This window comes from Phacochoerus africanus, chromosome 8 (genome assembly GCF_016906955.1).
Source record: "Phacochoerus africanus isolate WHEZ1 chromosome 8, ROS_Pafr_v1, whole genome shotgun sequence".
NCBI classification, from domain to species: Eukaryota; Metazoa; Chordata; class Mammalia; order Artiodactyla; family Suidae; genus Phacochoerus; species Phacochoerus africanus.
Window position 1 is genome coordinate 59,145,209 of NC_062551.1, and position 106,132 is coordinate 59,251,340.

The 106,132-nt window shown below is 56.8% G+C and overlaps 6 protein-coding genes and 1 long non-coding RNA gene across 16 annotated transcripts; 2 read left to right on the forward strand and 5 right to left on the reverse strand.

Moving 5' to 3' along the window:
- Positions 1-351: 351 nt before the first annotated feature.
- Positions 352-2,984, reverse strand: TMEM86B (transmembrane protein 86B). The gene is made up of 3 exons (XM_047790502.1): positions 2,211-2,984; positions 1,726-1,969; positions 352-1,152 (listed from the first exon to the last, which is right to left on the reverse strand). Exons 1-3 carry the CDS (start codon positions 2,259-2,261, stop codon positions 770-772), a joined length of 678 nt encoding a protein of 225 aa, XP_047646458.1. The 5' UTR covers positions 2,262-2,984; the 3' UTR covers positions 352-769.
- Positions 2,985-3,108: 124 nt separating this feature from the next.
- Positions 3,109-26,298, reverse strand: PPP6R1 (protein phosphatase 6 regulatory subunit 1). Of its 4 annotated transcripts, none has more exons than XM_047790500.1 (24): positions 26,161-26,298; positions 17,535-17,767; positions 16,214-16,400; positions 15,995-16,132; positions 15,848-15,913; positions 14,499-14,611; positions 14,294-14,407; positions 13,885-14,047; positions 13,640-13,792; positions 13,377-13,511; positions 12,817-12,881; positions 12,621-12,736; positions 12,454-12,539; positions 12,214-12,303; positions 12,037-12,134; positions 7,939-7,996; positions 7,682-7,860; positions 5,405-5,538; positions 5,141-5,321; positions 4,984-5,054; positions 4,754-4,835; positions 4,251-4,361; positions 4,099-4,170; positions 3,109-4,000 (listed from the first exon to the last, which is right to left on the reverse strand). In XM_047790500.1, the coding sequence occupies exons 2-24, from the start codon at positions 17,759-17,761 to the stop codon at positions 3,997-3,999; spliced, it is 2,643 nt and encodes an 880-aa protein (XP_047646456.1). In that variant the 5' UTR covers positions 17,762-17,767; positions 26,161-26,298; the 3' UTR covers positions 3,109-3,996. The 4 variants fall into 4 exon arrangements, with proteins under 4 accessions (XP_047646456.1, XP_047646453.1, XP_047646457.1 ...); XM_047790497.1 differs by lacking the exon at positions 26,161-26,298 and adding an exon at positions 24,074-24,212; XM_047790501.1 differs by lacking the exons at positions 4,251-4,361; positions 26,161-26,298 and adding an exon at positions 24,074-24,220.
- A 2,934-nt stretch (positions 26,299-29,232) lies between these two features.
- Positions 29,233-41,107, reverse strand: HSPBP1 (HSPA (Hsp70) binding protein 1). Of its 2 annotated transcripts, none has more exons than XM_047791537.1 (8): positions 40,894-41,107; positions 40,268-40,564; positions 37,761-37,965; positions 35,946-36,170; positions 32,181-32,336; positions 31,989-32,085; positions 31,423-31,534; positions 29,233-29,707 (listed from the first exon to the last, which is right to left on the reverse strand). In XM_047791537.1, exons 2-8 carry the CDS (start codon positions 40,469-40,471, stop codon positions 29,633-29,635), a joined length of 1,074 nt encoding a protein of 357 aa, XP_047647493.1. In that variant the 5' UTR covers positions 40,472-40,564; positions 40,894-41,107; the 3' UTR covers positions 29,233-29,632. The 2 variants fall into 2 exon arrangements, with proteins under 2 accessions (XP_047647493.1, XP_047647494.1); XM_047791538.1 differs by having other exon boundaries at positions 40,268-40,567.
- A 3,922-nt stretch (positions 41,108-45,029) lies between these two features.
- BRSK1 (BR serine/threonine kinase 1) lies at positions 45,030-75,416 on the forward strand. Of its 2 annotated transcripts, none has more exons than XM_047790664.1 (19): positions 45,030-45,612; positions 47,091-47,185; positions 47,279-47,364; positions 49,407-49,547; positions 53,727-53,843; positions 53,924-53,957; positions 54,040-54,108; positions 59,592-59,738; positions 60,208-60,239; positions 60,585-60,755; positions 61,266-61,363; positions 61,578-61,737; positions 61,955-62,015; positions 62,470-62,839; positions 63,260-63,308; positions 63,403-63,526; positions 64,209-64,407; positions 73,135-73,224; positions 74,971-75,416. In XM_047790664.1, exons 1-19 carry the CDS (start codon positions 45,477-45,479, stop codon positions 75,126-75,128), a joined length of 2,337 nt encoding a protein of 778 aa, XP_047646620.1. In that variant the 5' UTR covers positions 45,030-45,476; the 3' UTR covers positions 75,129-75,416. The 2 variants fall into 2 exon arrangements, with proteins under 2 accessions (XP_047646620.1, XP_047646621.1); XM_047790665.1 differs by lacking the exon at positions 45,030-45,612 and adding an exon at positions 46,674-46,829 and having other exon boundaries at positions 74,971-75,281.
- Positions 46,890-48,132, reverse strand: LOC125132862 (uncharacterized). The gene is made up of 2 exons (XR_007136340.1): positions 48,077-48,132; positions 46,890-47,343 (listed from the first exon to the last, which is right to left on the reverse strand). It is a non-coding gene; the product is annotated as an uncharacterized LOC125132862 (long non-coding RNA).
- Positions 75,417-75,518: 102 nt separating the features above from the next.
- Positions 75,519-84,181, reverse strand: TMEM150B (transmembrane protein 150B). 5 transcript variants are annotated; one of them, XM_047790668.1, is made up of 8 exons: positions 84,051-84,181; positions 83,802-83,935; positions 83,334-83,408; positions 82,977-83,036; positions 82,818-82,885; positions 82,519-82,646; positions 77,765-77,948; positions 75,521-75,947 (listed from the first exon to the last, which is right to left on the reverse strand). In XM_047790668.1, exons 3-8 carry the CDS (start codon positions 83,399-83,401, stop codon positions 75,748-75,750), a joined length of 708 nt encoding a protein of 235 aa, XP_047646624.1. In that variant the 5' UTR covers positions 83,402-83,408; positions 83,802-83,935; positions 84,051-84,181; the 3' UTR covers positions 75,521-75,747. The 5 variants fall into 5 exon arrangements, with proteins under 5 accessions (XP_047646626.1, XP_047646624.1, XP_047646625.1 ...); XM_047790669.1 differs by having other exon boundaries at positions 83,802-83,932; positions 84,051-84,070; XM_047790670.1 differs by lacking the exon at positions 83,802-83,935 and having other exon boundaries at positions 75,519-75,947; positions 77,765-77,870; positions 84,051-84,179.
- An 11,300-nt stretch (positions 84,182-95,481) lies between these two features.
- On the forward strand, positions 95,482-102,948 carry KMT5C (lysine methyltransferase 5C). The gene is made up of 9 exons (XM_047791872.1): positions 95,482-95,596; positions 97,401-97,648; positions 97,816-97,981; positions 98,356-98,465; positions 99,262-99,425; positions 99,589-99,608; positions 101,084-101,220; positions 101,322-101,482; positions 101,751-102,948. The coding sequence occupies exons 2-9, from the start codon at positions 97,401-97,403 to the stop codon at positions 102,248-102,250; spliced, it is 1,506 nt and encodes a 501-aa protein (XP_047647828.1). The 5' UTR covers positions 95,482-95,596; the 3' UTR covers positions 102,251-102,948.
- The last annotated feature ends 3,184 nt before the right edge of the window (positions 102,949-106,132 follow it).

The window sequence follows — 106,132 nt, forward strand, 5'->3', positions numbered from 1 at the left end:
CATTTCTGTAGTTTTAAGTCACTCTGTTTGTGGCCGTGTGCAACAACCGCGGCCACAGGAAACTAACACACTGATCAGAATCCTCCTGGCCTCAGACCTGCAAACCCTCTTCTGTGCCGTGGGTGTTAGTGAATCCCCACCGCCACCCAAGGGTGCTGGGGGTGAGGTGGGGGTCATCCCACGTCCCCTCAGCCCTGGGCTTCAGGGCTGGTCCACAGGGAGTCTGCCATGGGTCTAGTTAACAACACCGCGTGGTACACATACACGTGTTCCAAGCCTGGCCGTCACGGCAAATGTTCGACGCACGGCCCCGTGGATGTGCTTAATGTCACTCAACTGCACACCCCAAAGTGCTGAAAATGGTACATTTTGGGGGAAAAGGACCATTTGCTGTTCCTGGGATCACCTCCTCCTCCCGCAACCCTCCCCAAACAACAGAGATGTTGACGTTCCGACGCCCACGTTACCGAGGCAACAGAAAAAGAGATCAGGGCCAGAGAGCAGACGCAGGCCTGGCCGCGGCCCCCTGGGGCCACAGGGGGCCCACCGTGGGCCTGGAATCCAGACTCAGAACCGAGGGGAGGTGGTGGGAAGGCGGGGGATTCCCATTTCCGCAAACGGTTCTGTCTCCGCATGGACGGGCCCCGGCAGAGAGTTGTCTGGGAGCCTGACTTTCGCCCTCGACGGTGCTTCTCTGGCCTTGCTGCTCTGGGGGTCCCAGGGCCTTGCAGGAGGAGAGGGGCAAACACCTGCCCGCCTCAGCGCCCTGTCAGTTGGGCTTGAGCTTGGGGCTCTGGGAGACCGACAGGGAGATGAGGACCTGGGCGGAATAATACGTGGTCATGACCACCAGGCGGGCGTGGGGCAGGGGCTGGGCAAAGGCGTTCCAGGTCAGCATGGCATCCGAAAGCGTGAAGAGCAGCGCGCCCCAGCCAGCACTCCCGCCCCTGGCCAGGCCACGCCACAGCATGGTGGCCAGGGCCAAGGAGTAAGCCGTCAGGGGCAGGACCAGGTCGGGCGGGAGGTGCCAAAGCAGGAGGCTGTAGTACGGGAGAGCGGCCGGGATGACCAGGAGCAGGAGGCCGGGCTGCAGGGGCGTCAGGCCAAAGGCCCAGAGATAGAGCAGGTGGGCCGCGGCGAAGGCGGCCACGCCTGGAGGAGACAGGGGTGGGAGGGCCGGGTGAGCCTTTTGCTTCCCCGCCTCGCCTCGCCGCGCAGCCCTCGGGGCCGAGCCCCGGCCCCGGCCACACTACCCGTCTCCTGCATTACAACACAGGCCTCCTTGTGGTCCCTTCTTCCTGTGGTGGGTGTCAGCGTGGCCTTAAAACGCCCCCTGACTCTCACCCTTACTCCGTTCGGCCCCTAGTGGGCTCTACGCACCAGGCACACTCCCGCCCCAGGGCCTCTGCTCGTGTGGGTCCCCTGCCTGGAAGGGCCTTTCCTGGAAGGGCACAAGGCGTTCCTGCACCCCTTCCAGACGTTACCTTCTCGGCGAGGCTGTCCTCGACTCGTGTCCTCAAGACTGCGACCCCTGACACTGCCCGCGCCCTCAACGGGAGGAGAGCTCCGTGGGGTGGAGGGCTGGCGAGTCTCCCTCACTGCCGCCTCCCAGCGCCCTTTCACACCTACTGGCTCCTGCCCCTGGCAGGCCCTCTTCTGGGGGTTGCCCCCACACCCACCCCTGTCCGGGCTCCGAAAGGGACAATGCAACAGGGACCCCCTCACCATGGAGGAAGGCCTCGGGCCAGACGAGGCAGGCATCCCCCACAGCTGAGCACAGAAGGGCCCCCTGCAGCCGCGCGCTGTAGCCCCTGCCGGCGTCCGCGGCCCGCAGAAACACCACCAGGGAGAGGACGGGCAGGCACTTGACCAGGGCGCCGACCCAGGACGGCTGGTCATCGGGGATCCAGAGGAGGAAGTAGACGGCGCAGGTGAAGAAGAAGGGGCTCAGCCACTTGCCGACGTGCAGCTGCTTCAGGGAACCAGGGGGCTGCTGAGCCCTAGAAACCAGCCCTGCCCCCAGCCCCTGAGACCAGGCTTCAGAACCACCTGGCCTCGCGCCCAGTGAGCTCCCCGCCCTTGGGGGTCAAGACTGTCACCCCACGCCCACCCAGGGACCCGAGCCACACTGCCCAGGGACCAGGATGTCCAGCCCCACAGAGCCCAGCCCCAGCCCTGCCACCCCCCTACCCCTACGCGGCGGCTCTCACTTGAGCTGAGAAGCGAGGTTTTCGGGGCAGGCCCTCTTTCCCGGGGTCCATGTCAGCCTGTGACCCCTGAGAACGGCCTGCAAGTGGGTACGGGTAGCTTGGGGGTGGAGGAGATGGTGTGTGGTTACTCGTTAACCCGAGGAGCGTCCTGTGGACTCTGCGACTGATAACAGGGCCCAGGGAGATGCTGCTCCTGCCCTGGGGACGGCCCTGCCTGGCACCTGCTGATACGGTGCCCACTGGCACCCAGGGGTCCCTCCTCCCCCACTCCCTCTGTCTCGCTTCCTCCCTGCCTAGAGGGCCCTGGCTGTACACGCCCCTCCCACTGCCCTGCGCCAGGCCAGTCAGAAGGGACCTGGGTGCAAAATCTGCAACATTCTGACGCCTGCCCTTTCATGAGCAACAGGGGAGCGGAGGGGAGGACACCCTGCCGGATCCAAGGGACAGTCCGAGCCTCCCTCCTCCACCAAACACTTGCTCAGTGACAGGAGCTGGAGCTGGTGGTGGTGCCAGCCGGCCGGCGCGCCAGTGAAGCTTACCCTGCATGGTGGCCAGTACTTCACCTTCGCACTGGACCCACTGGGCGCCCACCTGTCTGGCCTAGCTGGCTGCTCCAAGGGGAGAGGGCTCGGGGACGTGGCTCCTGCCACACAGCAGGGCAGGTGAGGGGTGGGCCAAAGGGGGATGGGGTGTGGAAGCCCACTCACCGCCTTCTGCAGCCTGTCTGGACGGGGGACGGCTCCCAGGACCAGGTGCCGCATGAGTCTGGGAAGTGCTCAGCTCCTCCTCCAGGAACCCCTTCCTCGGAGCGGAAGGTATCTGACTCCTCCTTGTGAGGGTCCCACCCCAGAGCCACGGCACAGGAATAGGTCAGAACCCGAGGTCTGAGCAGCAGGAGTCTTAAACTGTCTTCCTTTATTTGTTTATATTTGCAATATGAAACAGAAGCTCGGCACGAACACACGCACACGCACCCCAGCCTGGGGAGAGGGAGCTGGGACAAGGTCACTTGGCGGCTGGGCTGGACCCCAGACCCTCGGGAGTAGGAGGGGGAGCCCAGCCAGACCCCTGCCAGACCCCCGCCCCAGGGTCCGTGGAGAGGGAGGGGGACTCGGTGAGTGCATCAGGGCCCTGGGGGTGTATCCCGGGAGGCCCCCAGGGAACAGGGCCCCCTGCTCCCACAGAGCTGGCTGGGCCAGACGGAAGGGATTCTAGCCCCAGCCTGGATCAAAGTGCAGGGCCCGGGGCGATGGGGGTGGGCAAAGGCACGACCCCCACTCGGGCCTCCCCCAAGGTGGACCTGAGCTGAAAGGCCGAGTGTGGGTGTGGGCGTCTGCACCAGAGGGTGGGGGTCCGGCAGGAAGAGGGGGCGTGGCAGCCTCAGGACCCCTCACCACAGTAGCCCCAGTGGGAGGGTGCAGGTCCACGCCGCCCCCAGCCCTGGCCTGCTTCCTCCTGGCTCTCCGCCTGCCCACTCTCTCCTCCCTCGAGATATATATATATGTATATATATATATATATAATATATAATATAGGTCTCTCTCACTCTCCTTTCTCTCTACTCAACTCTATCTTTATTCTAGGAGACAAAACTCCGCAGTTCCTTTTCTCAGTGCAATTGGGGGAGGGGGCCTTTGTCCCTGGCACCGGCCTCCTGGGAGTCCAGCCTCCTGGGTGGGGAAGAGGGGATGGGGCAACAGGGCCACCTTGGGACCGGCCCTGCTCCCACCCGGGCAGGGTCCACGTGGGGCACGGAGGATGTGGCCGCCACCACCGGGCCAGGCAGTTACCTGGGAACCGAGAGGGAAACCCGTGTGAGGAGCCCGCCACCCGGAAGCCTCTGCCCACCCAGCCCAGCCCACCTGCTGCCCCCGCTCCCACCACTCACTGGGAGCCTGGGGACACTGGCCCTCCTGCAGCAGAGCCATTGGGCATCGGGAGCGGCTCAAGGGTCAGGGCACTGTGGGCAAAGGGACAGCATGAGAGGTCAGTGCCTTTCTGCCAGAACACCGGCTGCCCTGTGAGGCTGCACCAGCTCACCTCTGGCTTTGTGGGAGCCCCGAGGGTTCTGGGCTCTTCTGCCCTTCCATGGTCTGGGGGGGCTGGTGGGCCCCAGGGACTGGGACAGAGGTAGCAGGGTCTCTGGTTGCACTGTGTGGGGATCCACAGGGCTACTGTCACTGATGCCCCCCGGGCACTCTCGCCCAAAGACCCCTGGAAACTGCCCACCCGGGAGAAGCAGCTCAGGTCAGCTGGGACACGAGCTCTGGACACCCCTGGCCCCCTTCTGATCCCACCGGAAGCCTTCCCACCCCAGGGCTGAGCAGGTGACCCTGGGCTCCAGGATCCTCTCTTACGACCATGAGTGGGCAAAGACAGCCCAGACCTTCAGCTGCCCCGAGGCCCTGAGGCAGTGGTGCAGACCTGGAGGGAGGGGTCCTGCAAGGCCCCCCAGGAGCAGCTCTGGGCAGGGATGACCCCAGGCCCAGGTTCCACCTGCCTCTCCCACTTGGCCTCCCAGCAGCTGGTCCTTAACCAGTTACCTGTCCAAGGAGCTGGGGGCGGAATGCGTCCCTCTAAGTGTGGCCTGAAGGTCCCCGACACTGACCAAGGCCTGGCAGGGGGCTGTGCAGAGGAAAGGGGCCAGGAGATGTGACCTTCAGCGAGCTTCACACCAGTCTCGCTCCTCAGACCCGGTGTGGACAGGCCAGAGGTCAACAGTGGGAGGCCCAGGGTGGGGTGGGCACGGTGAGGTGGGCAGAGAGTGGCTCACCCAAGGGCTCCGCTACTTTGCTGCCATCTGTGGCTTCCTGAGGTGCTGAGGGGGGCGTGGGATCCTGAGACCTAGGAGGCAAGAAAAGGAGCCCAAGGGATGGTTGGCAGTGGAGCTTAAGGCCACCAAGCCCTGGGCACTGGCCTCCAGGCCTCACCTGAGCTGCAGGGCGTTGGGGGCCGCAGGGCCAGCCGGGCTCGGGGCAGGGAGGTCCAGGGGCACACTGCAGGGGCCCTGCAGGGTGGGGGGCCCAGAGTGTGGCTCCTTCTCCCTGCAGTCTTGGGGGCCGGTAGGGGTGTCCATAGGCACTGGGTCAAAGGTAGCCGTCCAGCTGGGGCCTGGCGAGGGGGAGCAAGGCAGGGGTGAGCACGGAGGCAGACAGACTGCACCCGACCATGCCTCACTCCGCACATTCACCCACCTGGTGGCTGGGGGCTGGGGGTGGGGTATGAGGCGGGCCTGGCCCTGCCGCGGGCCACCCGGCTGTCACCATCTTCCTCGTCCTCCTCCTCGTCGTCGTCCTCCTCCTCCTCGCTGTCTGTGCTGCCTCCGCTCCTGCCCCAGGAACCACCTGTCAGTCAGCCACTGTGCTGGGCAGAGGGAAAGCGTCCCACCTCCCAACCCCCCCAGAGCTGGCCCCAGGCCAGCAGCTGCGATGGAATCAAAGGGGTGGAGGGGAGGGGGCGGTGGGGAGAGAGCCCCGTGTCCCAAAGCAGGAAGGCAGGTGGGAACACTGGTGCCTTCCGAGAGGGTGCGGCCACGGGCACCATCCCCAGCATGAACCAGGGCACCGCCCTCTCAGGGGAGGCTGACTCCACACGCTTCCTCCAACTACAGACTCTGCTGTCAACCGCTGTGTCCTCCCCTGGGCAGACAGGTGGACGGAGTTTCCTGAGCCTGGAAACCTGGAAGGGCATCTCCAACACCCACAATCCATGCGACCCTCGACAGGGAGACTAAGTGTGTCCCCAGACTGGGAATGTGAGGTGGGGGCCTGCTCTTCTCACCTGGAAAGGATGAGCAAAACCGTCTCTAACTGCAGAAAGCATGACTTCATGTACAGAAACCTAAGGAATCCTCTAAAACCATTCGAACAAGGAGGTTCTGCAAGGAGGTGGGATGTGGGGTCAGTGATACACAGCGAGGAGGCGGGACACGGGGTCGGTGACGTACAGCCGTCTTTCTATACACTTAGGACAACTCGGAAATGACGCTGCGAGGACAATGTCACTCAGGATTGCGTCAAAAAGAATAGAACACTTAGAATTAAATTTAGCAAAAGAAACATAAAACCTATACTCTGAAAACTACAAAATGCTGTTAAAAGTAAGAAAGACCTAAATTAATGGAAAGAGATCACGTGGTCATGGAACAGAAAACGAAATACTGTTAAAATGGCAACACTTTCCGGACTGACCTACAGATTCAAGCAATGCCTCACAGAGGCCCCGCTGGCTGCTGCTCCGAAAATGACAAATACCTAAAACCACCAGAATCTCTAGGGAGGCAGAATGATCAACACACCTTGAAACAGAAAAACAAAGCTGGACACACACTTTTCCCATTTCAGCACTTACTGCAAGGCAACATCATCGAGACAGGGTGGCCCTGAGACGACGTATAGACCACCAGGCCAGAAGAGAGCTCAGAAATAAGCCTTTCCAGGTAAAGTCAGAAAGTTTTTGACAAAGGTGCCAAGACCATGCAGTGAGGCGGAACCTTGTCAACATGGGACACCGGGACACCGGCATGGCATGCCCACGCCCAGAAGGGCAGCTGGACCCAAGCCAGCTCAGGATGGATCCAAAAACCTCAACGTAAGGGCTGGCACTGTCAAACTCTTAGAAGGAAATGCAGGAGGTATCACGGCCTTGGACTTGGCAGTCATGCAATGGCACACCCAGCGGATGGCGTGACACACAACCACACCCACCCGAGGATGGGCCTCATGCCTGGAAGCAAAGTTATTAGCACAGTGTCACCCTTGGAGGGTAGCCAGAGGCCAGCAGGGGGCACGGGGATGGTTCTGCTCCCTCCTCTGGGAGCTGGCAAAGCCATGTCCCCATGGACCACACTTAGGGCTCCAACACATGTCTGTACACTAGTCACACGTCAAGACAGACGTTAAAACACTCCAATCCCTCAACCAGAAGCCACCGAGGTCAAGCTGCAGGCCCTAGTTGGCACTTGTGCTGGCAAGACTACGCCGCCCAAACGCACCTAGGAAGTGAGTCTGGAGCCCGCCAGTACGAGAAAAAAAAATAACACACCACTTGTACAAAGAGCTGGTCGCAGCTCAGTGACCGCAAGCTGGGACAGTGAGGGAGGCACAGCCGTCCCCCTCATTTCACTGGAGTTGGGGGAAAGAGCTGACAAGAAATCGTACCGCCCGTGCGGGAACACCTGCCTGAGAGCTGCCGCAGGGGCGAGCTGGGGTGGGGGCCACAGACACTGGTTCCAGTCGCACCTGAAGGACCCAGCCTGTTTCTAGCCACACACCAGCTGTTCACCTATCCCTTTTATAGCTGAACTCATCTGAACTGGTTTTTAGAACTCAGAATTGAAAGTGCCCCAGATAATACACACGCTTTGTTCTCCTTATTTTTCTCATTCACTCCTGCTGGTGAAAACCATCTCACGCAGGCCCCATGGGCCGCTGTGCTGGGGACCTGGGGGAGGGGGGCCAGCGAGGACTCACCGCACGCCTGGCGGCTGGCCCAGGCGGGCCCCCCTGGCCAGCTGGCTGCCCTGCCAGGCGCCATCCTCCCCGTCAGACTCCCCAGAGCCCTGGCCCTCCTCCTCGTCCTCCTCCTCCTCGTCGTCATCGAACTGCTGGATCCGGTCCTTGTAGCATATCTCGAGCAGGTTGGCGTTGGGCTGCAGGTACAGGGGCAGAAGGATGAGGGGGCTGACTATCCGCAGCCCCTGCCCCCCTGAGGTTGAGGCAGCACTCACGTTGTCATCGTCGGCGTTGAGAGAGAAGGTGATGTTGGCCGTCTTGTCGAAAGGCGCGCTGTGGGAGAGGCGCAGGGCCATGAGGGGAGGTGCGGGCTGCTCCCCCTTCTCCCCCCGCCCCTGCCCCCACCCCCACTGGGGCGCCCTCACTACCCTCCGGCCCTGTGCCAGCAAATGCACCTCCTCACTAAACAGATCTGTCTTTTTGCTATTTCTTTGGGAGGTTCCCAGGCTAGGGGTCGAATCGGAGCTGTAGCCCCCGGCCTACGCCAGAGCCACAGCAACACGGGATCCAAGCCGAGTCTGCAACCTACACCACAGCTCACGGCAACACTGGATCGTTAATCCACTGAACAAGGGCAGGGACCAAACCCGCAACCTCATGGTTCCTAGTCGGGTTCATTAACCACTGAGCCACGACGGGAACTCCACTAAACGGATCTGAATTCCAAACCAGCCCCCGCAGGGCACACCATCAGGTGGATGGCCATGGAGCGGACGGAGCGAAGGGAGCCCCAGCCAGCGAGTGAGGGGCCACTTGGAGATGGGGTCTGGCCCAGGTAAGTCACCCGAGTCTGGCTTCCTCTGCCGTAAGATAAAGGACACAGAACCTAGCCAGACGGGTCGTGTTTTTTAGGACTTGAGATCATCATCTGGGTGAGATGCTTATTTACACGCACGCCTTTCCCGGAAGCAATGGCTCTCGGTTCACAGCCCCTGTGCTGGCCACACCCTCTCGCAGGCCACACCACACAAAGCACGGCCCCAGCCCTGAGAGGGTCAGTTGGGGCTGAAAAAGTCACCTTTGGAGCTGAACCAAAACCGCTCCTGCATGGGCCCCACTGCCCGCCCTGAGGCCAGACCCACGTGGGGCCAGTGATCCTAGGGATCTTGGGGAGGGCCGCTGGCCTTATCGCCAACCTCCAGCCTTCCAGTGCTGAAACCTGCCTACACCCGGGTCTGTTCAACTCTTTTTTTCTCCTTTTTAAGGCCACATCCAAGGCATATGTAAGTTCCCAGACTAGGGGTTGAATCAGAGTGGCAGCTGCTGGCCTACACCACAGCCACAGCAACGCCAGATCCTTAACCCACTGATCGAGGCCAAGGATCAAACCCGCATCCTCGCAGACACTAAATGGGATTCTTAACTGGCTGAGCCATCACAGGAACCCCATATTCAACTCTCTTTCAGAAAGAAGTCAAAGGAATTAAATCCATGCATTTTAACACAAAACCTGGAAAGAGATTTGTCAACTGACACTCCTACCTGCAGAGTGTGCAACTTTCTAAGAACCCACATGTTCTGTCTGTGTCCTTGCCCCCTTTGCTGCTGGCACTCTGTGTCTGCACACTGGGTCCAGGCTCCACTCCACTTGGCAGGGACACGTCCCAACTCTCATCCCTTCCACTCAGGAGGTGTGTTAACTCCTGACTGCTGACTCAGCAAACGGCTGTGGCCCAGAGGGACTCACAACCACACCCTCGGCAGGGACTCTGCCCAGCAGCCCGCAGCACACCGGGTCTGGCACAGCAACCAGAGCCCTGTGAGCAGCACCGTCAGCCCTGAGCTTATAGAGATACGCATCCATTCTCCATTCAACACTCCATGGCTTTGGTTTTCTTTTTATACATAAAGTTGTTTTTTTTTTTTTGTCTTTTTGCTATTTCTTTGGGCCGCTCTCGCGGCATATGGAGGTTCCCAGGCTAGGGGTCGAATCGGAGCTGTAGCCACCGGCCTACGCCAGAGCCACAGCAACACGGGATCCAAGCCGAGTCTGCAACCTACACCACAGCTCACGGCAACGCCGGATCGTTAACCCACTGAGCAAGGGCAGGGACTGAACCCGCAACCTCATGGTTCCTAGTTGGATTCGTTAACCACTGCGCCACGACGGGAACTCCCTTTATACATAAAGTTTTTAATCTCACTGAAATTGATCTTGATGGAAGAGGTAACACAATATCACCCCCAAAGCGCAGCCGGCCATGCCAGGGCCACTCACAGAGTGTCGGCATGCCCACCAGCACGGCGGGGAGGAGCTTCCCCAGGGGCCTCCCTGCGGGAGGGCACTGTGCCGGGCAGAGCAGTGGCAGACACAAATCTCACTTCTGAGTTATGGAGAGGCTCTGTTTGGACCAGCGAGTGCCCTGGGGTGAGGGACAGCACTGAGCCTGTCTCCTCAGCTATGCATGGGCTCCTGAGCCCTGGCAAAGGTGGTCAGGGCACGTCGTGGGGCAACACCTGAGAGGTCCCCGGCATGCGGCTGAAAGGGACCAGGTCAGGGCTGTGGCCCCCACCTGCAGGCCCTAAGGAGCTAGCAGGCCTTTTCTCTGTCACCATCCAACTGAGAAAAGCTCCATGGCACGCCCTCTGGTGGCTGTGCCACCACTCCTCAGGCGTCACGCATGGACTCTTCCTCACAAGGCAGTAGCTGCTGCGCTAAGGGCACTGGCTGCACGTCCCCCCAGACCTGGCAGGCATCTACTGCGCTGCCCTGCTCCCAGCCAACCCAGCCTCCCCTCCAGACTCGCGCGCCACCTGCCCTTCCCTTCACTAACAACCTGCTGCTGCCCCTGTGAAATCCACGAGACACACAGAGTTTTAACTTCTTCTCTTAACTGTTAAAGCAACAGATGCCTGTGGCAGAAAATTCAGACGGTAAAGAAAAAACTTCACCAGGACAATGCCAGAAGTGACATATCAAAATGCTATACGACACGGAGTTCCCGTCGTGGTGCAGTGGTTAACGAATCCGACTAGGAACCATGAGGTTGTGGGTTCGGTCCCTGCCCTTGCTCAGTGGGTTAACGATCCGGCGTTGCCGTGAGCTGTGGTGTAGGTTGCAGACTCAGCTTGGATCCCGCGTTGCTGTGGCTCTGGTGTAGGCCGGTGGCTACAGCTCCGATTCGACCCCTAGCCTGGGAACCTCCATGTGCCGCGGGAGCGGCCCAAGAAATAGCAACAACAACAACAACAAAAAAGACAAAAAAAAAAATGCTATACAACAAATACAAATAATCAGAACTGGGAGTTCCCATTGTGGCACAGTGGTTAACAAATCCGACTAGGGACAATGAGGTTGCGGGTTCAATCCCTGGCCTCGCTCAGTGGGTTAAGGATCCGGCGTTGCTGTGAGCTGTGGCGTAGGGCAGCGGCTACAGCTCCAATTAGACCCCTAGCCTGGGAACCTCCATACGCCGCGGGTGCAGCCTTAGAAAAGGCAATAAATAAATAAATAAATAAATTTAAAAAATACATTTAGGAGTTCCCGTCGTGGCGCAGTGGTTAACGAATCCAATTAGGAACCATGAGGTTGTGGGTTCGGTCCCTGGCCTTGCTCGGTGGGTGAAGGATCCAGCGTTGCCGTGAGCTGTGGTGTAGGTCGCAGACGTGGCTCGGATCCTGCGTTGCTGTGGCGCTGGCGTAGCCCGGTGGCTACAGCTCTGATTCGACCCCTAGCCTGGGAACCTCCATATGCTGCAGGAGCGGCCCAAGAGATAGCAAAAAGACAAAAAAAAAAAAATTTAAAAAAAAACCCCAAATAATCAGAATTGGGCATTGAAAAAAAACCTGTTCGGTGGCCCGAGGCCTCTAAGGAGAGGAGAGGAGGAGAGGTGGCCGCATTCTGACTCCGCAAGGGTCTGTCCCGGGGCTCCCAGTGCAGAGCACTGAGCCAGGCAGAGCAGCAGCAGGCACAAACCTCACTCCGGCTTTCAGTGGCTCTGTCTGAACCAGCGAGTGCCCTGGGTGAGTGACAGCACTGAGCCTGTCTTCTCGGCTATGCACGCTCCCCCACACACTCTATGCAACCTTGCGCTGCCCAGCCAGCCCCATCCCAGGACAGCCGCACACCTCCTGGCTGGTCCAAAAGGGAGGAGAGGGGTCTGGGGCCAACCGTCCTTCTGGGGCGGGTGGGACAAGTTCAGATGCTGGGCTGGGTGGGCCGTGGGGAAGCAGGAGGGCAGCAGGAGGAGTGAGGGCAGGGAGGGCGTGTGTTCTGACTTGTGGCCTCGCAGCCCCCCTCCCCACCCCCCCGCCCCGCCAGGAAGCCACGCTGGCCCCTGCTCGCCCTGGTCCCCCACAGGGGACACACTCACTTCACGCTCTCCTCCTGCTCCCCGAACTCCTCGTCATTGAAGCCGAAGTGGTCAATGAAGGCTGAGGTCATGCGCTGCATCTGGAAGTCCATGAAGGCCTGCGGGGGGGCGGCGGTCAGGACCAGGCCTCAGGAGCAGCCTCCCCACCCCCGCCACCGGCCCCCAGCCCGCCCCCACCTGCTGCAGCACCGCCTCCTCCGGGAAGTTGAACTCCTTGAGCCTGTCGTCCTCGTCGTCGCTGGAGGAGTGCAGGTGGTGGGTGTTCACCTGGGGCAGGTTGGAGGGCAGGGGTCAGGGCCTGTGGAGGCCCCCTGGAGAGGACTCAGGGGGCTGGGACTGCGGGGAGGGGTGCTCAGGCTGGACCAAGAGGGAGAGCAGCTGCGAGGGCTGCCGCGGCAAGCGGGGCACCAGGCTCACCAGATCCACTGTGTTCTTCTTGTTGGTCTCCGCCAAGGGTCCTGACACGAAGGCTTCCCACCGCTCCTGCTGCTCCTCTGGCAGCTCTGCTCCAGGAAGGCAGGGTGTGAGGATGTGAGGTCTGGGGCCCCACCCTCTTCCCGCCGTGGGCCGGCCCCAGCCCTCACCCTTCAGCAGCTGGCCCAGCTGCTCGGCGTTGGGCCCCTTCTCCGTGTTCTGCACCAGGGCGTTGGCCACTCTCGTCAGGTGGCCCATGTAGCCTTTCCGAGGGCCCCCTGCAGACCTGGGCGAGAGGGAGGCCAAGCTGAACACAGGCCCCGCACACCCACCCTGCCCTCCCACGGGGAGGCCAGGGACACTCACTGCACTCGGTCGTTCTCCTCCCAGGAGGTCAGGATGCGATCCACCAGGCGGCACTGCTGCAGCAGCTGTGGGGGAGCAGTGGCGCCGGCGTGGGCGTGGGGGTGCGACCAAGGCCCCCACCACCTTAGCCTGCAGCCAAGCCTCTGGGCTTCCTATGAGGAGCATGCGGCAAGCACACACACACGTGCACATACGCACACCCCTCCTCCACTCACCCAGAAACACCCTCTGCCTGTTCGAGGCCCATTCACTTTAGAGAGCAAACCCCGAAGCCACTCCACCCACCTCGGCTCCTTCTAGTCCAAATCCAAGGCCCCCCAGGTCAGCTCCTCCCTCAGGCCCTAGGCTAGATCTGGGAAGGCACTCCCACTACCGTGCCGGCCACCACCCTGGGAGAGTCCTTCCTGGTCCCTCCCCAGGACACCCGTTGCCTCCCGTGCTCACTATCCACCCCCCCACACACACAGGTTGCCCTCTGTTTTCCCAGACTCAGCCCACGGAAGAGGCTGAGCCCAAGCCTACCCCCATGGACCAAAGGGGGACCTGGGAGCCCAGCTCACGTGTTTCACGACAGGGTTCTGGATGGGTGAGTCGGAGCTGCTGTTGGCAGGCGGCCCAGAGCTCAGCATCGTGCTCACACATACCTCCACTTGGGTGTGCAAAAAGTTGTTGAACACATAGTGGAAGAAGAGGTCCTGGGGGTGGGGGGCACAGCTGGCTCTGAACGACCGCCACCCAGTCTCTGTCCTCCCCACCCAGCTGTCCCCACCTTCATCCCCCCTCCCAATCCCGGTGGCACCTCTGCCCCTCTGAGCCCTAGTACCAGCATGGTGTTGGGCACGTCCAACGCCAGGAGCTCCTGGGTCAGGGCTGCATCATTGGCGCTCAGGGCACTGGCCAGCAGCTTGACCACATGCAGCCGAGTGTTGCCCAGTGGCGGGGCCAGGCTGCCCCATGTCGTGCGCAACGGCTCCAGCTGCAGGCATAGAGAGGATCAGTCCCCACCCCGGCACCGCCCTGAGGACAGGGCCGCCCTCCGCCACCCCCTCCCTCGCCCACCTGGCCCACCTCGGGCGGCTCGAGCAGGAGCTGGTGGAAGTGGCTGAGTCGGGGACGCAGGGCGTGCAGGGCACCCACGCTGCACAGGGCGCTGTCCAGGGTTGCCTGGGCTAGGAGCTCCAGCTGCCCGTCGACACTGCTCAGGAAGTTGTTCACACTCACAGACTCGGACCTGCAGCAGGGACGGGGGAGGGCAGCAGCCTGTGCACAGTATGTGTGCACGTGTGTGCACACCTGGGGGTAAGAAGCCCGAGACCCTGGGGGCAGTGACCCACCCAAAGGGCCTGGATCCTCAAAGTGGCTCAAAGCCACAGGCAGCTGTTCCACCAGTCTCCTCGGCTGTCAGACGGAAAGGGAGGACCCCTCTCCGGGTCCCTTGCCCCGAGGGGTCACCTGAGGAGGGAGGCCAGCCCCTCACCTGGGCCTCCTGGGCTCCAGCAGCGTCAGCAGCACCTGGATCCCGCTCACAATGACAGACGGGTTCTGCTCCCCCTCCAACATGTTGCTCAAGAGCTGCTCGATCGTCTCCTGCCTGGTGGGGGGCGTGGGCAGGTGTCAGGGAGAAGGGCTCCCCAGGCTGGCTCCCCCCGCCCGAATGGCCTGGGTGCCACCTGCAGACGCACTTCTCCAGGGTGGCCAACAGCTGGTCGGGCTCTGGGCTGTCCTGCACTTGGATCACCTGCTCGCGGCTCAGGCGGATGATGTCGCACAGGGACTGGGAGGCGTTGGAATGTTGCTGCGGAGGGACAGAGAGCTGAGGACCCCGGCCCAGCCCTGGTGCCAGGAAGCCCCATGCGCTGAAGACTGGGTGCCTGCCCCTGAGGACAGAGAATTGCACAGACACAGGGACCAAGTGCCGAGGGAGAGAAGACAGGTACTGAACACTGGGACGGGAGAGATAGCAGAGAGAAAGGCTTCCCACAGCCTTCAGAGCAGCCCGAGGGGGGGACGACCCAGGCAGCCACCAAGCAGCCGTGGTCTCTCCCTGGCCTTGGAAATGGATGAAGCACTGACACACACTACAGCGCGGATGAACACACAACTCGATCCTAAGGCCAAGGGGCCCGCCACAGAAGCCTACACATCACGTGACCCATTTACACAACAGGTCCAGAGACAAACCCAGAGATAGAGAGCAGACTAGTGGTGATGGGGGCTGAGCAACTATTGGGGGAATAAGGAATAGGAGCTTATGGGCAGAGGGGTTCCTTTTCAGAGTGACGAAAAATACTCCAAAATCAACGTGGTGAGGGCTGCACAACCCTGGGGTGTACTAAGAACCAAGGAATTCTACATTCTGAATGGGTGAGTTGTACGGTGCGTAATTTCTCTCAGTCAGGTTGCTGCACGATAAACAAAAACAAAGAGAGGCATAGGCAGAGCTCTGAGTCTAACCCAACAGGGACCTGCCAGGGTGCACGCACACAGACCTGGACCCAAGCAGACTCAGCCAGGCCCCAAGCCGCACTCAGAGCTCCTCGAAGGCCCCCTGCCACCTGGCTCACAGCAGATGGCCCTCGTCCCTCTGCCACAAAGGCCTGTACGGCCAGCACCCTCCCAGGCCAGGCTCTGGCTGGGTGCCTAGGTGACCTGCACCTGGGGACCCTCTGCTTTGCAGAGTGGGGGCGGGGGGCGGTCCTGAGTGGCTTCTCTGTGGGAAGGGAGGGCAGGGCTGGTTCAGTCCAAGAGCCAGAAAGAGCCGCCAGGCCACAGAGCCAGCAACAGAGAGAAGGTGGCGAGGACTCCCGGGAAGGCAGCAGTGAGAGGCCAGGGCTGGAGGACCCTCTTCAGACCCCTGACCCCTCAAGGGAGGATGGGCCAAGGTTCCCGGTTCCTGACAAGCGTGCCATGTGTGTAAACTCCTCTCTGGTCTCAGCAGGAGCCCCCCGCCCCCCTCCCCCCCCAAAAAAGCAGTTGCAACGGCTTTCTGTTCCCATCAACTTGAGTGAGGAGGAGGCAGGGTCACACTCACACTGTCATCCTTTGAAGGGTGGATCTGCTCGATGAGCCGCTGGACGATCTTCTCCTCATTGAGCCACTGGGGGCGGGAAGGGGGAGCTCCGCTCACTGACCGGCTCTCAGCTGCCACAGCCCCGCTGTCCCGCCCCACCCCACTCACGTTGACCACGTCCTGCCGCAGCTGCGGCCGCTCCACGCAAGTGAGGAGGCGCAGCAGGAGGTCCATGATGGCCGAGGTGCCGATGTGCTGCAGCAGCAGGTCCACAAAGTCGTCCTTCTTCCGCAGGAAGGACACGAGCTGGAGACACAGGGACCCCCATGTCAGCACAGGACCCCGGGCCTGAGCCCGCGAGAACACCCGCCTCGGGGCCCCAGGCACCTGGTCAGTCTTGCGGTTGATGAGGACGCCCATGACCTTGCTAAAGAAGCTGGCCAGCAGCGGGTTGAGGCTGCCGCTGCTCTGTAGAAAGCCGTAGAGCCGGTGCAGGAGGGACTCGTCTGCCCCCAGCGCGTCGTTGATCTGGGGCACGTCTGAGGTCAGGATCTCGCAGGCCAGGCTGGGGTACCTGTCACACCCAGAGAGGGCTGGGGAGGGCGCAGTGGGGATGGAGGCCGAGCCTCCCCACCCCAAGGCAGCATCCAGCCCCCGGTGGCTGGACCAGACCCCCTACCACACCTGACCCTCTGCCCTCAACCCTCCAGTCTGTCCCAGCCTGGCCTCCATGACCTTCCAAAATCCAGCCTCACCCTCTCGCCTCCTCCTCCACACAGGGCGAGGAATGCCCCTTGCCCAGTGTGCCACCCGGGTCCCCAGCTCTGCTCTGTAAACTGCAGGGTTCCTCGGGGGCAGGGCAGGGCCCCAGGGGCGGCTGTCAGAACGGAGGCTCCCTGCTACTGTGAGCGAAAGCCCAGTCCATGGGGCCACTGGACATGCTCAAGTTTGGTGGACAGGGAGACGGAGGCCAGGCGGCCAAGGCAAAGGAGGGAGAAAACCCACTGGGGGAGGGTAACTGAAAGATGAACACCGGGGGTGGGGAGCATGTGGGACACCTTGCTGACCCCCCAGAGGTCTCGATGGCGTGCGAGGCCCCACTTCACTGAACCCCTACTTTACAAAGGGCAAACTAAGGAGAAGCAATCACCCGCCCAGTCCCTGTCTGGCTCAAGGGCTCCTGGGACAAGATGCAGGGCTCGTAAGGGCCAGGGGCGTATCTGCAGTGTGAAGGGCCAGGCAGAGGGGATACCAGGGAGCCAGGAGGCCGCACAGGAAGGTCCGTCCAGAACCCGAGACAGGCAGCAGACGCCAGGGCAGACAGAAGCCCCCTCATCATGATGATGCCCACGGAGCCCCCAGCAGGGCCCTGGCTGCCCTGCCCATCCTCCCTGGCAGACCCTACAGTGGGAGGGAAGGGCAGAGGAGAGTTGGGGGGGCATGACTGCACACTCAGCGCCTGGCACCATGCTGGGCATGGGCACTGGGGACATGGAGGAAGAAGGGGCCAGGCTTCATGTTGTCCAGTCTCCAAAAAGGGGACTACAAAAATCCAACTGAATGAAACACCAGGAAAGAATGTGAGGGTGTGGGCTGGGCCAATCAAAGACGACCGAATGTGGCTCCCGTGGCTGGGGAAGGACCCTCCATCCGGGGATATCTAGGAAGTGGATGTCCTGCCACTGGGGACCGAAGGGGTGGGGCTCACTTGTAGCGCAGCCGCTCCTCGCCGCTGACCGGCGGCTCCTGGGTGACCCAGGCCACCATGGCCTGCAGGTGTGGCGGCTGCAGCAGGAAGTCCAGTAGCTTGCGGTTGACCACCTTGCACTCCTGCAGCACGTCCTCCTCGTCCAGCAGCTCGGGCAGGCTCAGGTCCTCGCGCTCCAGCAGCGTGTCGAGGTGTGAGCTCGTGTGCAGGTCAAACTTCCAAAACATGGCGCCCTGTGGGCAGGGGCTGTCACCTTCAGGTGCTGACCTCACTGGCCTCCATCCACCTCCCAGCGCCTGTCGTGCCCACGGCCCAACCCCCAGGCTGGGTGAGGACCCCTGGTGTGAACACACACAGGGTCCGTGGAAAACAGCCCCAACACGTGCACACAGCCGCCATGATCCTGTCCCACCCAGGGCCGTGTCCAGTGTCCCCACATATGAGCTGCAACTGTGCTCATCCTGGAACCTCTGGCATCAGACTTGCTTCCACCTACATTTGCTGTACAGATTCAAACGCCCCCTGACAGCCACCATGGTTGCTGTCCAGCCCAGCAAGTTCCACGCTGGGTGCAGGGTGTGGGGTGGAGGGAGGAGGGCTCCGCCATGTCTTGGAGCTGTGGTCATTGCCTGGACACCACACACACCCACACCCACACACACCCACACACACCCAACCCCCAGTACCCAGTGCCAGGACAGGAAGAAGAAAAGTTTGAGGGGAGGGGGTGGTGGCTCCCAGAATAGCCACTGACCCAGGCCAAAAGGAACCGGGACGGGAACCACATCAGGAGGAAGGACCTAGAGGATGGCGTCTCGCTGGCCAGCAGCGGAGACCCTGCATGCCTGGCCGAGGCCCAATCACCAGGCACGCACAGCTACCTGGCCTCAGGAGCATCTCAGGTAGAGCACTCACCAGGTGCCAGGTGGGCCTGAGACCCCATCAAACCCGGACTCAGGTGCTCCTCTGAAGATTTCTAGAGGCCTCCCAGCCTGGACCTCCCTGGGGAGACCTGCCCTGAACTCGCTGCTCACTCGTGTCCACCATGAAGTGGGCGCCGTGCGTCCTGCCCCTCTGAGGGGCTGTGGTTACCCCACTGGATGGCAGGCAACCACGCCCAGGTAAGGCAGGCCCCCACGCACTGTGCTGACCAGAGCTCATGCTTGTCACCTGACTCATGAAGACCACCTGAGGCAGAGGCTTCTGAAGACAGACCAGAAGGCCAGGACACCAGGGCACCTTCCAGACCCACGCACCAGTCCTCCTACAAAGCCCTCCTCACCATCTGCGCCCCACGCCTTCCCAACCATGGAGAAAGCACACCAGCCACAGACATGGTACCGGCCCAGGGGACAAAGACACTGGACTCAGGAAGCGGCTGGGCTGAAAGCCAAGGTGTTGGACGGCACCCGTGGCTGTGGGCAAGAGACTGACCGTTTTTGCCTTTCTACAGCCACACTCGCAGCATATGGAGGTTCCCAGGCGAGGGGTCTAATCGGAGCTACAGCTGCCGGCCTAAACCACAGCCACAGCTACGCAGGATCCGAGCCACATCTGCTACCTACACCACAGCTCACGGCAATGCCGGATCCTTAACCCACGAGCAAGGCCAGGGATTGAACCGGCAACCCCATGGTTCCTAGTTGGATTTGTTTCCGCTGCACCACGACGAGAACTCTGAGACTGGCCTTCTGACCCTTGCTTCCTTCGAGATCCCGCCGGCACCCAGCTCTCCTCTCCAGCCTCCTCAGGAACCTCACTTAGCTCCTCCCTGCCCCCACGGTGACCTCTCAGAGCCCGGGAAAAAATGGCTCTAAATCTGCGGCAATCCTGGCGCGATTCATATCAGCCCCTAGGCCTCGGCCGACCACAGAGAAAAGTGGAGTAGAGGAGCCATGACCTTGCAAGACTGCAGCAGACTCAGGCCCTGACGGGGTGGACGCGGGGTGCACCTGAAAGCCCCCGGTCCCACAGGCCTCACTTCCTGTCTGAAGCACACAGCGACTCAGCCCTTAGCCCCACACCCCGCATGGGATGGGGTGCTTCTCTGAAACATGACCTTGAGCACCTTGTGCCTTGAGGCCCCACGATGGCTCCCTCGTCTGCACACTCATGACCCCAGAGCCCCTGAGCACCTCCCAGCACCCCTGCCCTCAGGACCTGCTGCTCCTGCGGCACTCCCACCTGCTAGCCCCTGGCTGACTCACTTCCATGCGCTGGCCAGGTCCAGGCCGCCTCGCCCAGCACCACCCACTCCCTGAGCACCCTCTGGCCCGGCTCCACACCTGGCCCCAGGGCGGCCACTTCAGGGTGCATCTCCTTCACAGCCTGCAGCCCCCCCCCAAAGCCCACCCCCAGCACCATGCTGGCCTGCTAGGCCTGGGTGTGCAGGAATGCGTGTGTCCGTGAATAACACGCCAGACACATGGGGGGACACACCTTGTTGGCCACCCTCCTCAGGCCTGTCCAGCCACGATCTCGTGCTCCTCTCACAATGGCCACCAAGGAAGCAAGCCATGTCCCCACTTTACAGGTGAGCAAGCAGGCACCAAGGTCTGAGAGCTGGGAAACTAGGGACTGGGCACCAAGCCCCAGAAGGCAATTTCTCAGGGTGCAAGAGTCTGGTCTTCTTCACAGCAGCCCAGCCACGGCTGATAAACCCACCACAAGTGTGTGCCAGAGCTGGCTCTGTCCTGGCTGAGGCCTGCCCGAACCTGGCTCTCAGCAGACACCTCCAGGCAGCTGAAGGCCAGCTCCTCTGGTCCCTGGGGTTCTCCGCTGGACCCTAAGCTCCAAGTCTAGCACTCAGCTGACACCTCTGAGTTCAAGAGGAAGGCCAGGCCCAGGTCCTCCACAGCCCTGCCTCTGCCCACCGGCCGCAGGACACTCGTCCAGACCTGCCCAGCATTCACACTGCGCGAGCCCTGACGGGTGACAGACGATGCAGCTGGGCTGCCGCGAGCACCCTGGACAGCACCGAGCACAGACCCTGGCACACGCGCAGAAATGTTAGAGAAACAACCCGTCACAACGGGGTCACTTGCCTGGACGACAGAAAGTGACAGAACATTGTAAATCAACTATAATAAAAAAGTTTTTTAAAAGTTAGAAAAACACCTCCGCGGCCTGCAAACCACCAAGCTTTCCCACGGACCCTGTGCCTGAGGCGGGAGGCTGACATACCCGATGGGGCAGGTGTAGAGGGAATCGCTCCCACCCTGTCTCCCCCCAGCCTCACGCAGGGGCTCCCTATAAACCAGTCGCAGGTGGGGTGGGGTCGGGGTGGGGGGGGCCATCAGGGCAGGCGGGCTGGGCACGGGCGGAGGGAGAGTGGGCTGAACCAGGGCTGCGTGAGCCCCTGTGGAGTGAGGACCACGGTGCCTAGAGGCAGCCAGACTCGGCACGAGGGCTCGGAGCCCCCGTCCGCTGCCCAGAAACCAGACCTCTGAGGGACACTGCCACCATCCACTTCTCCTGAAGAGGCAGCCGGGCCTGGTGAGTTTCCTGAGCTGGGCGGACCTGGGACCCGAGTCACTTCAAGGGGAGCCGCTGTCCAGGCCCAAGAGGCAAGCGGCTGACCACAGCGAGAACACGCACCTCGATCGGCATCACAGACTCTCCCGTGGTGACAGGGAGACCAGAAAGCTCAGAAGGCCCCCGGGCAGCGTGAATGGAGCCCAAGCCCACATGTTACAGGTTTCCATTTACACGAAACATCCAGAAGAGGCAAATCCACAGAGACAGAGAGCGGATTAGGGGTCCTGAGGAGGTGGGGGCCATGGGTGGGGAGGAACCTCTGCGAGTGGGTGTAGGGTTTCCTTTTGGGAAAAGGATGGTCTTTAAAAAAAAATTCTAAAATCAATTTTATTCAATGTGATTTGTTAATTATACCTTAACTTAAAAAACCCATTGTGGTGACTGATGGTTGCACAACTCTATGAATAGTTAGGAACTGTTGAATTGTGCATTTTAAATGGATAAGTCATATACAGTGTATGAATTCATTAATTAGAAAAAAAACCATTACCAAAAACAACCAAAAGCAAAGCTGCCTGAGGCTGCCACGACAGGGCCAGGCCTTGGCTTTGCTCTGTGTCCAAGATGCCTGAGCTGACGAGACGCCAGGACTGAGGTGAAGCCTGTGAAGGTCCTGCCCCGGGAACATGCCCAGCCCCCTCAACACTGTCCCTGAGCTAAGCAGGCCCCCCAACAGCTGGGGGACAGGGCAGAGGGGCATGGTACCTAACCCAGACGACCAGGTGAAGCACTGTCCTTACCCCCATTTGAGGGAGGCGATGGCGAGCACAGGGATGGAGGCACAGCAGAACCAGGACTGAGCGCCCTGCAGGCGGACGGGAGGAGCAGATTCTGTGGCCTGCCCACATGCTTCCAGAGCCCCCGGTTTAAGGGCATAGGCCATACTCATCCCACCCTAACCCTCCCCAGCTACTCTGAACGGCAGGCAGCCTTCCCTCCCAACACTGGCAAGCTGGCTTGCCTGGAGAATGGGGTGGGGAGGGGAGGGGAGAGCTAGAGGGTTTGGGGGTGTGGACTCTGGGGGCCTCAGAAACCAGGTGGCCCCTTACACTCTGGTCCCTCCGCCAAAAATCAGAGGAAGCTGCAAGGATCGGATGCAGCTGAGTGGGAGTAAGTACCCCAGAGACATCAGTTCTCAAGCTCTGCACAGAAGGAAGATGCAGATACAGAAGTGGGAAAAAGAAAACACAAAAAAGAGAGAAAACACTTTCGCCTGCGACACACTCTCAATTCAGTGCAGCTCAAATCCCAGTGGCCAATCCTTACACTTCACAGAACTTCCTGGGAGCCCTGGGAACCAGACAGGAGAGGTGGGTTTTGTTCTCACTCTCAAGAAGCGTGAATCGGGCCAGGCACTTGGCGTCCCAAGGCCTCATTTGCTCATCTGTGAAATGGAGGCACAGCTATCAGAAGGGCCAGCTGTGAGAACAGCTGGGTCAGTCCTGCGGTCCTGACACAGCAGGCGCTTGGCAGGTACTGGCCCTTCCGTCTGGCCCTGAGGCTAGGCCGAAGTCTGGACACTTCTGAGCTGAGCAGGAGGGAAGGTGCCCAGAGTGACGGCACTAAAAACAGAAGGCCTGAGAAAGACGCTCTGTTTGCCCGAGTATCGCAGGTCACGCAAATACTCAGTGGGCGCCACACACCCCGCCGCCCCCACTGCAGCTTGTAGCAAACTTCAAGAAAACGGAAGTGACTACCACTGGTTTTTAGCGACCGTTTGAAAACCATGACTCTGGCTGCGAACGGAAGAAGGGGAAACTATAAATGAGAAAGGAAACCAATAAAAACGAAAACTATCTCTCCCCCTGCCAGCTCTGCACCATTGCCCCAGGGCTTCTTGCTCTGCGGCGTTGTTCTCTGGCCTCCAACACCAGCTGCCTTTCCCAGGAGCCTGCCAGTCCCCGCCTGGGCTCAGGCAGGGCCCGACGGCGGTGCCCACGAGCACCCCCACTACTGCTGCTGCTGCTGCCGCTGCCGCCCTGGGCCCAGGCACCCGGAAGTGGAGGTCAGTGTGCAAAGGCCTCTGGGAGGGCCTTGGGGCGGCCACTCAAGATGCCCCGAGACTCAGCAGAGGCTCCAACACTAGGAGAGACTATCTGGGACCTGGTGATGCTGCTGCCCTCAGCTGCCAGAGGCCTGCCCTAAAGAGACATGGGTCAGGTGAGCTCCGGGAAAGACACCGCTGCCGGCCTGCCAACCCCCAGCCCCTCGCAGGGCCCAGCAGGTCAGAGGACAGCAAAACCACCGCCCCCAATTCCCTCGAATCCACCACCATCTCTCAGCCAAACGGGAAAAGGAGGTGGGGGACTTCTGACTCTAGAAATGGGACGTGGTGATGGCAGGACCCAAGTGTGTGCTGGATGCAGAACCCAACAGACACCTGCAAGGTAAGTGGTGGGACACCCATCTGGAAGCAGGGGCCACTGAGGCCAGAGGAGAGGAACCTGGCCAAGGCTACAGGTGGCTCTGGAAAGCTGGGAGGGAGGGACGGGGCACAACCTCCTGCTCTGGCCCCAGACCACGCTCTCCTTGGGAGGTGGTAGTTCTGATCCAACCCTGGGCACGGAAGACAATGAGACACCTGGCCAAGGACTGCGGAGCAACCAGAAAGATCATACGCAGGGCCACCTCCCTGACTAGTCACGGGTTCCAAGGGGAAAAGGAAAAGAACCACCAAAAGATTTGGAAACAGCCCTTGGAAAACAGAGGGGTGGAGTAAGTGTCACCAGGTGCTCCGAAGTCAGACGGGCCGGAGTTCCCATCTCGCCTCTCCAACTGCAACCTCCGTGGGCCCAGACCGGGGGCCTCGCCATCACTGAGGCTGAGACGGCTCTGCCAGTGGCAGGAGCCACGAGACCTCGCAGAGGGAAACCCGCGGTTCCTCCTGGAAAGGAGCGTGTGTCCCCACCCTCCAGGCACTGAGCCTGCCCAAGTGCCAAGCAGGCGCCCGGGGACGTGGGAAAGGCCTCTCATCTTCACCACAGCGGCCAGGCCTCTCTCACCTCATCTCGCGCGGCCACCCGCATGGCGCTCAACCCGGCGGCCACACCTGACTGCTCGCCTGCGCCCTCGCCTCTGCCCTGGCTGGGCGCTCCCTCTGCCTTCCCTCCAGCTCTTCGAGCCTGACTAGCTAGCTCCTTCTGGGTCCTTCAGGCTTCAGCGCAGACACCACTTCCTCCAGGAAGCCTGCCCTGACTGGGCAGAGGCCTGCTCCACACTTCCACAGCTTCCGCGCTCACACTGTGACGGCATCTGAGCAGCCTGGGAAGGGACCTGCCTGTCCCGTCTCCTGCCTCCCGCAGCGAGATGCCCGTTTCCCTGGACCTCGGCGTACAAGGCCAGGGCCACGGCGGCGAAACGCGCGTCTTGAATTAATGAAAACAAACTGGAGTGCAGGGGGGGAAGGTGACTGCTAAGGTCGCTTAGCCACGGATCCTGAAAAAATCTCCTGAAAAATGGGCGTGTGGATGGGTGGGCTGGGAGACCAGCAGACTCTCCCAGGCTGGAAAGGAACAGGAAGTACCCCAGACACAAACGCAAAATAAAACACCCAACTCGGAGCACAGGGCCGCGCACGGTGGCGAGAGAGCGAATAAATACGCCACAGGCGTACATGACACCCAAGCCAGAGAAGAGGGTGCCTCCGCCTGGGCACTGCCCTGCCGAGCAGGGGGGGGAAATACCCTGCTGCCTCCACCAGGCTCAGTCTGCAGAACCACCCCGGGGGGGCATGACGTCAGCACCACCTCACACCCCACTCAAGTTTCTCTGTAACTCTGAGGCCCGGCCCACCCCTGACAACACGTCCTCCTGCTCCGAAACACGCTGCCTTTCAGGCTGGTCCCCCACGACGTCTGTCCTCGGCACAGGCGTGTCAAGGCCGGCCCAACCGAGCAGGCCCCTAAGCAGGTGGCGGGCAGGGGCCTGGACCCGCGGCCCCACCGAGGCGCCCGCCCCTCCCTCCCCGCAGGCCACGCCTGGGGTCCCCCCTGCCCGCATCTGCACGTGCGGTTCCTGCCACCCGGAAGGCCCTCCTTCCCAGGCTCCATCTGTCAACTCCTACTCGTTCTCCCGGACAGAAAAAGCCACCCGCCCAGCCAGTCTCACCAGTCCCTCCACTCTGTAACCCCCCGCACGCCCGAGGTACCTCCATCGCCACCCCAGCACCTGCGACTGCCCCGCTCTGCCTCGGGGTCCCCTGGGCAGGGCCCGGGGCTGGTCCCTCCCCGCCTCGGTGCCCAGCACCGGGCGCTCCCCGCCCTGCCCTCAGCAGGCGTCATCTCAGAGGAGGGCGACCGAGAGGGGGCCACCCCCCACCAGACCGGCCTCCTGGCTCCTCACAGCCGGAGACAGCAGGGCGGCGGGCAAGCCCCGCGCGCCGCTCCCCTGGTCCCCGAACCCAAGGATGAGAGGCAGAGACGCGACGGGGTCCAGGATGCGGGCGGCGGAAGGAGGAGCGACCCGGAGGGAGGGCCGGGGGGTTCCGGGCAAGGGTCCCAGCGGGAGGGGCCGGAGAAGTGAGAGTGAGGGTGCAGCCCCGGGGGTAACGGAGGGCAGACGGGAGACGCGGGACACCTCGGAGGAGGGGGGGTGGGCCGGAGACGAGGCGGGGGTGAGAGCCTCAAGGAGCGGGGACCGAGGCGGGGAGACGAGACTCGCGGGGGCTGAGGGGAGAGAGACTCGGAGACTCGGGGGGTGACTGATGGGAGAAAGACGAGGAGACTCGGGAGACTGAGACGGAGAGACGAGGAAACTCGGGGGTCTGGGTGGGAGAAAGACAAGGAGACTCGGGAGACTGAGGGGGGAGACTCGGGGGGTGATCGATGGGAGAAAGACGAGGAGACTCGGGAGACTGAGGGGGGAGACGAGGAGACTCGGGGGTCTGGGTGGAAGAGACGAGGAGACTCGGGGGACTGAGGAGGAAAGACGAGGAGACTCGGGGGGCTGAGGGGGAGACTTGGGGAGCGGAGCCCCCAGAGAGGATTTGAGAAAGGGGTGAGCAGCCTGAGGGGACCTGGGCGGGGCTCTCGGGGAGGGAGAGGGACTGGGGGGGCTGACTGCGGGGAGGGTTCCGGCGCGGCCCGCTCACCTGCACGGGGGGGCGGCGGCTCCTCGCACTCGGGGCTCATCGGGGCGCCCCCCCCGCCCCGCCGCCGGCGGCTCCGGCCCCGGCTGAGGGGCCCGGTATGTGGGGGCGGGGGGCGGCGGCGGGGTCCCGCGCCGGCACTGGGCTCGCGCAAGGCCCTCGGGCCTGGGGGGGCCCTCGCCCGCCGAGTTCCGGAGTTCGGTGGTCAGCGCCTGGGCGGGGGCCCGGGGCCCTCGGGCGAGGAGGCGGAGCGGGGGTTGGCGGGGTCGCGAGGCCGGCGCACGCCCTCAGCGGGGAAGTCGCCGCAGTTTCCCCTGTCCGGGGACCGGCGGGGAAGCAAAGGCCGGTCAGGGAAAACGTCCTTCTCCGAAGTCTGAACAGGCCGCAGTGCTGAGCAACGGCCGACGGAAGCAGAGGCCCACTTCCTCCACCGCCCCCTTCCTCAAACCGGCGAGGTCCCAGGGCTTTGCAGTCCGCTTCTGGGCCTCCGAAGCCCGGCTCCGTCCGCCACTATCCCACAATCCCCCGAGCGCAGGGGCACGCAGGGCGCCCCGCCCTCCGGCCGCCGTCTCGGTGCGCAGGTGTGCGGAGGCCGCGCCCGAGCCCTGCAGTGCGCGTGCGCGCCGGGCCTTCCGCTGCGGACCCCTCCCGGCCGGAATCCCTCCGCAGCTAATGCGCTTGCGCCGGTTCAGGCCAAAGGTCTCTCCCTTAATAAACCCAGGCAATCCAGTGCGCAGGCGTGACTGCGCCCACGGGGCCCCCTTTCTCTGCAACTCCGTTCCAAAGTCAGAGGACAGCCTGCTCCAGGGTTTTCCTGTCCCCTCGCTCCCTTTGGAAATCCACATGCTATTCTGGCTCCTCCAATCACATTCCTGCTTTGGCTCCAGGATCAGTTTCTGAGAACTCCCACCCGGGTTTTCCCTCCAGCCGCAGCCCGGCGCTGTTGTTCCGCCTTGCTCTTCCTCGACGCCTTCCTTCTCTGCACCTTGGGTTGACTACAGTGTCTCTTCTCGGCCCCTGCCCAGGCCGTGTCTTTACCGCGGCCAGTTGCTGCGCAAAGTCTGCTGTGCTGTAACAACACTGACTTGGAAGGCTTCTAGATTTTCATAGCTCCCGCCGTGGTACAGGCCCGCGGTGAGAATCAGCGGTATAAGGGCATGTAAGGAGGTGGCGTCGAACCTTCTAATTTAGTCATTACTAGTCTTCGGTCTGTTTCCTTAGGTTCACCAACCTTACATTCTCATCTCTTAGGTCTTGTTTTAAAATGGATCCAGATTCCTATTGTTAGACGGCTTGAAGCAACTGTGAGGCATTTCCTACTGTTCCTTGAGTCATCGCCTTGGATTCTTAGGTCGTTTGTGCAGCATTTTGCTTGCTTTTTTTCCGCAGGACTGCCGAAGTTTTTTGCTTTGTTGGGTTTTGGTCTTTTAGGGCCCCGCCCGGGGCATATGGAGCTTCCCAGGCTAGGGGTCAAATCGGAGCTATAGCCACCGGCCTGCGCCACAGCCGCAGCAATGTGGGATCCGAGCCACTGCTGCGACCTACACCACAGCTCACAGCAAGGCCAGATACTTAACCCACTGAGCGAGGCCAGGGATCAAACCTGCATCTTCATGGATGCCAGGTAGGTTGGTTTCCGCTGAGCCACGACTGGAACTCCCCCAAGTTTGTTTTGTTTTGTTTCAGCGACACCGGCAACACTCGGAAGTTCCTGGGTCAGGGACTGAATCCGAGCCACAGCTGCAACCTATACCACAGCTGTAGCCATCGGCATTCTTATCCCTCTGCACCACAGCTGGAACTCCTTGCCAAACTGTTTTAACACATAAGCTCAGGAACTGAGGGGTTGGGGGGGTTGGCCATATTCAGCCACCAAATGGAACCACCTGAATGGTTGGTCTCCAAGAACTTGGCAAGCTACAGGGTCTGTAGGACTGAAGTTGGATCTCCACCTTGTCAGAACTCACAGGTAGGCAGTGATGTATTTGTATCAGGAACACTCATTCCCCATTGCTCCCCATTCCGGACGGAGAAACTTCGACTGCCCCCTTTCTTTCCTGGTCTCTTCCACCCCTTCCAGGAACTGGGGGAAGATGATTTATCAGATCAGACGGGCATCATAGCTCAGCCCTCCAGCTCTCCCTGCTCTTGGAGACGGCCTGCCCGGTGTTCTGCCTGCCGTCTGCACTGGAGGGGGACCACACTTATCCAGTACTGCCTATGACCAGACAGACAAGCGTATCTAATGCTGGGGTGAAGTGGCAGCAAGACCAATGCCACTTTCTCAGATCTGCTCTAAAAGTCATACAGGTGATGTTTGATCTCCAGTTCCTGGGTCCTGAAGCTACCTGTCAAGTTATCCTGAATTTGGGAAGGGAGGGGGAGTGAAAATAATCTCTCCTATCCAAGTAAATTCCTCAAGAGGGAAATGAGTCTGGCATTAAATGGGGCTAGAAAACCAGGATACAGGGAGGAGCTCAGCTTTGGAATTGGCTCAGGTGTAAAGCTTGGTTATTAACTTGGCTGCAGGTCAACCACCCTGAGCTCGGCTTCCTTGTCTGAAATACATAGTATGGGTCAGAACGCTTAGCTGTAAATGAAACCTCCTTTGGCTAAACTGAAAAGGAATTTATTAAAAGGGGTGAGGCAGTTTCCCTGCTCTCTGCTGTCCCCCCAGTCTCTAAGAAGGCTGGATAAAAGGCTTAGTGCTTTGCTACCAGGATGAAGCCCACACCCAACCACAGGCCTGCCCCAGGGACCCAGAGTCATCTCTGGTATGGGAACACCCCCAGACCTTGGACACCTGCTCCAGCCGCCTCCGGCAATGGTTTTTCAAGCAGCCACATGGCAAGCTCTGATTAGAAGAGCTGAAGTCACGTGATATGAGGCCCCCCCATGACAAGCTGGGAAAAAAACATGACTTCCGCCTTGGGCAAGGCAGTGGGGGAGTTTAAGGTAGTTATTCCACGCACTGAGTAGTTATGGGAGATGATGGGGAACCAGAGAGATGGACGAGTATCCCTCCCACTCCCTCTCCCGAGGGGATGGGAGGATGAAAGAAGACAGTGGCTGTCCTTTAGAGAGCAACACTTTTTTTTATTCCCAGGTTCAGCCTGCTGCCGTCCCCTCCACTGCTCCCCAGATCCCCTAAGATCATGCCCCTCCTCCTCTCCCAAGGCACCCTCCAGGGGAGGTGACAAAGGGGGCAGTGAAGGGGGTGGAGGAGAAACACCTTTATTAGAAGAGCAGTGTGGACAGAAGGGGGAATGGAGTGAGAGCACGTGAGAGGTGGGGTCCAAGGAGCCAGCGCCTTTCTCAATGCCCCTCCAGGGGGCTGAGCGGAGAGCGGAGACAGGTGGGCTCGCCCCTGGCCCAGTACCACCAGGGCCCTGTGCTCCTATGGGGAGGGCCTCGTGGATGAGACGGAGGCAGGAGGCCTGGGGTTCCCACGGAGAAGGTGAGAAGCCACCGGGTTTCACCGATCCATGCTGTCATCCGTGGGGGTGGAGAAACAAGTCTGTAGCAGCTTTTCACAGAACTCCAGCTCCTCCTGGATTGAGGGGTGAGATTGGAAGCCTGAATGCAGAGGCCAGCCCCTGCTTCCAGCTGCTCTGCACCCTGGAACAACTCCTCTTCCCTCCCGCCACCTCCCCAAAGCATCTCGGGGTTCTCTGATTTCTGCTCAGATCTATAACTCACTGTTTCTCTTCTCGCCCACGTCGGGACCATGACCTAAAACCCAGTGCAGTCCCAGCCCACCGGTCTATGTCTTCACATCAGCCCCCTCAGGCTCTTTCTAACTCCCAGATATGACCAACCCTCACTAATCCCTATTTAAAACCCCTTCCACAAACTCCAGGAACCAAGACAGAACCATTGGTAGGCTGGACCACGTACACATAAAAGGTGTCTGCATGGCAAAAAGATGCCGGAAACAAAAAAGAAATAAAAAAATGACAATCCGGGGTAAAAAACATTTGCAACTTGTGACAAACAGCTAACGAATTTAATACTTAAGGGCCTTAGTGAATTAATTGCAAAAACCACCACCCATTAGATAAACGGGCAAAGGATATTAAAAAGCAGTTCACCAATGAAAGGAAGAAGGTGCCCAAATTCCCACATAAGGAGAAAGGCCAATGTATACACTGGACAGGAATGCTGCTTGTCCCCAGTCGGCTTGAGAAAAGGCGGGATGGCAGGAGACACCCCGTCTCGGCCAGGATGCAGGCAGACTGGACACCCTAGTGGTCGAGTGTCGACTGGGTCAACTTCTATACAGAGCAACGTGGCAACAGCCGAGGACGTGGCCCTGAACACTGAAACTTCATCTTAATCTACTTTAACTCAGTCTTTCCTTTTCTTTTTCTTTCTGTCTTTTTTTTTTTTGGCTGCATCATCGGCATGCAAAACTTCGTGGGCCGGGAACTGAACCCACGTGACAACCAAACCATAGCAGTGACAACACCAGATCCTTACCCCACTGTGCCACCAGGGAACTCCCAGCCTTTCCTTTGCTAAGAATTGTTCTAGACAAACTCCCACACATAAAAGGTTATTCTTTTAGCAGAGTTGGCCGTAGTGAAAGAGTGGAAACAGGAGTTCCCGTCGTGGCTTAGTGGTTAATGAACTTGACTAGTATCAATGAGGACGCAGGTTCCATCCCTGGCCTCACTCAGTGGGTTCGGGATCTGGCGTTGCCGTGAGCTGTGGTGTAGGTCGCAGACGAGGCTCGGATATGGCATTGCTGTGGCTCTGGTGTAGGCCAATGGCTGTAGCTCTGATTAGACCCCTAGCCTGGGAACCTCCATATGCTATGGATTTGGCCCTAAAAAGCCAAAAAAAAAAAAGTAAATAGTTATTTAATTATAACTAACTATTGAGTACTAATCTTGTTCTTTATCACTTGTTACCTACCTACCTACATGCCTGAGTTGTTACTCATCACTTGTTTGTTAGTTATATCCATATAATTAAATATCTAATGAAGGAGTTCCCTGGTGGCATAGTGAGTCAAGGATCTGGCCTTGTGACTGCAGTGGCTCAGGTTACTGCTGTAGCATGGGTTCGATCCCTGGCCCTGGAACTTCCACATGCTGAGGGTGTGGAGGAGGAAAAAAAAAAAAAAAAAGAATGTAAATCAAAGCCATGGGCAAAGAGACCGAAAAGGCCCAGAAGGCAGGCAGCAGACCCGCCCAACCCCTGGACCCTGGGCTGGATCCCCTGAGCTGGGCCCCCACCCCACCCTCACCCCGCCAGCAGTACCTGGTACTCCTCACGCTGCTGCAGCAGCTGGCAGCGGTGCCGCAGAAGCTCCTCCAGGCCCAGCTCGGGCTCCCGGCACTCCCGCACGCCCTGGGGGAAGTCTGTCACCAAGCTGCAGGGACAGGAGAGCCATTCTTGGGACAGCCCTCTGCACAGGCCCACCTCCCCATCCCCACTGCTCCTAGGGGAGCCCCGGCAAGTTGCTCCCTGACGATGGGCCTCCGTTTCCCCATCTGCGATGTGGACTTCCCAACTGCCTCCCACCACCCCCCCCACACCACCCCAGGAAGCTCAATGAGCCTTGTACAAAACAGGGCGCTCAGCACGGTGCCCAGCCTGGAGCCGACTCCACACAGGACAGCGGCTGCCCACACACTCAGCTGCTTTGCGTGTGTGCAGGGGGCATATGTGTGCGAGAAAGACTCCCCCTCCTCCCCAGGCTGCTGTGTCAGCCCTCCAAGGCCAGGAAACTGAGGCTCCGGGAGGGCCAGCCCCCTGATTCCCACTCCTCTCTGACCCTAAACCCTTTATCCCCCGTGGCAGGGGCCTCTTGGGCGCCAGCGCACCTGCACAGGGCTCCAAGCACGTGCTCATGGAAGGGGCTGTGTTCTGTCCGGACGAGGGCCACCAGCTGCTGGACCATGCCCATGGAGCACAGGGTCCCTGTGGAAGGGCCATGGGGTCAGAGGGGTGGTCTCTTCCCCCAAGCGCCCCTCCCCCCCAGGAACCAGCCCCGCTTCAGCCCCTGGCCGCCCCACCTTTGTGTTCAGGGTGGCCCACCAGCAGGTTCTGCAGCAGGAACGCCGACTTGACCTTGAGCTTTTGCACTTGCTGCTGCATGGCCCGCATCAAGACAGAGAAGCCGTCCAGACGGAGGAACTGCAGCAGCCCAGCCTCCTGCTCCCGGACCAGGCCTGGGGAGAGGAGGAAGGCCCTGAGGTCACAGTCACCACTACGGCCGTTATTATCACCATCACCACCACCATCCCCATTACCATCACTTTCACCATCACCACCGTCATCACCATCATCATCACCATTAACACCACCATCACCACATCAGCACCATCAGCGTCACCAGCATTACCAACATCACCACCACAGTCATCCCCACCACCACCATCCCCACCACCACCGTCAGCACCATCATCAGCATCAGCACCATTCACACCACCATCACATCAGCACCATCACCATCACCACCATCAGCGTCACCAGCACCACCATCACATCATTGCTATCATCACCATCACTATCACCATCAGCACCATCACCACCACCATCACCATTACCATCACTTTCACCATCACCACTGTCATCACCATCAGCATCATCACCATTAACACCACCATCACCACATCACCACATCAGCACCATCAGCGTCACCAGCATTACCAACATCACCACCACAGTCATCCCACCACCACCGTCAGCACCATCATCAGCGTCAGCACCATTAACACCACCATCACATCAGCACCATCATCACCACCATCAGCGTCACCAGCACCACCATCACATCATTGCTATCATCACCATCACCATCAGCACCGTTGTCACCATCACCGTCATCACCACCACCTTCATCACCATCACTTTCACCACCACCACCACCGTCACGACCATCAGCATCATCACCATTAACACCATCACATCAGCACCATCACCAGCATCACCATCACTATCACTTCCACCACCGTCAGCACCATCACCAGCATCACCATCACTTTCACCACCGTCAGCACCATCACCATCACTTTCACCACCGTCAGCACCATCACCAGCATCACCATCAACACCATCACATCATCGCTATCATCACCATCACCATCAGCACCATCGTCACCATCTTCATCACCGTCACTATCACCATTTGCACCCTTATCACCATCACTGATTTCCGTGGGCCTATGCTTCGCCAGCATTACAAGTACAATTTACCTTTTAAAAGCATACAATTCAGTGGTTTTTCGTATATTCACAAGGTCGGCTGACCACACCTATCTACCTGGAGGACATCTGCATCACTCCCAAAAGCCCCCAACCTATGAGCAGTCCCTCCCCCAGTGGCAACCACTACTCTGCTTGCCATGCCTGTGGTGTGGCCTACTCTGGACCCTTCACACGTGGAATGCACGCCGCGCAGCCTTTTGTGGCTGCCCTTCACGCAGCATAATGTCCTCCAGGCTCATTCATGTTACAGCCGGAATCCATACGCAGCCCTTTTAATGGCCGAGCAGCAGCCCATCCTGTGCGATGCCACGTGTTGTTCATCCATTCAGCCACTGGCGGGAACACTGTCTTTTTTCGGTCTTCAAAACCTCCTTCACTTTTTTCAGGAGGTGAGTGCTCTAGGAACCCCATTTTACTGATGAGCAAGCTAAAAGCTAGAAAGCTAGAGCGCATCGTGAGGGTGAGGGTGAGGGGGACTCTGGAAAGCCTCCAAGGTAGGATGAGAACTGGCCTGTGGGGGCACCTCCACGGAAGCACCTCCTCCCGGGCAGGGTCTAGGCCAGGGTGGGCGGGCGGGAGTCCCCAGAAACCTGTGGCCACTAAACACCTGACATGGGGCACGTACCTCTGAGGACCTGAGCTGTTAATCTTGTTGGAGTTTAACTCACTGAAATTTAGGGTAAAATGAGTTCCCTGGTGACTCAGTGGGTTAAGGATCTGGCATCACTGCTGTGGCTCAGGTCGCTGCCGTGGTGCAGGTTAGATCCCTGGCCTGGGAACGTCGACATGCTGCAGGCACGGCCAAAAAATAGAAATAAATAAATAAATTTAAGGTGAAAAAGTGAGTTCCTATTGTGGCTCAGCAAATTAAGGACCTGACGGTGTCTCTGTAAGGATGCAGGTTCAATCCCTAACCTCACTCAGGGGCTTAAGGATTCGGCATTGCCATGGCTGTGGCATAGGCCCCAGCTGACACTCCAACTCAACCCCTGGCCCAGGAACTTCCACATGCTGCGGGGGCGGCCATTAAAAAAAAAAAAAAAGGAAGCAGTGTTACAATATTTTTCCATGAAGCACCGCTGTGTCCCCTCACTACAGCTGCCTTCTAGGCCGGCCACTGACTATTCAGCCTGAGTGGAGATGTGCTTTACATGCGGGATGCACACCAGATGTCAGAAGACGTAACATGAGGAGTTCCCACTGTGGCTCAGCAGTTACAAGCCCGACCAGTATCCATGAGGATGCCAGTTCGATCCCTGGCCTCGCTTGGTGGGTTAAGGATCCAGAGTTAACATGAGCTATGGTGTAGGTCAGAGACGCGGCTCGGATCCCCCATTGCTGGTGGCTGTGGTGTAGGCCGGCAGCTGCAGCTCCAATTTGACGCCTACCCTGGGCACCTCCATATGCTGCAGGTGTGGCCCTCAAAAAAAAAAAGACAAAGCGTGGGGAAAAAGAGATGCAAGGTATCTCGTTAGCACTCCACATAATGAGGGGCTGAAATGACAATAATTTAAATATAAGGGGTTAAATAAAATGTCATCCAATTAACAAAAAAAAAAAAGAAAAAAAAAGTACCAGTCTATGAGGAGGAGTAGACATGATTAAGCCTCTCCATCGATGGCTCCGTCGTCATGATGTGTCCAGGAGCAACCCTTCCCTTCACACAGGGCCTCGCCACCTGGCAAAGCTGACAGGTGGCGCCACATCATTCTGTGTCACGGGGGCCGCCCTGGGCACCGGAGGCTGCCACAGCCATCACCACACCAGATCCCTAACCCACTGAGCGAGGCCAGGGATCAAACCCACATCCTCACGGACACCATGTCAGGTTCTTAGCCCCCTGAGCCCCAAGGGGAACTCCAACATCAACTTTCAAAAAGATAAAAGGCCTCAGCCACAAGGAAGAAAAAATGAAATTGTGTCATTTGCAACAACATGGATGGACCTGGGAGTTGTTACACTAAATGAAATAAGTCAGACAGAAAAAGACAGATACTGAGGTTAATGACTTAGCTCTGAAATCTAAAAAAAATAAGACAAACTACTGAATACAACAAAAATGAAATAGACTCACAGACGCAGAGAACAAACTAGAGGTTACCAGCAAGGAGAGGGGAGAGGAAGGGGCAAGACAGGGGTCAGTACCAAGAAAAAAAAAAGATAAAAGGCACTGTAGTTCTCGGAGCTCCTGCTTGGCACCTTGGCTGGCACGCTCTGGGAGAAGCCCGCTAACACGTTGTGAGGACACTCAAGCAGCCCCCTGGAGAGCCCCCTCCACAATGACGGGGGTGATCAGGTCCCAGATGGCAATAGGACTTTGGCTGAGAGCCCTGAGGGGGCCCCAAAGCACTCGAGCGGGACCTTGTCCTGTGTCGCCAGGATCTGGCTCTCTGACCAGTGCAGTGGGTGGCAAGCGCACAGCTCTGTTCCCAGCACCAAGCAGAGTCCCAGGTGCTGGGAATAAACAACAAATGAGGCCCCCCTCCCTCTGCCCTGAAGCAGATCCGAGGGCTGGCGCCTGCCCTGTAGACCCAGGCCCCACCCTGCCAGCCCCGCCCCAGGACACTCACAGGAGATGGCGAAGAGGGCCTTGACGCGCACCGAGTCGCAGGGGTCCCGATCCAGCAGGCGCAGCAGCTTGCGCAGGGCACCGAGGCCCAGCACCTGCTCCTGGATGGCCGCCACGTTCTGGCTGCATGTGCCGATGAGCTGTGCTGCTCGCCACCGCAGCCCCGCGGGGCCCGCCTCCAGGTAGCGGCCTACCAGCAGGTGCATGCCAGACAGCTGGCAGAAGTCTGTGTGGGAGAGAGAGGAGCAGACAGGTGTGACCGGCTGAGCTGTGTCCACCCTCAACTTTCCACTGAAGCCCTAACCCCCAGGGTCCCAGGAAGTGACTGTATTTGGGGACAGGCCATTAAGGCGAAATGATGTCACAGGATGGGGCGCCGGTCCAATATGACTAGTGTCCTCATAAGAAGAGATCACGACACAGACACCCACGGAGGAGGAACCACAAGAGGACACAGTGAGAAGAGCGCCGTCTACGAGCCCAGAAGGGCCTCAGAAGACACCAATGCTCAGGCTTCCAGCCTCGGAACTGTGAGAAAGCAGACTTCTGCTGTTTTAGCCCCCAATCCGCGGTGCTTTCTCAGGGCAAAGGGACGCATATATCAAGCAGGACAAAGGGGAGCCTGCCTCCGAGGGCTGGCTCTCTCCAAGCACCCAGCGGGGGGGTCTCTCCAAGCACCCAGCGGGGGGTCCCTCCAAGGACAGTGTGTCTCGACGATGTCAGCATTTGGAGGGTCAGGGCTCCCAGGCTCCGGCCCCCCCAATGCCAGCCCGGACACCCCGTCTCTGTGACCACCAGGACATGCCCTGTGGGAGAAGCACACGCCAGACCAGTTCAGAAAGTCATCAGCGAAGACACCTAGTTATCTCCCAAAGCGGTGAAAGCAGGAACTCCACTGGGCACCTGCACGCCAGTGTTTACAGCCGCATCATGTGCAATAACCCAGGGGGAGCTGCCCCAAATACCCATCAGCTGATGAATGGATCCATGACACGCGGCCTTAACCACAGAAAGGAATAAAGTTCTGATACCGGTCACAACGTGGAAGAACCTTGAAAACATCACCCTCAGGGAAGGAAGGCAGCTGCAAAAGGTCACGCCTTCTACGAACCCTCATCCGTGAATGTCCAGGACAGATAAACCCAGATCCTCGACAACCACACCAACGCCCCTCCAAGCAGAAGTGACGACTCGTCCATCAGTCAGCTTCTCGGCACCGAGAGTAAGAGCCACAGCACCCACCTTGGCCCATGAGGCCCTGTGTGCCTGGTGTCACTTCCTGGCCTCCACTCTGCTGTGCTGGCCTCACTGCTGTTCCCGAACATGTCGGGTGCCTTCCCACCGCAGGGCCTTGGCACGGGCCGTGCCCTCTTCCTGGAATGCCTTTTCCAGAGCTAATTCCATGACTTGAGCCCTCGCTTTAGGTCTCTGACCAAGTGTCACCCTCTGGGAGGGCCTCTCTGGCTCCCCCATCAAGGACCACTTCCTGTCGCTTACTCTGAAGTGGCCATGGACTCCCAGCAGAGGAGGGCGACGTGGCCAGTTTCAGAGAGCGTCGGTGAGGTGGAGGACTGAACCTGCAGCCATCAATGCTCCTGACGGCAAGTGGACCGAGCAGGGAGGGACAGGGAGTCCCACCGGGGGCCTGAGTCGGAGCCAGACGGCAAGGGTGAGGCTGGAGGCTGGGAGGCTGGGGAGGAGGCTGAGCCAGAGGTACCTGAGCCAAAGGACAAGGGCTGGGCTGCAGAGGGAAGCCAGGAGGCAGAAGAGGCAGGACCCTGGCAGCCAGAGGCAGGCCGAGGTGGGCTGGCTGTACCTGCAGCATTGTCCATGTTCTCACACAGGTCGGCCAGCAGCTCCAGGGCCCCCTCACGCTCCTGCTGGTCAGCAGCCAGTTCAGCTTCACCAGCTGAGGAGGGCGTGGGCTGGGACAGCACCCGGAGGCAGTTCTTCATCTGCTCCACCTCCTCCCGCTGGCCCCGGAAGGCAGCCGACATGGCCTCCTGCAGCCACTGGCGCCTCTGGGGAGTGAGGTGGAGGAAAGAGGCAAACTTTACCAACAATTAATTCATGAATAACAGTCATCACCAACAACAGCCACTGTAAATCAACCATACTTCAATAAAATTTTTTTTTTTGTCTTTTTGCCATTTCTTGGGCCGCTCCCCCAGCATATGGAGGTTCCCAGGCTAGGGGTTGAATCGGAGCTGCAGCCACCAGCCTACACCAGAGCCACAGCAACGAGACATCCAAGCTGAGATCCGAGCCGAGTCTGTGACCTACGCCACAGCTCACGGCAACGCCGGATCCTTAACCCACGGAGCAAGGCCAGGGATTGAACCCGCAACCTCATGGTTCCCAGTCGGATTTGTTAACCACTGCGCCACGACGGGAACTCCCGACCTGGATCTCTGAAGCTGCACGCTGCTGACACTTTAAGCGGGACAGTTCCGGGGGCGGGGGGCATTCTGTGCACTGTACTATGTTGAACAGCACCCCTGGCCTCCCCCTACCCAGTGGACGACAACCAAGAATGTCTCCACACGTTGCTAAATGTGGTTAAAACCACTCTCAGGAGAGAACCACTGGTGTGGAGATACACACTTGAGAGTCATCAGAATAAAGCCTCAATCCGAAAGGAGGTCACACAGGAAGGGAGCGTAGATGAGAGTCCTGTGAGAGCTCCAGTGATAAGAGGCTGGGGAGTGAGGACACGCTAACAGAGGATGGGGAAGAAGGGCCAAAGGGTGGGATGAAAACCCGTACACCTCGGAGTTGCCGTCATGGCGCAGAGAAAATGAATCCGACTAGGAACCATGAGGTTGCGGGTTCGATCCCTGGTCTCGCTCCGTGGGTTAAGGATCTGGCATTGCCGTGAGCGGTGGTGTAGGTCGCAGACATGGCTCGGATCTAGTATTGCTGTGGCTCTGGCATAGGCTGGTGGCTACAGCTCTGAGACTCCTAGCCTGGGAACCTCCATGTGCCACAGGTGTGGCCCTGAAAAGACAAAAAGACAAAAACAAAAACAAAAAAAGAAAAAAAAACCAAAACACAGTACATCTCAATGTCCTAGTAGCCAAAGGAAGAAAGAGATCGTGGAGTTTCCTGGTGGCTCAGTGGGTTAAGGATCTGGTGGTGTCACTGCTGTGGCTCAGGTTCCTTCAATCCCTGGCCCAGAAACTGTCACATGCCACAGGTGCAACCAAAAAAAAAACCAAAAAGAGACAGAGAGTGAGATCAAGGAGAGGGGTTAGCAATCAAATGCTGTTAGCAGGTCAAATGAGATAAGAGCTAAGAAATGGGCCACTGACTTTTTTTTTTTTTTTGGCCAGACTGCGTGTTAAGTGCTCATACGAAGGCTCTGTAGTCACAGTTCTGGATCAACTGGGCAAGATGTTAATCTTTCTGTGCCTGTTTCCTACCACACAGTCCTAAGGATTCATTGACATGGTGGATGTACCTGGATGAGCACAATGTCTCGTACACTGTAACTGTCAGCAACAACTAAATATTATGCATGACAAATACAGCTATTAGTCTCCAAAACAACCCTCCAAGGTAAGGATTATTGTCACCCCCCCTTCACAGACGAGAAAATGGGGGCACAGAAAGGTGTGACTTGCCCAAGGTCACACAGTCAGCCATCCACAGAGCCTTAAGTCAAACCTAAGCGGACTGTCCACAGAGCCTGTGTTCTGTTCTTTGGTTTGGTTTGTTTTTTTAATGGTGGTACTCGCAGCATATGGAAGTCCCAGGCCTGGAACTGAATCATGGCCACAGCTGTGACCTATGCCTGTGGCAACACCAGATCCTTTAACCAGCGACCTGAGCTGCTGCAGTCAGATTCTTAACCCACCTCACCACAGCAGGAACTCCCACAACCTGTGCTCTTAATGAGACTATCCTGCTGCCTCCAGGAGCACTGCCTATGTGCCTGGCACTGCATGCAGCCCTGCTTCAACTGGAACTTCGGAACTACTCAGTGAAGTACCACTGATATTCTAACTGTCAGCATCAACTTGTAAATGAAGAACTTGGGGCTCAGAAAGATGAAGGGACATACCCAAGGTCACACAGCCATAAAATGCTGAATCCAGGTCTGTCTGTGGAACCCTTGCCTTTTCTTTTTACCACGAGGCTACTCTGCCTCCCTGCACAGTGCAGGGATCCAGGGATCAGACCTTCAGTCTACAATAACCCCATCAAGCACAAGGAGGCTACTCTGCCTTCACACCTGGCCTCCCGACCCTCTCGGGACTCCCTCCCCAAGATATCTCAGTCCGCACACCCCTCACCCCGGCTTCTTGGGTCCCCCCCCTTTACCTCCTCACTCATGGGTTCTGGAGGTGGGTCTGGCTCTTCAGAGCCCGCCGTGATGGCCATCTGCAGCAGACCTTGGAGGTTTCGCGGGGGTGGGGGGTTGCCCGAGCCCCCAGCAGAGGAGCCGCTGCCCCCTGACGAGCAACCCTGAGAGGCTGGGGGCAGCGCCAGGGGAAGGCGGCTGCCCCCAGAGCCTTGGTCCGCCATGGGCTGTTTGCGAAGAAGGGACGAATGTGCTGGGGTAGGGGATGGTCACCGCTGAGGTAGCGCGGGCTTCCTGACCGGTCGACTCCTGGAGGTCTGCTGAGAAGGTGGCGTTTTAGGGGAGCTCGGCGGCCCTCCGCGACCCCAAACCACTCTGTCCACATGCCCTTTAACCACAGCCCCCGTTCTTTCCTTCACACCGGCGGGACCCTTCCCCTAAGTCACAAGCCCCTCCTTCGTCCCTAGCAACAGGCCCCACCCACTCTCTCTAGCAACCCCCTCCCCCATCTTCACCGCAGGCGTTCCCGTCTCTTAGCAACCCCACTGCCCAGCCCTCATAGCAACCAGGCCTCCCTTTGGTTTTCTTGGCAACAAGTCTCCTCCCTCTTCTCCGAAGAGGGGAGCCAGAGCGAGGCGGACCTCACCTCCCCGGGCCTCGTGTCGCCGCCGCTACTAAAGACAGAGTCGCCCGCACCTGACTAAGCTGGGCGCCGCCATATTGACAGGAAATACGCAAGTCTCGCCCGGAAGTTCCCGGCGCAGACACCCCACTTAGGGCCTTAACTAGGCGTGAGGCGGCCTCGCCCAGCTCTGAAGTCCTTCCCACCTGGCGGGATACTGCGCTCCGCCCAGCCCCTCACCTAGGCCGCGCCCCTCGTGATCCCGCTCTGGCCTAAGGCCCGCCCCCGGCCCGGATCCCGCCCTTAGCGAGCCCCACCTCCCCATCCTCATTGCAAGCTCCACCCCTGCCCTAGTGTAGGCCCCGCCCCCCAAGCCTGGCTCCGCCTCCTCCGGCCTGGCTCCGCCTAGGCCCAAACGCGTCCACACCCAGCCCGAGTTCTAAACTGGTCCCTCTCCGCCCGCTTCAGGCTCCGCCCCTGTTCCAGGCCTTTCGGCCTCTCCCAAGTGAGCCCCGCCCCCGTGCCGGTTTGCCGGCCGTTCCCCCGTCAAGCCCCGCCCACTTATTGGCCCCGCCCCATTCTCGCTGCAAGCAGAGCCTGCCCCGCATCAGCAAGGCCTTTTCTCGTCCATCTAGGACCCCACCACGTCTTTTACTGGAGCCCTGGGGTCGCACAACTAATAACCTGACCCAGGCACCCAACCCCACCCGTCTCCTGGCCTCAGTTTCCCCATTCGTCAAAGGAGGCGTTCTCCACACTGCAGCACTACCCAACATCTGCCTGGTGGAATCTTCTCTGGGTCCTGCCCAGGTGCAGAGGAGGGGATCATTGAAGCCTGAAGTAAATGCCCACGCAAGGTGCTTTAGGCCGCTTGAGGCCTCCCTGCACCAGATTTGGGGCTCAGGTCTGGGAATGTGCCTGGCCTTTGGAGGTGTTTCCTTTGGGGTGATCTTTAGCGAATCCTAGTTGTGGTCTTCCGTAAGAGACCCTTCCCCTCTAGGAAAGGCTGTACTTATCTTGTGACCTACGGTCACAGGTATATTGAGCCCTTGGCTAGGTCTGCTACGGTCACAGGTATATTGAGCCCTTGGCTAGGTCTGCAACATGCCAGGTGCTCTTTTGGACAGAGATGGAAAGACCAGTGTACAAGCTCTGTGTGTGTGTGTGTGTGTGTGTGTGTGTGTGTGTGTGTGTGTGTGTGTGTGTGTGTGTGTGTGTTGTTTGTTGTGGTTTGTAGCACTGAGAAGCCTAGCTATCCAACGTGGGTCTAGGCCCTGTGTACTTTATTGTATCCCTTTCCTATTGTTGCTCTTAACAAATTACCAAAAACTTGGTGGCTTACAACAACACAGATTTATTAGCTTACAGTTCTGGAGGTCAGAAGCCCCAAATGAGTCTCACTGAGTTAAAAACCAAGGTATCAGGGGGATTTTGTTCCTCCTGGGGGCTCCAGGGACCCTCTGTTTCCTTGCTTTTTCCAGCTTTTAGAGGCTGCCCACATTCCTTGGATTGTGGCTGCAGCATTTCAGCTTGTTTCTTTCCCTGTCCCATCTCCTCCTCTGCCTCTGATCCTCCTGCCTCCCCATGATAAGAACTCTTGGGATGACATGTAGGACCCACCCAAGGAACCAGGATGCTCTCCCATCTAAGACTTTCAACTCAGTCACATCTGCCACGTCCCTTTTGCTATGAATATGTAAGGCAACATATTTGCATGTTCTAGAAATTAGGATGTGGACATCTTTGGGGGCCCAGTATCCAGCCTACTATATATATACTATGTACACTGATGTACAAGTCCCTCTATCTACAATACTATTTACATATATTATTATACATCATACCATATAGTATGTATGTACATATAACATGTCATTGTATATGACATGACATTTTTGTACCTGTGATAGAATGGTAGCCTAGATGAGAACACCTCAGAGTTACCCTACAAAAGCGATAGCCTTTCCAATGACCTGTAAGAAGGGTGATCGTATAACTTTCCATCCATAGCAGGACACATAGAGTGACAACGAATCCTATTAATTATTCCAGAATAGGAGTTCCCATCGTGGCTCAGTGGCTAACGAATCCGACTAGGAACCATGAGGTTGAGGGTTCGATCCCTGGCTTCGCTCAATGGGTTAAGGATCTGGCATTGCTGTGGTGTAGGTCGCAGACATGGATTGGATCATGCATTGCTGTGGCTCTGGTGTAGGCCAGCAGCTACAGCTCTGATTAGACCCCTAGCCTGGGAACCTCCATATGCCACAGGTGCAGCCCTAGGAAAAGGCAAAATAATAATAATAATAATAATAATAATAATAATAATAATTCCAGAATACCAGCCATAAACCAGACCAGAGGGTCATGCTGCTTCTAAGGCCCTATGTGATCTGCCTCCTCATCTCATCGCCTTCCCACCACCCTGGCCCTTCCACTTTCCGATAACACACCAGGCACACACCTGCCACAGGGCCTTTGGACGGCTGTTTCCTCTGCCTGGAAGGCTCCTGACACTTTATCCACCTGCCTCTGATGCACCTCTTCCCTCAATGTTCCTTCGTGGCGGAGGCTTCTCGGCACCATGTGCAAAGTCACATCCTGCTCAACTCACACTCCCCGTCCCCCTTCCCTGCCGTCGTCACCTCTGCATCCCCCATGGCGACTCTGTAACATATCTTGTGTTTTGATCATTTCTCACCTGCCTCATCCTTTGCAGGGGGAGCTCCCCAGGACAGGGATCTTGGTTGACTTGGCTCACTGCTCTGCCCTCACCACTTGGAAGAGCACGTGGCTCAGATTTGGCACTCATGGTAGATTCACGGAATGAACGTGCTTGACCAGCGGACTTAAGGCTCACGGGTATGCTCTATAGGCGATTTGGGCATGACACGGGTGCCTGACAGAGCCAAATTATGTGGAAGTCTGGCTGTGCACAGGTCCATGGATGGGCAGTGAAGCAGACAGTATATTGCAGCCCGTGTGAAGATCTGGGGGAGGCTGTGTTGGGCACGAAGAGACAGGGACCTGAAAAAAAAAATACACAGGGGCCTCAAGGGCTTCTGGAAGTTTCTCTGTAGGAGGATGGAGGATCCTAAATGGACATGCGGATCCAAGATGATCTAAAAACATGCACCCTGGCCTGTGGGTGGCTGGGGACCCTGATGCTTGTGGGGAAAGGGGGCCTGGGTGGGCAGCTTGGGGGTCTGGAGAGACAGAGATGAGTCTTGGATCAGCAAAGCCCCCAATTCTTTCCCTCTCCTGGTTTCTGCCTCCCCCATCCTCTGCCCTCCAGTCTGTGCCATCTCCCCCCAGCTTCTAGCCCTTCACCTCTGTGTACCCCCCATCTTTTGCGGTCCCCGCCTCTGTTCCTCTTTGTCTCTCTGTGTCTGTCTCCAGCTCTCCTTCTACCTGGCTCTGTTTTGTTCTCTGCCGCCCCCCGCCCCGTGCCTTTTTCCATCGCTCCCTCCGGTGGTTTTCCTCCTGCTCTCCGACCCCGCATCCTTTCCCTGCCCTCTCCCCCGCTGTGCCTCGCCTGTGACATCTTGCCCCTCTCTGCCCCATCCCTCTCTTTTTCTCCATTTCTCTCCCCCACTGCTCTGTCTCTCTCGGCTGTCCCCTCCTTTCCCTGAGGTCTCTCCCCGTCTCTGGCTCTGTTTTCTGGGTTCGTCTCTTCCCATCTGTCTCTCCATGGCTCCCTGCCTCCTTTCTCCCGCAAAACCCTGTCTCTCCAGCTCTCTTGCCTCCGTCTCCATCTCTGTCTCTGGGTTTCTCCACCTCCCTGTCTCTCTGTCCCCCTGCTCTCCTTTCCTTCTTTCTCTCCTGTCTCTGCCCACCTGGACGTGTTCCCCAATCTCCCTCTTTTGCCCCAGCCCTGTTTCTGCTGGGCTCCATTTCCCCCCACCCCCCACCCCGCCGCCGGTCTGTCTCTTTTCCCAACTCGACTCGGATGGATTTCATTTCCCTTTGTGTAGCTCCAGCTCTGCCCCTGCCTCGCTGCGCCGCATCGGTCTCCCTCCATCCTGTCTCCTGCATCCTTCCATCCCTCCCAGCATCCTCCCACCTCCTCGCCATCCCTCCAGCTCCCAGGCCCGCCCCCTGCCCCGCTCCCCCCTCCCCCCTCCGAAAGGGTTAACTTTGGGGAAGGGCCCGGAGTCCCCGGATGGTGATGTCAGCGTGCCGGAGAGAAAGGACGAGGTGGCGGGGGGAGGCGGAGAGGAGGAGGAGGCGGAGGAGAGAGGGCGCGTGGGGGGGCGGGGGGGACCTCGGCCTGCAGCATCCGCCGGCCCGCACCTCAGACCCCCCCGGCGGGGGGAGGCGCAGGAAGAGAGGGGCCGGCCAGAGAAGGGCTGGGGAGGGGGGGCCGCGCAGCCCCCCCGGGCCATGCTGACTCCCGGGGCCTGACCCCCCCGGGCCAGCCCCCCCTCCCCCAGCTTCGCGGCCCGCCGACTGGGGGGGCCCGGCCCAGCCCCCTGGGGACCCCCGGAGAGGTGGGGGGCAGCCGGGGGGGCCGGGACGGAGCGGTCGCCGGCCCCCACCGGAGGGACGGGGCTACCGGCCGCAGGGGGGGCGGCCGGGGGGCCGGTCGGGCCGGTACCAAGGGCATCATGTCGTCTGGGGGCAAGGAGGGGGGCGGGGGCTCCCCCGCCTACCACCTCCCGCACCCACACCCACACCCACCCCAGCACGCCCAATATGTGGGCCCCTATCGGCTGGAGAAGACGCTGGGCAAAGGGCAGACAGGTGAGCCAGGGGAGGCGACACCGGGGTGGGGGCGAGGGGAGATGAGGGGCAGAGGGCGGGACTCCTGGGGATTCAAACGGCGAAGGCTGGCTACCCAGACCCCTGAGTCCCTCAGAGAGAAGGGACTCGGGATCTAGACTGCCTGGTCCCCACGATGGAGGTGGGTGAGGGCTCAGACTCTGGGGTCCTGGGGAGGAGGAGGCCGGGGGATCACAGCTCCTGGGGGAAGGTGCTAGGGCCCAAAGGTGTGTGTGGGGTGGGGGTTCTGGGGCCACAGTGGGAAAGGGAGGCGGGCCTGCAGCCAGGATCCAGGCCAGGAGCTGAGGTCCTTGCTGCAGTACAGCCGCAGGCTGGGGTGAGGTGCGGGATGAGGGTGCGCCTCGGGAAGCTTCTTCCCTCTGCACGGACCTCTGGCCGAGGAGGGCCTCTGTCCTGGGGAGGGGGACAGGGGAAGTAAGGCTGGGGTCATGGGCTACAGCGTTCTGCCCCCTCTGCAGCATCCTGGCTCAGGGTGGGCACCAGGACTGGAGAGGTGGAAAGGTGAACTCAGGAGGCAGATCCCTTGGCAGTGGCTGTGGACGTGCGGGCGAGGGTCTTTTCGCTCTGACCTCTCTCCTGCCCGGTGGGAGGTGGGTGTAAGAGGGAGCTGAACACCTGTGTCCTGGTCAGGAAGTTCAGGATTGAGCCTCCGGTCTCTATGAAGCTGAGGGCCAGGCCCGGGAAAGGGTCAGACCCCACATCCTAGTGCCAAAAGTGTGAAGGTGTTGCTGACCTGATTCCTGAGTTGTGGGGAAGGAAGGGGTTGCAGGCCTGCCTTTGGGGGTCTGAGGGCGGAGGGGCCGGGGGTCTGCACTCCTGGGTCTGTGGCTTTGGGGCTTTCCCTTGGAGAGGGGGCACACTCTTAGGGTTTGCATGTTCCCAGCTGCAACTGTTATGAAACGAGCAAAGAAGGGGATGGAAAGGCCGGGGTTTGAGAGGAGGTGGAGGAGGATGGTCTGGGAGAAGGGCAATCGTAAGATTATATTCCTTGGGAGACATGGTGTCTCTGGAAGATGAAAGGGCAGAGAAATTAAGGAAGTAATGGCTTGAGAGAGAGAGAGAGAGAGAGGTTTGTTTGAAGGAGGCAGACTGGAGAACACAGAACTCTGGAGACTCAGGCAAGAATATGTGAAGAGATGGACTTAAAAACGGGCACAGCAGGAGGATGGAGCCTCAGGGTGAGACTCAAGGGTGGCTGTGGAGGGAGGGGAGGCAGGTAGGTGGATGGACAATCGGGGAGCAGGAAGAGAACTGTATTTTGTGGAAATTGTGGCTGCCAGCCCCCAGGAGTTCAGGTCCAGGTGATTCAAGCCACCATTAAACAGCCAGCAGGGAAAGGAGGAGGAGATGGGGTGTCTGGGGAGGGGGGCTGCTTAGGAGACAGAAGCAGGGAGAATGATCTGGCCACACACCCCACATTTTGAATCCCACTCCCCCAGGTCTGGTTAAACTTGGGGTCCACTGCATCACGGGCCAGAAGGTCGCCATCAAGATCGTGAACCGGGAGAAGCTGTCCGAGTCGGTGCTGATGAAGGTGTGCTGTGCTCCAGGGGAGCAGGGACCCTCTGGGGCTGCGGGCGGGCGGGAGGGAGGGAGGCCACTCTGACCTCCGTTCCTCTTCCTGCAGGTGGAGCGGGAGATCGCCATCCTGAAACTCATTGAACACCCACACGTCCTCAAGCTCCACGACGTCTACGAGAACAAGAAATATTTGTAGGTATTTATAGACACCCAGCCCCGATGCGCCCTCCCCAAGTTCCTAGGGTGGCACATTTCCAGAAACAAGGCAGGGAGGGGCCTGGGGACGCTTGAGCTCTCCTAGCGGGGCCACTGAAGGGCCAGTCCCTTCCTTACTGCATAGGTACAACTCCCCCCCCAACGTACTCATAATCTTCCTTGTTCCCACACTGACCTGGCCTGACACTAAGGGCTGATTGTACCCCAACAACAGGACAGCTAAGCCTGAGCTGTCCAGATTGGGGGACAGAGACTCATCCCTCCTCCTTCCTCTCCAGCCCCAGTCCCTCCCCCTACTGCATTGCAGGGAACTCTCTGCACTGGCTAATCTGGATGCCGTCAGCAAGACTCAACTTGCCAAGAGCAGATCCCCGTCCCCTTTGCCAGGGCAAGGGGGCCTAGCAGAGCCCCAGGACCAGGGAACCCTGCCTCTTCCTAAACCTTCTCTCTGGAGCATTGGAGGCTCCCCTCCTCCCCCAGCATAACTCTGGGGGCTATGACTAGACACCCCAACAATGGGTCTCCCTAAGAGTTCTGAGTCTGTGTCTCCAAGTCGATTACCCCCCAGGATGGATGGGGGTGAGGTCCAGCTGTCCTGGCTCCAGACAATAGGCCTTTGTCTGGACTCTGGTGACCCAAGGGACAGCTGGGCTGGGCAATGGGAGAGGGGACAACCCCTTGCCCCTACCACACAGTCCCCAGGATGAACTGACTCCGGCACCCATCCGCCAGGGCAGATTTCCCCAGGCAGGAAGCTGCCCTGGCCCCAGGTGCTCATGGGAATTGTAGTCCTGCAGCTTCCCCAGGTGTGGTGGCAGGGAGGGGCCGCTGCTGCAGATTGGTGGAGCAGTCACTCTCGCGCCACCATCCTTGTCGGGAGAGAGGGCCCATGGGAGTTTATGCTTCACAGAGGAACCTCAGCCTTCCAAGAGCTCGTAGGAATTGAGCTTTTGTTTTCCAGGGGCTGATGGGAGTTAGAGTTTTAGCCTCCCAGGGCCTGATGGGATTTGGAGTCTTTAGCATCCAGGTGGCTGATGGGAACTAGGCGTCTCTGTGCCCCAGAGGCTTATGGGAGTTGGGAGTGTTTAACCTCTCAGGAGCTGAAGGCAGTTGTAGTCTTTTCCTTCACCCAAGCTGACTGAAGTTGATGTAAAGACAATCATTATCGCCAAGAATTGATGGGACGTCAATTCTCGGGATGTCCCAGAAGCTCACGGGAACAGGAAGCTTGGCTTTCCTGGGGCTAATGGGAGTAGGTGGGGGGTGAAGGAGTGTTTATTTCCCAGAGTCCTGTGAGAATTGGGGTCTCCTTCCTCCAGGTGCTAGTGAAGTTGCCTTATCTCCTGCAACAACTAGGTCAAAGTATTAATACTGAAGTTGACATGGAGTTGGGGCTGCCCAAGGCTGATGGGAATTGAATTTGGGCTTCCCAGAGGCTGATGGGAATTAGAGTCTCTCCCTCTCAAGGCCTGATGGGAATTGGAGTCTTAACCTCCCAGGGGCTGATGGGAATTGGAGTCTTTACCTCCCTGGATGATGGGAGTCGTAGTCTGGACCTCACAGAAGCTGACCGTTGAATTGGTATACACTGCAAATGTCACTGCCCAAGATTAGATTAGAATTCCTTTATCTGCATCCCAGAAACTACTGAGAATGAGAACTTTGGCTTCCCCGGGGCTGATGGAAATGGGGGGCTTTGTTTCCTAGGGGCCTGTGAGAAGTGGGATCTCTGACCTCCAGGTACTTATGGAATTGTCTTATCTCCTGAGAACAACTGTGATTCAAAGTGTACCCCAGGGGTTGACCTGCTGACCAGGGCTAATGGGAATTGAGTTTTTGCTTCTCAGTTCACACTAATGGGAATTGGAGATTGCCCCTCCCAGGGACTCGTGAGAGTCGGGGTTCTCTGCCTCCAGGGCCCAATGGCATTGAGGTCTTGTGCTGCTGGAAGAGGGAGACCAGGCTCTTTGGTCCTCCACATGCCCCTTCCAGCCCTCTGCCCCCTCCTTGTCCCCCAGGTACCTGGTTCTGGAGCACGTGTCTGGAGGGGAGCTGTTTGACTACCTAGTCAAGAAGGGGAGACTGACCCCCAAGGAGGCCCGGAAGTTCTTCCGCCAGATCGTGTCGGCGCTGGACTTCTGCCATAGCTACTCCATCTGGTGAGGGGGCAGGTTGAGGGGAGGCAGGCCTCGGGAGCACTTGGCAGGGTGACCGAAGCCAGTGCGGTGTGGCCTCCAAACAAATCGTTCACCCCTTTTTTTCAAAACTGAGATATAATTTACCCATCATAAAATTCACCCCACTAAAGAGTATAATTCTATAGTTTTTAATGTATCCAGTGTTGTGCATCACTGCTACGAAGTTTTAGAATGTTTTCATCACCCCCAAAACCATCACCCTGTACCCATTAAGCAGTCACCTGTCCACACTGCAGCCCTGGGTAACCACTAAGCTGCCTTCTGTCTTTATGGAATTACCTATTCTGGACATTTTCTATAAATGGAATCACACTATATGTGGTGTTTTGGGCCTGGCTTTCATTTAGCAAAATGTTTTCACGGTTCATCCATGTTTAGTATGTATCAGGACCTCATTCCTTTTCATGACTGAATAATATTCCATTGTGTGGACGTGCCATGTTTTCTTTCATTACTCACCAGTAGATGGACATTTTGGTGGTTTCTTCTTTTTGGCCCTCATGAGTGATGTGGACATATGAACATTCACGTTCAAGTTTTGGTGTGTACCTACCTATGTTTTCAATTCTCCTGGGAATATGCCTAAGATTAGAATTGTTGGGTCATTTGGGAACTCCATGGTTAGCTTTTTAAGAAATGAGAGCTCCTGTTGTGGCTCAGGAGGTTATGAACCTGACTAGTATCCATGAGGATACAGGATTGATCCCTGGCCTCACTCACTGGGTTAAGGATCTGGCGTTGCCATGAGCTTGTGGTGTAGGTCCTAGATGTGGCTTGGATCTCATGTTGCTGTGATTGTGGCACAGGCTAGCAGCTGCAGCTCTGATTTGACTCCTAGGTGGAAATTTCCATATGCCATGGCGTGGCCCTAAAAAAAAGAAAATGCCAGACCGTTTTCCAAAGCAGCTCTATCACTCAACATCCCTACCAACAGTCTATGAGGGTTCTGGTCTCTTGCCAACCCTTGTTATTATCTGATTTTTTGATTATAGCCATCCTAGTGTGTGTGAAATGGTATCTCATTGTGGTTTTGATGGGCATGTCCCTGATGGTTAATGATGCAGAGCATCTTGGCATGTGCAATTGACCGTTTGTATATCTTCCTTGGAGAAATGTCTATCCAGATCCTTTGTCCTTTTTTTTTTTTTTTTTTGGTCTCTTTGCCATTTCTAGGGCCGCTCCCACAGCATATGGATGTTCCCAGGCTAGGGGTCTAATCAGAGCTGTAGCCACCGGCCTACACTAAAGCCACAGCAACGCCAGATCCAAGCCACGTCTACGACCTACACCACGGCTCACGGCAATGCTGGATCCCCAACCCACTGAGCAAGGCCAGGGATCGAACCCACAACCTCATGCTTCCTAGTCGGATTCGTTAACCACTGAGCCACAATGGGAACTCCTCTTTGCCCATTTTTTTTTTTGTCTTTTTGCTATTTCTTGGGCCGCTCCTGCGGCATATGGAGGTTCCCAGGCTAGGGGTCGAATTGGAGCTGTAGCCACCGGCCTACACCAGAGCCACAGCAACGCGGGATCCGAGCCACATCTGCAACCTACACCACAGCTCACGACAACGCCGGATCGTTAACCCACTGAGCAAGGGCAGAGATCGAACCCGCAACCTCATGGTTCCTAGTCGGATTCGTTAACCACTGCGCCACGACGGGAACTCCTCTTTGCCCATTTTTAATTGAATCATTCATCTTTGTGTTATTGAGTTGTAACAGTTCTTTATTCTAGGAACAAGGGATAACTCTAGGAATAATACCTACTAGTAAGAGTTACTTATTCTAAGATCAAAGCTTTTTTTATTTTTTATTTTTTTATTTTTTTTTTAGGGCTGAAGCTGCAGCATACAGAAGATCCTGGGCTAGGGGTTGAATTGGAGCTGCAGTCGCTGGCCTATGCCACAGCCAAGGCAACATGGGATCCAAGCTGCATCCTCAACCTACACCACAACTTGCAGCAACACCGGATCCTTAACCCACTTAGTGAGACCAGGGATCAAACCTGCGTCCTCATGGATACTAGCCGGGTTCTTTTTTTTTTTTTCCTGGGCCGCACCCATGGCATATGGAGGTTCCCAAGCTAGGGGTCGAATCAGAGCTACAGCTGGCGGCCTACACCACAGCCACAGCAACGCTGGATCCTTAACCCACTGAGTGAGGCCAGGGATCAAACACACAACCTCATGGTTACTAGTGGGATTCGTTTCCACTGCACCACAATGGGAACTCCATTAGTCGAGTTCTTAACCCGCTGAGCCACAGTGGGAACTCCAGACCAAATCTTTTATCAAATGTATATTTTTTGGAGTTCCCGCTGTGGCACAGTGGGTTAAGGATCCTGTGTTGCTGCAGCTGTGGTATAGGTTTCAGCTCCAGCTTGGATTCAAGCCCTGGCCCGGGCACTTCCATGTGCCACAGCTGTGGCCATTTAAAAAAAATGTATATTTGTAACAACAACAACAACAACAAAAAAAAAGACAAAAGACAAAAAAATGTATATTTGTCAAGTATTTTCTCCCCATCTGTGACATATCTTTGCATTTTTATAACAATATCTCGTGAAAGGCAAAAGTTTAAAATTTTGATGAATTCCAATTTGTTGATTTTTTTCTTTTACAGTTCATGCTTTTTCTGTCCTATTTAAGAAATCTTTGCCCAATTCAGGGTTGCTAAAATTTCCTCCTATGTTTTCTTCTAGAAGTTGTTTAGTTTTAGCTCTTGCATTTAGGCCTGAGATCCTTTTTAAGTTAAGTGGGGTAAAGGTTGAGGGTCCTTTTTTTTTTTTTTCACATGAACGTCCATATGAAAAGACCCTTCTTTATTAAATTGCTTTCAGCTCTCAAAACAAGATATTAAGTATGCACCACTTTAATGATTAATTAAGGTGCATAGTAGATGCCTCCAGTTCATCTTTCGGCCTCATCTGATTGCACACCTCCCACTCTGGGGTAGGGATTGGAGACGGGGTGGGCATCAGGCTCGGGGGCTGTGATTTGGGAGAAAGCTTGGTGATGAAAAGGCCGCCCATTTAAATTGTCAACACCTCCCTTTGACAACATAGTGTCAAGATTCTGACACTAAAAACACTGGCCTCCAGGGGGCGATAGTCAACACATTTAATGCATTTGACCCAGTTAAGGACCGCTTCCAACAGAAACTGTAGAACCTTCCGCCCCACCTTCTCCTAGACATTAACTGGTACAGCCTGAGGAGTTGGGGGAGGGGGGCCTGAAAGAGAGAGGAAGCAGTGTCGGGCTTGGGGTGGCAGTAATCTTTTTTTATCATTCAGTATGGAAATATTTGAATATTTTTGTGTTTTGTCTTCTTGCCTTTTCTAGGGCCGCTCCCGTGGCATATGGAGGTTCCCAGGCTAGGGGTCTGGTTGGAGCTGTAGCCGCCGGCCTACGCCACAGCCACAGCAAGGCCGGATCCTTCACCCACTGAGCAAGGCCAGGGATCAAATCCGCAACCTCATGGTTCCTACTCGGATTCATTCACCACTGCGCCATGACGGGAACTCCGGAAATATTTGAATATTTTAAAAGCCAGCTCAGTATCAACCCTGCTTACCTCAAAATATCTCACTTCGGGAGTTCCCGCTGTGGCTCAGTACGTTAATGACCCGGCTTGTCTCTGGAGCCTCGGGTTCAATCCCCAGCCCGGAACCGTGGGTTAAGGACCTGGTGTTGCCGCTGCTGTGACATAGGTTGCAGCTCCGGCTTGGATTCGATCCCTGGCCTGGGAACGTCCATATGCCACAGGTTTGGCCCAAAAAGAAAAATCAAAACAAAACCAAACCTCACTTCACACGTATTCAGATAGGGGTGGATAAACTGTTACAGCGTCTGGGTGTCCTACAAATTGTCCAGTGGGGGCAGGAGAGCATTATATACATGGAGTGGGGGGATGGACGAAGATTCGCCCAGAGCCGATGAGGGGTGAAGCTTGGGGGTGGGTGCGCGGGGCTTCCTGTGTTCCTGTCTCTCCTTTGGGGCAGGTCTGAAAACATCCCTAATTAGTAGTTTCCAGACACGTCCCCCTCGGAGAGACAGTGCGTGGGGCCCGGGCCTCCCCGAAGAGGGCAGAGCCCTGAGCCTCCCCCCGCCCCCCCCCCCTCCTGGTCCTGTCTCAGCCACAGAGACCTGAAGCCCGAGAACCTGCTTTTGGATGAGAAAAACAATATCCGCATCGCGGACTTCGGCATGGCGTCCCTGCAGGTGGGGGACAGCCTCCTGGAGACCAGCTGTGGGTGAGTGGGCCCCCCCCCCCGTGCCCCCGGGGAGAGGGGGTAGCAGCCGGCCGGAGGCTCACACCGCCTCTCTCCCACAGGTCCCCCCACTACGCGTGTCCGGAGGTGATCAAGGTGAGCGCGGGCAGGTGGAGGGCAGAGGCAGCGGGCGGGGACTTGCGGAGACGCCGTCACGGCTGGGTCTTCTCCCTTCCAGGGGGAGAAGTACGACGGCCGGCGGGCGGACATGTGGAGCTGCGGCGTCATCCTCTTCGCCCTGCTGGTGGTAAGGCGCGCCTGGCCTCTCCCACCCTGTTCTAGAACAGTCCCGCCCGCGGGAAACACAGAAGGCTGAGTTCCAGCCTCGCCTCAGGGGTGGTCCCCCAAACGTTGAACTGGTGCCTGGAAGGTGGGGGTGCATCTTCACCAACAGGGTGAAATCCTGGGCAACCCCCTCTGAGCCTCGAGCTAACCATTCAGTCACAGAACTGCGGGATCATCCAGAGGGACCCCTGGATGGGGGTGGGGCAGCCAGGAGCCCTTGGAGTGTGGCTCTTTGCTCACAGATCCTGGGTTATTACGACGTGTAATGACTAGGAGAACCAGACTGGGGCATATTGGCCCAGCTCCTACCACAGGGTCTTTGCACCTGCTCTTCTGTCTGCCTGGCTCTCTCTTCCATCCCTGCTAGCCTTGCTGCTCACCTAGCTAGTGTCTAGACTTCTTAGAGCCCTCAGCTCAGTTGTCACCCTTCTGAAAAGCGCCCCCCCCCCCGAGGTCAGATTTCCCTCATGGGCAGCTTTGGGCTCTCTGCTTCCTGGCAGCTACCAGAGCTGTCATTGTGTGTGGAACACCTTCAGGGGTGTCTCCCTTCCCTCGTATATCATAAGCTCCTTTCTGGGGGCGCCACATGCACGGCATGTGGAAGTTCCCAGGCCAGGGATCGAAACCGCACCACAGCTATAACCAGAGCCACAGCAGGGACAACACCAGGTCCCTAACCCACTGAGCCACCAGGGAACTCCTATCATAAGCTCTCTGACGTCAGGACCTACGTCTAGGGCTTTTGTCTTTATATACTGGCTCATGGCTCTGACTCCTAGTGAACTGGCACCTGGTGAGCCCGCGATCAACACACGGGACATGAATAAATCTGCGGTTGGCTCTATGCCAGGCACTGTTCCAGCTCGTTATCCCGTGTCACTCTCCCAACAACCCCAGAGGGGGAGCGACTGGCCCACAGCACACAGCTGGCCAGTGGCAGGCCTGGGGTCAGCATTTGCCCTCTTAACCACTAGCCTCTGTGACACCGAAAGGGCTGAGCCACCTGGGTGCTGCCTTCCTGGGACTCATTTCCTGTAGGGAGACTAGGAGAGCACCTTGGAGGCTGGCTAAAAACATTCCAGACCTGAGGTCCTGTCGTGGCTCAGTGGTTAACGAATCTGACTAAGAACCATGGGGTTGCGGGATCGAGCCCTGGCCTCGCTCAGTGGGTTAAGGATCCAGTGTTGAAGACGTGAGCTGTGGTGTAGGTCACAGACACGTCTCGGATCCCACATTGCTGTGGCTCTGGCATAGGCCGGAAGCTAAAGTGCTGATTAGACCCCTAGCCTGGGAACCTCCATATGCCGGGGGAGCGGCCCCAGAAAAGGCAAAAAGACCAAAAAAAAAAAAAAATTCCAGACCTGAGGTCCTGTCGTGGCTCAGTTGGTTACAGACCCAACTGGTGTCCACAGGGATGCGGGTTCCATCTGTGAGCGGTGTCGGGTCCCACATGGCGTAGGTTGCAGCTGTAGCTCTGATTCAGCTCCTAGCCTGGGAATGTCCAGAGGGTGCAGCCCTAAAAAGCAAAAAAAAAAAAAAAAAAAAAAAAAAAATCCAGAGTTCCCTTCACAGCTCAGCAGTTAACGAACCCAACTAGAGTCCATGAGGATACAGGTTCGATCCCTCACTCAGGGGGTTAAGGATCTGGCGTTGCCGTGAGCTGTAGTGTAGGTCACAGACGTTGCTCGGATCCCGCGTGGCTGCGGCTGCGGTGTAGGCTGGTAGCGTAGCTCCGATTCGACCCCTAGCCTGGGAACTTCCATATGCCGCGGGTGTGGCCCTAAAAAAAAATTCCAGACCTGAGTTTCTCTGTACTTGGTGATCATTCTGGAGCCTGTCCAGTGGCGTTCAGATCCCTGCTCTGCACCCCCTCGAGCGAGCACGTCCTTTTCCTTCTCCAAGCCTCAGCTTCCTCATCTGCACAATGGATGTCATTGCAGTACCTGTCACTGCGGCTTAGGCCCTTTGAGCTGTGCCAAATCATGGTCCTTCGTAGCGGTTGGTTGTTACAGCTGCGGATTCCGTGTTTGTGAATGAGCTGAGCGGCTGAAGTTTATTTATACCCAGTGCTGTCTGCGCCGTCAAGGCTACTCTGGGATGTGCAGCGTCGGGGGGGAATGTCAGTTCTCGACACGCACGTCTCCGGCTGAGCTGGAGCAGGGCGTGTGGGCTGTGTCCTCGGAACCAAGTGTCCTGGCTGGGGTCTCTTGACTGCCCTGTCTTTGGCTTTCGGGGGCTCGTGGTTGATGGTGATCTTGCTGATTCAAATGACGCCAGACGTCGGGGCTGCAGTGCGGTTTTGTGGTTCCCGCACAAGGAGCCTGTCTCCGGCCTCGCGGAGAAAACGCGAGTCCGATCAGCTTCACTCAGGCGTGAGTTACCGTGTTGTTGGTCGTGAGTTCCATGTTAACGAATCCTACAGAGGAATAGAATGAGGGGTCTGTGCTTAGGCTGCGGTCACGAAAGTGCCATAGACATGGTGGCTTGAGCAGCAAACATTTATTGCTTGTGCTCTGGGGGCTGGGAAGTCCCACATCGTGGTGCCAGCGGATTGATCCCGTGTCTGGCTATGGCCTGCATCCTGCCTGTAGACAGCTGCCTTTCACCCAGCCCCACCCTCATGACCTCATCTCAACCGAATGACCTCCCAGAAGCCCCCCACCTCCAAACACCATCTCCTTGGGAGTTAGGGCTTCAACGTATGACCTCTGGAAGGTCACATACATGCAGTCCGTCAGAGCGCCTTCAAACAGAAACACACATGAGGAGCTCCCGCTGGGGCTCAGTGGTTAATGAACCTGACTCATATCCACGAGGACACAGGTCCAACCCTGGCCTCGCCCGGTGGGTTACGCATCCAGCGTTGCCGTGAGCTGTGGTGTAGGTCACACATGCGGCTTGGATCCGGCATGGCTGGGGCTGTGGCTGTGGCTGTGGCTGGCCGGCCGCTACAGCTCCGATTGGACCCCTAGCCTGGGAACCTCCGCATACCTCGGGTGTGGCTCTAAAAAGACCCCAAAAAAAACCAAACACAGGAAACAAGGTCACATCTTGATCGTTGACAAAAATATCATGACCAGAGGCTCACGGGAAGCTCTGTGTTTTTCTTGCGGGAGCCAGGATTCAGTATTTGCTAACTCAGTGTTTGCAGCAACGTCAGAGCACACGACTACCATAAATAGCAAGAATGAACTGCGCTGTGTTATATATACTTTTAAATCCATGCGGTAGCTCTTCCTGGCAGGACCCTCATCTCCACTGCATAGAGGAGAGGAAATTGAGGCCCAGGGCCAGAGTGACAGGCTCCCAGACCCCCAGACCTGCTTCCTGGGGTGCCCGCTCCCCAGCTCCCCCACCCGGCACCCTGCCTTCTCTGTGCCCAGACCTCTGGTGCCAGGGGCAGCTGGCAACGCCTGGAAGGGCCCCTCTGAGACTCACACGGTCACCCTTGCAAGTCTTCATCCAGCATCAGCTCCCCCGAGAGCCCGTCCCCAACGCCCAGCTAAAGAGGGGCTCCCCTCACTGTCCTCTTGCCAGACTTCAGGCTTCGTGATGCCTCATCACATGCGTTCCCCCGTCTCATGTGATGCGCCATTTGTTCGCGGGCTGCTTCCCCACTAGAATGCAACCTCTGAGCATTCGGCCACCAACCAGTGCTTATTAATTACTGTGCCAGGCCCTGTTCTAGGTGAAGCCTGTGGGGACAGGGCTCTGGTCTCATCCCCAGCTTCACGCCTCTTGGGAGACAGCAGGGGCGCCCTCAGTGGTTGGATAAGGAAATACAGCTAACACGGCAGAGACCAACAAGGTATCAGGTCTTCTCACCTCCTGCCCGTCCCTGGAGGGGGGCACTCTTGCTGGCCATTGCCGTTTTTGGAGAAGTGGTAGGACTCTCCCAAGGTCCTGCGGCTCTAAGCAGCACAGCACGGATTCTCCATGTGGCAGCCTGCACCAAGACTCTTAATTTTTTGTTTTGTTTGGTTTTTCAGGACCGCACCCACGGCATATGGAAGTTCCCAGGCTGGGGGTGGAATGGGAGCTATAGTTGCCAGCCTACACCACAGCCACAGCAAGGCTGGATCCTTAACCCATTGAGCAAGGCCAGGGATCGAACCTACATCCTCATGGATAACAGTCGGATTTGTTTTCACTGAGCCATAATGGGAACTCCAGCACCAGTACCTTTTTTTTTTTTTTTGGTCTTTTTAGGGCCGCAGGTGTGACACATGGAGGTTCCCAGGCTAGGGGCCCAATTGGAGCTGCAGCTGCTGGCTTAGGCCATAGCCATAGCAACGCTAGATCCGGGCCACATCTGCAATTTACACCACAGCTCACGGCAACACCAGGTCCTTAACCCAATGAGAAAGGCCAGGGATCGAACCTGCATCCTCATGGGTACCAGACAGATTCGTTCCCACTGAGCCATGACAGGAACTCCAGCACCTGGACCCTTAAGCACAGTGCCTTGGTGCCCCTGTCAGGCCAAAAGCCCCACGTGACCTGCTGACCTCTCCGTGGCTTACAGCTGCATTGTCCCAGTCTCTGCCTCCATCTTCTCATGACTTTTTCCTTTCCTTTCCTTTCCTTTCTTCCTTTCTTCCTTTCTTTTTAGGGCCACACCGTGGCAAATGGAGGTTCCCAGGCCAGGGGTCAAATCTGAGCTGTAGCTGCCAGCCTACACCACAGCCACAGCAACGCTGGATTCTTAACCCACTGAGCGAGGCCAGGATCGAACCCGTGTCCTCTTGGATATGGGGTCTGTGCTTCCCCTCCTCTTCCAGGCCCTCCCTAAAGCCTGGGGGATGTCATCTCCAGGTCCTCAGCAGATTACATGTGCAGAGACCACCTCTGTAAACAGGGTCTCATTCTGAGGTTCCAGGTGGACATGAATGTTGGGGGGACACCATCAAACTTGCAACATATACTCCCAGATTCCGGTAGGCCCCCCGTGGCCCAGTCTGGGTCTGTGCTTGTGTCACCTCCAGCCCTGTGTCACTCCACAGCTATTACTATTTGCTCTCTTGCCAGCATCTCCCACTCTGGGGTGTGAGCTGTAGGGCCGGCAGGGGGGTTTTGTTTCCTCTAGATCCCTCACCCCTAAGCAGCACCCACCTGTGGTTGAATGAATGGATCACCCCTCCCTAACTGGGGAGAGGCTCCTTTATAGGACAGCCTCCCAGGTTGCAAGCCCAGCCTCTTAAGCGCTGTTGCCAGACTGCTCTTTGCCAAATGCTCACTCCGTGCTTCGGGGCCAGGCAGCCTTGGGTGAATTGCCGATGGCTCCCTGCCTCGGTTTCCCCATCGGTCAAGTGGACATAATAATAGCGCCCCACCTCCCCGGGGCTGGTGGTGAGGACTAAACGCGTCAGGGCCCTGAAGTGCAGAGACATTCGCCCGGGGTGTAGCAAGCCGCACGTGTAAGAGCGCCTGTTCTTTCTCTGCCAGGGAGCTCTGCCCTTCGACGATGACAACCTCCGCCAGCTGCTGGAGAAGGTGAAACGGGGCGTCTTCCACATGCCCCACTTCATTCCTCCAGACTGCCAGAGCCTCCTAAGAGGGATGATCGAAGTGGAGCCGGAGAAAAGGCTCAGCGTGAGTTGGGGCACGCAGATGGAGGGACGGTGGGTGATGGGGACAGAATCCCTAGGGGAGTCATGAAGATGGGTTTCCAGAACCTGCCTATCAGTCCCTGGGGCGACGGCTGGGAGGGGGCTCTCTGGCCGAGCCCCACCCCGGGGTCGGGGTCCCGCCAAGCTGCCACTCCAAACTGGGGCGGAGGGAACCCCCCGCCTCACAGAGGGAAGGCGCAGGCGCACACCGGTCTTTCGGTGGCGGGGTCGGGGACAGGGTGCCATTGCGCATGCGGGAGATGTGGGGCGGCCGGTCCAGTCAGGCTGCGCCGCGCAGCCGCCACTAGGGGGAGACATGAGCCTCATCTTGCGCTTGGTGGTTGGGGGGGCTCCCCAGGGACCCCCCCAACACCACCCCATCAACTTCACTGCGCGCCTACTGTTTTCAAACGACCTCACTTCGGCTTCTCTACAACCCATGCCCTTCACAGCTGGAGCAAATTCAGAAACACCCTTGGTACCTGTGAGTATGGGGACGGTGGACATCTGGGCCCCTGGGGGAAGGGAAGGACCCCGAATATAAAGGGCCCCCAAAGCAAGGGGTGGGATGCTGAGGGTCCTAAATAAGGAGGGGGTAGGGACTTGGACTTCTGGGTACTAGGGGAGGAAGACAGAGGTAGAGGAGGCGCTGGGGCCCCCGACTCCTGGGTCTTTCTGGAGAGGGGCTGGGGGTCTAGACGCCTGGGTCTGAGGGGAGAGGGGCTGGGGTCTGGACTCCTGGGTTCCCAAGAAAGGAGCAGGCCGGGACCCGGGGCCCCTGAGTCTACAGTGCAGGAAATGCCCGGTTCCCAGTGATTCTTCTCCCCAGGGGTGGGAAACACGAGCCGGACCCTTGCCTGGAGCCAGCCCCAGGCCGACGGGTGGCTATGCGGAGCCTGCCATCAAACGGAGAACTGGATCCTGACGTCCTGGAGAGCATGGCTTCACTGGGCTGCTTCAGGGACCGCGAGCGGCTGCATCGTGAGCTGCGAAGCGAGGAGTAAGACCCCCACCCTAACCCTCACCCCCACCCCCACACTCACCCTGGCCCCTCGGGGTGAGCTGCTGCAGCTCCCAGGGCAGCCGACAGGGGGCGCGTCGGGGGTCCTTCCACGTGCAGATTTCTGTGACCTGGCGACCAGGCCAATAGAAGGCTGTTGCCACAAGGGAGTGATAGGACCAGAGGAAAAAAGATGTGGTGCTGAAAAATATATTAACAAAAAAAAGAAGATGAGAAAAGACAAAACATAACAGATGCTAAGGCCAATGTAATGCCTCACATTATGCTAACTTATAGTAAGTGCTCAGATGTCAGTGTCATTATTACTATTATTGAGTAAAATGAGGCTGAGATGTACTCTGAGACAGAGACCATCCCTACTGATACGCAGGAGAATGGAACCACAGTGGACTGAACCCCACAGAGCCACAGCCACAGGGAAGGGGTGAGACCAACTCTGGGGCCTGACCTCTGACCCATGTTCTCTTACCACCCACTCCCCCCACATAGGGAGAACCAAGAAAAAATGATATATTATCTGCTTTTGGATCGGAAGGAGCGGTATCCCAGCTGTGAGGACCAGGACCTGCCTCCCCGGAATGACGCTGGTGAGAAGGGCAGGGCTAGGAATCCAGACCCCAGATCTCCAAGGGAGGGACGGGCTGCAGGCCTTGAGCTTCTGCGTTTAGACTCCCTGACTTGCTCTGGGACCCTTGTCAAAACCCCTCTCCACTCTGAGCCTCAACTTCCCCATCTGTGTGAGTGCCACGTACAGCTGGGCCAGTGTGGTCTTCTGACTGGGTTGAAACGCTTGGCCCTCAGACCCACCCCGGAAGCGTGTGGATTCTCCCATGCTGAGCCGTCACGGGAAGCGGCGGCCAGAGCGGAAGTCCATGGAAGTCCTGAGCATCACGGATGCCGGGGGTGGCGGCTCCCCGGTGCCCACCAGACGGGCCCTGGAGATGGCCCAGCACAGCCAGAGGTGGGAGCCCCCACCCCTCCAGTGGGATCCACAGTCTTGGGTGGAGAGTGCAGGGCTGTGACCCCATCCCGACCTCGAAGGTGCTGTGTGGTTGGACAAGTCACCTCCCCTCTCTGGGCCTTATTTCCTCATTTCAAGGAGCATGGAGGGGAGAGGATAGCTGAGCCTTCTGGACCCCTCCCACTTAATTTCTTTTCTTAATCTATTCTGGAAACAGATCCCGTAGTGTCAGTGGAGCCTCCACTGGTCTGTCCTCCAGCCCTCTGAGCAGTCCAAGGGTAAGCCCAGGTCCCAAATGAACTGAGAAGGGATAAGGGGATGAAGGCCCCGTGTAGCAAAGAGGGAGCAGCAGAAACTTCAATGCCCATGAGTCTCAAGACATTGCCTCCTTGTTCCTCAAGGGCAAAGACCCAAGGCCTCATTAGTGTTTTAGACCATTGGCCGGTTCCCACCTTCATAGGATTGGGTTTCCAGTGTGTCCGAAGGGTTCCACTTATTCATTTGACAAAATCTAGTTGCGTCCCTACTGTGTACTAGTTACTGCTGGGTCTACAGCCAGTGGGCATGACAGGAAAAGTCTCTGCACCCCAACAATGGGAACTGGGGGGAAAATCATTGGACTACAAATTCCAGCATGCTTTGGAGTGCATCTCTGTGGGTGTGTGTTGGGGGGGGGGCTAAAGCCTTCTGGGAGTTGTAGTCCATCTCTCACCATACTCCACTACTTCGCAGAGTCCAGTCTTTTCCTTCTCACCGGAGCCCGGGGCTGGAGATGAGGCACGGGGTGGGGGCTCACCGACTTCCAAAACGCAGACACTGCCTTCTCGGGGCCCCAGGGGTGGGGGCGCCGGGGAGCAGCCCCCGCCCCCCAGTGCCCGCTCCACACCCCTGCCTGGCCCCCCAGGCTCCCCACGATCCTCCGGGGGGACCCCCTTGCACTCGCCCCTGCACACGCCCCGGGCCAGCCCCACTGGGACCCCAGGGACAACGCCGCCCCCCAGCCCCGGCGGTGGCGTCGGGGGAGCCGCCTGGAGGAGTCGTCTCAACTCCATCCGCAACAGCTTCCTGGGCTCCCCTCGCTTTCACCGGCGCAAGATGCAGGGTACGTGGGTCCTTTGGGAGCTCAGGGGTTGGGGACGTGGACTCCTAAGTCCTAAGGTGGGGAAGTGGCTGGCGGGGAACGTCTGGGTTCCCAGGAGGGAAGAGCCTGGGGGCCTAGATTCCCACGGTCTAGGAGATTCAGGTGTTGGGGAGACAAGAGGGGGGCATCCAACTCTGGAGGAGGATCGGTCTGAAGGACACGCCACGCCCCTTCAGTATTTGGCTCACCTGCCTGTTGGCTCAAGGCTAGCAAGCCCCGCCCAGAAGGCGTGGCCTAACCGGGGGTGCCTCTCTAGAAGGAATTGGTGCAGCTACCGGGAGGTGGGTCGACACTGGGGTCTGGAACTCCTGGTTGGGGGCCACTGCTGGCCCGTGACGCCAGGATAATGGACGGGTGCTGCCTGTGCTCTCTCCTCCCCAGTCCCCACTGCCGAGGAGATGTCCAGTTTGACGCCAGAGTCCTCTCCAGAGTGAGTCTGACAGGGAGGGAACAAGACGGCATGGGGGGAGGTCTTTCCCTTAGCCCCCCTCCCCACCCACCTCCAACCATCCTCTCCCACTCAGGCTGGCAAAACGCTCCTGGTTCGGGAACTTCATCTCCTTGGATAAAGAAGAACAAATATTCCTCGTGCTAAAGGACAAACCTCTCAGCAGCATCAAAGCGGACATCGTCCATGCCTTCCTGTCGGTGAGGGGCCTGGGTCCCCAAGTCTGCCTGGCCGCCACAGAACGCCGAATCCCAGCAGCCTCTGCGGTTCACCACCGTCCCACTGGCCTGGGTGCCCCCTGGGGCTTATGGGATTTGTAGTTTTCAGCCAGAGTTGGGTTGGGGCATGGAGGCCAGAGAGGTTTATTGTGCCCTGGGGGTGGAAGTAGCGGAAATAGGATCCTGGATTAGGATCATCCAGGGTCGGGTGAGTTGCCATTCCCCTCCACCGGGCCTGAGATTGGCAAAAGGAACTACTCTTTCCGTGGATTTTAGGGCTGTCGGTTGGTTCCTGTGATTCTCTGCTCTGGAGGCTTGCGGAACGTGGTTCCTGAGACATCTGTGACTCTAGGCAGGGCTTATGCAGGAAGGAAGGTGTTTGTTTCGTGTGATCCTGGAGCCTGGGGCTGGCACCAGATAGGAGTGTCCTTGTTACCTTGGGGTTCAGTTACTCAGTCACGCCTCCGATGCCCTATTTGTAGGACAGAGAAAAGGACAAATGTCACCAGGCAATGGGGTCTCCTGATGCCTTTCTGTGATTCTGTTCCCCTGGTGGCTAAGGGGACTTGCAGCTCCTTGGGCAGAGCTGGTCTTAGGGCTGTCTCGCCCTTCTCTGGAGTCAGGTCACTGAAATCACTCCCCGCTTTTGTCCCCCACCCCTCAGATCCCCAGCCTGAGTCACAGTGTGCTGTCTCAGACCAGCTTCAGGGCTGAATATAAGGCCAGCGGTGGCCCCTCCGTCTTCCAGAAGCCCGTCCGCTTCCAGGTGGACATCAGCTCCTCTGAGGGTCCAGACCCCTCCCCCCGGCGGGACGGCAGTGGTGGTGGTGGCATCTACTCTGTCACCTTTACTCTCATTTCCGGTAAGTTTCCCTTGACTCGACGCCCCCAGCCTGGCGTTTGGGATGCTCAAGACAGAGGATAGCGGGCAGCAGCCCAGGATGGCAGCACGAGAGGGAGGAGGAGGTGGTGCTGACTCCGCGAGCCCCCTCCTCTCCCAGCCACCCCGATCCTCTCCTGCACAACCTGCCAAGTGCTTTACCCTCACTGTTTCCTTGAAGCATCCCAGCAGCCTTTGAGGTGTTAGTAATCACTCATTTTACAGAGAAAACTGAGTTCTAAAGAGGTATATTGATGTGACCAAAGTCACTACAGATTGAGACAGAGCTGGGGCACAACCTAGGCCTCCTGACCTCAAAGCCCAGGGCTCTTCCAGGTTTAAGACTGTGGGGTGCTGCTGTGAAATCGTTTCTGCACTCAGAGCAGACATCACCAGTCAATCACAGCACTCTGTTCTGCTGAGCTCCGCCGCAGCCTCAGAAACTGCAGGCAGCCATGATCAATCAAGAGCTGGCACAAATGGGGAGTTCCCGACGTGGTGCAGCGGAAATGAACCCAACTAGGAACCATGAGGTTATGGGTTCAATCCCTGGTCTCACTCAGTGGTCTAAGGATCTGGCATTGCCCTGAGTTGTGGTGGAGGTCACAGACGCAGCTCGGATCCTGCATTGCTGTGGTGTAGGCCAGCCACTGTAGCTCTGATTGGACCCCTCGCCTAGAAACCTCCATATGCTGCAGGTGTGGCCCTAAAAAGCAAAAATAATAATAATAATAAGAGCTGGCACAAGTGGAGCTGCTTGATGGGCTAGCAGTTAGGAATTCAGCATTGTCACTGCGGTGGCACAGGTTCAATCCCTGGTCTGGGAATTTCCACGTGGCCAAAAAAAAAAGTGGAACAAGTAATGAAAATTAGAGAAATCCCTTGCTTCCAATTCTGCTTGGTTTCTGAGTCCTCCTATGGAGGCATATCTGTGTTTGCTGTCTGCCACGAATCTTAATGTGGCGGACCTGGAGAGGAGCCAGCCCTACAGGTTTTAACCAAGCTGCTGTGGGATGCTGTGGAGTTCCATCGCCAGAGTGAATCCTGGCTCCTTTTTCTTCTTTTTCTTGGTTGACTTTTCTCAGTTTTAAGATTTTTTTTTCCTCCCATTTTTTCTTATATTTCTGGGACCTTGTGGCCTCAAGTAGAAATTAACAAGCCATAGAACCCATTTAAAAAGAAAATAAGGGGGTGGAGTTCCCGTCGTGGCGCAGTGGTTAACAAATCCGACTAGGAACCTTGAGGTTGCGGGTTCGATCCCTGACCTTGCTCAGCGGGTTAAGGATCTGGTGTGGCCGTGAGCTGTGGTGTAGGTCGGAGACGTGGCTCAGATCCCGCGTTGCTGTGGCTCTGGCATAGGCCAGCGGTTATAGCTCTGATTCAACCCCTAGCCTGGGAACCTCCATATGCCATGGGTGCGGCCCTAGAAAAGGCAAAAAGACCCTAAATAAATAAATAAATAAATAAATAAATAAATGGAAATAAGGGGGAAAAAAGGAAAAACAAGGGGTTCCAAGGAGGCTCGGTGGGTTGAGGACCCAGTGTTGTCACTGCTGTGGCTCAGGTTCGATCCATGGCCCAGGATCTTGTGCACTTCTGCATGCTACAGGCGTTGCCAAGACAAACAAAAAAAACACACTTTTTTTTTAATGGCTGCATCCACAGCACATCGAAGTTCCTGGGCCAGGGATTGAATCTGAGCCACAGCTGAAGTAATGCCGGATCCTTAACCCAGTGAACTGGGCCAGGGGTTGAACCCTCAACACAAGCCACTGCGGTCAGAAACATTTTTCTTTGTCTTTGTCTTTTTAGGGCCACATTCATGGCATATGTGGTGCCCAGGCTAGGGGTTGCATTGGAGCTGCAGCTGTCGGCCTACACCACAGCCACAGCAACTTGGGATCCGAGCCACGTCTGTGACCTACACCATGGCTCATGGCAATGCCGGATCCTTAACCCACTGAACGAGGCCAGGGATCGAACCTAAGTCCTCATGGATACTAGTCTGGTTTGTTACCATTGAGCCACAATGGAACTCCCTGCAGTCAGATTCTTAACCCACTGCACCACAGCAGGAACTCCACATATCATTAAGTCAAACCTTCCTTAGGCCCCTTTGCAAACCCTGGATTTATGTCCAGCCCCAACAAAGGGAGGTAGTTTTTGAGGCAAAGGAAAGAGTCCTTTGCTGGGGCGGGGGGACTGGGTTCCACAGGGTGGGAGGGCTTTCCCTCTCCCCCCAAGTCATCTTGTCAATGAAAATTACCAGTCCATCAAAGAAAGATAAAAATTTGGAATTCCCTTGTGGCATAGCCAGTTAAGGATCTCACACTGTCACTGCGGTGGCTTGGGTTCAGTCCCTGGCCAGGGAACTTCACATGCCATGGGTGCAGCCAAAAAATAAAAAATGTTAACTTAAAAAAAATGCAATGAAAAAAGTGAATTTAAAAAAAAAAAAAAAAAGCAGGGAGTTCTCTTTGTGGCTCAGTGGTTAACGAACCCAACTAGGATCTATGAGGATTCAGGTTCGATCCCTGGCCTCGCTCCGTGGGTTAAAGATCTGGTGTTGCCGTGGCTGTGGCGTACGCTGGCAGCTCTGGCTCCGATTCGACCCCTAGTCTGGTCATTTCCTTCCATGTGCTGCGAGTGTGGCCCTAAAGAGCCAAAAAAAAGCATTAGGTATCACATATTTGGTTCCTCGACGCCAAAGTGATTGCTTACCCCGCATCCATCCTGTCTCTGGATGTTGGGCTTTGGGAGCCTGGTTCTTTCTTTTCCCTCACGAGGTTGTACGAGGCAGATGTCTGGTGAGGACTAACAATCAGTTCCAAGCTGTCGGGTGGGACTCATGCCACTTTTACTTTACATGGGCATCGTGCCCCCTCATTATTTGTGGACAGCAATGTCAGTAAAAAGGTATAAGCAGAGAACCTCCTAAGTCAACCATTTCTTCGTAACTCCCCTAAGCTGGGACCAGGATCCCAAACAGCAGAAATGTGTTTCTTGGAGTTCCCGTCGTGGCCCAGTGGTTAACAAACCCAGCTAGGAACCATGAGGTTGCGGGTTCCGTCCCTGGCCTCACTTAGTGGGTTAAGGATCTGGCATTGCTGGGAGCTGTGGTGTAAGTCACAGACATGACTCGGATCCCACGTTGCTGTGGCTGTGGTGTAGACTGGCAGCTACTGCTCCGATTCGACCCCTAGCCTGGGAACCTCCATATGCCGCAGGTGCGGCCCTAAAAAAGACAAAAAACGAAAAAGAAACGTGATTCTTGACGTGTCATGAATTAACAAAGATCCTGGGCAGTTGGTCATACTATTGAAAGGCCGATAGGGGAGTTCTCATTGTCGCTCAGCAGGTTGAGAACCCCACTGGTCTCCATGAGGATGCAGGTTCGATCCCTGGCCTCGCTCAGTGGGTTAAGGATGCAGTGTACATCGCAGATGCAGCTCGGATCTGGCGTTGCTGTGGCTGTGGTGCAGGCTGGCAGCTGTATCTCCAATTTGACCTCTAGCCTGGGAACTTCCATATGCTACAGGTGCAGCCCTAAAAAGAAAAAAAAAAAAAGTCAAAAAAATTATCTAGCCTCCTAACTTTGATATTAAAGCATTCTGACATTATTTTAAAACAATCTTATTTGACTTTAAATCATCCTGGAGTAGGAATAGTGTTGTCAAGCCATTTAAAAGGAGAGAGATCTAGAAAACAGAGGTCTTTGGTAACATACTCGAGTACAATAGGCGTTGCTGTCGTGGCTCAGCAGTAACAGACCCGACTAGTATCCCCAAGGACATGGGTTCAATACCTGACCCCACTCAGTGGGTTGAGTATCTGACATTGCCATGAGCTGTGGTGTAGGTCCAAGAGGCAGCTTGGATCCTGTGTGGCTGTGGCTGTGGTTGTGGCTGGCAGATGCAGCTTCAATTTCATCCCTAGCCTGAGAACTTTCATATGAGCAGGTTTGGCCCTAAAAAGCAGAAAAAAAAAAAGTATAATAAGATAACAATAGCAAAAAAAAATTATTTTTGTGAATCTTCCTGAAGATGAAGCTTTTTTTTTTTTCTTCAAAGGCATCAGAGTACAATAATAATTGTCTTTAAATGACAAAAGACTTAAAAAATCAACATTTAAGACCTGATTACAATGCCACTGACAAATAAACTTGATTACTTCTATGACATACATTTTAAGATAATTTCTAGAAGTAGGGCTGATAATATTTTATCAGGACATACCAAATTTTTACGAATTCTCTGTTTTGTCTAGAATATCTGTATTGATTACATGTATCTGTGTGACAGAGCCTAAGAGGCTTTACCATCATTCATTTGTCCTGCTTCCCATGTAATTTAATAACTAAGGAAGCCGAATTTGGATAATATTTCTCTCTTGGGGATCCTCCAGGGGCCCTCTCCAAAGCATCCCAAAGTTAGCTTGAGGTCAAAGGTCAAAAGAGCTTCCGCTATGGAGTTCCCTGGTGGCTCAGCAGTTTAAGGATCTAGTGTCATCACAGTGGCTCCAGTCACTGCTGTGGCACAGGCTCAATCCCTGGTTCGGGAGCTTCTATTCCATGGGCACAGCCAAAAAAAAAAAAGAAAGAACGAACTTTGATTAGAATTTGATATTTGAAGAGTTTGTCCAGATACCAAAAAAATTTCAAAACACCTGGTCCAAGAGGATCATAGGTCTCTACATTCACTTAACAAAAGTGACAATAAATGACTTCAAAAGCAAATACAGAAAGTTGAGATGACTAAAGAAACTTTACCGTCTCTTGTCAAAAGCAGATCAATATTTTAAGAAAACTTTGTTCTCTTAGTAGAGAGAAAACCAAATTCGCTTTGTAACAGTTCAGTATTAAAATGCATTTACTTCATGAAATTCAGTCTGGTCTTAGCCAATCGTGAACACATACAAAACTTTTCCTCAGGGTTTCTTTTCCTGTAATAAAAGGTATTTCCCTTCCTCCTCAAACCTTGTCTTACTGAAAATAGGCCTTCCACTCCCCTCCTTGCATTGCATAACGAATAGTTTTCCTCATTTTAGTAGCTTTTTTTTTTGGCCCTGCCCCAGACATGTGGAAGTTCCTAGGCCAGGAATCAGACCCATGCCACAGCAGGGACAACACTTGATCCTTAACCCACTGCACCACAAGGGAACTCCTATAGCTTTAATTACATATATATTTTAATTCTTAACTTAAAAGCCTAGTTTCTAGCAATACTGAAGAAAGAGGAGTTCCTGAGTTCCCATTATGGCTCAGCAGAAACAAATCTGACTAGTATCCATGAGGACAAAGATTCAATCCCTGGCCTTGCTCAGTGAGTTAAGCTCCGGGCTTGCCATGAGCCGTGGTGTAGGTCGCAGACGTGGCTTGGATCCTGAGTTGCTGTGGCTGTGGTGTAGGCCAGTGGCTATAGCTCTGTTTCGACCCCTTGCCTGGGAACCTCCGTATGCCACAGGTGCAGCCCTTAAAAAAAAAAAAAAGAAAGAAAAAGAAGAGGAGTTCCTATGTGGTGCAATGGGATGGGCAGCATCTCTGCAGTGCCAGGACGCAGGTTCCATCCCCAGCCAGGCACAGTGCGTTAAAGGATCCAGTGTTGCTGCAACTGCGGCTCAGATTTGACCTCTGGCCTGGGAATACCAGAGGCCACAGGGCAGCCAAAAACAAACAAACAAGCAGAACCTGAAAAGGAAGCAGTTATGAACGGTCCTTTACATCAAGATTGTGTTAGATTAGCAAACTTATAACTACTCTTAATGGTTTCTAGAAACCATGTGCCTTTTTTTTTTTTTTATAGAAAATGTCTTAGTGTGGCACCAACCATATTTATTATGTAGTCCTAATTACCTTCAGTTTCTCTGTCAAAGGAAGCCTATATTCAGTAAATAATGTTCTTTTTTTTTTTCTTTTCTAAGTAATGTTCTGGCATCTTATTTGGGAATGATCTGGATCGTCAGTGGATTCCCATCATTTAACTTAATGCAGCAAAACTCTGAAGTTTCAAGTTACTAAAATCTGGAGAGACTATCTTATTTTTTTTTTCTTTTTTCTTTTTTTTAATTAGAGTTGACGTACACTGCTATGTCAATTTCTGCAGTACAGCAAAGTGACCCCATCACACAGTTATGTGTATATGTTCCCTTTTATTTATTTATTCATTCATTCTTTTTTAATTTCCTTTCTTTTATTACTATTCTTCTTCTTCTTTTTTTTTTGTCTTTTGTCTTTTGTCTTTTTAGGGCCACATCTGCAGCATATGGAGGTTCCCAGGCTAGGGGTCCAATTGGAGCTGCAGCTGTCAGCCTACGCCAGAGCCACAGCAATGCGGGATCCGAGCCACGTCTGCAACCTACACCACAGCTCATGGCAACGCCAGATCGTTAACCCACTGAGCAAGGGCAGGGATCGAACCCGCAACCTCATGGTTCTTAGTCGGATTCGTTAAGCACTGCGCCACGATGGGAACTCCCAATGTCTTCTTAATCCATTCATCTGTTGGTGGACATTTAGGTTGTTTCCATGTCTTGGCGACTGTGAATAGAGCTGTGATGAACATGCAGGTGCATGTGTCTTATTCAATGAATGCTTTTTGTCTGGATGTAAGCCCAAGAATAGGATTGCTGGGTCATTTGATAGTTCTGTTTTTAGTTTTCCAAGGGGCCTCCATACTGTTTTCCACAGTGGTTGTACCAGTTTACATTCCCACCAGCAGTGCAGGAGGGGTCCCTTTCCTCCACCCGCTCTTCAGTGGTGGTGATTTGTGGACTCATTAATGAGGGCCATCCTGACAGAGGTGGGGGCATATACACACCTGATAGTCCCTTTCTCATACTATCTTCCATCATGTTCTATCCCAGGAGACTGGATATCCCTGTGCTATTCAGCAGGACCTCACTGCTAACCCATTCTAAATGTAGTAGTTTGCATAGTAGCCATGAGGAGGTGGGTTCCATCCCTGGCCTCGCTTAGTGGGTTAAGGATCTGGCATTGCCGTTGAACTGTGGGGAAGGTTGCCGATGCGGCTTGGATCAGGCGTTGCCTGTGAGTGTGGCATAAGCCCCAGCTGCAGCTCCGATTCAACCTCTGACATGGGAACTTCCATATGCTGCAGGTATGGCAGTGAAAAAAAAAAGGGGGGGAGATTTTGGGAGTAGTAAAATGATTGGTGAGCTTAGGGTTATTTCTGGAGCCACACTTCTGGTCCTCTAAAGACTAGATGTGGAGGAGTTCCCATCGTGGCACAGTGGTTAACGAATCCGACTAGGAACCATGAGGTTGCGGGTTCGATCCCTGGCCTCACTCAGTGGGTTAAGGATCCAGTGTTGCCGAGAGCTGAGGTGGACGTCGCAGATGCCACTCGGATCCTGCATTGCTGTGGCTCTGGCGTAGGCTGACAGCTGCAGCTCCAATTGGACCCCTAGCCTGGGAACCTCCATATGCTGTGGGCGCAGCCCTGAAAAAACAAACAAACAAAAAAGATTAGACGCATAAAACAGGGACGGTTTATTTATTATATTCATTTTCCTTATTTATTTTTATTTTTCGGACAGTTTTTTGTTTGTTTGTTTTGCTTTTTAGGGCGGCTCCCGTGGCATATGGAGGTTCCCAGGCTAGGGGTCAAGACAGTTGCCGGCCTACACCAGAGCCACAGCCAAGCTGGATCCGAGCCACATCTGTGACCTATACCACAGCTCACGGCAACCCCAGATCCTTAACCCACAGAGCGAGGCCAGGGATCAAACCTGCAACCTCATGGTTCCTAGTCAGATTCGTTTTCACTGAGCCACGACGGAAACTCTTAGGCAGTTTTCTTTAATTCCGTGAGGAATTGGGTGGCTACCTCATGATACCAGAGGACGGACAGACTCATTCCCCTTCGCTGGAATGTTCTACTCCCCCCTCCTTTGGCTCAGGGGGGCCCAAATTCCTGTCAGGCTCTGAATTTCAGCTGTGGTCAGTTTGGTCAGACCAGCGGCCTCCCATCTTGGTAAGCTATTCATAAACTCGTTTGTGGATCCTCCCAGGTTTAATAAAAAAAAAATTTTTTTTTTCTTTTTAAAGCTGCCCCTGCTGCATATGGAAGTTCCCGGGCGGGGGGTCGAATCCAACATCCTCTCAGATACTGTGTTGGGTTCTTCACCCACTGAGCCACAATGGGAACTCCAGAAATTGCTTCCATTATGGCCCTCAGTTCAGCATTCAATCTGCAGAGGCTTGTCTGCAGCCTTGTGTGGTCCCATTCTGAACGGTAACCTCTCAACGGTATCTTCAGAGTGAAAAGGCAGTTCAGACGGGGGCCCACTAGAGCAAGTACCCGAAGAACGAAGGACAGGAGTTCCCACCATGGCTCAGAGGTAATGAACCTGACTAGGATCCATGCAGACAAGGGTTCGAGCCCTGGCTCCACTCAGTGGGTTAAGGATCCAGCCTTGCTGTGAGCCATGGTGTAGGTCGCAGACAAGGCTTGGATCTGGTGTTGCTGTGGCCGTGGTGTAGACCAGCAGCTATAACTCTGATTCGACCCCTAGCCTGGGAACCTCCATATGCCGCAGGTGCCGCCCTAAAAAGACAAAAAAAAATAAACAGTAAAACAGAAAGGGGAGGCAGGAGGCCCAGACAGGAGGAGAAAGTGTGCAGGTTTGAATCCTCTTGGTACTCCCACGTGGCTTTTCTTTTCCTTCACTGGTCTGTCTCCCCGCCCCCCAGGCCCCAGCCGTCGGTTCAAGCGGGTTGTGGAGACCATCCAGGCCCAGCTGCTGAGCACTCACGACCAGCCGTCTGTGCAGGCCCTGGCAGGTGGGAGGCACCTTGGGGCCCCCGAGGGGCGGAGGGAGGCTCCCTGGTGGCCAAGGACGGCAGGGGTTTGTGTTCCGGGCAAGGCTGCAGCTGTGGGGCCGCAGGACTTGCCTGCTGTGTGGCCTTTAGGTCCCACCCGTGGTGCTGGGAGCAGGCTCGTAGAAAAGCTGGGGCCTGAGCTCCAAGGGAACCAGGCTTTCCTGAGTCCGAGAAAGCCTTGCTGGGGAGGGGACCACCAGGGGTCCCTAAGGGGGACAACCGGCCTCTGTGTCAGAGAAAGCAGGGCTTCCTGCTGCCAGAAGCCCCTGGGCTGGGCTCTGGAGGAGGGTGGCCCCATCCTGGTTTGCCCTGGACTGGGAGGGCCCTGCGATGCTAAAACCCGGGCCAGCTGGGCACTGTTTCTGCAGACGCCCAGCTTTCAAGGACTCGGCCTCACCTCTTCCCTGTGCCCATGAGCCCTGGTCAACAGGAACAGGATTCCCTAGCAACCAGGGGACAATAAGGCCAAGGTCACAAACCACCACAAGCTCCGTGGTTCAAACAGCATCACTTTATTGTCACGCAGTCTTGGAAGTCAGAGGTTGCACAGTCTTGCTGGGGTAGCAGCAAGGTGCCCAGGGCGCGGGCCGCATGCCTTCCTGGAGGCTCAGGGTGGGGGTGGGGACAACCTTCCAAGAGGCCCCTGAATTCCTCCCCTTAGGGCTCCCTCCCCCGTCCTCAGAGAGGGGGACACTGCATCTCCCTGACATCATTCTCTGGTCCTGTCTCCCTCTGACCTCAGTCGGGAAAGGTTCTTTTAAGACCTCAGAGGGATTATCCAAAATGATAAGGCGACATTCTCCCAGGCTCGAGGCATCAGGGCGGACATCCTTGGAGGGGGCATGGCTCAGGCTACCATGGTCCCCCCAGGACCGTGGTTGTCTCAGCTTGGGGGGAGAGGGGCTGCTAGTGGCATCTTGTAGGTGGTGGCCAGGATGCTGGGACAGTCCCACAGTGCACAGGATGCCCCCATGGGCACCAGCAGGGCGAGGAAGGCCCCCTGCACGTCTCTAGACCCCGCTGCCAAGGAACACTGATCTGGACAACCAGAGTTCCTAGAAGGGCAGCCCCTCCAAGGTGTAGGACCCCCAGACACCCCGGGCCCGAGCCACCTGCCTTCTCAGTGGGGTTGTGGGGGAGCCCCAGGTCTGCCCCAAAGAGGGGACGCTTTATTGGTTGCTATGGCAACAAGGCCCCCTGCATTCAGTGTCTCTTAACGGCTGGACCTCAGGTACTGCTCCGGGCCCTATAGAAACTGCTGGATGATCACTGGAAACCAGTCCTGCCGCCGCAGACCCCTCGTCTGGGGCAGTCAGGCCCCTTAGAAAGGTGCTCCCAGTCACACAGGCCCAGCTGGGGAAGCCCAGGACCCCCAGGCAACCTGCGGGGGGCTTCCCTGGACCCCTAACAACCAGTGGAGAGTAAGGGGGGGGGCCTTCATCCATGGTCTGGGGGTCTCGAAGCTTATCTGCTGCCAAGACAAGCATCCTTCAGCAAACCGCACTGTAACCGGAGTCCGAGGACCCCCCTGAGCTAGGCTTGGCCCGATCCCCGAAGCCCTAGGCTGGGACGAGTGCCCTGTCCTTCTGGGGAAGCCAGGTCTGGGCGCTGCATGTGCCACCCCTGGCAGCCGCCTCCCCTGTTGGGGCTTGTCCCTGGGGTTTGGCAGCCTTGGGGTCCCTGAGGCTAAACCCTTCCTCCCCACAGACGAGAAGAACGGCGCCCAGACCCGGCCTGCGGGTACCCCACCCCGAAGCCTGCAGCCCCCGCCCGGCCGCCCAGACCCAGACCTGAGCAGCTCTCCCCGCCGAGGCCCCCCCAAGGACAAGAAGCTCCTGGCCACCAACGGGACCCCCCTGCCCTGACCCCAGGGGGCCGGGGAAGGAGGGGCGCCCCCTCCACCCCCCTTCCCTGCCCCCCAACTGTGAATCTGTAAATAGGGCCTAAGGAGTAGTAGGGAGGGGGAGACAAGGAACTGGCCTTGCCCTGCAGGGGTGGGGTCAGGGGGCCGTGCCCAGGGGGGTGGTTCTGGGGGGACTGGGGGTGGGGAGCTGTTTCTATTTTATTTATTGATTAATTTATTATTTTATTTATTGATCAGTCTCTCTGCGGGGGGTGGGGGGTGGGGGAGGGATGGGGGCTGGTTGGGGTGGCTTAGCAGATCCGGACAGACAGGGCCATCTGTCCTTGTGTCCCCAACTCCCCCTTTCCTGGGCCCCCCTCCCCTGGTCCTCTCCCTTCCCCCCCCACAACCTTCTGTACGGATTTGCTCTCCGGAAGGAATTCTGATTTCGCGTGATCCTGCCTGCGTCCGTGTCTCTGATTCCACCGGCGGCAAAAAAGAAAATTAATAATAATAATAATAAATATCCTCGATCAGGGATGGCTGACTGGCCTTGGGCTCTCTTCCTGGGTGGCCCTGATGGCAGGGCGGAACCAGAGGGCAGCAACAGGAGGCGAGAGGCTGCCCGGCTGTTGGGCGGGTCACAGTGAGACCTGCAGGGGCACGGGGGAGGCTGGCGGGGGGCTGAGGGGGCCCAAGCATGGTCGCAGACGCAGGGTGCACCCGTCCAGGCCAGAGAAGTCCACGGCGAAGAGGCCGAAGAGCACGAACAGCAGCATGGCCACAGTCCACTCCAAGGCGGCCGAGACGGAGCGCATCCGCCAGACGTGCAGCACGACCACTGTGCACAAGGTCAAGGGCACAGCACCTCAGCGAGGACCGCGGCCTGGCTGGGGACAGGCCGAGACCGTCTCTGGGTCCCCTCTCATGACACCCTCCCCGGCAGGTCCTAGACGTGCACAGGGACGCCCTCCACCCCCGTCTCCATCGCAGGCTGGTTCCCGAATGTTCTCCCTTGAACATTCTCCCATTTGTAGCGAGCATTCCCAATATCCCAGAACAAGGCTTTTACCTTGCTGTCGCCCGCAGGCTCTGCCATCTCCCCACGGACTACCTCGCGTCCACCTCCCAGAGTGCAGGGTTTCCTAAGGATAGTCCCACCCCTCCCACCAGCCTCAGGCTATGCTCCTTCCCCACACCCGGGGCCCACAGGCCCCTCCTGCTCACTCCCCAGCAGACTCCACCTTCTCCCTTAAACAGCTTCCTCTTTCTGGATGCCTCACCTCCGTGACACCACTGTCCACGCCTGCACCCTGGGGGCTCACCCTCACCCACCCCACCCCCATCCCTGTGGCCGGCGGGTCACCCCAAGGCTTGTCCTGTCTCCCTGGCCCATCTCTTCCTGGCCTGGCATCTCTCTCTACTGGCGTGCCCAGGCCCTTCTCGGGCTTCGTGCAGTCCCAGCCCTTTACGACTCTCTACTCCCTCACTTAGCACTGGAGATCCTCATCTCTGGCCCTGCCGGCAGCGTTGTCTCCTCGCTGGGATGGATTTTCCCCCCTCCACATGCACCTGCAGTGTCCCCCGCAACGTCCCAACCCAAAGGCAGCTGGTTCCGCAAGACCAGCTCAAAATGTGCCAGGTCTCAGACCCTTCCTTGCAGCCATCCAGCCCTTACTACGCTCAGCTGACCATCTCGTGGTCCTGTGCCCCCTTCCCACAGCCAAGAGACATTTGAGGCCCACAGAACAAAGACCCTGCAGCCAAAATTATCAGGGATGTGGAAAGGGGCTGCCTAGATCTCAGTGTCACCTGTGCTGCTGGAGAGGATACGTGCTGGTTCTGCAGCCAGACCTGCAGAAGGCTGAGCCTTCTGTCTGGGTGGTTTGGCTCACCCAGAGGTGTGCTGAGCAGATCATTGCTGTCTGGGGGTAAACGCTGGTTCTTGGAGGGTGAAAAAAATCTTAAACTGGATTGGAAGCAGGCTCCACCCAGTGGCGTGTTGCTAAACATATAACAACCCGCTCTGATTTGCAGCATCCGGCTCTGGTGACATTTGCCAGTTTCTGGGGAGAAACTTGTCCCATCACCGCCATTTCAAGCTACTAACATGACGTCATGGGCACACAGACCCGGCAAGACCCTGTGCCAGCCGCCTGCAGCCCACCGCCAGCTCTGCCATGGAACTTCCTGCCGGTTCTTGGCCATGAGACACCCCACCTCCTGCTCTCTGTCCAAACCTCTGTCCCCAGTCTTAGCCAGCGTGACACCCAGCATTCCCAAAGGGACTGCGGTCATTGGTTTATGGTTCTCTCTCCATTCACTGGTTGCTCACGAGGCGCCAATCTTAGACCCGTCACATGTGTCATCTTCATGCCTGACATTCTGTGTACTCCTATCCATGTTTGATCCATGAGGACACTGAGTCACCAAGAAGTTCAGAAACCAGCGACGTTTCACCCAGCTAGTCCATGGAGGGGGATTCCAACCCAGGCAGCATGACCCCCCAGGGTAGGCATGCTGACCACTCGGCTGTAATTCCGCACAGAGAGCAAGTCTGGGAAAGGAAGGGGCCCCCACAATAGCACCTAGAAGACCCACCCCAATGAAGATCCGCCCCCAGCCCCTGCCCCCTGCCCCCTGCCCCAGGAAGGATACTGGCCACAGTGAGGATGGTACAGATGCTGCAGAGGCCCAGGCGGAGCGGCCCGATCCAGGGAGCCCCAGGCCGGGGCACGCTCTTCATCCGCCAGAGGAAGAGGAGCTGCAGCCAGAAGTAGAGGGTGCCCACAAAGAAGGCAAAAAAGGCCCCTGTCAGGTGCATGGCCCGCAGGTTCTTTTCCTAGGAGGAGGAGGGAGCAGACGTGAACACGGGTGGGAGGACCATGGCCACAAAGCCTGCAGGGAGAGGCTGGGAAAACGCCAGGGACCGGGATTCACAATGGCCATACTGGAAATCCTGTCATGACGCAACGGAAACGAACCTGACAAGCACCCATGAGGACGCAGGTTCAATCCCTGGCCTTGATCCCTGGGTTAAGGATCTGGCGTTGCCGTGAGCTGTGGTGTGGGTCACAGACGCAGCTTGGATCTGGCGATGCTGTGGCTGTGGTGTAGGCTGGCAGCTGCAGCTCCGATTCAACCCCTAGCCTGGGAACCTCCATATGCTGTGTGTGCGGCCCTAAAAAGCAAAACAAAACAAAAAAACAAAAAACAAAAAACAACTGCCATACCTGACAACTGGCTTATTGATTGGGTATATTGGCTGCTGCTGGCTTCCTGGGGCCACAAATTTAAATCTGCTTTTCACTGCCATATTCACTGGTTGGCCTCCCTCCCTATAACAGTGCCTGGCACATATTTGAGCCTCATACCTGCTAGCGAAATAATCCTTCATTCTCAACCTGGGTGGGAGAGAGCAGATTATAGCCACGAAGGGGGTAAAAACTGGTTCTTGGAAGGTCAAAAAAATCTTAACTATTACAATGATTTGTGGCTTACAAATACAGTATGTATTATATTTAAAGTTTTATTTTATTTTATTTTATATTGCTTTTTAGGACCTCACCCATGGCATACGGAAGTTCCCAGGCTAGGGGTCAAATTGGAGCTGCAGCTGCCAGCTACACCACAGCCACAGCAACACCAGATCTCAGCTGTATCTGCAACCTACACAGCAGCTCACAGTCACTCAGGATCCTTAACCACTGAGCGGGGCCAAGGATCAAAACCGCATCCTCATGGATACTAGTCAGGTTCATTTCTGCTGAGCCACAGTGGGAACTCCTAAAATTTTTAAATATTAAAAATTTCCTGGGGCACCCGTGCGAACATGGCACTGCTAGCCGCTTGGAGTTTGCAGGCTGCGGTCTCCAACCTATGGCTGCCTCTGCACCCACAGCGCCTGGCCTTGGGGGTTGCGGGCGGGCGCTGTCCAGTTGCTGCACACTGGCCCTGCTCTGCTCTTGGTGCGAAAATTCACAGACACACATGAATGGATAACAACAGAAAATGGCATTGGAACAGGGGGAATCAGCAATGTTGCACAGGAAGCTTTGGGAGATGTTGTTTACTGCAGTCTGCCTGAAGTGGAGGCAAAATTGAACAAACAAGGAGTTTGGTGCTTTGGAAAGTGTGAAAGCTGCTAGTGAACTCTATTCTCTATCAGGAGAAGTAACTGAAATTAATGACGCTCTAGCAGAAACTCCAGGACTTGGCGTTCCCGTCGTGGCTCAGTGGTTAACAAATCCGACTAGGAACCATGAGGTGGCAGGTTCGATCCCTGGCCTTGCTCAGTGGGTTAAGGACCCAGCATTGCCATGAGCTGTGGTGTAGGTCGCAGACACGGCTCGGGTCCCAAGTTGCTGTGGCTCTGGCGTAGGCTGGTGGCTACGGCTCCGATTAGACCCCTAGCCTGGGAACCTCCATATGCCGTGGGAGCGGCCCTAGAAAAGGCAAAAAGACAAAAAAGAAAAAGAAACTCCAGGACTTGTCAACACATCTTGGTATGAAGATGGTTGGCTGATCAAGATGACACTCAGTAACCCTTCAGAAGTGGATGAACTAATGAGTGAAGAAGCATAGGACAAATACACAAAATCTATTGAGGAGTGAAAGGGGACCCCTAAATAAACTAGTTTGAAACTTCATCTAGCATAGTTGTCTTAAATTAGTGATGGACAGATTTTTTTTTTTTTTGGGTCTTTTTGCCATTTTTCTTGGGCTGCTCCAGGGACATATGGAGGTTCCCAGGCTAGGGGTCGAATCAGAGCTGTAGCCACCGGCCTACACCAGAGCCACAGCAACACAGGATCCGAGCCACGTCTGCGACCTACACCACAGCTCATGGCAACGCCGGATCCTTCACCCACTGAGCAAGGCCAGGGATCGGACCTGCAACCTCATGGTTCCTAGTCGGATTCATTAACCACTGAGCCACCACGGGAACTCCAGTGATGGATAGATTTTTAAAAAGCAGCTTTTAGCAAGAGAAACTACTTACACAACAACGTTACCAGAAAAAAATACCCCTTAACTTCCTAATGACTTCAGATAAACACTATGCATCTTTTGCACAGCCCTCTATGCTTTGTAGGCGAGGCTCCAGTTGGAATATTCAAAATTCTTCAAAAAAAAAAAATATATATATATAAAGGAGTTCCCATCGTGGCTCAGTGGTTAACGAATCCGACTAGGAACCATGAGGTTGCAGGTTTGATCCCTGGCCTTCCTCAGTGGGTGAAGGATCCGGTGTTGCCATGAGCTGTGGTGTAGGTCGCAGACGTGGCTTGGATCCTGTGTTGCTGTGGCTCTGGTGTAGGCGAGCGGCTATAGCTCCGATTCGACCCCTAGCCTGGGAATGGGAACCTCCATATGCCGCGGGAGCTGCTCAAGAAAAGGCAAAAAGACCAAAAAAAAAAAAGAATTCTTGAAATTATCTGTGGTTAAACTATTGAGAAAATTACGTAATTCCAGGATAACACTGTTATCTTAAGCCTTATATATATAAAATGTTGTAACTTGCTTACAGCCGTCCCTGGATCTGGGTCAAAGTATTTAATGAACTTCCCACTGGAAATAACGGGCTTTGGAGAAAAATTTTGTTCGTTGTACAGTGTCAGTGAAGAATATCACTGTCTTAATTTTGCAATATATTGTGTTCGCTGGTGCTATTTTTATACAGTGAAGCAGAAAAATAGGGAAAAGTGTAATAATAAAATATTCAACTTAAAAAAATTTCATGGGGAGACGATTAAGAGAAAATGTCTAAAAAAGACTTCTGAGGAGAGAGATATAGTAGTTTTAAGAAAGGGCTAAGCAGAGTTTCCATCATGGTTCAGTGGTTAACAAATCCGACTAGGAACCATGAGGTTGCAGGTTCCATCCCTGGCCTTGCTCAGTGGGTGAAGGATCCGGCGTTGCCATGAGCTGTGGTGTAGGTTGCAGACCGGCTCGGATCCCGAGTTACTGTGGCTCTGGTGTAGGCCGGTGGCTACAGCTCTGATTGGACCCCTAGCCTGGGAACCTCCATACGCCGCAGGAGCGGCCATAGAAAAGGCAAAAAGACAAAAAAAAAGGGGGGGGGAGGGGTGAGGAATACATGAATTAGTGAATGATTTGTTATGCAAATGTGATGGGGAATTTTTATTAAGCTGGAGGCAGCCTCTTGTCTAAATACCTTGTGGCTTCCCCAGCCTTTTGGTGGGAGAGGTTTGGAAACAAAGACATCATAGAAAAATAAAATGATGACAAAAATCAATGAGATTTCTCCTATCACTTGTCCATTTTTTTATTCTACAAATATCTACTGAGCTTCGTGGTTAAGAATGCGGATTTGGAGTTCCCGTCGTGGCACAGTGGTTAACGAATCCGACTAGGAACCATGAGGTTGCAGGTTCGGTCCCTGCCCTTGCTCAGTGGGTTAACGATCCAGCGTTGCCATGAGCTGTGGTGTAGGTTGCAGACGCGGCTCGGATCCCGCGTTGCTGTGGCTCTGGCGTAGGCCGGTGGCTACAGCTCCGATTCGACCCCTAGCCTGGGAACCTCCACATGCCGCAGGAGCGGCCCAAGAAATAGCAACAACAACAACAACAACAAAAGACAAAAGACAAAAAAAAAAAAAAAAAGAATGCGGATTTGAGGAGTTTCCTGGTAGCCTAGCAGTTAAGGATCCTGAAGTTGCCGCAGTTGTGGGGCATGCCAAGTGTGGCGCAGGTTCAATCCCTGGTCTGGGAACTTCCACATGCTGCAGAAGCAGCCACAAAAAAAAAAAAAAAAAAAAAATTAAATCAATAAATAGACAGGTAGATAAAGAGATTAAAAAAATACATACAACAAATACACAGATAAACACATAAATAAATAGTTCCCGCGTGGCACAGTGTGTTAAGGATTTGGCTTGTCTCTGTGGCATAGCCGGTTCAGTCCCCGCCCAGCACAATGGGTTAAGGATCCTGAGTTGCCGCAGCTGTGGCATAGGCATGGGCCGGGGAACACCCATATGCCCCCAATGAAACCGGAAAAAAAAAAAGAAAAAACAAACAAATAAATAAATAAAATAACCTGCACAAGGTAAGGCATAGCACCTCCTACGGAGTGAACACTCCATTGATACGGCAAACACGACTAAGTGAACTCAGAAATTCCATCATTAGAGAGGAAGGGACAATAAATTACCCCAACCTCCTAGGGTTCAACGAACCGATTACAAAGACGCGCCCAAACGGCCCCAATTCAGACAGACGAACTCAATCCCTCTGAGGACAGGAGAGCCACAAGAGAAACACAAGTCCCAGGAGGCCTTGCGAGGTCCAGCCCCTCCCGAAACAGGGAGCCTGCGCCCCGGGGCATGCTGGGAGTTGTAGTCCCAGGCTCTGGCTGGCCAGTACCCGGGCTGACCTGCTCCGTCTCACCTGGAAATTGCCCACTATGGAGGTGCCCAGCGCAGAGAGGAGCCCCGTCCACAGGATCAGCCGGTTAGGCCACTTTCCGACCCCCCAGTCCCGAAGCTGGTAGTAACGGAGAATGCAGATCCAGGTGGCTGGGAGGAGAAAGAAGAGCCCGGACTACTGGGTAGGGGGTGGGGGGGTGGAAGAGACTTGGGGTCCAGGGGTGGAAGCCCAACTCCTGGATTTGGGGGAGGAAGACGCTGGGGGCCGAGGCCCTGTCGGGTGGGGCTAGCATCAAACGGAGGGTGCGAGGGAATATTTACCCAAAGCAGCTCCCAAGTTGAGCACCTGGCTGAAGATGCAGCTCTGAGGGGGCTGATTTCCACATATACTGGGGGAAATAAAGGGTCCTCCTGTAGTTCCTCGGAGCCAGGGCTCCTCTGTCCCTCCTCCCCCCCGCTCCCCACAAGCACTCTAAGTACCTGATGTAGGGGAAACCTTGCGTGAGGTTCACGGACTTGTTGGCCACAGCCACAGAAAAGCTGAGGTCAGTGAGACATCAAAGTGAATAGAGGGCTTTCGAGGACTTTTCCCTCTGACAGGCGCAGAAACCCAGGCTTCGAGCTCCCTTTTCTTGAGATCCAGGAGACCAGGCTCCCAGACCGGGAGTCCAGCCCCCAGCGCCTCCTTCCCCAGACCCAGGGTCCAGCCCCCAGCCCCTCCTCCCTCAAACCTAGGGGTCCAGCCCCCAGCCCCTCCTCCCTCAGACCCTGGGGTCCAGGCCCCCCAGCTGCGCCTCCCCCAGGTGCAGGCATCCATCTTGCCTCTAACACACTCACACGGTCCACAGGCCACCAATAGCCCAGATGGCCAGGAGGACAGGAAGCAGGGAGAGGTAGCCCCACATGCCTCGTCTGCAGGGGACAGAGAGGGGCAGGGACTGAGGCCGCCGCTGTCTCTCTCTCCTCTCTCCCTTTCTGTCCCTTTCTCCTCTTCCCTCCCCCCTCCCCACTTCCTCTCTCAGGTGAGGAGCCAGCCCTGAGGGTCCCGGTGTGTCCGGTCATGCTCCCCACCCCTGGGGCCCCCACTGGCTCTCGGGCAGAAGTCGTGTCGGGCATCAAACGGAGGGTGCGAGGAAATATTTACCCAAAGCAGCTCCCAAGTCGTGCTCTCTGCTCCGGGCACTTTCTCTATCTTTTGCGCAGTCTTTCCATCCCGATCTCCCCTTTTCTCCTAGCTGTCCTCCCTGCACCCAGCGTCGGAGTCCCTCCCAGCCCCTCCCCTCCACTGCCAGCCTCTGGGCTCACCTGTCCCGGGGCTCCCTCTGGCTCTCTCAGGTCTGGGACTGGGGGCTGTGTGAGAGGTTTGGGAATAGGGCTGGGCTGTGGGTAGGGTGTCAGTGTTCCAGCAGAGCCAGAGCCAGGGATCGATCGAACGCCTGCTGGACACGGTCAGGTCATGGACACGTCAGGTCGTGCGTGTGACCTCTGCTTTCTCAGGGACCTCACCCCCAAACTGCCACTTCCGGTCTCAGAACCAAGCAGGCAGCACCTTACCTTCCAGGGGCCCCCAGCTGCTTCCTTCCTCTAGCTTGAGAGTGTCACCGTTCAAAGTCCCAACCAGTCCAGTCCTCCTTGAGATTGGGACGCAGATATAGCAGCCTTCAGCTCCTCTCCTCCCCCTCTCCTGTGGGGACCCAGAAGTCCAGGCCTCCGGTCCGTTCCAGAACACATGCAGTTGTTTCCAGCTCTGAGGTCCAACCTCCCAGCTCTCACCTCCTTGGGGCCCAAGAATCCAGACCTGCAGGTGCGGCCCTTCTGGGTGCAGTTTCTGTCCTGACGCAGCTGGGTGTGGGACCCTGGTGACCCCGCCTCCTGCCCCCTCTGGCCTTCCGCCTCCCTGCCGCCCCATCACGCTGGAGTTCCCCACAGGGAGGGCCTGCATTAGAAGGATGCTGGCTCCATCAGAAACTCCCCTCTCCCCGCCCCCCTCCAGGGAAGTGACTGCTTCCTCTGCCCTTCTGTCTCCCACAGAACCACCCTCCATGGCCTGACTTCCTCCGATCTTGGTGCTCAAGTGTTCCCAGCCCCCTCCTGCTCCCTCAGGACCCAGGAGTCCTGGCCCTAGCCCCTGCTCCCTCAAGACTCAGAATTTCCAGCCATCTCCTCCCTCAGCACTCCCCCACACACCTCTTTTTTTGAAATGGAAGTAACATTTATGTAACCTAAAATTAACCATTTTAGGAGTTCCCAATGTGGCGCAGTTGGTTAAGGATCTGGTGATGCTGCAGCAGCTCAGGTTCGGTTCTCAGCCCAGTGCTGTGGGTTAAGGATCCAGCAATGCTGCTGCTGTTCATTGACTGCAGCGATTAGGGCTCAGCTACTGCTCAGATTCAATCCCCGGCCCAGGAACTTCCATATGCCTTGGACACAGCCAAAAAAAAAAAAAAAAAGATGTTGTAATGAAGGCAGCCCAGAGCGTGGGTTTTCCCAGAAGAGGAAGTGGCTCACTAGCAGTGGTGAACAGTGTGGGTTTGGTTGTGGGGAATGTTTAGGAGAATCTCACAAGCTGCCCTTCGAGGATGCAAGCGCTGCGGGAAGCCTTTCTCAATGGAGTCAAAGTGGTTCCTGAAACCTGGCCCTGGGGCATCAAGCGCCTCTATCATGTCGACTGAAATAAAATTGCACAATGCGAAAGCCGTGAGTTTCAGTTTTATTGCGGGCTTGCTGAGGGCTGCGGTCCAGGTGACAGCCTCTCAGAGAGCCCTGGGGACCTGCTCCCACATCAGCACAGGTGTGATGTCTCCATTAGTGACTTTAGTGCTTTTCTAAGTAGGAGCAGATGCAAGAATTGGGCTCATAAAATCTCAACAGGAACAACAGGAACTCCCCAGTCGGCCTGATTTCTAAACTCTGCATAGGATCACGCCCACGATAGAAACCCATTTCCCTTGTGCAGAAGTCCAAGAAAGCAAGAAAACACTGCAAATAATCGTCAGGGCTGGGATGCGGCATTGCTGTGACCTGTGGTGAAGGTTGCAGACGTGGCTCGGATCCCGCATTACTGTGGCTCTGGCGTAGGCTGGTGGCTACAGCTCCGATTTGACCCCTAGTCTGGGAACCTCCATATGCTGCGGGAGCGGCCCAAGAAAATGGCAAAAAGACCGAAAAAAAAAAAATCGTCAGGGCTGGGTCCAGTACCTTGGGATGGCTGTGTATGTCTGATGTCCATCTTCTCTCCTGGTGTGGATGTAGTTTCTCCCCTGTTTGAGCATCATTTTTAGGCAAGTTGAGGTCAGCAGTCCGCTGTGTAGACAAGTTCAGTGCAGAGGTCATTTCAAGTGGGAAATGAGAATCCAAGAGTCAGGTCCCTTCAGTTTCCCTGCCCATGAGCTAGTTAAGAGTAACTGATAAGGGATCGTCCATCTAGATTGGGCGGGGTCCTTTCAGTAATGTCTTTGTGTGTGTGTGTGTGTGTGTGTGTGTGTCTTTTTGCCTTTTTTAGGGCCGCTCTCGAGGCATGTGGAGGTTCCCAGGCTAGGGGTCGAATTGGAGCCGTAGCCACGGGCTTACCCCACCTCCAAAGCCACACGGGATCTGAGCCACATCTGCGACCTACACCACAGCTCACGGCAACGCCGGACCCTTAACCCACTGAGCGAGGCCGGGGATCGAACCCGCAACCTCATGGTTCCTAGTTGGATTCGTTAACCACTGCGCCACGACGGGAACGCCTTCAATGATGTCTTTTTCACTATGCATAATCCCCTGATCACAGGGTAGGGAGTATCATATCTTCACCCCAAAACAGATACTGTGTTAAGGGTTAGAAACGAACTTAGAATGTCCTTCTATTAGGAGTTCCCATTGTAGCTCAGAGGAAACGAACCTGACTAGTATCCATGAGGATGCAGGTTCAACCCCTGACCTTGCTCAGTGGGTTAAGGATCCAGCTTCGCAGCAAGCTGTAGTGTAGGTCACAGACACGGCTCGGATCTGGTGTGGGCTGTGGCTGTGGTGTAGGCCGGCAGCTGTAGCTCCGATTCGACCCCTAGTCTGGGAACTTCTATATGCCACAGGTGTGCCCTAAAAAGAGAAAAATAAATAAATAAATAAAACTTAGTTGTGAATCCTTCTTTTCTCCTGTTTTTTTTGTTTGTTTGTTTGTTTGTTTGTTTTTATTCCCCTCAATCTCAGGAAGATAAGCTAAATGAGATAAGACTTCCTGGGCACCTGGAGAGAAATATAAGTTCCCCCTAGAAGGACTAGTTCCCTTAGGGTCAGAATTCCGAAAAGATGTTTCATCAATCTGGTTTTCTCGAACTTAACTGTGTCTGAAATAAAAGAGCTCCATCTTGGCTATTTTCAGGGCAAGATTTCCTTTCATTCCCAGTTAAGTACATACTTTCGTGGGTCCATAAACCTCGCAGGGTGTTAGTTGCAAGATGGAGCAGAACTCCGAGGGGCTCCTGGCACAAACCCCCTTTTTTTTTTTTTTTTTTTTGCTTTTTAGGGCTGCACCCGAGGCATAAGGAGACTGACTCCCAGGCTAGGGGTGGAATCGGAGCTGTAGCTGCTGGCCTACACCACAGCCACAGCAACTCAGCATCCAAGCCATGTCTGCCGACCTACACCACAGCTCATGGCAACGCTGGATCCCTAACCCATGGATCGAGGCCAGGGATCGAACCCCCATCCTCATGGATCCTAGTCGGGTTTGTTAATCACTGAGCCACGAAGGAAACTCCCAACAGCCTTTCTGTGTCCCCCATTTCTAGTCTGTAGAAAACAGGCCTCCTTCAGCCTCTGCAATCTTCCCTGTGTTCCAGGCAGGTCCAAACAGTTGCTCATCAGGGGAGGCAGAGACCGTGGAGGAGCAGTCAGGAAACAACAGTGCAGCCTTGGGGCAGGGTCCGGGACCCCCCTCAAGGGATACACACAGCGACAGGTTGGAGTTCTTCTGCCAAACTGAAACCCCCAACAAATGGAAGATGTAAGCTGCCTGACGAAGCCTTCTTCTTTCTGGAAAGAGGAAGAACCACCAGAACCAGTCCACAAAATACCAGCTTGGAAGAAGAATGCGAGCTTGCCCCACCCTGATCCTTATCCATGGCCCGATTTCAACTCCAAGCCTAGAAGACCACTTTCCGTTCTCTCCCAACGGAGGCACAATCTTCAGGGCGTTTGCTTCCTGGGGCCTTCTTTGCCCTAAAAAGCAATACAGTCTTCTCTCTTTTTTTTCCTCCTCACTCAAAACTCTGTCTCAGAGTTTCCATTCAGCACCTGTGGACAGAGGCTGTATTTCAGCAACCGTTGGAGGCTGGCTTTCTTTTTTTTTTTGTCTTTTTTTTTTTTTTTTTTTTTGTCTTTTTAGGGCTGCACCTGTGGCATAGGGACGCTCCCAGGCTACGGGGTGCATCAGAGCTCAGCTCCGGCCTACAGCACAGCCACAGGAATGCGCCATCTGAGCTGTGTCTGCAACCTACACTGCCGTTCACGGCAACGCCAGATCCTGAACCCACTGAGTGAGACCAGGGATTGAACCTGCATCCTCACGAATACTGGTCGGGACTCTGAGGCTGGCTTTTGGACACCCCTCATTTGGGGATGATGTTATGCCAGCCTCCCTCGCAGTCGCTCAGTCCAGATCTCCCACGGTCTTTCAATTGAGCAAATCCCAGGGTCTCTCCACCAGACTCTCCCAGTTTCTTCCAGCTGGGGAGCCAGGTTACCTGCTAGGCAGCACCCTGGAAAATCCAGGATCGCCAGCCAATAATCAGGAGATCCAGGAGTTCTCTTGAGCCATGTCAAGTTGAAGATCTGGTGCTGTCCCTGCAGTGGCTCGGGTGGCACCTTTGGCGAGGGTTCCATCCCCGGCCTGGGAATTTCTGCATGCCCAGAACGGAGGAGAAACTCATTCAAATTCATCTGGATGCACCCAGGAGGCAGGAGGGGCCCTGCTGGCACCAAGGGTCCGGCTCCTGGCAGAGTTCAGGTGAAGGAGAGAAGTCTGCGCTGGGTCCCTTGCTGTCACCAAAACTGTCCACCGAAGTGCAAACACAACATGAGAGCTGCGAGTTTGTTTCACTTGCAGGCTCCCTGAGGACTGCAGCCCAGGAGACAGCCTCTCGGAGCCCTGAGGACCTGCTCCCACATCAGCACATGTGTGATTCTGGAGAAGGGGTTTGTGCAACCAAGCCCACATCTCCCTAGAAGGCTGCTGCTAGTCACAAGGCACCGATGTCTCCGTTAATGACGGGAGTGCTTTTCTAAGTAGGAGAAGATGCAAGAATTGGGTTCATAAAATCGTCTCCTCAAAATACCTAGCGACCCGAAGGCCTGTTCTGCCAGGTTTCCCGGTGCACAGAGTGCCTCGCTCCCAGTCTCTGCCTGAGCTCCTCTCAGGATGTGTTCAAGGCCAGTGGCGACAGTGGCTAAGGATGCAGGCCCCGTAGAGCCAGCTGCAGAGCCATGTCCCTTAGTGGGCCGTCTGCTGGGCTCTAGAGGGTGGGACCCACTAGGAGAAACGAGCCAGCACCCAAAGCTCCCAGATGCCATAAAGAGCTTGGATGTTATCCTGAGAGTCCTGGGGAGCTATGGAAGGTTCTGGAGCAAGGAAGACTGTGAGAAACGAACACTGCTGGTGCTGTTAGATGACCATGGGTTGAAACTGCCCACCTTGGCCATGAAAAGGAACAGCTGCTGCCCTGAAGACTTGGGAGGGGCCAATAGGAGGGAAGAGACAACCAACCTCCCAGGATCCTTGGGGCAGGAATCCATCTTGGCTGAGAGATGCCTCCGGGAAGGACCCTGAGTCAGAGCAGGTATGGGCTGAGCAAGAGGATAGGCCAGGGACGATCTGGACACTAAGCCTGTTCCTGTAAAATCAGAGACTTCGAGCCACGTGTCAGAGCCATTCTGCTGGGCTCCCTCACCCTGTGCTCTCCACCTGGGGGGACCCCTTCCCAATGAAATCTTCTTTCTTTTTTTGCCATTTCTAGGGCCACTCCCACGGCATGTGGAGCTTCCCAGGCTAGGGGTCCATTTGGAGCTGTAGCCGCCCGCCTACACCAGAGCCACAGCAATGCCAGATCCAAGCCACGTCTGCGACCTACACCACAGCTCACGGCAACGCCGGATCCTTCTCCCACTGAGCAAGGCCAGGGATCAAACCTGCAACCTCATGGTTCCTAGTCGGATTCGTTACCACTGAGCCACGATGGGAACTCCTGCATTGTCATTTTGCTCTGGGACCCACACATCATGATGTAGCCGGTCCTGGGGCTGTGATGCAATAGAGCAGAGTCAGTCACGGGATGGCCGAGGTGGTGGGCTCTTCCTGGCAGGGCGGACAGGGAAGGTCTCCTTGAGGAAACGCCATTGCAGCAAAGACCTGGAGCAGGGGAGAGTGTGAACCCTCCAGCCACCAGTGGGCAGAGCTCTCCTGGCAGAGAGCACCGCAGGGAGAGCCCTGGAGACGCTTGGGACATTTGGCTTCTAGCAGGGAAGCTGGTGGGACTTGAACAGAGGGAGCCACGGAGAGAATGGTCCGTGATACAATCAGAGGAATAATGGGGGTCATTGTAAGGACATCGGATTTTAATCTCGGTGGGTATCCATTGCCTATAATTTAGGACAACAATAAACATTTATCAGATCACATGGTTTCTGCGGGTCAGGAATTCAGGCGCGGCTTGGCCGGGTGGTTCTGGTTTGGGGTTCCTCTTGAGGTTGCTGTCAAGCAGCTTGGATGCAGGCGTAACCCTCAGCAGAGACTGGAGGGCCGTTTCCGGGGTGGTTTCCTCCCATGACTGTTAGGCTGTTAGCAAGAGGCTTCAGTTCCTCACCGATGGCTGGCCTGACGCCTCAGGGCCGCAGCCCTGGTGCACGGATTTCTCCCAGACGGCCGCAGAGACCTCTGAGTTCCCCCAGAGGAGTGAGTGATCCTGGAGAGAATGCGGTCTTTGATAACCTGGCCATGGACTTGCCATCATATCTGCGACACCCCATTGGTTACACAGCTCTGCCATCATCTGCAGGGAAGAAGTGACACAGGGGGTGAATCCAGAGGCCACTGAAGAGTGAAAGTCACTTTGGGGGTTGGCTGCCAGCGTATGAGTCCACTGCAGAATACGGAGCATGGGAGTTCCCGCTGCGGCTCAGCAGTTAATGAATCTGATTGGCATCCATGAGGACTTGGGTTCCATCCCTGGCCTCACTCAATGGGTTAAGGATCTGGCATTGCTGCGAGCTGTGGGGTTTGTGGTGTAGGTCGCAGACTCCGCTGGGATCCTGAGTTGCTGTGGCTGTGGCTGTAGGCCGGCAACTATAGCTCCGACCCGATCCCTGGCCTGGGAACCTCCATAGGCCCCAGGGTGTGGCCCTAAAAAGCAAAAAAAAAAAAAAAAAAGAAGAAGAAGAATACTGAGCATGTGATGATGTCACAGGAAAAACAGACAGACGTGTGTGTACATGTTCATATGTTTAGGTATATATACATCTCGATTTAGGAATATGTATATAAATTAATACATGGCTTGTAAGACATTTTATTCTCTTACACATTTTCATTTGTACTTATTATTATTTATTCTATATATACATTTTGCGATTACACAAGTAATTCATGAAAAGAGAGAGACAACGCCTCATCCCCTGTTTCTTTCATTTCTAGCTTTCCTGAGTTAAGACTGACAAAAATGGTGGGAGGGCCTGTCGTGGCTCAGCAGGTTAAGAACCTGACTAGTATCTACAAGGACTCGGGTTCGATCCCTGGCCCCTCTCAGTGGGTTAAGGATCCCGTGTTGCTGTGGCTGTGGTGTAGGCCCGCAGCTGCAACTCTGATTTGACTCCCTAGCCTGGGAATTTCCATAGGCTGTGGATGTGGCCTTTAAAAAAAAAAAAATTGTGTTGTATTAGGGAGTTCCCTTGGGGCACAGCAGGCTGAGGATCCGGTGTTGTCACTGCAGTGACTCAGGTTGCTGCTGTGGTGCATTTTTGATCCCTGGCCCAGGAGCTTCTGCATGCTGCGGTTACAGCCAAAGAAGAAAAAAAAAATGCGTATACTTAAGTTGACAACACGCTGATAGACATACGCATGTGCCGTGAATGATCACCACCGAGCTAATTAGCATATCCATCTTCTCACACAGTGACCCTCTTTGTGTGTGTGGTGGGAACCCTTGTCATCTACCCTCTTGGCAAATTTCAAATGTACGATGTATTATTATTAACTGCAATCACCACGCTGTACATTAGACTCCCAGAACTTCATTTAGTTTATTGATTTATTTCTTTTTTTATGGCTGTACACGCGGCATATAGAAGTTCCCAGGCCAGGGGTCGAATCAGCAATGGAGCTGCCAGCCACAGCCACGCTGGATACAGGCCGAATGGGCGATCTATGCCACAGCCTGTGGCAATACCGGGTGCTTAACCCACTGAGCAAGGCCGGGGATTGAACTTGCATCCTCATGCATCCTAGACTGGCTCTTAACTCACTGAGCCTCGAGTAATGAGTTAGGAATTCCCAGCCCCTTCCCCGCCCATCCCCAGCTCTGGTCCCCACAATTCCACTCTGTTTCTAGGATTTTGCCTGTGTTTTGGATTCCACATTTAAGTGAGGTCATGTGGTATTTATATTTCTGTGTCTGTCTCATCTCACTTAGCAGGATGTCTTCCCGGTTCATCCATGTTGTTGCAAATGACCGGCTTTCCTCTTCCTTCATAGATGAGGACTATCGCATGGCATGCATATGCCACATTGTCTTTCTCCATCCATTCACCTGTCCATGGACATTTAGGTTGTGTCCATGGCTTGTTTTTTGTGAATCATGCTGCAATAAACTTGGAAGTGCAGATACCTCTTTGTGGTAGTGACTTCATTTGCTTTCGGTATAGATCCAGGAGTGGGATTGCTGGAATATATGATAATACTATTTCTAAGTTTTTGAGGAAAATCCATACCGGTTTTCATACCAGGTATACCAGTTCACATTCCCACCAACAGTGCATACAGTTCCCTTTTCTCCACGTCCTTTCCCCATCATTTATATAGATATACCTATTTCCTTTTTTTTTTTTTCTGCACATGCCTGTGGCATGCAGAAGTTACTGGGCTAGGGATCAAACCTGTGCCACAGCAGTGATCAGAGCTACAGCAGTGACAACGCTGCATCCTTAACCCACCGAGCAAGGCCAGGGATGGAACCTGGGTCTTCATGGATGCTAGTCAGATTCCTTTCAGCTGAGCCACTACAGGAACTCCTTCCAAGTTTCCTCTTATGAAGCCATTTATTGGTTAAGAACCTGCAGGATTCTATGTGGGCTGTGAAGCCCCAGGGTTGAGAGTATGGCTTCTGTAGTCTGATGGCCAGTAACACCCCCTCTGTAAGCCTCACTCTGCGCTTCTGTAAAACGAGGATAAAAAGAGCCTCTTTCTCACAGTTCTATGTGCAAAGTAACTGGTATCCTAAGAGCTCAGTTAACTGTTAGGTACTGCAGTTTTTCCATCTTGTAATTCAACGAATCTACAGTTGACCATTTCAGCTTTTCCTATTTTTCTGCTTTTCAACAAGGCTGAAACTTTTTTTTTTATTTAAAAATGACTAATTTTTAAATTTTTAAAATTTATTTTTCTTTATTTGGCTGGGCCGAGGCGTGTGGAAGTCCGGTGTCAGAGATCGAACTGGTTCCACAGCAGGGACCCAAGCCGTGGCAGTGACAACGCAGGATCCCCAACCTGCTGTGTGGCACAAGGGAAATCCACGAACATCTTTAAATATAAATATTTTAACACTTGTCCAGTTATTTCTCTAGAATAAACCCCTGGAAGTGGCATTGATGAGTCAAAATTTTATTTGCATTTCGAAATATTTTTGACACGTCGAAAAAGAACAGTGAATATACAGAACTCACGGCTTCCACCTCGGGCTTAACAAAACAAATTACACATAGATCCGAGGAGCTTCCCTGATTGCATGCCTTCCCCTCCGCCCCTAGGGGTCGCTACTAGGGCTCTCCGCAGCACCTGCTCCTGCCCTGGTCGCTTAGCTGTACCCATGCACTTTTGCGCGGAATTACACGTGTCACACGCAAACCCTGCTTTATGCGTCTTAAAACTTCCTGCATTCGACTACATAAGACTTCTGCAACTGGCAGCATGCTTTGGGGTCGTCCAGGTTGATATATGGAGTGCTGGTTCAACCACTTTCACGGCTGTATTGTGCTTCCCTGTGAAACTATGCTAGGATCCATTTATTCATGCCCTGTGTGATGGACATTTAAGCCGTCTCTAGTTTTTCACCGTTACAAACATCACTCTTGCAAGCATTAGTGTGCTTATCTTTTTGTTCACATTTTTTAGTTTCTCTAGGGTGTACACCCGCTGATAGATGGGCTGCACTTTTAACGTTCAGATATACTGGTACATAGAACTTTCCCGAAGAGCCGAGCTTTTTATAGGGTCCTTTCAGCTTGCTGGCTCCTCTGCTCTGGGTGAGGCTTCTTCTCTCCTCCGGAGCTGTAGTCATCCTTATGGGAGGGGGTGTCTGGGTTAGGGGTGTCTCAGTTCCAGGAGTCGTCCCAGTTGCAGAAGGAATAGTAAGAACAGAGGGTGGGAGCCTGGACGAACGGATGAAGGACACTTAGGAGAGTGTTAAGTTGGACGCTTCAAAGAGGGACCAGCGTGGTTCTTGTTTTATAGATGTGAGCCTGAGGCCCAGAAAGGGCAAACCACTTCACCAACGTCACACAGCGAAGGGACGCAGAAACCAGCGTCATACATTGATTGACTCCAGGACAAATACACGAAGTACCTACTCCGCGCCCCGCATTGTTCCAAACGCACAGGATATATGGCAGTCAACAAAACAAAGACCTTCTGATCCAACTGTGGAACTTATTATTCCGGGCTTAATTATGATGCATTGCTAATTATGTTTGCCTCTAGGATTGCTGCAGGGGGGTGATTCCAATTAGGGGAGGGGGGTAGCCCCCACCTCTCCATCTCCCTCTTTCTGACCTGTTCACTCACAGAGTGTTGTTTTGTTTGTTTGTTTTTTGCTATTTCTTTGGGCCGCTTCCGCGGCATGTGGAGGTTCCCAGGCTAGGGGTCTGATCGGAGCCGTAGCCGCTGGCCTACGCCAGAGCCACAGCAACACAGGATCCGAGCCGCGTCTGCAACCTACACCACAGCTCACGGCAACGCCGGATCCTTAACCCACTGAGCAAGGGCAGGGACCGAACCCGCAACCTCATGGTTCCTAGTCGGGTTCGTTGACCACTGCGCCACGATGGGAACTCCCTGTTCACTCACAGAGTGTTAATGTGGATACTCAAAATTAAACAGGGTATTTGGGGTCCAAAAGGGAGGAAGAGAGATTGAAGAGTCCTTTGTATCCGGCAGGGCTGTCAATAAAGTTTTGTCGCCTTGGCAACCAGGGCCCTCTCCCGGCGTGGCGACGGAGGTGCGCGCGCATTCACCCCGCTCCCGCCTGTCCCTGCTTTCTCCCTCCGGTGGCCGAAGGCTTCACCAGAGAAAGAGAATAGGCAGGTCGCGACTCTAAGGTGACGGGCGGAGACCTGAACCAATGGAAGGACGAGTCGTTCCAAGGCCGGCCAATCACACGCGGGCTCTGAAGCCGGCGGAACCCGCCCTCTTTCCCCTTGGACCCGAATAACCCGACCCAAACCGGAGTTTTGCCGGGAGGGACGGCGCTTTTGGCCAATGAGGGCGTCGATTTCGGGTTGTGGGCGGGGATACGTCTCCATGGTAGCAGATGAAGGACAGCAGCGGCGTCCACTGGACGCAGTTGGCGGCGCTTGACGGCAAGGCGGGCGTGGCGGGGTTTTGTAGGGGCACTGCCGGGGGCGGGCGGGGAGGGCCAGAGCGGAGCTTGGCCAATAGGAGTGGCGCGAGCTTCGTAGCAACTGAAGAGTGGCGGCAACCTTGGCCAATGGGAGGACACGGTGGCCGTGGCGGGGCAGGCCCCGCGGGGCCGACTGGAGGCGCGGCGACCGTGTCTGACGAGAGCTGGAAGAGGCAGTGGGAGGTGGTGGCATCGGCGGCGCGGGCGCCAGAGGAGGAGGAGGAGGAGAAGCGGGTGAGGGGCGGCGCGGGGCCCGACCTCTGAGCCCCCTCTCGGCCCCCGCCCCGCGCTGCCTTGGCTTTGGGTCGTCCCTAGCCCCGACTGTCCCCCGCCCCACCCGGCCCTTCCTCGTGTCCAGGCGCCCACGTCTCCCCGCCCTTCGGCGAGCCTCAGGGTGCTCGCTGCGCCTAGCCCCTTCCCCGTGCTTCTTCACCCGGGGCCCTCTCCGCAGCCCCGGGCCTTCCCCCGGCCCCGCTCTCGCGCTCCAGGCCCTTCCCTGGACCCTCAGCTCGCCCTCTGCGCTGACTCTTCCTCCCCTTCCTGGACTTGAGGCTTTTCCCCTGCACTCTCACCGCCTAGCCAAGTCCTTCCCTGGAGCCCCCAGTCTTCCCCAGGCGCCTGTCTGCTTCCCCAGTTGCCCTCTGGTTCTCAGGCCCTTCCCCTGCACTCTCACCGCCTACCCAGGCCGCTGGAGCCCCCCACCGCCGTCTTGCGCAGGCCCCTGTCTGCTTCCCCTAGTTTCCCTCTGGACTTCAGGCCCTTCCCCTGCACTCTCACCGCCTACCCAGGCCCTTCCCTGGAGCCCAGGCTCTCTCCTCAAGGCCGTTCTACGCTCCTCCCCGGCTCCCTAGGACTTCCCCATCCCTGTTTGCTTTTCCAAGCCCCGTACTGGACCCCCTAGCCGCCCCCCTCGACCTGCTCAGGACTCTTCCCCGGAGCTGCAGGTTCTTCTCTGCTTTCGTTGGCCCCCTTGTCACCCTGCTGGCTTTTCTGGGGTCCTCCCTGGATCCCCAAGCTATCCCGCAGGCCTCTGTCCCTCCTGCAGGCACGCTGGCCCGTCACTCTGCCCCAGCTCCCACCCCACAGTGTCCATTTTTCTCTTTCCCCACATGCCCCTCTGTAGCCTCCTTTCTGTCCCAGCGCCCACCCGCGGCACCCCCTCTTTATCCCCAGCCTTCGTGTCTTCTCGACCCCCTTTCCCAGCCGCTCTCGCTCCCAGTCTGTCTTCCACCCCCCATTCCGAGGCACCATGGTGTGGGGGCCCCCGCAGGCCCTCTGCAGTGGGGGTTAGGAGGCTTGTTTTGTTGCCTTTGGCTAATCCCTGTCTTTCTGCTCCTTTTTTATGGGCCTCTTCTGCTTCTCCATACTGTTCCTTGTCTCTCCCCCTCCCCCGCTTTGTCCTCTGCGCCCCTCCCTCCCCCGGAATCCTTGGAGAGGGAGCAGGTGCTGGGATCCCTCCTTTGCTCTCCCTCGCCTCACCCCCCCCCCCCCCGCCCCCCGCTCCAGCCTGCCCTGGGTTTCACCCAGAGCCTTCTGAGGACTCCCAAGGGCTACTGGGGAGGGGGGTGGAGGCCAAGGCCAGCAGAGAGTGGGGGTGGGTGCAAGAACAAGCAGTTCTGGCAGGGCAGGAAGCCTTGGCGTTTTCCTTGGTGAGGGCTGGAGATGGAGCTGGGTCCCCCCTGACTCCCACCTCCTGCAGGACTAAGCCTTTAGGGTTATCCCAGACTGCCAATTAATCAGCCTTCCCGGGCCAGTAGGGACATGCGCGCACACGCATGTGTGTGTGTGTGTGTGCGCGCGCGCGCGCGTGCACGCGCACGCCTGTGGAGGTCTCAGGGAATCTGCGTGTGCCCATGGAGGGAGGGTCCATAGGGGGTTGGGGGGTTTGTGTCCGTGCTCCCGAGCCTGAGAAGATGCAGATACTGACGATGGTGGCTGGAGTTTCTTGGGGGCCTCCCTGCTGTCAAAAGCACTTGTTGCGTTTCACCATCGCTGTCGCCCCTGTGAAGTCAGTATGGCTTTTCGCCCTTCTTTATAGATGAGGAGACCGAAGGGCTTGCCAGCGTCGCGCAGAGCGTACAAGTGGCACAGAGCAGGCACACGCCCAGGGCGCCGTCCCTGCCCCTGCGCTGCCCTCTCCACTCCCCGCCGGAGACAGCATGGTGCGTGGGGCACCATGGGGCCCGACCGCGTGACCGCCAGAGAACTGTGTGAGAACGACGACCTCGCCACCAGCCTCGTCCTGGACCCCTACCTCGGCTTCCGCACCCATAAGATGAACGTCAGGTGAGGGGGCCTGGAAGAGGGCGGACCGAGGGTCGGGACCCCTTCCCTTTCCCCGCCACCTCGCGGCCCCGTCCTCCTCAGCCCCGAGCGGGGGCGGGGGTGGGGCCCGGGAAGGCCCGGAGGGAATAGGCCAAGGCCCTGGGACCCAGGCGTGACCTCTCCCCCAGCCCCGTGCCCCCCCTGCGGCGACAGCACCACCTGCGCTCAGCGCTGGAGGCCTTCCTGAGGCAGCGGGACCTGGAGGCTGCGTACCGGGCCCTGACGCTGGGAGGCTGGATGGCCCACTACTTCCAGAGCCGGGGCCCGCGGCAGGAGGCTGCCCTCAAGACCCACGTGAGGGAGCCCTTCCCTTCCCCCCCCTCGACCTTGCGCCTCCCCCTACCGTGTCCGCCTGTCCCAGGTCCTCTGCCCGGTGTTCGGGCAGACCCTCAGCACAGCGTCCCCTCCCTGGGACTCCCCGACTTCCTCGCCATCGGGACCATCTGAGGCAAGGCTCAGAGACTCCTAGGAAAGGAGAGTTGGGGGGCCCTCTGAGATGGAGTCCAACCTCTTCATTTGACAGATGAGACTGAGGCCCCCGAGAGGGGAAGTGAGCTCCCCGAGACCACACAGCGAGTCAGTGGCAAAGCAGAACTAGCACCCAGGAGAGAGAGGGCCGACGACCCTGCCCCACCTCCTCACCCCGCCCACCCCCTCACCTCCCCCAGATCTATCGCTACCTCCGCGCCTTCCTGCCTGAGAGCGGCTTTACCATCTTGCCCTGTACCCGTTATTCCATGGAGACGAACGGAGCCAAGATTGTGTCCACCCGAGCTTGGTAAGAGGGCATGGCTCGCAGCCCAGGGCCCCAGGCTGGTCAGGGGGCTCCCCCACCCCACCCCGGGGGCTGCTGGGAGAGGAAAGCCGGGCCCTTCTGGAGGAGACTGGGCACTGCGGGAACAGGGCATGGGGGCCCCAAAGATGTTCGCGGGCCAGGAAGAGGCAGTGAGAGGAAGGAGACCCGGCCTGGCCCCCAAGACCCCCTTGCCAGCCACAGCCCGGCTGGGAGATGAGATCCCCTTGGCACTCCCGGGGCTGCTGGGAAAGGACTGACCTTGTCCCCAGGACTGTGCTGTCCTTTTTGCATCCCCACCTGAGCCCCTGCCTAGTCGCAAACACTGCTGGGCTCAAGGTGGGACCCACTCCTCACATTCTGGCGGGAAGGCAGCTGGCGGTGGCAGGGCTGCCGCTGTTCGGTGCTTCCGGAGCCTGCCTGGGCATTTGGAGAGTGTTCTTGGGAGCCAGGCCTGGGCTGAGACCCGAAGGAGAAGGACGAGCCAAAGGGTCTAGTGAAGATGGGGGGGGGGCACCTGCGAGGGCTTCCAGGTAGGACGCGTCTGGAGGAGCCCTGAGCGGGAGGGGCAGGGCTTTCCGCAGGCCGAGTGCCGGAGCAGGGAAGCGCCCCCAGGCGGTTGTAGAGGCCTCCCTGGGAGAATTTGAGCAAGAGCGCTGGGAGGTGGAGGGCGGGGGCTGGCGCTGCCTTCCCTCAGGAGGCCCGGGATGAGGGGCCCCTGCGCCCCACGCTGGTGGTCTGGGCGGGCGGCACACAGACCCACGGCCTAGCCTTTTGGCAGGAAAAAGAATGAGAAGCTGGAGCTGCTGGTGGGCTGCATTGCGGAGCTGCGGGAGGCCGACGAGGGGCTGCTGAGGGCCGGCGAGAACGACTTCAGCATCATGTACTCAACCCGAAAGCGCAGCGCTCAGCTGTGGCTCGGCCCGGCGGCCTTCATCAACCACGGTGGGGGCGGGGAGGGGGCTGAGGGTGGGGCTGGAGTTCCGGTGGGGGGGGCGCGGGAGGGGGTGGGGCGGGTGGGGCAAGGAGCCGGGGGGAGGGGGGGGGGCTATTTGCTGGCTCTGCTGACCTGACTCTCTTCCTCTCCGCACCCTGCAACTGGCTCCAGACTGCAAACCCAACTGCAAGGTGAGACCTGGGGACCCCCGACCCAGGAACGGGTAGGGAGGCGGGGCTTCCTGGTCACGGAGTAGCCAGAAACTGTCCTGGGTCTCCCCACCCGAGGAAGCAGTTTCTCCCCACTGGCTGTGCAGAGCTGGTGTTTTGACCCTGGTTGTCAGGAGTGGGAGGAAGGGGCTCTGGTTCGAGTCACTCTGGGACCCAGGTTGCCACCTGCTGGCAGCCTTTTTCCGTCTTTGGTCTTTGAACCTGAGCTGGGGGCTCTGCCAGTTGGAGGGGCAGTGTGATGGTGGGAACCCAGAAAGTGCCCCTGGCCCTGGCCACCTCTCCCCCTTCTGTGCCTGAGAGGGAGAGATTGAGGGGACATGGCCCTGGTAAGGCCCCGGGTGTGCACCCTGCCAGGCGTGGGCCTCACCTGGGTGTCCTCGGGAGCCCCAAGCTGTGACGAGGGTTTGAGTCCTGGCTCTGCCACCCTGGCCCTGGTTTCTCAGATGGGAAACCCTAGGAACTTGCGCCCCCCCGCCCCCGGGACGGTTGTGAAGGCTAGGTGCATGTCCACATCTTGTGACTTTGCTGACATTTATGTAGGTTTGGGGCGCGGACAGTGGGCAGGACAGAGGGAAGCAGGGCTCTGTGGTTGGGGGTGCCAGCCGCCTCATGCTGCGGAACTGGCAGGCTGCACGGAGGTCACACCCGAGCCAGGCTTTGAAGGAGGAGTAGGATTTTCCTGGGTGTTGAGGGCAGACGGGGCACATCAGGGCATCCGGGATGGGACGTGTCCCACTGGTGGGCGAGGCCCAAGGGGGGCTGGAGTCTGGAGTCCCCGGGGTCGGAGGTCAGGATGGAGGCAGAGGCTAGTGTGTGCCTTGGGGTAGAGCTGCGGGAGAGGCGATGTGGGGCTGGCCCCAGATAGGCTCTCTGGGCAGGGCAAACGGGGGCACCGACCCTGCCTGATCAGGAGGTGCCGGCCACTTGGCCGGGGCCACTCGCAGGTGTGTGGCAGAGTAGAGTGGACAGACGGGAGGAAGGACGGATGGGCGAGCATCCTGTCTCTCTCCGAAGGGGACCTTGGAGGCAGGAGCAGGCAGGCGAGAGGGGCCCGTGGGCCAGCAATCCTGGACTGAGGTTGCGGAGTGGACACAGTCCTGGCAAGGGGAGGTGGCAGAGCTCAGCCGCGGAGGAGCAGGCTGGCAGGGTGTGGCAGAGGCGCCGAGGAGCAGTGCCGAGGGAGCGGCTCCTTTGCGTTGCCAGGGCCCGGTTAGATCATCATCCTGCAGGAGGGTGGGAGCCAGCGAAGTGGGCGGAGGGTCAGGGGGTGTGAGCAGAGGGCAGGCCCTGGGCAGGGCGCTTCCTGGGCTCTCAGCCCTGCCATCCCAGGAGCGGCGGCGGGCCGGGGGCGGGGGGCGCCTGAGGCCAGGGTGCCCGGCCAGGAGGGGTGGAGCCGGCCGTCCCTAGGGTAGGGTGCTGAGCCTCTCGTCCCTCAGTTCGTACCTGCAGATGGGAACGCAGCCTGCGTGAAGGTGCTGCGGGACATCGAGCCAGGCGACGAGGTGACCTGCTTCTACGGCGAAGGCTTCTTTGGTGAAAAGAACGAGCACTGTGAATGCTACACCTGTGAGAGGTGGGGACGGCCTGCAGGAAGGGACAAGGGCCCCTGGGCTCCCAGGACCTGGCAGTGCCTCCTCAGGGCCCATCCCCTCTCCCTGCTCACCTTCCCCCCAGGAGAGGCGAAGGCGCCTTCAGACTGCGGCCCCGGGAGGCCCTGCCACCCCCGCCCCTGGACAAGTACGAGCTCCGGGAGACCAAGCGGCGGCTGCAGCGGGGCCTGGACGGCCACCGGGCCTGCGCCCACCCCGCCCCGCTGCGCCGGGACCCCTTCTGTGGTAAGCCTGGGGCACGGGGAGGGCCCCTGTCCTCCTGGCCTGTCTCCATCAGCTGCTGCCCCTTCCCCGGCCCCTTCTCTGCCCTCCTCCACCTCATCGCTCCTTCTCCCTCCTTCCCTCGGCCGCCCCGACAGGGCCTCACTGTCTTCAGTTGTCCCCTCCTGAGAAGCCTGGGGGGTGGAGGGCGGCTGGCCGGCCTGACCGGAGCCGTGCCCTCTGCAGCTCACATGGCTGCCCTGTCTCTCCCCCTTCCCCTGGGCCTCCACAGCTGCCTGCCAGCCCCTGTGCCCCCCGCCCTTCGCTGCCCGCCCCGATGCCGCACCCCTCTGGCTCCAGTGGCTGCCTCAGCCCCAGCTCCGGGTGCGCCCCAGAAGGCGCCGACGCCCCAAGCCCCGGCGAGCCCTGGCACCCCCCGTTCTCCGTGCTGCCCGTGTCTCTCTACACCGGTGGGGAGGCTGTGGCCCCCACTGCTGCCTGCGGGCGGAGGCCCTGGTGGCCCTGGGTCCGGTCCCCCGAGCCCGCTGGGCCCCCCAGCAGGACTGGCACTGGGCCCGGCGTTATGGGCTGCCTTACGTGGTCCGGGTGGACCTGAGCCGCATGGCCTCAGCCCCGCCTGCCACTGCCACCCCCGCCCCTGCCAGGACCCCAGGCCCCATCCCCATCCCCAAGCAGGCCCTTGCCTTCACCCCCTTCTCCCCACCCAAGCGCCTGCGGCTGGTGGTCAGCCACGGCTCCATTGACCTGGATGTCAACAGCGATGGACCGTGATGGGCTGGACAGAGGCCAGGCCAGCAGAGGAGGGCATCCATCCTGGTCCCGTCTGCCCCAAGTTCTCGGGAGCTCACCTCCAGAAGGAACTCTGGGACCTCTGGGAGGGAGTTGGCCTTCGACCCCAGCACAACTCTGCCCCAGGGGAGTGCGGGGGGGGGCGCGGGCCTGGACACCCCCCAGGGATCTGACCCCTGACCCTTTGTGACTGCTGACCCCTGAGCCACCCCTACCCTGGCAGGAAGCCCTGGCTATGGCCACCTTCCCATCCCAGCCCCAGCCTCAGGGTTGAAAGAGTTGTTCCCTTCCCCACCCACCTTCTACTGCCCAGGGAGCAAAGCCATAAGGGGTGGGGGCCACCCCGTGGCTTCTCCACAGAAGCCCAGGCCTCGGGAGGAGGTGGAACTGGCTTGGGGGTGGACGCCCTACACCGCCCCATGGGGGGGGTAGGTTTGTTCTCAGCTCTGCAACTGTTTGAGGTGGGGGGGGCGAGGTGGGGGTGGCCAGGGGCTTGTCCCCACCACCCCGTGGGTCTCAGGGAGGCCGGGTGCGACCTCATCTTTCTCATGGTGCTATCCCTGGTGCTACTGGGGTGTGGGGGCTCCCTCCCCTCCCCCACACCAGAATGGGATATGTTGGGGGATTGGAAGCACTTGAACTTTTTATTTTATTTTATTAAAACCTTGTTATAAGCAGCACCTTGGAAGCATTTCCTTTTGGTTGGCGTTTTGAAGAGATGTCTGTTGGGAGGGTAAGACCCTCCGCCTTGCTGCGAAGACCAGACTAGGAGGCAGCGGCTGCGGCTTTGGGCCCTAAGAGCCTTGGGAGGGTGAAATGCAGTGGACGTCGGTATGGAGGCAATAATCGCAGACCCAGAGTTCCCTGGTGGCCTGGTGGTTACCGACTTGGCATTGTCACTGCTGTGGCTCCAGTCTGATCCCTGGCCCAGGAACATCTATCTGCGTGCCATGGATACAGTTAAAAAACAAAACAGAATCACAGGCCCATCTTCTTGTGTGGGAGGGGAGTCTTCCCATTTTTCAGACGAGATAACTGAGGTCCAGCAGTTAGAGTGACTTGTCCAGGGTCACGCGTGGCCCTGGATCACCCTTGTCTGAAGTCAGGCATCGCCCCGCCCCCTCCCCCCTGCCCCACGACCTCGTGGGTGTTGTCTTGGTTGGCCTGGCTCTGTAAGACCAAGAAAGACAGTGAATCTTCGCATGTTTTTTCCGATGCATTTCGGTGTCTTGATTTTGCTGTGGTCTCTTAACTCTCAGCTCAGCCCTGTTTTACAGAAGGTAGTACTAACAGCTAACACTTCGTGAGTGCTTCCTGCTACCAGGCCTTCCCGTAAAGTGTGCTCTGGGCATTTTTTCATGGTCAGTGAGGCCTCCTGGCTCTTTCACAAGGGCAAGCCAGGAGTGTCTGAGGGCCCGTCTGTCTCCCTGGCTGGCCTGGGAAAGCCTTCGCCTGGAGGTTGGTGGGGTCAGGCCTTGCGCAGTGAGGGGCCTGGAGGCCCTGCGGAGGGGGACGAGCAGGTGTGGCGAGGCTGCAGGAGACCCCGGGTGGGCTGAAGGGAGGGACGGCCCAGAAGGGGCACTTCACACGGGGCCTGGGGCTGGGGCTGGGGACAGTTCAAAGCAGCCAACTTTTTTTACTTTAAAATCCATTTTGGGAGTTCTTGTCATGGCTCAGAGGTGGTCCTAGAACCTGACTAAGATCCATGAGGAGGACTTGGGTTCAATTCCTGGTCTCACTCAGTGGGTTAAGTGGCTGTGGCTGTGGCGCAGGCCAGCAGCTGCCGCTGATTCGACCCCTAGCCTGCGAACTTCCATATTCCTCGGGTGCGGCCCTAAAAAGACCAAAAAAAAAAAGTTCCGTGTATGTATGGCCTGTTTCATTCCGTTGAGGATGAGAAAATGTATCTTTCTTGGTGTTCCCGTTGTGGCTCAGTGGTTAACAAATCCGACTAGGAACCATGAGGTTGTGGGTTCGGTCCCTGCCCTTGCTCAGTGGGTTAAGGATCTGGCGTGGCCATGAGCTGTGGTGTAGGTTGCAGATGTGGCTCGGATCCCGCGTTGCTGTGGCTCTGGTGTAGGCTGGCGGCTGCAGCTCCAATTCGACCCCTAGCCTGGGAACCTCCATATGCTGCGGGAGCAGCCCTAGAAAAGGCAAAAAGACAAAAAAAAAAAGTATTTCATGTATGTATGGCCTGTTTCATTCCTTTGAGGATGAGAAAATGTATCTTTCTCTCATGCAAACCCTATTGAACTGTGTTAGTTTTTTCCCTCAGGTTAAAAATAGGGAGAGGGCCTCCCAGTCAGCAAGCGACTGTGAGGAACGTGAAGAGATGGCTGACTCAGCAGCCCCTAAAAGAAGGTGTTTCTCTAAACCAGAGGATTCCTGGCTCCTAGACAGAGAGGACAGCAGAGCAAGCATCCTTGGCCTGGATGGACGGTGGCGGTTCCAAGAACCTCCTGGAACCCAGTGTCTGATGTGGTAGCTGCATAGTCTCGTGCATCTCCTGGGGGCAGAGGGCTTAGAGCCTTCCGCCAAGTCTCAAAAGTGTCTGGAACCCAAAGCGTGAAGATTAGAGACCAGTGACGGGGGTCTCTCACCCTCGACACTTCTGCCACCTTGAGCTGCTACTCCTGTGTTGTAGGATGAGAAGCAGCCTCTCTGGCCTCTACCCAGGAGAGGCCAGTAGCACCCCCACCCTGTCCGTTGTGACACAGATATCTGTGGTCCTGGCCAAGGGTGCCCTTGGGGGCCAAAGCCAGCCCCCGGGTGAGAACCCCTGGGCTAGCGTGCCAGGGCGATGGAGGAGCTCCAGGACTGTAACCACAGCTGACAGTGCTCGCAGGTCACATGCACCCTGGCATCAACCCACACGGCCGCGCTCCAGGATCAGCCCCTTGGCAAATAGGGCAGGTGTCGGCCTGAGGTCGCACTGCTGGGGCATGGACAGCCCACCCTGCTGTTGGGTTTCTGCCTCAGCCACCGGGTAGATGGAGCACCAACCTGATAGGCAAGTGAGAGGCGTCTGTGTTGGGTCCAGGGAGCTGGCCGGGCCTGGGATGTCCTGGCGGAGGACAGAGGGTCAAGGCTCAGGCTGAGAACCACATCATGCACCTGGGCTCCAAGACATGGAAGTGGGGCAGCTGGCGGGGAGGCCAAGGGAGGAGGGAGCTGAGAGGAGATAATTACATCTCTTCCTCGGGTGGCTGGGACAGTATGGGAGCCAGGCCAGCCACCTCAGTGTGGACCCAATTTCTTCCCTTGGGGGTGCTCTCTGCCCCTTTCTACACTGTGTAGGGGCTGACTGGTTGCCTCCAGGATCTCCAGGGCCCTGTTGATGGGCTTGCTGGCCCATCGGTCACGTTATCACGCTGGATCCTGTTCTAGCTTGGCTCAGCGTCACCCTCCCCACGGCCCCGTGAGGTGTAGGGACCGTCATCCCTGGCTCTAGGTCCGAAGAGCACAGGGCAGGGGACTTTGGAAGCTGGTCCAGGACCACATGGCAGGCAGGCCTCAGGACCAAGACTTGAACCCCTTCTCAGAGCTCATCCAGGCTCTGAGATCTTCAGGATAGGAAAGCGGCAGACACCAGAGAGGAGGCCAGGGCTGGAGGGTTTGGTTCAGCTGTGGCTTCCATGGGATGGGGGGTGGGTGGAGAGGAGAGCCAGACCCTGCCTGGAGGGTCTGTGGAGCCAAGGGCAGCAAGCAGCTTTGTGATTTTGCATGAGAAGTACCCGGAAGCACCTGCGCCTATTAGACTGGGAGGAAGGAGCTGCAGAGGGAGGGGAAGAAGGTGAGGCTGGGAGTTTCCGTCGTGGCGCAGTGGTTAACGAATCTGACTAGGAACCATGAGGTTGCGGGTTC

Coding starts and splice junctions, on each gene's coding strand:
- TMEM86B (XM_047790502.1), bottom strand. CDS start 2,261: ATGGACCCCGGGAAAGAGGGCCTGCCCCGAAAACCTCGCTTCTCAGCT. Junction 1,970..2,210: donor AACCTCGCTTCTCAGCTCAA/GTGAGAGCCGCC, acceptor TCCCTGAAGCAG/CTGCACGTCGGCAAGTGGCT. Junction 1,153..1,725: donor GCCCGAGGCCTTCCTCCATG/GTGAGGGGGTCC, acceptor TGTCTCCTCCAG/GCGTGGCCGCCTTCGCCGCG.
- PPP6R1 (XM_047790497.1), bottom strand. CDS start 24,097: ATGCGGGTGGCCGCGCGAGATGAG. Junction 16,401..17,534: donor GAGGAGCGGCTGCGCTACAA/GTGAGCCCCACC, acceptor TGGGTGTGACAG/GTACCCCAGCCTGGCCTGCG. Junction 14,612..15,847: donor ACCCTTCAAAGGATGACAGT/GTGAGTGTGACC, acceptor GTCCCTCCGCAG/CAACATTCCAACGCCTCCCA.
- HSPBP1 (XM_047791537.1), bottom strand. CDS start 40,471: ATGGCGGACCAAGGCTCTGGGGGCAGCCGCCTTCCCCTGGCGCTGCCC. Junction 36,171..37,760: donor GAACATGGACAATGCTGCAG/GTACAGCCAGCC, acceptor TCTCCCACACAG/ACTTCTGCCAGCTGTCTGGC. Junction 29,708..31,422: donor AGCAGCGTGAGGAGTACCAG/GTACTGCTGGCG, acceptor CCCTCAATCCAG/GAGGAGCTGGAGTTCTGTGA.
- BRSK1 (XM_047790664.1), top strand. CDS start 45,477: ATGTCGTCTGGGGGCAAGGAGGGGGGCGGGGGCTCCCCCGCCTACCAC. Junction 53,958..54,039: donor CGTGTCCGGAGGTGATCAAG/GTGAGCGCGGGC, acceptor TCTCCCTTCCAG/GGGGAGAAGTACGACGGCCG. Junction 54,109..59,591: donor TCCTCTTCGCCCTGCTGGTG/GTAAGGCGCGCC, acceptor TTTCTCTGCCAG/GGAGCTCTGCCCTTCGACGA.
- TMEM150B (XM_047790668.1), bottom strand. CDS start 83,401: ATGTGGGGCTACCTCTCCCTGCTTCCTGTCCTCCTGGCCATCTGGGCT. Junction 82,647..82,817: donor CAACTTGGGAGCTGCTTTGG/GTAAATATTCCC, acceptor TTCTCCTCCCAG/CCACCTGGATCTGCATTCTC. Junction 75,948..77,764: donor TACCATCCTCACTGTGGCCA/GTATCCTTCCTG, acceptor CCTTGTGCACAG/TGGTCGTGCTGCACGTCTGG.
- KMT5C (XM_047791872.1), top strand. CDS start 97,401: ATGAGGAGACCGAAGGGCTTGCCAGCGTCGCGCAGAGCGTACAAGTGG. Junction 97,982..98,355: donor AGGCTGCCCTCAAGACCCAC/GTGAGGGAGCCC, acceptor CACCTCCCCCAG/ATCTATCGCTACCTCCGCGC. Junction 101,221..101,321: donor GAATGCTACACCTGTGAGAG/GTGGGGACGGCC, acceptor CCTTCCCCCCAG/GAGAGGCGAAGGCGCCTTCA.